The sequence below is a fragment of the Dunckerocampus dactyliophorus genome, chromosome 2 (assembly GCF_027744805.1).
Source record: "Dunckerocampus dactyliophorus isolate RoL2022-P2 chromosome 2, RoL_Ddac_1.1, whole genome shotgun sequence".
Taxonomy (NCBI): Eukaryota; Metazoa; Chordata; class Actinopteri; order Syngnathiformes; family Syngnathidae; genus Dunckerocampus; species Dunckerocampus dactyliophorus.
In genome coordinates, this window is record NC_072820.1 from 13024194 (window position 1) to 13165000 (window position 140807).

The 140807-nt window shown below is 40.8% G+C and overlaps 8 protein-coding genes across 14 annotated transcripts in view; 4 read left to right on the forward strand and 4 right to left on the reverse strand.

Moving 5' to 3' along the window:
- Positions 1–234: 234 nt before the first annotated feature.
- stk11 (serine/threonine kinase 11) lies at positions 235–13247 on the reverse strand. Of its 4 annotated transcripts, XR_008566358.1 has the most exons (12): positions 13081–13247; positions 11285–12087; positions 7115–7198; positions 6884–6973; positions 6505–6637; positions 6257–6393; positions 5894–6021; positions 3577–3634; positions 3180–3373; positions 2060–2316; positions 1280–1413; positions 235–1118 (listed from the first exon to the last, which is right to left on the reverse strand). XR_008566358.1 is itself a non-coding variant. In XM_054754742.1 (11 exons), the coding sequence occupies exons 2-10, from the start codon at positions 11566–11568 to the stop codon at positions 2108–2110; spliced, it is 1317 nt and encodes a 438-aa protein (XP_054610717.1). In that variant the 5' UTR covers positions 11569–12083; positions 13081–13247; the 3' UTR covers positions 242–1118; positions 2060–2107. The 4 variants fall into 4 exon arrangements, 3 of the variants coding, with proteins under 3 accessions (XP_054610725.1, XP_054610717.1, XP_054610704.1); XM_054754742.1 differs by lacking the exon at positions 1280–1413 and having other exon boundaries at positions 242–1118; positions 11285–12083; XM_054754729.1 differs by lacking the exon at positions 1280–1413 and having other exon boundaries at positions 242–1118.
- An 870-nt stretch (positions 13248–14117) lies between these two features.
- On the reverse strand, positions 14118–23564 carry sugp1 (SURP and G patch domain containing 1). 3 transcript variants are annotated; one of them, XM_054769159.1, is made up of 14 exons: positions 23424–23564; positions 22261–22429; positions 22077–22180; positions 21617–21868; positions 21367–21490; positions 21212–21297; positions 19872–19995; positions 19438–19772; positions 16654–16760; positions 16323–16500; positions 16128–16234; positions 15798–15943; positions 14459–14588; positions 14118–14391 (listed from the first exon to the last, which is right to left on the reverse strand). In XM_054769159.1, the coding sequence occupies exons 1-14, from the start codon at positions 23440–23442 to the stop codon at positions 14365–14367; spliced, it is 1908 nt and encodes a 635-aa protein (XP_054625134.1). In that variant the 5' UTR covers positions 23443–23564; the 3' UTR covers positions 14118–14364. The 3 variants fall into 3 exon arrangements, with proteins under 3 accessions (XP_054625134.1, XP_054625133.1, XP_054625135.1); XM_054769158.1 differs by having other exon boundaries at positions 21617–21871; XM_054769160.1 differs by lacking the exons at positions 14118–14391; positions 14459–14588 and adding an exon at positions 14595–15656 and having other exon boundaries at positions 21617–21871.
- Positions 23565–24218: 654 nt separating this feature from the next.
- LOC129176714 (E3 ubiquitin-protein ligase RNF126-like) lies at positions 24219–33977 on the forward strand. 2 transcript variants are annotated; one of them, XM_054767026.1, is made up of 9 exons: positions 24219–24366; positions 24861–24919; positions 24995–25055; positions 25136–25380; positions 26649–26717; positions 26800–26869; positions 27023–27116; positions 28223–28338; positions 33161–33977. In XM_054767026.1, the coding sequence occupies exons 1-9, from the start codon at positions 24292–24294 to the stop codon at positions 33311–33313; spliced, it is 942 nt and encodes a 313-aa protein (XP_054623001.1). In that variant the 5' UTR covers positions 24219–24291; the 3' UTR covers positions 33314–33977. The 2 variants fall into 2 exon arrangements, with proteins under 2 accessions (XP_054623001.1, XP_054623002.1); XM_054767027.1 differs by having other exon boundaries at positions 33487–33977.
- On the forward strand, positions 33508–85107 carry LOC129176713 (potassium/sodium hyperpolarization-activated cyclic nucleotide-gated channel 2-like). The gene is made up of 10 exons (XM_054767025.1): positions 33508–33567; positions 35534–35620; positions 36403–37569; positions 39334–39757; positions 47187–47348; positions 57574–57792; positions 78895–79041; positions 79125–79365; positions 79433–79597; positions 80146–85107. Exons 3-10 carry the CDS (start codon positions 36431–36433, stop codon positions 81084–81086), a joined length of 3438 nt encoding a protein of 1145 aa, XP_054623000.1. The 5' UTR covers positions 33508–33567; positions 35534–35620; positions 36403–36430; the 3' UTR covers positions 81087–85107.
- Positions 85108–100482: 15375 nt separating this feature from the next.
- Positions 100483–108918, forward strand: LOC129177713 (spindlin-1-like). The gene is made up of 5 exons (XM_054769113.1): positions 100483–100607; positions 101420–101461; positions 102185–102444; positions 104107–104340; positions 107768–108918. The coding sequence occupies exons 2-5, from the start codon at positions 101442–101444 to the stop codon at positions 107971–107973; spliced, it is 720 nt and encodes a 239-aa protein (XP_054625088.1). The 5' UTR covers positions 100483–100607; positions 101420–101441; the 3' UTR covers positions 107974–108918.
- Positions 108919–125429: 16511 nt separating this feature from the next.
- fzr1a (fizzy/cell division cycle 20 related 1a) lies at positions 125430–135841 on the reverse strand. Its single transcript, XM_054769245.1, has 14 exons — positions 135683–135841; positions 134817–134890; positions 134316–134444; positions 134118–134181; positions 130973–131103; positions 130813–130895; positions 130561–130744; positions 127934–127999; positions 127719–127821; positions 127450–127634; positions 127136–127369; positions 126963–127067; positions 126793–126885; positions 125430–126517 (listed from the first exon to the last, which is right to left on the reverse strand). Exons 2-14 carry the CDS (start codon positions 134883–134885, stop codon positions 126476–126478), a joined length of 1488 nt encoding a protein of 495 aa, XP_054625220.1. The 5' UTR covers positions 134886–134890; positions 135683–135841; the 3' UTR covers positions 125430–126475.
- Positions 135842–136061: 220 nt separating this feature from the next.
- Positions 136062–139930, reverse strand: plekhj1 (pleckstrin homology domain containing, family J member 1). Its single transcript, XM_054767327.1, has 6 exons — positions 139596–139930; positions 139393–139460; positions 139240–139306; positions 139024–139114; positions 137567–137630; positions 136062–137050 (listed from the first exon to the last, which is right to left on the reverse strand). The coding sequence occupies exons 1-6, from the start codon at positions 139687–139689 to the stop codon at positions 136958–136960; spliced, it is 477 nt and encodes a 158-aa protein (XP_054623302.1). The 5' UTR covers positions 139690–139930; the 3' UTR covers positions 136062–136957.
- Positions 139931–140168: 238 nt separating this feature from the next.
- Positions 140169–140807, forward strand: part of sf3a2 (splicing factor 3a, subunit 2) — a 2507-nt gene continuing 1868 nt past the window's right edge. The window contains exons 1-2 of the mRNA XM_054767216.1: positions 140169–140263; positions 140706–140807. The exon at positions 140706–140807 is cut by the window's right edge and continues 202 nt beyond it. The gene's annotated coding sequence lies outside the window, so the exon portion shown is untranslated. The remainder of the gene's footprint in view (positions 140264–140705) is intronic.

Below are 140807 nucleotides of genomic sequence, written 5' to 3' on the forward strand. Positions count from 1 at the left end.
CCTTGCTGACGTAAAAGGTGCAGCACCCTCCCTCCCTCAGAGTCGTGACTCACCTGCTCTCTGATCTATTTCTCAAAGGGGGCTGCAGGGCTCCTGCTGTTGTGCTCAGCACGAGCAGATGACAGGACCAGCAGCTGAGCAACATTAATTCTAGCTGTGATGTGATCTTACTACAGAAAGGAAGGAAGAAAGGGAGTAAAGGAAATACAAATGTAATAACATTGAGCTGTATATTATAAAAAATATATACCCAACTCAAACAGAAAAAAAATAAACAGACAAAAAGAGACCTTTGGGACATTTTTATATAAATAATAATTAAAAAATATTCATTGGAAAAACAAAACGAAATAAAGGGAAATCAAAAGTCCCCAACAAGGTTGTGGTTGACCTCAAAGACAGTCTGTCTGTCATCTCTTCCAGCTTTGTACAGCATGCAGGTTTTATGTTGGTAGTAGTCGTAGTAGAGCGTCATCTTGTCACAGATTTAAAAATAGAATTATTCATCACTTTTGCTTTTTCTCTTTAATTACTCCCCCCCCCCACACATCACACTGTGCCTTTAAACTGCTATAAGGGTCTGTAAAAACAAACAAAAAAAGGTTGTCAAAAGCCACTTTTACAGAGAATTTTGTAATACCATTGTAAAAAAATGACTTCATTGTGAAGAGAGGCGCAATGCTGTTGCCACAGAGTGTCTGTCTGGACAATGTCCTTCTATCGCGGTTGTCCTTCTCTGTTCCGAGACCAAATCCATTTCCCCCCTTCAGTGGAGACATTCCCTTCCTCCATTAGTATGTGCTAGAGATGTGATAAGCAAATAATGAATGATGGGTTTGTGAAGTCCAGTGCAACATTTGCCACCCCCCTGACAGGAGGACAGCATGAAGACGAGAGAGGGAACGGGAGCTGAAGGAGGAAGAGCATTGGAGGAAAGGAAGAGCGCCTCGATCTCAGAGCAAAGAGAACATGTCACGGTGTCCGTCTTCCTTTGCCATCACTTTAAGAGCACACTTTTACAAGACTATAGGCCAGTGGTCCATGGAGGTATGAGGCTCAGCAGGATTCTCTCACAAGTGTGCCCGCTGCAGACAGGAGGAGGACAGGGACAGCACAACCTGAAGGAAGAGGACAACACAAAGCGTAAGAATGGATTGACGTACATGGCCTGCTCCTATGTGACGCTGTTAACACGGAAGGACTCATGTTGTTGGGTGAAAATGATAGACAAACATCCTACAAACTAGTCAGTGAGTCTTCTTCAGCATGAGTCAGTTACTTAGGGGTGTGAGAGGCGTCGTGGCCTGACTGCCGAAGGTGAAGAAATCGGGATGTGTGGATGCTACGTGCCCGTGGTCATAGGAGCACTGGGGGCCGTGTCCCCCACACTGGAGAAGTGGCTCCAGCAGATACCTGGAGAAACATCAGACATCTCTGTCCAGAAGAGCGCGGTCCTAGGAACTTCACTTTGTTTTTTTTCCTCCCTTAATAATAAAAAGTGTCATTTAAAAACTGCATTTTGTGTTCAGTTGTGCTGTCATTGGCTAATATTTACATTCGTTTGATGGTTTGAAACATTTAAGTGTGACAAACATGCAAAAAATTAAGAAATCAGGAAGGGTGGAAACACTTTCACACCACTGTTTAAATTCAAATCTTTTTTCCTCTTTAAATTTAGTGGGTGCGGCTTATATACCTGTATACTCTAGAGTCCGGAAATTATGGTAATTGATTCTCATACCCATGTCGAGCTTGAATGTGTTCTTCTTCCTCGTGGCTGCTAGACAGCTGTAATCTAAACCACAGTGGATGCAGTTGTGATGATGGGAATGTTTGACTGGAGAATATACTGCTGAGTCATAGCACTGCTCGCTCTTTATGCTTGCTGAATGCCACTTATACTCCTCCATCTGCATGATAATCTGTCTCATATCTATTTATTGTTCTATTAGCCAAGGCTGTTTCTTTAGCTTCTCTTTAAAGTAACTGACTATGGCAGGATGAACTCACGACGCCCACTTTCCCTTTCAAGCTTTTTCGTTCTAAGTCACACACTCACCAGGTGGGCTGTTGCCGACAAGAGACTGGACAGGAGAAGGAGGGGGCGTCATTGCTGTTTGCAGGCAGAGAGCTTACGGATCTTGCTGACTGTGGAGACCCCTTTGCGTGAGGGGTTGGATGAGGATGAGGGCCGACGTTCAGCTTTAGCCCTGCTGTTAAAAGACCCTCCCTCTGTTCCGTTCACACAGACTGGCTTGGCCATGGGTGGGCTGTAGTCTGCGAGGCTCAGATCTTGGTCTTCTTCAGCCACTTGACCTAAACGTTAAACACAGACAAACATGATATCAATAAATAGCCATTTTTTTTTTAAAGCCTACAATAAACAAGTGGTAAAAAGTTCATATGATTAACACTGAATAAAACAGGCAAAAAATGTCACAAAATATGCTCCAGAAATCTGTTTTTCTGGACATAGGAGATGCCCCATTCATATATTCTAAGGGGAAGCTTTAAAACCCCCTGCAATAAACCATTTGCTAGGGCAGCTGTAGTTGTTTCTGGTCATACATTTACAGTATGTAACAGGTGTGAACAGTATTGCTTTGCACACGTGGGAGTGAACCCTCGAAGACCATTTACACTTCCAACAACAGAACCATCTCCACTGGACTATTTCTAGAGCACTCCATTCACATTCTGCTGCTCCATTTGGACTTAAGTGGGGCGCCACACACTTCTAGATGCCTGGCCAGCATGGACTGCTGCATTTATTATTGCAGGCTGTTGCCTAGTAACTGATATAGGTCGTGGAAGAAAAAAAAAAGGGGGGAGGAAGACTCGGGGAAGTCTTCCTCCGCTCCACTTAAGATGTGGTCATTATGTCTGCAAATATTCTCATTTGTCCGGGTTACAGTATTTTCAGGACAGTGAATCAATGGCAACTGGTCTGTTCAGATTGACTTCAAAGACGTTTCCCCTCTCACCTGAACAGGCTTCATCAGTTCATGTTCATGACTAGATAGGACAGCTATAATGTGGTCATATTCGCAAACCCAAAGTCATTCCCCTCTCCATTGAAATGTAATGCATCGTAAACAAGTGCCACTTTATGACACGCTTTATGTAGGAAATGAATACGCTGCCAACTATTAGCTTAGAGCATCAAATACTCCACAAACCTGGCACTGTGAAATCCTGAGTGTATATGATCTCGTCCTCGCCGTCATAAAGCTCGTCGTCGTCGTCTTCAGTGTAGCCATGGAGGTCCTCCAGGTATGGCACCACTGTCATGCTGCGCCAAGGGTCCCTGCATTCAGCACTGGCAGGGATGGGCACAGGGAGCTCAGTCGGAGGGTGTTTCTTACGCACCCAGCTGGTAGAACAGGAGAATTGATTCATGAGCAAAAAATACCACTTTTATTTTCTTGAAAGAGTGAAAACTGTGGGCACTATTACCACAATTTATCGTTTTTTTTGTTTTTTTTTAACTTTCTGTAGCTACAGTATATTGCATGCCTGACCTAGAGCTGTACAACAGAAACAGATTCCATGCCAACTGACACATAAATAACTTACTTGTGTTGCCTTATGTTTTGTATGGAGAACCTCTTTGCAGGGTCATACTCGAGCATCCCTGAGAACATAAAATGTACAGAATTTCCATCACATTATGAAAATTGAGCTCTAGTCACCTCATTAGATAACTTTTGAAGACGGCTGCTTTTATAGCGAATACTCCTTAATATACACTACCGGTCAAAAGTTTTAGAACACTCCATGTTTAAGTGTTAAGATGGTCGTGTCTCTCTTCTATTGTTAATTCCCTTTTTTCTTGCCATTTTTGCAGCAACAAATTACTTTCTCCAGTACAATTCTCTTCAAGTGATGAGGATATAGTTCCGCATTGTGTTCCGAACACTGTTTTTATGCAGACGGGGAGGTAATAAGTACTTCAGAACTTGGAACACCCGCAAGGAATTAGTTGCACCAACTGCCAAGGCTTATCAACCTCTATTTGTGCATAACAGCTTTAAATTGTTGACCCATATTGTGGTCCCTGAAACAGGCCTTTTTGTATAATTCTGAAAGACATTTTTCAGTTTTGAGTAACCTTACATTTTATTTTTTAACCTCTGGTACTTCACCACTTATCTTGTTACCATTTCAAGCTATTTGTTGGACTTGAACGACTTGAATTTCAATAAATAACTGCAAAAATTGGGGTGTTCTAAAAATTTTGATCGGTAGTGTACATTAATTAAAGACATTTAGGGTACAATAGTAAAAAAACAAAACAAAACATGTCTTGTCTGGTTAAGAAGCACACACTTTATGTGCATTTAATGTGGAATATATTCCATCGTTGTCATTCATTCAGGGTAGCCTCTTTTACATAAGTGAGTCCACAAAATAGATACATCGGAGCGGTCACAAGCAAGATACAACCATGTGCGGACACAGCAACAGAACTTTCCACCTTAAGCTGTCAGCGTACGAGCACTGATGATACATTTTTGGCCCTTATGATGTGGGCAGAATGTGGCAATGGCAGATTGTCAGCATGATGAAGCAGCGGTGATGTGTTGCGGATACAGACTAAATGATGTAATGATCTCCCAGCAGTGATGATCAGAATTCTGATTCTGGGTTTATTTTAGTCAATTTAATTACAGCCCAACTATCTCTCAGGTGATGTGTCATCAGACACAGACGTCATACACTTTGAGGGTTGGAAGCCTGAAGACTTGACACCATCATATAGTGCCAGCTGTAATTTCAACAGTGACAGTCATTGATTGACACCTCAAATGCAGAATTAAATTCCCCCACAAGGAGGCATCCAATTGCAGGAGCATTTCCATAAAAGGAAAATACTACAGATACCATTTAACATAATGAAATATAAGTAAGCAGCTTCATGTCTCTTGACATCTTCACATCAAAGAAAGTCTTCGCAGTGTTTGTATTTTTTTTTTTTTTTAAGATTTTAAAGGTCAGTTAGTTTTCTTTGACACAAAGTCAACAACAAGGTTCACCATAAATACTCTTAACTTCTTTTGTTTTTGGTGTTGGGGGGGCTTTGAAGCATTTCACAAGGGAGATGCAGAGCCTGCAAGAGTGTTTAGTATTCAGGTGTTGGCTTTAGATCAATAAAAACTACGTCAGCAGCTGAAGGGATTTCTACTGTGCAGGGGTGGAGGGTGGGTTGTGGGCAACGTGCAAAGCGGACAAGATTGGTAATGTCAGAGCACCGCCTGCTGGACATAATAAAATCACGCAGGCAGTCTTTTATTTCCATTGCAGGCACAATTGGCTTTGCTATTAGCACAATTACGAATCGTCCAGGTAAAAACAAATAGAAAGTGTGTCCAAACTTCTGACTGACATTTGACATTTGATGGGCTTTTTGATAAGGCCATTTGTCATGTCTAACTGGGAAATGCATGGAACCTCATAATATGAGAGCATACAGTGTGGTTCAGATCCATATTGGGGTTGCATTGGCAAATGCACTCTTTGTCTGCACTCTATTCATTCTAGTTCGTAATCTTTAAAAAGGCAGATGTTAAATACCATACTGACCCAAATATAAGATGGTAAACAAGTCTGAAAAAGCTGGATCGTCTTACAGTTGCGGTCTAGAGATTTATACATGCAAACCAGCAGGTGATGTCAAGTGACTTTTCCTCAACAGAGTTAGTTTTTCTTTTATTTTTCCTGTCCCTCACATCAGTGACCTCATCAAACAACTGTCAAGCAGCTGAAATATTGTTGAAATCTACCAGTTTTTCACTGATTTCACTAATACTGAAAACATTATCTGTTTAAGAGAATTTGTCTTATATTCAGTGTCATTTTATATTTGGATCAATAAGGTATTTGGAAGTCTCACCTCGCAGCAGGTCTGAAAGGAGAGGTCCACACTCTTCAGGAATAGTAAACTCCCCTTTTCCAATGTTCTCAAATAGCTTATAGATATTGTCCCCCTCGAACGGATAAAGACTTGTAGTAATGTTGTATCTAAATGGAGGGAAACATCAAAGGAATCACTGCTATATCTTTGAATATCATGTCACAATTCCTCTTGTTGTCACTGTTCCTGTTGATTTTAGTTCAACATTTCTTTAATAAACTTGTAGAAACTTTTCTTAAGCGTGTAAAGCTGTATTAGTACAGTATTATAGCATATAATTGTACTTGTAGCATATAATTTTACTTAGTTCATACACTACAGGACAATAAAGGGACTACTCACAGTGTTACTCCCGCAGACCAAATGTCCACTTTAAACCCTGAAAAGGTGTCCAGACCATTGGCAATCTCAGGCGGCTGAAAGGCCGGAGAGCCCTGGCTAGTGCGACACGTATCGTCCTCTGCAAATGGGTGCAGTGCCTGGACACAAAAGTCAGCATACAAGTCCCTCTCTATCAATTTAATTTAGCTTGTCTTTACTGCACAGCCTGCAAGGATGGTGAGGATCACATTGCTTTTGTTTGAGCTCACCTCTGCTACTCCCAGGTCAGAGATTTTAAGTGCCCCGTCTGTGGTCAACAGCAGATTGCCTGGTTTAATGTCTTTGTGAACTATTCCCTGGCTGTGCAAATATTCAAGGCCATCCAATAGTTGGCAAAAGTACCTACAGAGAACAAACACAGAATGCAAAAATGTGGTCACATTACGCTTCAGCACTTAAAAACCTGTGATAGATTCACACAGTGTATGGGTATATTCTGAAAAGCACAAGCCCAGCAGTTTTGGATCTAAATTTAGGCCTAGGGCTATTGTTGCGGAGAGGACTAAGGACCAAGTCTAATAATAGAAGTGAGATGGAGAAAGAAGGGGGTGAGAAGCAGGAGGGGAAACAACACGCAGGAAGACGTACCCGTGAGCTTGAAATATAGGAAACCTTTTTTCCGGGACGCTATCCAGCATTTGTTGCATCCCGCACACACAATACTCCATCACCATATACGTATGGCACAAGTCAAGGGCATTTGAAACAAATACAATCATACACGTGCACTATCTAAACAAAAAACACCCACCTTTAAAAAATTGGATTAATAATCAATTGATTGTGAATCACATAATTAAATGACAGGAGTAAGGATATATTTTCTGCTTCTCTTCGTTGTACAGAACATCTACCAACTGAATCACATTCTTGTGCTGGAGTCTTCTTAGCAGCTGAATCTCCCTGAAAATAAGACACAAACAAAATGAAATGATAGCTCAAGGATACCAAAACACAGGCTGGTATAATATGGCATCAGCATTATTACCAAATTACCAACCAAAACATCAATTCATGTATTATTTCATCCACACAAGGAGTTAAATGTTGTGTTTAAGGCCTGCAGAATAACGAGCTGTTTCTCAACATAAACTCCTGATCAAAATCTTAAGACCAGTTGAAAAATTGCTAGAATTTGCATTTTGCACATTTGGATCTTAATAAGGTTTTTAACTAGAGCTACAATATGCAAACTCAAGAAGGGGGAGTGAGACAAAAAGCACTTTGAAAAAGTAATTTATTAAAAACAAACTGTTTATCAGTTGATCAAAAGTTTAAGACCATCACTCAAAAAATAGAAAAAAACTCTCCAAACAACTCAGTGGCTGCAGATGGAACTTTTCAATAGCTAGTAAATATGACTAACCGATATTGCTAAGATGTGCTTGTGACTAATCCTTTTATAAACACATCATGTATTAGTTGAAAAACACCTCACATTAGCCTATGTATTACCACTTTCAGCCCAATGCAGCCACTTGTTTTTATTTTAAAATGCTGAACTATAGGATCAAATTCTAGGCTAATTACCAAATTGCACTAAATGTATATATTTTCATTTGACAGGCAGAGGGGAAGAGTACGGTGTGGAGGCGTTACGTTAGATTCAACATGTGCAGTGTGCAAGTTAGCCAGGGCTCCAAGCACCAGCCAAGCCCACTACAAATTTGTGGCAACACCTAAAAGTAAATCACAATGAGGCATGTCCTTATGTTCTTTTCACGTGTGCCATTTGCATTTGGAATCTGTTCCTATTTCTCAACAGGAGCTACATGAGCTGTCACTATCAGTGAAGCAAGCCATCGTTAGGGTGAAAAATCAAAACAAACCCATCAGCGAGACAGCAGAAACAATCGGTGTGGCCAAATGAACTGATTGGAGCATTCCTAAACAGAACAAATGCACAGGTGAGCTCAGCAACACCAAAAAGACCTATAAGACCACGTAAAACAAATGTGGCGGATGACCAAAGAATTCTTTCCCTGGTGAAGAAAAACCCCTTTACAACAGTTGGCCAGATCAAGAACACTCTCCAGGGGGTAGGTGTATGTGTGTCAAAGTCAACAATCAAGAGATGATTCACCAGAGTGAATACAGAAGGTTCACCACAAAATGTAAACCATTGGTGAGCCTAAAAACACAAAGGCCAGATTAAAGTTTGCCAAACAACATCTAAAAAGGCATTTACAGTTCTGCAAAAACATCCTATGGACAGATGATACAATGAGCAACTTGTACCAGAGTGTTGGATAGACAAAAGTATGGAGAAGGAAAGGAACTCCTTATGATCCAAAACATACAAAAGGAACTGTTCCCCTTTTATTTATTGTTGACATAACTGCTAACAGAAAAAGGATGAATTCTGAAGTGTGCCCATATTCAGCCAAATACTTCACAGCTCACTGGACGGTGCTTCACAATGCAGATGGATCATGACCTGAAGCATACTGCTAACAGTTTTTTTTAAAGACAAAGAAGTGGATGCAATGGACAAGGCAATGAGCTGGCTTGAATCCGATTGAGCATGGATTTCACTTGCTGAAAACAAAACTGAAGGTAAAATGCTCCATGAACAAGCGGGAACTGAAGATAGTCGTCGTAGAGGCCTGGCAGGGCGTCGTCAGGAATGAAACCCAGCATCTGGTGATGTCTATGCGTTCCAGACTTAAGGTTGTGAAGGACTGTAAGGGATTTGCAACCACGTATTAAAAAGTGAAAGTTTGACAATTTGTCCCATTTACTTTTGGTCCCTCAAAAAGTGGAAGGCACATATACAAACTACTTTTTACACCATTCACCTGATTTGGAAGTAATGCCCTCAAATTAAAGCTGAAAGGCTGCAGTTATAGCATGTCTTTGTTCATTTTTCTTCAAATCCACTGTGGTGGTGTTCAGAGCCAAAAAGAAAAGAATTGTGTTGATGTCCCAATATTTATGGACCTGACTGCATCCTTCTGAACAAGGGCGTGGCATGGCGGAAAGTGTTGCCATGGAAACAAGACCAGCATTGCCTAATCAATGGCTCAAAAAAATTTCCATAGCGATGCCGTACAAGCAGTTAAGTGTGAAGACGGCAGTGGCTGAGTGAGGTGATGGGAAGGGGAGAGGAGGGGGAGGATGACAAGATCCTTCCTCACAAACGACAGGCCTCGACAGGACTGCATTAAGGCCTCTACCATATTAGACAGATAGATGTACTGTACGTGTGAGGGGGGAAAAAAAAAATACTAAAAACGCGTCATCTTGAAGATTATCTTCCCACTGTTTGAACTCCTGATGCTTCCTCTATAATTAGCACGGGCTGCAGTAATATTTAACGATGTATGGTGTGATTAAATCCCAATAGTGTGCAGGAAATTAGAAACCCAGAAATGCTGAATCAGAGATAAAAGAGGGAGATAGTTGTATACTGTAGATCAGTCGTCCCCAACATTTTTTGACCACCAGTTCAAACCTGGAGTTTTTCCAGAGAGATTATTACATAGCTGTTTGACGTGTGTGGTAAAAGGCAGTGTGCTAGCATGAATTAACTTGAGACAAATGTGCACATTAGCACGCAATAAGTCATCAAAACTTACCTTTATGCATTCCCACATAGTATCAGCATTTGACACCAAATATGAGGAGAAAGAAAAATGGTAAAAATATAGTAGTAGTCTCTGTGTGGAATGAGATAAAGTTAGCACACGCACAATGGACATGCGTCAAGTGAGACGGATGTAACAAAGACAATCCGGCCACTTGTCAAAATAAAAGATAAAAAAAAAATAAAATGATGGAAATTATTTTTTCTTTCTGTGCGGCCCGGTACCAAATGACCCACGGCCCGGTGGTTGGGGATAACGCTTGTAGATAACTTGTGCCATCATTACAGGTTTTAGGTCAGAAATAAGTGACACAGGTGCTATGACTTTACACTCAACGATCACTGTGGGTGTACATTATCATGGTCATCAAGTTATACCGGCCGTATTAGTTCATCAGTGAGCAGCAATCTGTCCCTTTCCACACTGAAGTCACACATTATTCCTTTCTACAAGCTGCACTCTTGACCGTCAACAGTAAATAGTTCCCTGTGAGTGCAGCAGCTGCTCGCCTGGCTGTCGCTGTGGTTCAAGCCGTGGCAACAACCCGATCATAATCACAGTCGTACCGTGTCAGACTCATGTCCATGGACCCGGGAAGTCATAATACATACAGAACTGAGCACTATTTAGGGCTCAGCTACGTGACTCAATATTGGCTGCGATAGCAAAGACTTTTGGGAGGTTGTACAATTCGGAATGTGAGGAAAAACATGCTTCTGAAGTCTGAGAGTGTAAAACTTAAAATGTATGTAAGGCCTCGACAAATCTTGCGCAAGCTGAGCTAAGCAAGCATCAAAGCATTAATGTGATATTTCTTCGGCTTTTTGGCAACATGTATTCTAAAACATGGACCACCATCTTGGACGACGTGATGAGCGACACAGTATATAATGGGGAACCTCATTGTTCCACAGGAGACTGCAGATCAGTGAGCATCAGAGGATAAACTCTTGAGTATGTTCCGCGTGTTCTTTGGCTTTTCGCAACCCTGTTATTATTCCAAAAGAAGGAGCAGCCAAAACCGTGAGGATGGGGCATCTGAAGTTACATGAAGTAAGCAGGATGTCCTTTTTCCGCAAAGTTACGACAGTGTTTATTGCTTTTATAATGGTTAACTTCTTTTTACACTTGTGTGACAATTAAGAATTTTAACAAATGAGGCGCATTTGCATTACTCTTTTGTTATTCAAGTTAAGATTGAGTGTTACACTTGTGTGACAGCTAAAGTAAAAAAAAAAAAAAAGTTCTGTTATAAGTAGTTCAACCCTGGAACAGATTTATATTCTCGTTTTGTTATAATGGGAAATAGAAGTGTAAGCTGTGTTCCGTACACACTGTGATTTGTGAAGTATTTGTCATAAACATAATATGCATTATCAAAAATAGTTGAGGTGCCACTCACTTTTTCACATTGGCTTCTCCATTGGGAATCCTCCTCAGCTTTTTTTTTTTCAGTATCTTGACAGCCCGGCGACAGAGGGTTTCAGAGTCCAGCATCTCTTTCACTTTGCCATATGATCCCTCCCCCAGCAGATCGCCCATCAGGTACTTTCCTATCAACTTGGCCCTCTTCCTCCGCGGCTGATAAATCACCTCGGTGGAGTCGATGCGGTGAATGAAGGTGTCCATCTCCATCAATTCGTTCTCATTCAGGTAGTTAAGGTGATGTATCGCCCCCGTACTCATGACTGAGCCACGGATTGAGCCTCCCTGTGAAAACTAGCCTGGGGTTGGAGCGTAATCCACCGTTCTTGGCTCGAAAATGAGTCCACCAGATGTAATGAAAAAATTCTAAAATACTGAAAGTGGGAGCAGGGCAAATCAGGCTGGGGTGGGGGTCAGTCCGGGCTTGTAAACATTAGGGTTCTTATTAATCAAAAGCTGTACACAGAGGTAAAAATGTGTCCACTGACAAAAAATATATTCTCTCCTCACTTTGATATTAATTTAACACCATTTAAGTAGAGGCAAGCTGCCCTGGTTCAAGGCCACGCCACGCAGCACAACATTTCTGTCAAGGATCCATGCTGCATGGCATAGTCTGCCTGGGGACACATAAGTGTGTAAGCCTGGACTGGATCCAAATACGCTTCCACTGCCAGTTTCCTGCAGCACTGTCAGCCAGGCTTCTGCAGGCAGACGGGGCCTTCCAAAAAGAGTTCTCTTGGCTTCAAGTGTCCTCCATGCCACTGTGGTTCCAGCTGCCTGAAAGGAGGGGTCATTTAAACATTAATGAACACACACACACGTGGTGCTGCACTATGTTGTTATAACATCAATGGGTATGTTATGGGCTTTCTAAAAAATAAAAATCAGTTAACAAAATAATAATAATAATAATAATAATAATAATAATAATAATAATGGTTTGATTTATTTTAACATGCTTAACCAGTTACATGAAGGAGCATTAAACGTTTACACTTGCACAATTCGAAAAGGCTAAAAAGGGGGTTTGATCAAAGGAAATTAAAAATGAAAGAAAAAATGTGTTAACAATAAATACATTAAAAATAAAACAAAATACATAGAAAACAAAATAGATTGACAATAAAAATTTTAAAGGTTATAAATTGATAAATACGTAAAATAAAAACTGACAAACATTGTGTTGTGTATTAACACATGCAGGACATAAACTAATATAGTCATTAAATAATGATAAAAGAATAAAATACTTATTTAGCAGTTAATCCAAAGTCATTTATGATGATGCATTGATACTGTACGCTTAACTACCTGGCTAACATAGCACATCTTACTTGAATGAACTAGCTTGCCGTGCACCACTTCTGATAACACCGCCGCCCCTTTCAGTACGTTACGTTAAAAAACGCAAAACTTTTAAAGCAAATTCTATGAAGTGCGAAAAAGCAACTATAAATTGTGGATGGGTGAAACGTCGTCACACACTGTGAAGCTAGTTGTGACACCTAGCTAGCAATTAAGTGGCATTACAAACCAAGCTCATTTACCGGTGATATGGTGGAAAAAAGTCATAATTAGAACCGTGGGGTGTGGAGATTTATTCAAAATAACCAAAAGAACCAGAACAAAACCCTCACATCCACAGCAGCAACCAGAGAATGCATCCAGATAAATCCAGCTAACGCAAGCTAACCGGAGTTGCGTTTAGGTCTCACTATAAAACAGCTAGCTAGCTAGCTCATCGCAAACTCCTCTAGTATGAAAACTCACCTTAATCCAGGTAAATCTTTGCTCTGTCACAGGTTTTACTTGCTTCTCATATGTTCGTCTTCAATGTAACAAAAGTCAAATTGGAGCCAACCTGCATCAATTTAAATGTTCGGACTCTTCGGATAGTACTGCTGCCACTCAGGTTGTCGCCATCTTGCTTGCTTACACCCCCCGCCCCCCGGATTCTCTCGCTGTCAGTCCACACATTACTGCGTCAAATCAAAGTTTGGCCGCAAAGTACAAGAACGACCGACAGACAGACAGACAGACAGATCATTTTGAAAAATAAATTACGCATATAATCATTAACATATTAACATCAACATATTCATTTATCGGATTCTCATGTGATAACCAGGTGACGTGCGTTCATTTAAGACCTGAATGTGTATCACTTGCAAAATTAGCTCATTTACAAGATCCCTCTTTATTTTTAACCAACTACCAATATGCTGGTAGTTATTTCCAAAATTAATGTTTCTCCCAAAGCAACTTTGATTAAACACACCATTTGGGCAATGTTATTCAATTTCATGGTTATCAGCATACCCAAATGCACATTATTTCACCTTGCCTTTGTTGGCCTTGCAGCAAGTAGCCTCTTATTGATGCCTTGTCCAATTCTGGAGTGACTTTGCTTGGCTGCGATTTCAAGAGTTATAATTATCCAGTGTGAGCCCTCCCAGAGGAATGGAAAAGTGAAGGTCTGATTTCACTTATCTGTCACCTTCCTTCACCACTGGCTCCTCCAAAGTGGTGTGTCTCTTCCTTACAAGCCCATAAATTAATATAGTTTAGAATAGTTAACATGCATGGATAAATACCTGTAAACACGGGAGTGACTAAACCTAAACAATCTTACTCCTACTCCCCACTCGACAAGGCAAGTAAAAACAGCTTTTGTTCAGACACATGCCAGATAACTGTGGATTGCGGTAATTGCCAAAAAGTGGTAATTGGCTGTAGAAAATGAAAAGGATGGCTCTGAAATTTCACTGAATACTGAATAATGTGGGTCACAAGGTAATGTACAGCAAGTTCATTTATTTCAGGTGGTATTTAAATCCAAATGTAACAACACAAGCAATTTTGTGATTGTGTTCATGAAATAGTTGATATTTTCAAATTTTCAAAACCACACTGACAGGTGAATCTAACAGGTATTCACCCTTTACCTTCTGCTCTCTCTCTCTCTCTCACACACACACACACACACACACACGCGCACGCACACACACTTGTCAATATTGCTATTGTGCAACAAAATAAACATTTTCTTCTGTGTCAGTAATATGGCCTCCGTGGATTATTCTGTGAAAAACAAACATTTGATTACATAATCATTGTTGTGATATTAAAAAAATAATCAGGGGGTTACCAGAGGGTTGGGCCTAAAGCGGTAAGCAAGCATCATCCTCTTCCTGAAGGCGTCATACTCGTCATCACTTTTTGTCAGGTCGGCCGGGCGGTCGACTCCGAGTCCTGCACCATTCATGGCTGTAGTTCCCCTAGGATGGGTCACAGATCCACTCAGTCAGTTTTAAAAAGCCAGCAGTATAGTATTTTAACTACAGTGGCCCTCGGCTTACATAAGAGGCCCGTTCATAGACCGTGATGTGAGTAGACTTTTGGTGGACCTAAATTACCTCCGAAGTCACTCACACAGTGCATAGAACACACGAAGGACATGAAATACAGAAATAAAACACTAAATACAATAATTAAATGAATCTGTAATAAAAATTAAAAGCCAGAGCACTAAAAACCTTTGTATATCAATGATAAGATACTGCTATATTATTACAGTCGCTTTCAGACGATCAGCAACCTGGCAGTTATGTATCGTGTTAAAAGACTGAACGTGACATAAGGCCTGACTCTGTGTGTGTGTGCAGGAGGAGGACGGCTGTGTGCAGAGAGGACAGTTGAGTTTGCTGATGTTTTGGCGTGGGTGCAGCCAGTAGCAACCTCTTTTGTTTTTGCAATAAGAGACTGTTGATCGACCACCTCCTCGGCATCCTTACAACATCTGGGTAGACATTACAACACAGTCTTTATCCTTAATGATGGTCACGACAGTCAAGGGATTGAGACAAACGCGGCCAATATTGAGCACATAGTGTATTGTTCTGCGGTGCACTGCAATGTAACTACTTTTCCAGCAAGTCTTGTGTATGGACCAAAATTATGTTTTGAATTCATTTATGGGAGCGCGTGCGTAACCACAAAACCCCACAGCACGGAACGCCGTAAACCGAGGACCGCCTATATACAAAATTTGAGGTCGTGATAACCGTTTACGGTAATACATGCAAACATTAGTTGTTTTATTGGTCATCCATTTTTAAAGCCAAAGAGAAAACTACATTTAGGAGATAGATCAATACTCCAAGAGAAATTCTCATTTCCAGCAGCTCTGCAAAAGAGAGTGGATGTTTGTATTTTTTCCCTGAAAATAGAAAAAAAAATCTGTAGAATTTGCACAAACACAAAAATGCCTGGCCCTGAACTACCACAATGTGCCATAAAAGTTGTTCGACAAACCAACCAGGTTCCAATCATAATGTCAGCTCAATCTATGAGGAAGAAAGGACATAATTTGGTCAAATTTGAGGAAAAAGTGACAATTCTTGGCCTATGTTGAGATTTCAAGTACTGTAACATTTAAATGTATGCAGATATATATTGGAAAACAATTTGATATGAGGAATACGCACTTGTTGACAGGAGCCTTGATGCCCTGTCCCTCACTTCCAAGGCCTTCCCCTTCCTTCCAGCCCATCTTCATCAGCATACGGAAACCAAGATTCTCCACAGTTAACTTAAACTCTTTGTATTCCGAGTAATCTGGGTCCCGCCCTTCCTGCAACGGGACAGTACATTCATGTTCTTCTGCAGTGTCAATCAAAACTGAGCATTATTTTTCTAAAGGGTTATACAGCTATGTTATTCAATCGATTTAATAGTAAAATGGTCACAGAAACAAGTAGCTAAAATCTGTAATGTTCTCGCTTGAAAAAGCAAAGCAAAGTCATAGAATAGCTGACCTTGAGTGCCTTAAATGTCTCCATAAACTTTTCCAGCTCCTCAGGAGGAAGGAAGTCTCCGATGAAGTGTTTCCCTTTGCCCATATCTGTCAAAGACTCCGCCCATTCTGAGAGCATCACGTAACAAAAGGAATGGGTTGTAATGAGATTTTATAATGTAATATTAATTCCAGCGGCTTATAAGCTCAGTTGTACCCCGTGTCTTTTCCATTTCCATTTTTCGGAGACGATGCTCCCAGGTGCCGGCCTGCTGGTCCACCTCTTCATCACTGTCGTACTCGTGCTGGTGGTCTCTGATGGCCTTTTCCCACATCACCTGCATCTCAGCCATTGCTCGCTTGTGCTTCATGATCATGTCATACATCTCTTGCATCTACAAAGTGTGTGGAAAACACAGTATATATGCTCTTGTGCAAACTCACTAGACAGCCGTTGGTTCCTTTGGTCTAACTATGGCACATTACCATTTTTGGTGTAAAGTTATATCTTTTTCCCCTAATTGAGTACGAACAACTATGTACTGTACCTCTTGTTGCTCTTTCAGCTGTTTCTTCTGCTCTTCAGATAGTTCTGTCACACCAACGAGACCCAGAGGCTTTCCCTTCTTATAACCAAGACCTTGCAGATCTTGAGCTAAAACATGACACAACACAACATCATGGAATATTACAAATTCCTCTAATGCATCAGGATAACACGTAGGAAAATATGATGGCATTATGAGGTTATGATATGCAGTATCTCACGAGAAAGTGAGTATGGGTTTACCCCTCACATTTCAGCAAGCATTTTAGTATATCTTTTCAAGGTTGTAATATTATAGTATTGAAACATGGATAGACTTTAGAGTAGTCAGTGTACGCTTTGTATAGCAGTATAGATTTACTATCCACCGAAAATCAGTCAATAACACAGGCATTATTTTCCTAGCTGGCAACACAAGTGAGTACACCTCACAGTGAACATGTCCAAATTGTGTCCAAACTGTCAATATTTAGTGTGAGCACCAATTTTTGTCTAGCACTGCCTTAATCCTCTTGGGCATGGAATTCACCAGAGCTGCACAGGTTCATACTGGAATCCTTTTCCACACATCCATGATGACATCACTGGTGGAGGTGGTGGATGTTAGACACCTTACACTAATCCACCTTCCTTCCTCGTGAGGCTGACCTACAGGTGTTCAACTGGGTCTAGATCTGAAGGGGACATACTTGGCCACTCCATCACCTTAACCTTTACCTTTGACTTCCTCAGAAAGGTACTTGTCATCCTGGAGGTGTTGTTAGGCTACTGATCATGTTGGAAACCAGCCATGTGGCTCAGATTACCAAGGGAGAGGATCATCATCTGCCACGCCACGCTTGACTGTAGATAAGATGCCGTTATCTTGGTACTCACTTTAGTTGCCAGATATTTGGACAATAATCGATGAGTGTTGAGCCATTTTCAGTGGATAGCAAATCTCTACTGCTCACAAGCTGTACACCAACTACTCTAAAGTATATCAAAGTTTAATTTCTATAGTATTGTCCCTTGAAAAGATATACAGTCGCACCTCGTTTATCGCTGTTACTTGGTTCCAGACCCGATCACAATAAGTGAAATTCCACGAAGGAGGTTTTAGTATTAATTAGGGGTGTCACAAGATCTCATGTTAGACGATCTTGTGAGATTAAAACGTGACAAGATTTCTCATTCAGAAAAAACAAATGTCTCGTGGGCACTAGGCCTGGGACGATAATAAATAAATTAATCACACAATAACTGCAAATGAACGCGATCATTTTGCCGGCCTCAATATATTGCCATGTGCATGCGTGTCTGTTTTCCTCGTCTCTCCCCTCCAAACAGGCAGGAAGAGGATTCACTCTGTGCATTGCTTTCAGCACCTTGGCCGTTTGCTCCAAAGAACAACAGCATGAACGGAGTGAGCCCTTTTGTCAGTCATATAGCCTCTTTGTCTCAGTGGGTGGAGGTGGGGCGGGTAGCATACACACATTAGAAATAACGTAGTAGAAATTAAAATAGTAGATTGCAATATATTGTCAAATAGTGTTCACATTTTTTTATTGTACTTTTCTTAAAAGCAATGTTAAAAGCTCATTTTGTGTTGTTCTTGTAGGCCCAATCTCGTATATCGCCTGGTCCCGTGAACTGAATGTCTCGTGACACCCGTAGTATTAATAAATTGAATCTTTTCGTAGTTGTTCTTCTAAATACGTTTTTTAGCATTATTAGAGCCCTCTAGACATGAAATAACACATACTGTATAGTCACCTTTACATTTTGTATTAACCAATATTGTAGATACATTCAGAGAAAATAACACATATTAGACGTACTGTAAATAATATAATATAGACTCACACGTTAGTAGTTCCTTGTTTTTTTTTCCCCCCCAAGACAGCGTACTTCCTGTGGTGGCTATTGTCTCATCAATGTATTGTAATGGTGGCTTTAAATGACTTGACAGTCATATTACCCAATATAGTAGACACAATAAGATTATATAACAATAAGCCATAGCGACCAGTCCAAGGTGTACCCCGCCTGTCACCCGAAGTCAGCTGGGAAAGGCTTCAGCATACCCCTGTGATCCTAATGAGGATAAGCAGCATAGAAAATAGATGGATGGAAGATGTAACTAAAACACCTGCTCTGTGTGTGTGTCACAGTAAATGTGTTCCCTAGGGGTCCACTGTGACGGGCGGACAAATATGTGGAGGACAGAAAGTGACGTCGGATGTTCAGGGTTTTGAGGGTTTAGCTTGTTGTGGGTTATGGCCCCAACAGTAGTCCGTGTTATTATTATGATTATTATGTTATTATTATTGTGTGTGTTGTGATATAATTTAAACCTGCAATAAATGCCTGTTCTGTCGATTAAGTCTGGTGCTTGTCTCACTGAACAATTACTGACACCTAGCGGCCAATATAGAATACTACATTCACAATTACCATGTTTCTTCTACCTTGTGTTTGTATTTTAGTTAATTTAGTTAGTTCATTTAGCTATTTTTACGCTTGAAAATGCTTAATTTAGGCCAAGAATACAATTTGCTAAAATATGCTAATATGCTAAAATATGCTAAAGCTAATAATAGGCTGTATTCAACCACAAAACAGCGATCCTTTATTATTTAATATTTTTTGGAAAACAGCGATAAGAATGCGGGCGCGATGTTCAAACCGCGATGTAGCGAGGGACGACTGTACTGTAATAAAAGTGGTTGCTGAAATGTGAGGGGTGTACTCACTTTTGTGAGATACTGTATGAATGGCTTAGAAATACAGCATCAGCGAGTACCAGAGAGAGACGGCATGTTGGGGTCCGGAACACTAATATCCTGTGGGACAACGATGGTAGGAATGGGTAGCTCCACTTTGTCGTCCTCAGCCCCCCATCTACTCTTCCTCTTCCGTTTGACAGGCGGTGTGTCTACCATCTGACTTGGACTGGGTTGAGGTGCTAGGTTCAACGGAGGGGGAATTTGTGCTCGTGGAGGAGGGGGAGCCAGTTGCTGCTGCTCTGTCCAAGACTCTGCTGCTGGAGGTGAAAAGGTCTGGGAGGCTGTAGCGCCATGCTCTCGTAGCTTTTCTTTGTAGTAATGGTAGGCTGGGTTTTGGCGATCAAATAAAAAACTAAAGGGAGAAAAATACGTGTGCGGTTAAAAAAAAAATATTATTTTTTTTTCCAATCAACACTGATCAAGATGTAAAAATAGACTTTATAGAACCCACCTGAAGGTAGGGTTGTCCCGATTGCGCTCAATAGCGATGCTTTCCACCTCTGGGCCACCCTCAGCCACAAACTTGGCAAGCTCCTCGGCCACTTGCTGGGTTTCTGCGTCCACTGGGGGGGAGACTTTAAGCAGTCTATCAGTACTGGGGCTCAAATGACACTCTACTACTGTACCATACTCAACTGGCATCATACATCACCAGTCTAGAGCTAATGGGGGATAAAAAGAGGGAGGAGGAGCAACGAGGACAGCACTGATGAATGAGACACATTTACTGTGACAGTGAAAACTAATATGTTGAATCACACTAATAATATATTGAATCACACTTTGCTTCTTACAGTACCGGTCAAAAATGTGGACACGCTTTCTCATTCAACAGCATGAGAAAGTGTCTCCAAACTTTTGACTGGCAGTGTACATCTGTTTATCTTTTGACATCCTTGTAATCTATTTATGCTGAAGTGGTGCAATTGACCATAAACTGGTTTATCTAAAATTAATACTTAGACAAGTACTCAAACTTCAATGGACGAAGTAAGGACAAATATCATACATACAAACTAAACATATTTAAGTCAAAAGGAAAGCTAATTTATGCAGCAGCATACCTATTGACCCAAATATAAGAGTATTTTCACCCCCAAAAACAGTCTGAAAAAGATGAGTTATGTTATATTCTGGGCCTAGAGATACATGTAAACCAGGAGGTGGTGTCAAATCACTTCTTCCCAAGCAAGTCAAAGCTTTTCTTCTTGCCACTCAGACACACACACACACACCACTTTTAGATAATGGTGGTCAATGAAGCAGAGTCATGAAATAACTGTCAAGCAATTAAGAAAATGAACTCTCTTCCTGCCTGTTTGGAGGCGGGAGATGAGGAAAACAGACACGCGTGCACATGGCAATATATTGAGGCCGGCAAAACTATCAAGTTCATTTTCATTTATCGTGTGATTAATTAATTAATTAATTATCGTCCCAGGCCTAGTAGTGGCCACAAGACATTTTTTTTCTGAACAAGAACTCTTCTCATGTTTGAATCTCTTGAGATCTTGTGACACACCTATTAGGTATGGTTTCGCTGATATTGAAAACACGACTTAAAAAGAAATCATTTTGTCCTTTTTTTGTCAGGTCTTAAAAAAATGAGGGGTTGTCTTATATTTGGGTAAATATGGTAACAAACTTGATTGTGGAGTTGAAAAATGATCATTTGTCATTTAATTCAATGTTATTACAATTGACAATATCATTGTGTTTGGTGTACTCTTAAGTTAAAAGAATTTCTAACATGAAGAAAGAAAAGGTGGCTTCCAGAAGACACCATCTTACCAGTAACTGATGTGTTCTCCTTTTTGAGTTCTGCAACTTTCTTTTTGTAGTAGAGATACTCCATACTGCTTTTATCATATAAAAATCTAAAAGGGTTGAATATAGAGGAGATTAAAATGATTAATGATTTCAATAAACCTAGTAGAAAGACTTACGAGAAAACAGGATTTTCCTTGTAGTCATCCTTGGCCCGCTTCTCCAGCTCAGGTCCCCCCTCTGCCACAAAAGAGGCCATCTTGTCGATAATGAGTCTGGTGTCTGAGTCCTCTGGGGGAGAGACTTTAAGCAGCCTATCAGTACATTTACTCTTAGGTCAGCCTATGGCAAAATTCCAGTCATATGCCAAGTGTGTCCTTGGAGCAGGCAGAGGATGCACTGAAATGTCCACGCCGCTCCTTGATTTACCTTTCATGTTTAAGAACTCGGAGAGATCTGTCTCTTCCTCATCATCCTCATCATCTGGGGAGCAAAACACACTTGGCCTCTGGCTGATGACTGGACTCTTCTTCGACTGGGAATAACTCTTAAACTGGCTGAGCATGCTGCCCACCCCAGCAGACCGCTTGCCAGCAAAAATACTTTTTCTTTGCGGAGTATTTCCTATTGGGGATGTCGGGGATGTTGATGATGATAGACTTTTGGCATCATTAGTGGAACCTTCTGAAAACATCCATTAAAAGGCAAACAAAATACAGGTGTACAATGTCAGTATTTTGTGCAAGTATCATCATGTTACAATGCTGACATTTCTTATTCTTGATGTATGGAAATGATAACTGCAGTGTCATAATGAAATAATTCTAAAAATCAAACATATTAAATTGATACAGTCTGTGTAAGGCAAGCACAGGTTAAATGTACTGACCAGAAATGCTGTTGGATTTCTGCTTCTGCATCATCATGAACTGCTGTAAGAAGCTTCCATCATTTGCAAACTTGTTGGAGGAGGCGTCTTGCATTGTAGGAGAGCTGATATTGTTGGAATTATTATTGAAGTTCACAAACAACACAAAGTCCTCATGTGTAGCATTACACTAGTATGTCATTACCTTGAAGGAAGAGATTTGTTCGGGATTTGTGCATTCATTTTGGCCTGCAGTGCCAATTTGGCCTCAATTTCCTTCTTCTTCTCAGCGATCAGCTGCTCTTGGTGGAGAATATTCAAGTTCATCTTCTGTTTATGTGGCTGCACATTCTTATTTTTCCATCCTCCCCTCCCTAAAAAGATAGAGGTGTCATTGTAAATTGTTTACAAATGTTCAAACTTTGCAATTATTTGCAAAGGGTATGGCCTACTGAAGTTACACTTTGTAAAATATTTTAACATTTCTGGGGATGAATAACAGAAGATTGAGCTAGTTAGATAGTGGTGGAAGTTCATGTCATAACTTTGGCTCCACTTTCATTGCCAGTTGGTGAAATCGACTACTTTTGTTCCTATGTTTGGTCTAAGGAAATGGCCCCGAAGCAAAAGTAAGGGATTCACCGATCCCGTGTAATGACCTATGTTCGAGTATTCCTATATTGCAGATTTGTGTGGGCAAGTTTCCTGCAGAAATTTGGAAACATCACTGCAGACCACTTAAACCCTGGACACAAACTGTTCAAACGCCAAAACAAGCAGGCACAGACACAGTTTCTTCCCCCAAGGCGGTCACTCTGATGAACACTTGAATACATCAGTGTTTACCCCCGCCCAAAAACAAAACAAAAACAACCACTTCAATGTATTTTACAAATGCAGATAATGTCCCGGTCTTTTAATCACACACCCACTTACATGAATAACACTGTCATTAAATTATTATTAATCCATTTGCACATCTTAATCTAGCATCTTAATTATTTATTCATGTGTTTGTGTACATATAGACTGAGAGCTAATTTAACCGGAGTCAAATTCCTTGATTGTGCAAGCATACTTGGCCAATAAAGCTGATGCTAATTCTGAAATACAAATCTGACTCACATTAATATATTGTGGTCTTGTTATGAACCGTAAGTGAACTACGGCGTCTAGACTGTTCATTTGAATCTCCAATTTTCTTACAACTGAGCTAAAGTCAAACGCTGTGGTTGCATGCTAGTGAGGCTAGTAAACAGCCCTTTTACGGCTATAAGATGCTAGCTTGCACCAAAAGGCTAACATGAATTCTTCACTCCAACTACGGTCAAACATTGAGCACTTCACCAGAGAACAGTATGACTGTACCTGCATCGCTAGACTCCATTATCGTCGCAGAAAATAAATTATATTTAACAAACGACGTACACGGACAATAACAATTGAACGTTGTGCCGTTTCCAACTGCGATTACTTTGGTAATTAGGAAGCTGGGAGTTACCAAAAATAATCAAGACTGCAACTTCCGGAATGGATTTTTCGGAATAAAACCTCTTATTGTACATGTGTACAGTATTATGTAGTAACAATAAAAGGCATTATGTTATATATGCTGCATATTACCCATTAACATAATATGAGTAGCATGCTTTTAATTTTTGGGCACAATCGGAAGTATATGTTTACTGCATTTTCCAAGATGAATGCTGTATTGTTGGTCATTAATAATAATAAAATAATAATTATTATTATAAAGATAATTATTACAATAACAATACATATATACGTGAATGGCTGCGTTGTTTTTCTCTGGAATAAGCTTACAATGCTTCTAGTATTGTATATTTTGTTTTGCTTTACTCATTTTTCTGTTTATCTTCACGTGTTCTAGTTAAGTATATTGTAACATTTGCTTAAAAAAATAAATGGTCCGTTCTTCATGCTTGCGTACTTGCAAACCTGTGGCAGGGTTCTTGTCATATACATATATAAGGTTCTTATCGTCTTAAAAACGTCAACGTCGTGAACCACTTCCTGTCTTAGCGTCTTGTCATTGAAATACCCGGATGTGCACAGTCAACCACAGGAAAATCCTTAAACTACATATCCCAGAATGCATTGGACCTTGTCTTCCTTACCGTTCCCAAATTCTCCAGTCAATTCTCGCGATTTTTGGAATTGAGAAGCGGCCAGCTAGCCCAGAGGTTAACGACATGATACCTGTGTGTCTGTAGAAATGGCTGAATCTTCCTCACCTTCCTGCCGGTTTTTCTGCCACCGGTGTGCAGCAGAAATCAGCCCGCGTTTACCGGTGAGAGCGAAAGAAGTAGATTTGTTGTTAACTTGACGAGTGTCCGTTTTTGCTGTTGTGGTGTGATGGTGTTTAAGTATGAGAGGAAGAGCTAATCAGGTCGCTAAGGTTGTAGCCACGCTCTTTAGCTAGCAGGTAATCGCCAGAGTGCAGTTGTAGTTTTGTGTTCCGATTAAAATACAGTATTGTACATATTAGCAGTTATATAATTCATCTTCTTGGGATCAAGACGAACTGTGCTGTTGTTTAACGCCCCTAGCAAAGAGGATTTGAATATACGTTTTATTGTGTACATAAAACATGGTTCCGAGGGTTCGATAAACCGTTCTTTACAGTGCTATGACTACACAAGAGCTGGAAGTATATATCACATCACTTTAAGCCACCCTAGCTAACTGTTGTTTTAATAATGCTATTACTTATTGTAGCCTATACTCATGTTAAATTCTGAATGTCTTGTGACGTTCATTCATGTTTTTTATTTATATATGAAGGACTTCACCTGTCCACACTGTGAGTCAGGATTCATTGAGGAGTTGCCAGATGAAACAAGGTAAGGCTCATTTGGGAATATTACTGTTTAAATGGACAGCCGTCAACTCAACCGTTTGAACCTATCTTCATACAGAAATGAAGATAACTCTCCATCTGCTTCCTCTACAAGTGATCAGACACGGACAACCTTTGAGGTCAGTGTTAAATCCATCAGTTGAGTAATGTTTTGCTGTACCATCAAGAGACATTCTCCTAATGGTGTCTTTTCCAGCAGAATGTGGATCACCACCAGCACTTGTTCACCTTTCCCTCTGGGTACAGTCCATTCACTGTTGGGATTTTCAATGACAACTTTGAAGTCAGAACTTGGCTACCCACAGAAGATAACAACCAAGAGACGGAAATGCGGCCAGATCAAGAAACGGCGTCACTGCAACGAAACAGCGCCCAGCCGTCGCGGGGTCGACACGTGCCTTGGCGGCAGGGTACACGCCACGAGGGAGTTCCCACGTTGGAGGGGTAATCTGTTACATCTAGGCCTGTCACGATAATACATAAACCGATTAATCGAATGATAAAAAAACACGGGTTGATAATTATGAGCCCTCGATAAATTGATATGTGCATGTATGTGTTTCAGCTGCGTGTTGTTCTGTACCACGCAGGCTGGATGACAAGAGGGTTCACTCTGCATCTGTCTTTGTGCATTGGTTCTTTAGTGGAGTGAACGGAGAGAGTGAACCCTCCTGTCCGCTCTTTGTGGAGGCTGGGCGACTAGTGAGCGGACCCAGGGTGCTAGCAACAAACTACCCTTGTTAGAAAGCATATGCTAACATGAGTGCATGCACAGAAACGATGGTTTCTAAGGCGAACGCATCAGCCCCATTGTGGGAATATTTTGGTTTTAAACAGAATGATTAAACAAATTAAATAAATTTAATGCATTTGTTCGAAATTAGTGACTAGGAAAAAGGAAACATGACCAACTTGCGCCGAGAGACGAAGCAGCAAAAACAATCTTCGTAGTCCTGTGGAACATGATGTGGGAACCGCACCACCTCGGGAGAAAGTGCCAGCCAGGCTTTGAGCTTCACAAGTCTGCCACCCCTGCGTTTGTTTTCTTGGGAAGAAACGTCTCCTCCCACAGCAGGAACTTTGGCACGTCAGCCAGGTAAGCGTCCTCACAACAAACGATAAAACAAAGATAAAGCCGATCACAGTGAGCTGAGGGAAGCAGCGATACAGACACATCGGCATATATTATGCCATATGATTAATGGAAAAAATGGTCTAAAAAATGCAGACAGAATATCGACGATAAGTTGGAGCACAATTATCGACCAGCAAATATTCCCACACTGGGGCTCTGGTATTGTCCTTAAAAAAGCTTTTGTGTCTTCATTCATGTTAGCGTATGCTTGCTCACAAGGCTAACAAGGCAACAAGGCTAGCACCAACGTGCAGAGACAGCTGCAGAGTGAACCCTCTTGTCATCCAGCCTGTGTCGTAGAGACAAGGTAAAGACAGAGAGATGGAGAGAGAGACGAGGTAAACAAACTCGCTTGCATGCACATGTCAATTTATCGAAACCGGCAAAATTATCAACTTAGTTTTTATTGATCGTTCGGTTAATCAATTTATTGATTATTGTGATTTTTTTTTTATCTATTACAATCTATGATCTATCTAAAATCTAATCCATTTTCAAATATGTCTGTTTAAACAGATTGTGTAGTGACATTGACGTGTGTTTTTTTTTTTTTAAATTTTTTTATACTATAATACAGAATTATCCAGCAGCTAGTTAATGGAATCATAGCACCAACAGCCATACCGAATATTGGAATGGCACCATGGTGAGTATAAGTAGCTTGTTTGATTCACTTCCTATGTAAATTCTTACTGAATTCTTACTGAATACCTGGATACCTGTTGCAGGGGTATGCTTCATTCTAACCCAATGGACTATGCCTGGGGTGCCAATGGCCTGGATGCCATCGTAACGCAGGTAGAAATGGCTGCCAAGAATGACATGAATAGACTAAAATAACAACCAAGCCAAGCATGCACCAGTCAGCTTATGTCACAAATTAAACACAGTTAAAAATACATGCACACAAATATCTCTAAGGTTCTGGCACGTCTCACTCTTCTCTTGTAGCTACTGAATCAGTTTGAAAACACGGGTCCTCCTCCTGCAGATACAGAAAGGATAAAAAGTTTGCCCACCATCTCCGTCACAGAGGAACATGTGGGTAAGTGTTGGCCTCCATTAAACTTTTGATAATAACTGTGTATTTAGCCTTTTGACATGGACTGATGAAGCTGGAATGACACCTATCCACACTTACACTGGAAAGTTAGGTCCAGCCGTTTTATGCAGAGAACCTCCATTGTCAGGGGCTCAAAAGTATTTCGACAATTGACACATACGTATATACAGTACATATAAAATCACATGATGAAAATATTTTTTTCAGTTCTCTCTACAAAATAGCTGTCATTCCTAAATGAAAAATGCCCTAATTTTGTGAAATTCAAAAATTAAGCTAAATGTCTACCTTTCAATGACATCGATTGAAATGTAATCGTTTTTGGTGGTGTGTAAAGGCATTAAAAAAAAAAATAAAGGTCATTGTCTAAAAATAATTGTGGACACAAGTCGTTACCCAAATCATTTTCCTTGAACCACCCTTAAACCTCTGTTATGCTTTGTAAATAATGGTAATTGCAGTTTATTCTTTTAATTGTGGAAGAACCACACACTAGCACAACAGCCAGGCGCCTCCTTGTGGTGTAATCACATGGACACATACTATTATTATGGAGCTCTGTTGGTCACTAGCATGAACAGTAGCGGAGTGAAGCAAGTGACGTGAAGCACGACTTGAGTGAGCAGCAAGTGTTCAGTTGGGTTGAGGTCAGGACTCTTGGCAGGCCACTCCATTCTTTCTCCTTCGAAGTTGTTTCTGAAACACCACACTGTGGGGCGATCACTCATGGAGATATGGGACTACCATGGGTAGGTTGCAGAATCTTGTGAAGATATTGCACTCCATTGAGATTGCTTTCAATGATGACAAGTCAGTAAAAAATAGAATAATATTTGGCTTAAGCAGTAACCATCTGACACCTACTCATTTCTGCTGCTCATTTCACAAATGCATGTTCGTTACAAATGGGGCATAATTTAAAATGAAAATAAACAGGATTTCCGCCTGTATTTGCTAAAATAAATGGCAAGATGCCCTGTTATATAATAATCTACCAAATCCAAATTTCAGAACTTGTATGTTTTATAATGCTGGGCATCTAGTTTAGATTGACTTTACAGCGTTATGTGTGTGTTTTGCTTGTGCAGGTGCTGGTTTAGAGTGTCCTGTGTGCAAAGAAGACTACAGTGTCGGGGAAAGGGTCAGACAGCTGCCATGCAATCATTTGTTTCACAATGACTGTATAGTACCATGGCTGGAACAGGTATGTACACCCACACTCACTAGACACTTTATTAGGCAGCAGGTACATCTACAAAAATGACAACATCATCAAAACGTTTAATAATTTTTGTCACTCATTTAATAAAGTGAAACCTATACATGAAATGGACTTTATTTCTTTTTATGATTATGGCTTACAGATCATGAAAAAAAATTCAGTGTCTTGGAAAATTACAATATTACATAAGATCAATGTACTTGCTCCTACTTGGTTGGGTCTCCTTTTGGATGAATTACTACATCAAAGCGGGGTGGCCTACAGGCTATCAGCCCATCATCCACAATCCTTATGTGAGACATGAACACACATCTTTCTCTTTTCTGTGCATTATAATGATGTAAAAAGAGCTAAAAAGAGGCAGCTCATTAATACAGGTAATGGACACAAACATTCTGCCTATAAAGCTTGTTTTTAAAATACCTGCAACAATGTTTTATGGTTTTGTATACATGCTGTGACCATGTATAGCAGGTACGTTCATGATAACATGTAATAGTTACAGTATTTTGCTGTATTTTGGTCATTTTAAGCTTTACCGGAACTTCCTTCCTGGGCGCAATGATTTTACATAGCAACATAGAAATGAACGCTACACCTAATGTTAACGTTTACAAACTCAAAACAAAACCACAGCAGCAGTGGCGGCAGCTCCAATATGTAGTGTTACCTTTCGGTAGTGGCCTGAGGCGTTGCTGTGAGTGAGTGTGTGGTGAAGCTAGCTGCTAGCCGGTGTGGTGTGGCGAGGTGTCACTACGGAAGTAACGTAGTTCTTCGGCATAACAATGTTAATAGCAATGATAATAAAAATGTCGCTGTAGTTTGGTTAATATGCAGGTCACATTATGTAAATGGAGCCTTGTTGCCGGTTTTTGGAGTTTTTTTTCAGAAGGCTTTATGGGCGTCCCATTACATGCATTCTTAGCTGCCTCTTTTTATCTGTTTTTATATCTTTTAGAACGCACAGAAAAGAGAGACTTGTGTTCATGTCTCATGTAAGGATTGTGGTTGATTCCAAAATAAAAAAAAAACTGCTGTTTTCCTTTAAGTACTTGTAATTTATTTCTGAACTATAATTCTTACAGTAAATGATTATAAGACAGTGTGTCGCATGGAGTTTTAGTTACAATTTGATATAGGTGCATTCACCACCAGCTTCTCAAGCCAAAGTCATTCCACAGCATGTTACCTTGGGCCGGTTTTGCATTTTTTCAAAGGTAATGTTTGTAGGGCTTCCAAATGTCAAACAAAGTAATTGATCTGAAACGAAAATACATTTAATTCCCATACATCATGGAACCTTTCTAAAAAAAAAATTGAAAAAAATATAATGATAATAGCAATAAATGAGAAGTATTTTCAAAAATGGGGAGTTACTTTTCAATCACCCTGTATACAGGGGCCTTCTGGTGCCCTACATTGTTGGGTCTGGTGTGTCTCATCTTCCTCTTGACAGTACTCAATAGGGATGTCCCCATCTGATCTTTAGGATCGATTCGCTGTATTTTGATGATCGGATAATATCGGCTTCCGCCACGAGATCGGACTGATCCGGTTGCCGTACCACGTTCGTAACCTTGGGCCACACTCCACACTCAACATGGTAGGTGCGGTAATGCGCCTCAAAGCTGGTTGCCACTCGACTCATGCCACCCGCAAGAAGAAGAAAACGCAACACCACCATGCAGACATGAAGTTACTTTCACATGGGGCGTTGGCTATTTGGCTCTGTAGCTACAGCGGTAGTTCCCCCTTCCTGTGCCCGGACTGCTATGTCATGGTGTGGGGAGCCTGCACAGGAAGCGTCACTTCCCAGTTGTTTATAGTATGGACTGTCAATAAACAACTCTCGCGTTGAAGAGAGTGAGTTTGTTAAGCACAGTGACACCATTCAAGATTCAAGAGTTTTATTGTCAAATGCATAGTAAAGGTCTTGGAACAGCCTTCAAAGCACCTTTTATGTTTCTGTAGACTTGGTCAAGGATGCTATTTTCTCTTGTGGGAAAGCTTACATGCTGGTAATATTTGGGGAAAACAGTCCTGAGGTTGCAGTGGTTGAAATCGCCAGATATAATGAATACAGCGTCCGGATGTTTGGTCTTGTGTTTATCAATGATGTCATGCAGGAGGCCCAGTGCGTTAGCGGTGTTAGCTCGTGGTGGAATGTAAACAGCAGTTAAATACACAGTGCTAAACTCACGAGGCAAATAAAAAGGTCTGCATTTTACCATAAGCAGCTCAATGTCCTGCGAGCAGTGCTTTTCCATCATCTGTACGTCTATGCACCACCGTTTGTTTACGTAGACACAGACGCCGCCACCTCTGTGTTTACCAGACGCTAAAGTCTGATCACCCCGATACACGGCAAATGTTTCCATGGTCAATGAACCAGCTTTTGCTATTTTTGGCAGTGTGGGCAGGTGACAAGTCCTGCTGGAAAATGAAATCAGCATCTACACGAAGATTGTCATCCGAAGGAAACATGAAGTTTGCTAAAATGCCCTGGTAGATGGCAGGGTTGAGTGTGGATTTCAGAAAACCGTGTGCCAACACCAGCAGATGATCATCACTGATGGTGGAAACTTCAGACCGGCCTTCAAGCAATGTGGATTCTGTCCCTCTCCACTCTTCCTCTCGACTCAGGGACCTAGATTTCCAAATGGCATGCAAAATTTACTTTCACCCGAAAAGAGGACTTTGGGCCACTGAGCATCTGTAACCCATGTCTAGGATTTGTCTGCGTAGGCTCTTGATATGCTGACTCCAGCCTCAGTTCACTCCTTGTGAAGCTCCCCCAAATTCTTGAATGGATTTTTTGACAACCTTTGAAGGCTGCTCTTATCCCTTTTGCTGGTACACCATTTCCTTCCACTCAACTTTCTATGAATATATTGGATACAGCACCCTGTGTGAACAACCAGCTTATTCAGCAATGTCCTTTTTGTGACTTGAGAATGTCAGTTGTGTCGGCTATTGACCCACACCGAGAGGCCATATAAATGCTCAGGAAACCTTTGCAGGTGTTTGGAGTTAATTTGCCGATAAAGGTGTGACACCATGACCTTCCAAAATTGGGGTGGGGTTTCATGATCTATAAGCCATAATCATCAAACTTGCAAGAAATAAAGCCTTGAAATATTTCACTCTTATTGAATTAATCTATATCCGGGTGGTCCTAGTGTAAATCGGATCTTGTACCTAAATTATACCTAAATTAACTCCTAAGTCCCTCACACTGTACACAGAACACATGAAAGACATAAAAAACAATAACAATCATAATCACAACAACAACAATAATAATAATAATGGATTAAATTTATATAGCGCCTTTCCAGATACCCAAAGTGCTTCACAGTGAACCCATTATTCATTTACTCCAGAGTCGCACACTGGTGGTGGTAATCTACATCTGTAGCCACGGGGGATGCAACCCGGTACACGGTATAAAACACATTTTGAGCTGCGTATACGCATGTGCGGGTGCACTCAGGCTGGCAAAAAGCCCTCCCCAAGCCGTAACATCCCATTTCCTGTATATGTCAAATGAGGGACAGTTCAGGCGAGGCATTTAACATGGAAGCGGAGAGCTAGGTGTCAACAGCCGCTCTTTGGCTTCCCGCTTCTGCTGCCTGGCCTTGTGCAGTGGAGGTGCCCTGCCCGTCTGTGTCAGTGATGCGTTGAGGCAACTGAGCATGCACACCGGGTCCTTCAGGCAGATTTTCTCAGGGGTCCCGCTGGGCCCCCATCTCCTGTTTTTGACCACTTCACCTCCCGTGAAGTACATGAACGGACAAAGATGAGTGCATAAGATGAAAGCACTGTGCTGCCATTGTGTAACAGTAGATGGTGCTACACGCTGCGGCTGTTAAAGCTGCACTTAATGTAAGGAACTCTACTAAAACTCATTTAACACAAAAGCTTAGCAGTTCTCTTTTGGATTTTGTTCCTTTGCTTTACCTAGGTACGTACCGCACCGTGACCTCAGTACCGAGGTACATACCAAACTGTAAGGATGCCACACCGTTGCACTCCGAATAGCTATGACTGCCCAGGGGTAGACTTAACAGAAATGTGGCTGCCAATTTGCACCTTTTGGCCTCTCCGAACACCACCAAACATTCATTCATAGCACTAAAGGAAAGGTTGCTGAAGTGTCTTGCCCAAGGGCACAACAACGGTGACTGGGATGGAGGAAGCAGGGTTCTGTACTACCTGCTCTATCTTCTGAGCGATGACCGCCACAGTAATAAAAACTAAATACAAGGATAAATGAAACAGTAGTAAAATAATAAAAGATAATGAAAAATAAAAAGTAATAAAAAAAAAACCTTTCCACCTCAATACTAATTATTTTTTATTGGAGCAGATCCTTTAACATGCTCAAAGATACTGTAGCGACCTGGCAGTTATGTGTACCGTTACAGTTTTCTGGTTTTCTATCAACCGTGAATGTGACTTTCTGAAATGAAATATGAATGAAATATTGAACATTTTCATGTTGTTTTTTTTTGTTTGTTTGTTTGTTTGTTTTTAGATGTACCTACAGTATGTTCCAGAAAGATATCAGTATGATGCAGTGCAGTTGTATAGCCACAATAATAAACAATCAAATATCTTTGTGATGGCAGAATTTTTGCAACAGCTCTCATAATAGATTGTGCAGAGTGCTGAGCGAGTGTATTTCCCATGCGAGAGTAATATTAGTCAAGTACAGAATGGCATAAATCAGTTTCAGTTGCATAAATCTAGATATATGCTATCTCCATCTTTAAAACTTTGTTTTTATTTCCCTTGTCTTTAGCATGATACGTGCCCCGTGTGCAGGAAGAGTCTTAATGGGCTGAACACAGCCACAAACCCACCAGGTTTATCAGGGATGAACTTCTCTCCCTCTTCGTCGTCCTCTTCCTCTTCTGCCTCATCTACCAATGAGAATGCCACTAACAATTCATAGATTCCCACCTAAACTCCATATCTGGAAACATTGCAATGAGACTCATAAGTGTTTTCTACAGTGGGCACATGCACAGCTGCCAGTCTTAATTCTAAGGGACGCATGAGAGCTCCTTGCAGACTTCTTAGTCCTCATTCCTGACCTGCTGCTGGGTCCATCTCCTCCTCTTCCAGCTGCTGCAGTTGAACTGAGGACACTTATACACAAGGTACCACTGGAGGATCCACAACAATAAAAGTAGGATCCGCCACAAGGTTAGGAGGACACATTTTCTATTTAAAAGTCAAAATGCTCTTTTTAAACGTCGCCTGTGGTGGTGCAGATGCGTAGATATCTAGTTCATATCTCATGAATGCTGAACCACTGCACAGCAAATGTATCCAATTTTGTATATGCTTCTGACTTTTATTTGCACTTGTTTTTAAAATTTGCACAGTATTTTATATTTTTGTGAGCGTGTTGGTTGAACTGATTTTTTGTAGTCATTTAATTAGTTCTTCATGTGTGTCTGGTGCAATTTGGATGATGAGTTTAGGAGGTTTATGCTGCATTTGTAATTGTAGTGTTAAATTTTTTTTTCACAATCTTACTATTTATTAATCTTAGACCACAAGTATGGACAACAATAAAACTTGGCAAAGAACATGTAATATTCTTACTTCTATGAAGCTGGTCAAGAGTATTTTGTTTACTCAGTGTATGCAGTTTTTTTTTTTTTTGCACACACAATAAGTATCAAATAATTCATTTGCAGTTTCAAGTCCAGTATTGTGCAACAAATAAATAGGACCAATATCTTGTCTTTCACTATGCAAGTGTAGCTTTAATTTTACAGTGAACAGTCCCTAAAATGTCAGGTATTAACTGATACATATTGATGTTCATTTTAATTTTGCTTTTAATCATGCAGATAATGTGATTGTCCTTGTACTGGTGTGTTGTGTTTTGTTGGCGCCACACTGATAAGGCCATCAATGTATTGCAGTGTATTGCAGGAGCTACTTCTTAGGTACCGATTAATGTGAAGGGCTACCAGTTTGATACACACTTCTGAAATAGCCAACCTTTAATTATATGATTATATGAATTATATTAATATAATTATAATGAATGATCTTCATCTATGTGAAGACACTGACCATGTTAATGATTTCTCACAATAAATATCAACAATGATTGAATAAGAAAAGAAACTGATAAATATCAAAATGCAACACTTTATTTCTATATTTTCTCCAAGTGCAAGTATTTTTCAAATTGAATATTTTCAAATGATCACTTCTACAGCAGTTATAGGAAATCACAATGTCCCATTTTCCCTACTCGCTACTGTTGTACAAATAATAAATCATGTAAAACATTGACGACACTCTCCTAACACCTGTAGTTCCCCCCAGCACCGGAGAGAGTGGAGATTACATAGGTTCCATTCTCGTCTTCAAGTACAGTTTTAGACCATCATTGCTTCTTTGACAACTTCACCGTCTGAAAAGGCCTTCTTTTTCTTAATCAAGAGTTGCGTAGCTCTAAATGAGGCATCGGATGCTTTTGGGCTGTTTTAACCGGTCTCGTGGAAAAAAAAGATTGTTTTTTTGCACAACGCTGCCTTTAACTCGCGGGCTCTCTCTGCTCCTATTGAGCTTCCCTGTGGGTAGTTAGCTCGAGTGACTCGTTGTGAAACGTCTCTCCACATTGTGCCATTTAAAAAAAACCTCTATCGCTCATGAAAAGTATGTTTTCTTGATTTTTTTCTGCCATCTTTTTGAGGGTCAGTCACCTCATTTTCGCTGCGCCCGCTAGCTTGTTCCCACCATGTTTGTATGATCTCCACAAACGCTACGTTTTGGTCATGCGCACAATACTGACCTTTGAACTATAGTAGGTCAGAATTCATTTATAGTAAACATTTAAAAATGTTTTTTAAATATTTATCGTCATTACCAGTTTACATGTAAGTGTGATTTAAACAAGAATAGCAACCAAAAAAATGGATACAGCCTACTAGTAAGTGGCGCTATTTGAGCTATTTTTAGAACAGGTTCGCCCTCATGTGGTCCTTAGGGGCGACCTGGTGCCCATGGGCACCGTGTTGCTAACCCCTGATGTATTGTCTTTAAATAGCACACTTCATTTTGCTGAACTCGTCACTTACATAAGCTGTCTTGTGTGCATATTTTTGTTATGTACAGATGCTCAATTTAACACTGCTTTTCATTTCAGACGGTTAATGTTTGCTTAGAACAAGCTGACAGAGGAAGTGTACAGACTGCATCAGTCATGCATTCTCTTGGCATTCATTTTAAAAAGGTAAACTCTTAATATCAGGGTTTGCTCTTTCTTTACCTGTAAAGAGCACACTGCATAGCAGGACTTCAGTGAGGCTCCATATACATCCTTTTGTATGTACAATATGTAAATTGCATTATTATACTGTGCCTATTTACATTGGTTTTGTATGTATAACTTTTGCAGGCAGTTTTATTTACACTGAACTAGAAGTACAAACGTATCCCATATACTATCCCATCGCATCCCATATGCCTACTTATTGGACTCAGAGGTGGATGTACATTTTTCCTTGGCCAAATGGGTTAGAGGTCAGAGTTTAAAAATACCTGAAAGGTGCGATGGCACCCCAGCAGTGTTCCCTTTTTACACCACAAGATGGTGCTAAGCAGTCTATGTAGGTCATAGAGATGTCATTGAAAACAACCTTTAAATACATGACAAGGTCTTACTTTGCACAAAAATGTTGCCAAAAAATGATGTTGCATTGTAATAGGCAGCATGCACGCATGTGTGATTGTATAAGGCTGATGGATTCTACACGTTAGGTAAGGATGCACGTTAGGTTGGATGGATTGATCTGATTAGGAGGTGCTTAATGTAATTAATCCATATAAATAAGACGTAGTTAAAGTGCTCAATTAGTGGGATGATTTAAAACGTGTCTTTCACGATGAGTGATGAAAGTCTAAGAGCAGATATAGTTTGCAAAGAAGTCACGTCCACCCCTCCCTCTGCTTTCTCTCCTCTCCCCCCTTGCCTTCTTTCCATCTCCCCAATGCATGTGCTGCTTTTCCACAAAGAATACATCGAGGGGGGTAAAAATCAGAAATGCTCAATGTCATGGACAGGAATGAAGTGTCACCTGCGTCTGGTGCCACCGTGAAGAAGAAGGCGGTGTGCCCCAGTGGCGGTGCACACAATGCCGCCAAATGCGCTGGAAGCCAAAGCGGTCAAATCTGTCCGGACACTGCCCATCTGAGCGCCAAGGAGAAGGATGAGGCGGAGGGCGGGGAAGAGGAGTGCATGTTTCCGCATTCGCGTTTGCGTCGAGCCGGGTGGAGCGGCACAGGCGGAGGTGGAGGGGGAAGAGGAGGTGGCAGCATTGGGATGAAAAACTTTACGCCAGGAGGGGGAGCCGCGTCCTCGGCTTCCAGGAGGCACTCCAACAAGGAGCCCTGCCTTCCTCACGCAGAGGACACGCTTGCTGCCTCACTGCCCACTGCTACCTCCGGAGCCACGGAGACCCGCGGACCTCATTCGGGCGATGCTGCCCAGCACGGCGAAAGCAGCAGAGCATCTGGGGCGGAGGCGTCGGAACCGGCCGTCGCGATAGACACTGCGGACGCGACAACTGGTGATGGTGGCAACAGCGTCGCTCCAATTTCCAGCATGAAATGCAACAAAAACGGCGAATGCAGGAGGGACTCGGGCACCGGGAGCCTGCGTTCGATCATCTCCAAGCAGGAGAAGCAGACTGGCGGGTCGACGAGGGCCGAGGACGGAGGGAGCACCAAGCGCGGAGCTTGTAACTCGAGCACCGCCAGCATGGACGGCTCCATCACACCAGGCGGGTCCCTAGCCGGGGGGCACGGAGGTGAGAGCGTCAACCCAGGCGCTACCCCCGGATCGAGTGGGGTCCCCGAGAAAAAGGACCCAAAGGTGTCCTTCTCAAACGCACCCAGCCGGAAAGCCTCGTCGTCCCTGCACGGACCGAGCCAGACCCCGCAGCCCAGGAACTCTGTCACTTTCCAGAAGCCAGAGGATGGACCCCCAATTGTGCCCGCCGAGGATGTAGAACCCCGAGGCAGCCAGGCCAGTTTCATGCAGAGGCAATTCAGCAGTATGCTGCAACCAGGAGTTAACAAATTCTCCTTGCGCATGTATGGCAGCCAAAAGGCTGTGGAGAGAGAACAGGAGAGGGTCAAATCCGCTGGAAATTGGATTATCCACCCTTACAGTGATTTCAGGTAAGATCGGGGTCAACATGAGAGGGCTCTTCATTGTGTGGGTCCTCACAACATCATAGTGGGAGACCACGCCGACCCCCATGAGCACACATGCATGCTTACTACATCCGCTGATTTCCTCCTTCATGATTTATTATTGATCCCATTCATTGGAACATGCTGCCACAAATCCCTTAAACAACCTGTTGTCAGTCAAATGGACCTAAGACACAGTTGTAATCTGAAGCCCCACTAGTTTGTTTGTACAGTAGTACGTCTGGGATGGCCTGCTAACACATGATGCACTCCTTGCTCATATGCAACAAAGAGGGCATAGCTCCAATCCCTGCTCATCAAAAATGCATCAAAATATTATAATTGGAGGCAATGCCTTGCTTAAAAATAACTAGCAGGATAGAGGTTGTGTACAGTGTGTGTATGTTTATACCGTAGTCATGGAAAAAATTAATAGACCACCCTTGTTTCTTCAGTTTCTTGTGCATTAAATGCCTGATACAACTAAAGATACCTTTGTTTGGACAAATATGACAACGACAACAAAAATAGTTCATAAGAGTTAATTTTTTTGGAAGTACAATGCTATAGCTATTCATGTAAGAACTTAAGTGATTTTGGTTATTAATAAGAAAACCATGGAAGTTGCTAGATATCTGCTAAATTAAACTCTTATAAGCTATATTTGTTATCATCATTATATTTGTCCAAACAAATGCACCTTTAGTTGTACCAGGAATTAAAATGGATTGATTAAACTGAAGAACAAGGGTGGTCTAATCATTTTTTCAATGACTATGTGCATGTGTGTGTATGTATATGTATGTGTATACACACATGCCATATTTACAGTATGTATGTAAAATACATATATATACAATACATATATGTACAGTATGTGTGCATGCGTGTGTGTGTGCTATGCACTCAGTAATGGAATGTCACCTTGAGCCAAAAGCATGCTCACTGGAGACATATCCGCCCGGATCCTGCATCCTAATCTGTTTACTGGAGCTCAAACGAGCACCAGAAATGTTGACAAACACATTTCCATGCCGAGAGAACAATAACGCCATCGCACCGTCTTTGCTACTTGACCTATCGGTCGCTCAATAGTTGAGGAAACGTCTCATATCGTGGCTGTGTGGCTTTCAGCACCGCAGACAACGGACAGCTCCCCATCCCCCCCTGCCCCTCGAACCTCCTAAACCCTCACACATCAGCCGTTAATGTCTGGCCCATTTGTGTCAATACACCACTTAAAGGCGAAAACTTGAGTTAAACATAGCTGTAGAACCACAGGCTACTGTAGAGACCTCCACTCCCACACAGAGCTGCCCTTACTCTCATTGTGATGCTAATGCATGCATGGTAAACATACAAAGTAGCCTTATGCGCATGGTCGCCATGCTGGGCGCTTTTTGCAATGGAGCACAGGAGTCGAAGCTTGTTGCATAAGTGACAGTGTAGTGACTCAGCGCTGCACCTGTCCTGCAGAGACTGCCGTGACGGGCCTCAAACCTCACTATACTTTTACTACGTCACCACTTGCATGAAAGTCTCTGCAGCCATGCATGCAAATCTCCCATGAAGTGGCAATGATTCAGGTGCATGAAGCAGAATATATATCAAAGTGTAGTGTGTGTTTGTCTTTCTCATGTGCCTTTTCGTCTCTTCACTGACTAGTTTTGTCTGTTTTTCCACCTTTTCCCCTTCCTGCTGTAACCCACATAAACATATCTCATGTACACCACACACACACCTTGCTAGGTTCTACTGGGATTTCACAATGCTGCTGTTTATGGTGGGAAACCTGATCATCATCCCAGTGGGCATCACCTTCTTTAAGGAAGAGACCACCACGCCCTGGATCATCTTCAACGTGATCTCAGACACTTTTTTCCTCATGGACCTGGTGCTCAACTTCCGCACAGGAATCATCATTGAGGACAACTCTGACATCATTTTGGACCCTAAAACCATTAAGAAAAAGTATTTAAAGACGTGGTTCATAGTGGACTTCATCTCATCCATTCCAGTGGATTACATATTCCTCATAGTGGAGAAAGGGATGGATTCTGAGGTGTACAAGACAGCTCGAGCCCTGAGGATTGTCCGCTTCACCAAGATCCTGAGTCTTCTGAGGCTGTTGAGGCTCTCCAGATTAATACGCTACATTCACCAATGGGAAGAGGTATGTTTATAAGTATTAGTTTCATTAGTTTAACAGAGCAACAGAGTATGTGGTTCACATTTCTGCTTTACAGTCAGGAGATCCGGGTTCGAACCGTGGGTTTTCTCTGGGTACTCCGGCATCCTCTCAAGAACATGCTTGTTCGGCTAATTGGAGACTGTAAATTCAATGTCAATGTTTGTCTATGTGTGCCCTGTGATTGACTGATGACCAGTCCACGGTGTGCCCCGGCTCTCACTCAAAGCTCACCAGTGACCCTAATGACGACAAGCGGTATAGAAAAAGGACGCACAGTTTTAAAAGAAGTCGGTGTCAAAAGGTCACAAATTTGTTTTGAGCACTTGCGGGCTCAGTATGTTGACATCTGCAGCCTGGCGAAAGCTGCATAATGTCAATAGGATGTTTGAGCCTTAACAAACTTTGCATTCTAATTACTGTTTTTGTCTCACAAACTCCTCTTGCGCCCACCCCTCTGTGTCTCTCCCTGTCTGTCCTGGAAGTCCCACAGGCAGCATCAGGCGGTCTAATAAGCAGCCTATTATCAGGGCAAACACAGTTAATCAATTAAGACGCAGGTTTGGTAGAGGGTGGGGATAATGTGCACTGCTAAGGGGCCATTGTCTATGATTATATGTCACTGATTGGTCATTTTAAAGCAGGATGCACTTTGTTGGCACCGCCCAGACTCCTAAGGAGAGCAGGATCCAGCAATGTCAGGAGATCATTTGACTTTGCGTTTGTGCCACAATTGGCAGCATGGTGTTGGCATTTTGCAGTGCTAAGCAGTGCAGCGGGCCTCAACTGCACACTTGACCTTTGGATAATTGGATTTCTGAAGATATGATGTGATGCACACACACACACACACACACGCCGACACAGTGGTGAATGATGGGAAGTGATACTTGGCATGCATGGAGAATGAGAGTGGAGATGGGGGTTGAATGAGTGTCATCTCCCCTCCATCATGGATGTCCCATATCACTTATTTCATTTCTTCACTCACACATGACACAGGATAGCAGGGCTATCCAACTGGCAGCCCGTGGGATGACGTCAGACCGGACCGTGAGTTCAGTTCAAAACTTGGGCGTGACAAACATTTTTGCAGCAGATAGTTAAAAACACTAGAGCGCTGTCATATAGAAGATTCTGTTCTTATAAAACACACTGTGGTCCTGTCACATGCAGGGCCCGCCATCACAAGGAAAGACTCAAATTGCAGAAACTTTTCAACTCAAAGTTCTCAAATATGACAGGGCAATGCAGTTTGAAGTTGAGGTTAAATAAAATGCAAAATAGCACGGTGTGCAAACACAAAACAAGTTCAACTAAAATTTCAGGACCAATACGTTTTCATCCGAAAACTCAAAATGATTTCAACAAAAAGTATCTGTAAACGTTTTCTATTTTGCTCCTGCTAATGTTTGGTTTCTACTCGTTAGCTCAGCAGACAAGTAACATGTTCTCAATAAAGAAAAGTTGAGTTCATTTTCAGAGCTTTGACATTGAAGCACTGTAAAACTGAACATACAGAAATAAAGCATGTGTCTGTAACATTCAACATAAACGAAAAGCATTTAATGTGTTTAGCTCGATGCTAATATACATTGAAAAGCCTATATACTGTACATGCTAGCGATTAGGATTAGCGATTTTATGTGGCGATTTCAAACACCTCCAAATATGACAATTCAATAAATAAATTGGATGCACCTTCCGCTTAAACAGCTGATAATAATAAAATACACAGCCTTGCATTGAAGTTGTATTAGGGTTGTGCGATATAAATGATATACGGTAGGCAGGGGTGCCACCAGGAATTCTAGGCCCAATGAAAAGAAATCCCCCCTGGGCAGCTGTGGTCACTGTAGAGAGGTATAACATTTGAGACTTAACTGACCCTTAAAAGCTATTTTGATACTATGTGACTGCAACCTGAATTTAGTTAGATGCATGTTTTAGAGTAATATGAATATATGGGAAACAAATTGTTCAATAATTTATTTTTTGAACAAAATAACAGACTAAAAAAAGTAACTTGTCAAACTCTGGTACTTTGCCCTCCTACGCAAGTGCGTATAGTATTGCGCCACTGTCGGGTTTTTTTTGCAATGTAATTGAATTTCATTTTTGGTAATAGATAGTCATACTTTATTTATCTCTAAGAGAAATTCACGTTTCCAGCAGCTCTGCACAGTGTCGTAATAAACGTAATCACTTAAAAATAAAATAAAGCAACAGAGAGTTCAGAAAAATAAGAAAATTGAATTATAATAAATACATGTGTAACAGATTACTTACATTTCAATAATACAAAATAAGTAATAATAATACATAATAAGTTAAGTCCAGTCCTGTGTGTGTTTTTATCGCTCCCCCTCGATTGTGTGAAAAGTCGCATAGCATGGGGGAGGAATGATCTGCTCAATCTATCAGTGGAGCAGGGCAGTGATAGTAATCTGCCACTGAAACGGCATTGGATGATGCTGGTTGTCCATGACAGTGCGGAAAAGAAGTGTGACGTAAAATTTCATGTAAAGCACCCTGTACTTCATTAATGCCATTGGCATTTTACAGATTATTTTTGATTGTCACGGTAATAAGGGACAAATTCCTTTCCTTCTGAAGTCAAAACAGAACATGTACTTTTGTTTTTAAATGCTGGGCGATTCCCTTTTTCAATGCAGCCCTACTGGTACTATCCAGTCTATATCTATCTACTCCTTACTACTTTCTTCCCTCTCCATTCTCACTTTCCTTTTTGAAAACCGGATTTTATTTTAGTAATAGACAAGATTGGCTGCTACGAAGCACCGTCACCGGTCTGTACTCGAAAGCAGGACCAAACCATTTAATGCAGACAGAGGCGCGGCCAGGAATTCTGGGGCCCATGAAAAAAAAATCACCTTGGGCCCCCACCGAGGATGCTGTTGTCACCACATCTCGAGAACCTTAACTGACCCAACAAGAGCTTTACATACCATAAATTCCGGTTTATAAGCCACATAAAGTGGCATATTGTGGCACGCACAGGTCCATGAGCTCTTTATTTGACAGCAGTCTATCAAAAGCAACGAGCATGTCAACCCATTGGACATTGCAGGAGGTCATTAATCAATATAACAGTTTGACTCATGGTTTCAACTTACAAACAACATTAAACTCATCACTCAGCAACTAATACTCAAATGTTATACCTCAGAAATATATAAACATGTATCAATACGAGTTTTCCATAAAAAACATTTTAAAGTGTTCCCATATTGCATTTTGTTTGAGAAAACCAATTCATTGGAAGAGCATAGAAAGTGGTGCTGCAATGCTGCTCCTGTCCACCAGAGGGAGTCAGAGGACCCAGAGGCCAAAGCAAAAAGAGGAAAGCTGACGTCATGGCAGCGCCCCAATGAATGCGTTGCTCAGATGCAATGCCTTATGGGAAAACTTTAAAATGTGGTTTTAAAAATTTTAAACTGATTCTGGGACATGTTTGTATATTTGTACATACAGTGTTCCCTCACTCTACAACGGTTCACCTTTCGACTATTTGCAGGTTTTTTTTAGTGCTTCTTTTTTTTTTTATTACAGTGTATGCACGCTGTTACAGACCGAGCCTGGCCCTTCAAGAAGAATTGCATTGTGGGAAGTTGAGTGTCTATCTCTTCCCCCTCTGGTCTGTCTGCACCGCCCATTGTTTTTTGTGTCCTGATTGGCTGTAGACCATTGTCAATCAATCTCCTTTGTGCCGTGGTGCCATGTCTCCTGTGTCATTGCAAGCTTGCTTGCTAGCTTGTAAATTAGTTCTGAAGTAAAGGAGATGTCACGAGATTAGAAATAAGCCGCACCGCTGTATAAGCCACAAGGTTCAAAGTTTAAGAAAAAAGTAGCGGTTTGTACACCAGAATGCAACTGATTTAATAATACATGCTAAACAGTTACCTGTGCTGTTTAAATGTTTGTTAAAAAGGAGTGAGATGTAGGCTAACACAACATGCTAACACTCTGCTAGCTTATTTCATTGTGGACATTAAGCTAACAAGTTAATTTCCACAACACAGCCTGGTTAGGCTACAAAAAAAACATATCACATATTGACACCCTCTTCGTTTGCCTTTCTTCTCTCACCTTTCTTTCCTTTTTCCACTCCTAGACATTATTTTACTAGGCCCTGGCAGCAGAGTTTCACTCTGCTCTGCCACAACTGCCAACTGACAGGCAACACACTGCAGCTAGGAAGTGCATTGAGGTAGTGGCGGACCAAACCATTTAATGTAGCTATGGGGGGTGGTCAGTCTATATGGAAGTTTAATTTTGGTCAATGTGGATATTTAGCTGTTACTACCAAATACAAGAGATTGTTTTAATCCTTCTGACTATATTAAAAAAAAAACAGAAAAAAAAATCACAACCAGATAGCAAAACTATTTACCTATTTACTGGGGCCCCTGTCAGTCATGGACCCTTGGAATTGTCCTAACTTTTACCCCCTTTACAGCACCCCTGCATGCAGATATGGGGCGTGGCTGGTTAAATTGGATGTTTACTGTTTGGTCAAAGTGAATTTAACTTTTACTACCAAAATCAAATAAAAACAAAGAGATTGTTTTATGACTACATTTGGAAAAAAAATTGTCAAGCCAGATCGCAAAATCATATTTTAATTTGTACCTATTTTTTTGGATTTTCTTGGAATAGTCCTAACGTTTCCCCTCAATAGAAACGAAAAAAAAATTGGCGTACCATAGGGCAATAGAATTAGAATCTCTATCCCGATATTGCATGTTGATGACACAACCTAGCCAAGTCTCGCAAAACTGAGAGTGACAAGCTGCAACAAGTTGTCAATGTAATGTAGAGCTGTAGCTAATGCGGCTAAAGTATGTCGTTCTAGAGTGCAAGGCCCTCTTCTAAGCTAGTAACCCTCACCTCCATGGTAGCAAGTAAGCCATATTTCCTCCAAGTATCATTATCACTGAAGGACGACCAGGAATAATTCAGCTAAAACAGAGAAGCCATGCTAACTGCTAAGCTAGGTTGTATATATAATATGATATAAGTAGCGAAAACAAAAGAAAAAGTGCTTAGTACACTTTAACAGAAGTCTAGCTGGAACCGCATACAGTGGAGAGTAACCACATATGAAAAGGAAATTAGCAAGTAGATTATCGGAGTCCAGAGAGAGAATAATACAAGAGAAGACCGGAAATGATGCAATACGTTACAACATACGTTAGCATTCAAAGGAGGAGCCTTTGTAGCCTGTAAACTGTTTCGGAATGGTTCTATTACAACAATTTTGTCACTTTGTGTTTTATGAGATGACGTGAAAATCCTGTAAAAGTGAAAGCATCATTTTATTAGTTGAGTACATGTGGTGATCCCCATTCCTCATCATAAATTATCACCGCTGCCTCAGCTGCACTAACATATTTTCTTATTCCACCACTACATGTGAGGCAACTGTCGGCCACTCTCACGATGAACGCCATCCATGTTTGCTGAATTCAGTAAGTCACTCGCGCAAGTCACAAGCAAGTCTCAAGTCATAACCTTCAAGTCTCAAGCAAATCCCAAGTCACTGTGGTGAGGATAAAGCAAGTCAACTCATACAAAAATCAGATGAGCTGCCCCAGTTTCCACATTTAAATCAGCAAACACAGCGCTACACAAATTCACATATTCACGCATTTATACATATTCAAATTAAACACTTACAAATCTGATGATTATTATTGAGTGATTGTGTATGTTAATAAGTGACTCTTAACAAGGCCTGCACTTCATGGCTTTCAGAAACTTTCAGTTAAAAAAAACAACTTAATGAATGTGATCATCAGAAAATAGGGCTGTCACAAGATCTCATGAGATGAAAACGTGAGATTTCTCATTCAGAAAAAAGATGTCTCGTGGGCTCTAGGCCTGGCACAATAATAAATGAATTAATTAATCACACAATAAATGAAAATTAACTCAATAATTTTGCCGGCCTCGGCACATTGCCATGTGCATGCGTGTCTGTTTTCCTCGGCAGGCAGGAGGAGAGTTCACTCTGTGCATTGTTTTCAGCACCTTGGCGTGTTTGATCCACAGAACAACGGCATGAATAGAGTGAGCCCTTTTGTCACTCACACAGACTCTTTGTCTCGGTGGGTGGAGGAAGGGCCAGTAGCATACGCAAAGAATGCGGAAGAGTGTAACGTAGTAGAAATTATATTAGTAAATTGTAATATATTGTCATATATTTGTTATATTTTTTCACTGTGCTTTTCTTAAAAGCAAAGTTCAAAATCTCGTCTCGTCTCGTTCACCCGATCTTGTCAACTGTCTCGCCTCTTGTGAAATGAGTATCTCATGATACCCTTATCAGAAAACAATGCAACTTATTTAATTATTTATGAAGTAACGTCTAACGTTAGTTTAATAAGCTACTTTAGCATTCACGATAGCAAACATAAGCCGATAAGTTAGCTAAAGACACTTTAACTGCACTTTATTGAGAAGACATGAGACATTAGGTATCTTGCTCCAGCTATGTTAGTGTTTGAAGACATAAAAACAGCCAGCTAAAAGACACGTTCACGGATCTTACCTTTCTTTGTGGATTTTGTAGTGACAGGTGAAGTTGGGTGTTGTGGTGGTCGTGTGACTGATTTTTGAGCTGCAGACCGTGCACACCACTGTTCTCTTCTTAATACCGTCATCAACAAGATAATCCTTGAACCCAAATTGAATCATTTTTGGTCTAGCCGCCTCCATGACTGCTGCTCCTGAGTTGATCAGCCCCTTTATTGCCCGTTACTGTGTTGCCCGTTGTTAGTCCCTGCACCTGAACAGTCCACTTGCGATCGATTCACTGCCCCGAGAATCTGCGCATTGTTCTGCGTGCATTGCAAAGCAAAATCACGCGATTGTATTGAGTAGGTTGAGTCTTTTTACAGTGTTAAGCAATCAAGTCTCAAGTCCTCAAATCTTTGACTTGAGTCTGACTCGAGTCTCCCAACTCTGCAAACTGCCATAAAACAGTTAAAGCCAGACTGGTGAAAGTGGATTTACTAAAGTGTCTGTCCAGTGGATGATTGACATCTAAGACGACAGTTGTTAAGGATCATGATGGTCCCTGTCCATCACTTTGTATATGAAAGTGTGCATACAGGGTTTGTCTTCACGTGTGTGTGTATGTGTTTGTGTGTACCCTCAGGCTTGCGTGATGTCATGTGTCTTATCCCGCTGTGTTTGATCCGGGACTGATGGGAGCCTGTCATCCTTACTCATTTATCAAACCGCGGTGTAATTTGAAAGCGACTGTAAAGCCGAGTGGATTGCCACTTTGGCGTGTGAAACTTGAATTCAACTTGACAATTAGCTATTTGCAGTCCAACACAGTGAAACACATTCTTACCTTACCTTTGTTGCTGCTGCACTCCATCAGATCTTCCACATGACCTATGACCTGGCCAGTGCTGTGATGAGGATCATAAATCTGATTGCTATGATGCTGCTGCTGTGTCACTGGGATGGCTGCCTGCAATTCCTGGTCCCCATGTTGCAGGACTTCCCGTCTGACTGCTGGGTGTCCCTCAACAAAATGGAGGTAAGGTTCATGACCACAAATCATGTCTGCGCATACACAAAGCACAATGGGATTGAAATGTTCTATAGTAACTGTCCTGCTTTCAATTTTTAATTCTAAAGTGTTTTAATCAGTGGATCTTACGTAGTGGGCCCTATTTAGTTCAATTAGGTTTCTTTCTAATTTCAGTGCATTGCGTTTTATTCTGTGTATATATATTTGATCTTATGAAAGCTTTGGTGGCAGTATGTGGTCATGCTAAAATTCCCCGGATTTCTTGTCCACAATAAGTTGCAAAACAAACACAGAGTGAAGGTTAATGGCAAAAGTTGAGATGACGTACATCAATGTGGTCCACTTAAGAAAATACATACCGTAATTTCAGGTGTATAAGACGCACCGGTGTTAAAGCTGCAACCACTAAATTTAGAGAGAAAAACAGATTTGTACATACATAAGCCTCACCGGACTATAAGCCGCACATGTCCACGTCATAAATTGGCATATTGTGGCACGCACGAGTCCGTGAGGACCAGGTAGGTCTTTATTGGCTCCTGTCAAATAAAGCTTGTCAACCCATTTGAAAGGAGGTCATTAGTCAATCTGATTCTGACGATTTCGAATGGGTTGACAAGCTCGTCGTGAGTTCACTTATAGCTCATGATTGGCTCCTGCCAAAGACAGCTACCCTTTCCTCACTGACTTGCGAGCGGCAGAGTATTTAAACGATTAGTAGTTCTGAAGCAAAGGAGATGTCACGAGATTAGAACATAGCCATAAATTAGCCACACCGCTGTATAAGCCGCAGGGTTCAAAGTGTAAGAAAAAAGTAGCAGTTACACACCAGATGTTATGATGATAATACAGCACTACTACACTACCATTATTAGCTCAAGTGGTTGGAATGATGTTATTACTGTTCCATGGAAAAACTTGCTGTTCACTGCTGAGATCAGATCGGCCAGAACGATTTTAGCACGCCTTGTGATTCCCCTGTGCTTCAATGCAGTGGGGTGACAGGAAAGATAAAAGGGGCGTTGGAGGGGGATAAGAGACGGTTGGGGGTGACCATGGCTGGACAGCTGGGCTCTTTGTTGCCATGCATCTCTCTGAGAGATAAAAGCTACTTGTTTATACGCATACTGTCTGTCTGTCGGCCTTTTACCGAGAGTGTGGGGAGACCACAGTGACCCAGCTACGAGGCATGCGGCCAAATGCACTTTTAAATAGATTTGTCTTATACTGTAATTGCCTCCAGATTTTGGGTTTGAAGGATTTGTGCCACTCTTGGTGTACAAAGTAGGAGGTTAATGAGATCATAAAACATTATTCTGAGTAGTGTTGAGGGCAGTAAGCAAGATTGCTTTGGATTTAGCATATAGGGCTATTTTGTACATATAACATGTGTTGGCTTTTCACAGTACAATCTGATTTGTTACATTTGGTCCATAGTCAACTAATATTAAAATGTTTTGTTGTTTTTTGTAAGAACAGAGCTAATGGCAAAGACAAATCAACAGATCTCTTTTGCGACGTTTTCCACCTCAAAGAAACAGGCTAAAACACTCTTATCAACAAATAAACATGGCAGGTGTGCAACAACAATACCTTAATTTATTTAGTGACACTGAGAGCAGGATGAACAAAACCAGAACACAGAGCACACATCAAAAAAGGGCACCACACAAAGAGTAGGAAGAACATGGTTGAAAAACAACAACTTGCCAAAACTCAGTTAGCAACCTATTTTCCTGCCTTAAAATTCACTTCCGGAATATAAAATGAAGATGGCGTAACAGCCTAACCTATTTTAAATGATATTCAGCGACTTTCTTTGTAAAATGTATGCTCAGCAGTAAGGTTGCATATCGAGTCTCAAGCATCGATGGGAACCAGGACTAACATTCCGATTCACCCAGGATCGTTCAAATTTTCAAATTTCTATTCCTAGTTTTGATGCCCTGTCCGCCGACCAGAAGAAACAGCCGTAAACACCAACGCAGAAGCTGCCGAGCAACAACAAAAAAATAAATGCCCACAAAGTTTGGCTTAACTTCATGAAGGAAAAGAGCAGTCGGCTCAGTGCAACATTTGCAACACAATGATATTATGCAAAGGAGGGTGCGTGACCAACATGATTAAACTGTGCATTGCACTACATCCTGTTTACTGTGGTAACAAAATAACGGTGTCATAAAAAATTGCTTACACCAACACTGAGGCAGAAAAGTATACTCGTGCTAATATGGTAGCTCAAGACTCATAGCTCACAGACAAAACTTTTACAAGTTGTTGATATCCTGCACCCTGGTTAGTGCATGTTGCCTGCAGCATCACACACTAACACCATAAACAACAGCATATGTGGACATGTTTTTGCATGGGTATTTTTTGTGAAAGTGTACTCATGTAGTTGATAAAAAGTTCATATCATTAAAAAAATTAATGGGGAAGTTCAGACATGTCATCCAAAAAGAACTCTAGTTAATGCCCTCATTTAAACCATGCAAACTTTTATGACCCTGTCTCTTAAAAGATCGGAATCAAGAATTGTTGGACCCGAAATCGAAACGAATCAGAACCGGAATGGTTCAAATTCAAACGATGCCCAACCCGACATGGCAGCAGCTGTGGCCACCCCCATGCAGTCGGAATGCTACAATCTCGATTACACAACATTTTTATAGACTTTATAAAGACTTGTGACTTTGTTTTGAGATTATTTCATAGAAAAAACTTGTCTGCCAATCTTTATAGTGATGTTTTTGGTGTCATTTTTGGACTTGCTGTTAATACTCACACTCTTGCTGTATTCCAGAAAACTGGACATTTCCAACCTCCAACTAGGAGAAGGAGAGTATTGGAACACTGCACAATGTACGATTTCCTAGTCTCAAACTTAATGTACTCTCAACTTCATTGAGATGCAGTAATCTGATGTCACAATGTAAAAACTACACATAGAGTCATTTATTGGTTCTAGTACCATTTTTATAGAAGCAGTTTTGCATGGTCTCCATGTCACTAGTTAATACGGGAAGAAAAACTCGGTTCGATGGTGTCGATATCTACTTTTGCACGTCCACCTCCTTTGATTGTATGAAATTGGCAATTTGTTGCTTTGATATCATTGTGTAGTGCTCTGTTTTCCTCCATAGGGTTTTTAACCTCCTTAAGACCAGCACACAAGACAGTATTATCATCTTGTAGTACCTTGGTATCATCTCGTAGTGCCTTGGTATCTATTTTCCTCTTTAATGTTTATGACTTCATCATGGATCTCTGAGAATCTCTTTCTCAGGCTGTTCTGCGATTGTACATTTCCTACCTGTGTTAGCAGGTCTCTTAGATTTAGCCTTATTTGTGTTACAGATTCCTCCTGTAGTGCTATCATCTCCTCCCTCAAGGCGCAACATAACTTCTAATGTTTGTTATCTACAAGTAAATATGATGTTGAACCCAGATTTGCCTTATTACATTTAATGTCAAATCCTATCATGGTTCACCTTTCGCGGATTCGCTGTTTCGCAGATTTTTATTTTACAAGGTATGAACGCTGTTACAGCGTACCCTTTAAGAAGAATTGCACTGTGGGAATTTGAGTGTACTTCTGTACTTTAGCCTGTCTTCTGCGTCCTGAATGGCTGTAGACCATTGTCAATCAGTCTCCTTGCCGTCTCCTGTTGTGGTCATGGCAAACCAAACTAGCTAACCGTGTTAGCTGCTTGCTAACCGCCAATACTGTTAACAATAGAAGAAACAGAAGAAGCTAAACGTGTGAGGAAAATACGAGGACAGGAGCAATATGTTTTAAAAAGGATACACAAATGCTACAGCCGAACGGCGCCAGGACGAGGCACAGTCAGATGAGTGAAATATGCGTGAGTCACTTAATGATTTCTTGTTTCCAACCTAGTAGGTTGATCATTAAAATTCTATGAAATTTGAGCTTTGAGAGTGTCAAGAGTGACAAGAGAGAAATGTGAGAAAATATTAATGCCTGTCTGAGGAAAGTGTATAAAGTGTATGGTGACATTGTAAAAAATATAAATTTTGCAAATTTCACTTATTGCGGGCTATTTTGGGAAACTATTCCCTGCAATAAATGAGGGAACATTGCATATCATTGTATTATGTTAAAATAATCAAATGTGCGCAAACAGGTACGTTATGACCTCTGAGAGTGAAGATTGGCTCTGCACTTTCTTCACAGTGGACTCCAGACCATATCCAATTCAGGTCTTTAATGCGACATTAAAAACTCAATTGCCTTGAAGTCAGTCAATCCCACTACTTCTTCGCCACTGAAATAGTCACAAAACTCTGTGTAACGTGTAAAATGTGTGGTTGAGTGAACGCAGGTACAAGTATACTGATATACAATGCCAATACAAAATTTTTTTATGTTGAGAAAATTCTGCTAACTTGCCAGCGACATCAATAAATGATCATCCAAAACACATAAACTTACATGGCAGATTGGAGGATGACTTTGCACTGTTTATGGTTCAGTCGGAAGTCGATGACGGATGAAGTTTAGGACTGACAGGCTACCGACTTGTCCGTTGCGCTCTCCCTTTGTGGAATCAGAGACAGTCAGTCCCCAGAGAGCTGTCACTCTCAGAGTAAAGGGTTACCGTGGCATGGTGCAGCCTGCCTAGAGCCACCTGAGACCAACCCCCTATTGAGTGGCTGACAACTTGTAACATTAGCCATTGTGTTGCAGCCAGGCCATCCATCAAAGCTCACACCCTTACAGTGGCTTTGGTGGTGAGGAGAGTGGTGGTGGGGGGGCCTCAGGCAGGATCCATGGAGGGCGTTGAGAACATTCTGTAACTCTGGATGACATCTGCCTAGCCAGTAATTGGATTCAGTCGAACTTGTAACACCTTGGGGACAGGGCTGTTTTCATAATGGACCGCAACTTCAATCTATTAATTTCATTTGGTTTATATTCACTGCAGCAATATGTAAGCTTGTCCACCGCCAAGTTAATTTAGAATTGTGATGGCAGAGCCTTTCTGTATATACTGTAATATACAGAAAGCATCGGTATCCCACGTCGGGGCGAGGTGTGGTCCTTCATCTTGCGTTTATTCTAAGGGTCTTCTGAATCACTCTTGGTGTGGCCCGTCACCTAGGACCTTTTTGCCTTGGGAGACCCTACCAGGGGCATATAGCCCCAGACAACATAGCGCCTACGATCACTCGGCCACTCAAACACTCTAATGATGCTAAAAATCATATTTAGGAGGTCGTGAACAGGTTTTCTGTGCTCTCACTACAAAAATATTTAGTTTATAAATAAGGAATCTTGCTTGGTGGAAATTCACTTATCACGATCGGGTCTGGAACCAGTTAACAATAAACGAGGGATTACTGTACCTCAGAAGCGAACCCTGCGCATATGTTTTGCTTTGTCTTTGTCTTTTTTTCTTATATTTGGCAGTATTTGCATCGTTTCTTGTTGAATGTACTGTACATACTGTGTACTATGCATGCCCTTTTTAAAATTTTTAAATTCCCTGTATATACACCTTTTTTACATTTTCATACTACTACTGTTCATTTTAATTGCACTGAGGAGAGAATCTTGAAAAGAAGGACTAGCGACTGTTTGACACAATTTAAGCAGACTTGCATTCAAAACAACAATAAGATTTTTGTTGACCGGTTTAGATTTTAGGAGATGGGTGAGTCACATCTGCAATGATGATCACCTTCACATTACACTTTTATTAGGTCATAGCTTTTATTGGTCATAATCTTAATTGTGTTAACGAAATCAGTGGTTGACTTATTTTTCCACTTGTATGACAACTAGGAATGTTAAAATGATACTTCAGTTTAATGATGGCGGTGACAGTTTGACCCTGGAATGGATTATTTGTATTTTCATTATTTCCTATTGGAAACATTGCTTCGAAAGGCAGGTTCCACTGCATCTACGGTATATGTTATTGCATAGGTTGTATTGATACTGCATCATTCATCAACGTGAATTTATCTACTGTGGAGGCTCAAGTGCAGTCTCTTCATCTTGTTCTTTCACTTCTAACCCCTTTAATGGGCTACAAATTACCCACTGTTTGTTTTCTGGCTGATACGGGAAATGGATGCTGTTATCTGTGCCAAAGTGGACCTTCTTTGTAAATGCATTCATTTGGGTATAAAGTCTCGGGTTGCGATTTGTTGAACAAGCAGTGATGTTTCTATGAAAACATGCATCATAAGGATGGCCTGTGTATTCACATTACTGCAAAAGTTACATAAGATAATCAATGGCACTTTCAGGTTCCATTAAGAAGGGAGCCTGGGCCAAGAGGTGATTAGTTTAGAATAAAGAGCGCATGACTTTCTTCTAAGCACAAAGATGCCAGCACCTCCAATGCAGCTGTAATGCCTTAGTGAGACATTAATGGAGGAAATTGCAACATCATCTCTTCCCCCTCATAGCACCATAGAAGTATGAGCTGTCTAAACAACTATATACCTTATTCATGTCCTCCGTCTGCCACAAAAATGATTAAGATTACGTATTATGTATTTCACTGACACCCCCTGCAGAGTTAAGACCTCACTCAGAGTGGAAGAAAGTCCCAGATAGAGAAGGCGAGACACACTAAAGCCAGATAAGCCATTGTAAACCAAGCTGGTGGGTGTGTGACACGGATCGGCAAAGAGCTTTCTTGCGTGTGTGTCGATTATCTTTTGATATTTGTCCAGCTTATCAGCTGCTGGACACACAAAAACACACACGCACACACACTTGGTGGTCATTTGGAGCGCATTTGGAGTCCATTTTCAGTTGTCTGCTTCTTCCAATGTTGTGTTTCAGTCCCATAAAAATCTTCCATCCTCCACTACTGCACAGTGTGTCCCTCGCTTTGTATGTTAACCCTTCACTTTGGGCCCAGCAATTAAAAGTGGGCTGCATCCACTCACTACTTTTCACCAGTTTGCATTTCATCATCCTCTAAGTCAGTGATTCCTAACCAGGGGTACGCGCACCCCTAGTGATATGCGAGAAAATTGCAAGGGGTACATGGAAACAATTAATCAATTATTTACAAGATGATAAGTAAATATTCTTAGTCATTTCATATTAAGCCAGACAATAAAAGGAAACGTGCGGTACAACTATTTTCCCCAGGGAGACAACCTGTGGCACAGTTGTGTTACTCTTACACTTTTGGAGAATTATCAACACGTATGAGTGAGTGGGTACTTATGGTATGACAAAAATGCTCAGGGGGTACACACACAAACGCTACACGCTAAACAAACACTGTTCTAAGTTTCTGTGTTGTGCCACCTGCAAGATCATTTGTAGCTCAGTGAGAAAGCCTAAACAGAGATTTGTGTGCAATACTCACTAGAAAATGCTTTGCATCATTCATCAGCGTCTCTTGTATTCTGCAAAATGATAACACACAGCTTAGTAAGGTGTTGTCAAAGCTCATTTTGCTCACGTGACGGCGAAGGGTCAGTGATGTCATCATTTTCCTAAAGAAGCAGGTTGCTTATATACACGGAAACGTTTTCAGGCCAAAACGGATTTTTTTTTTTTTTTAATCATTTCAGCCTTTCAACCACACAGAAACGGCATTCTGGGTGACCTGAAATGGTATTTTTTTTAAAACAGCTTCCGTAGTGGGAAAATGTGAAGACACCGGCTTGTCGTTTTTGTGTAGACAGCCGACGCGAAAACGAGGCCACCCCTTCGCTGTCACGTGACCAGCAGTGAGCTTTGACGACAAGGCAACATAATATCGGATTATTTCGACGGACATGACTCACACCTGTTGAAATTCTCCTGATATTTTGTTGTCTTATACTTCATAATGACTCGTAGAAGTAATTCTACTTCTCTTAAATCGAGATGACATGCATTCTTTGTTCTGTGTCACATGGTTCAATCTGCGTCTGTTCACAGCGGCACACGTACGTGTCCCTTGTGTATTACATCGTTTTCACTCAGTGATCCATTCCCGTGTGAATGCAACTATTTACTAGTCCGGCACAGTGTGGATGCAAATGTTTTTCAACCCGCCCAAAAAAAATCTCTGCAGCGTTCCTGTGTGGACAGGGCCTTACTATTTTAAATGCATGTTTTTGAATGCTTTTTACTTCCTGTAAGATATTTCTTCTCTGACATCTTTTGGAATAAGTGACTCAAAAAGACAAAGAAAAAGCAAAAGGACTTAATTGCTTTTTTTGTTTCCAAGAGTTATCTCTGGTGACAAACGGAAACATCTTGAGTTTATACAATGAATGATTATTCTTCCCTCTCATTGAAGAATGAACCGTGACAGAACCCATTATTGTTTGCAGTTTCAGGACGTACAGTATGTCTTTAAAGAACAGATAGACGTATGATATCCATCCCATATTTAAGTTCTCTTTTCCAAGTTTCGGGGAGCTTACTTACATTTACAAGTTCAATTTAGGGGATTGTAAAAATAGCCACTCCATTGTGCCACTTGGTGAAGCAACTGACCATAATTGACCTCCTTGTTTCACTCATAATTCATTACACTGACAGGCAACATTGGGTAGACATGTATAATCTAATAATGACATCCATTACAATCAAATCCAGCCTTTTCAAAGATAATAATGCCCTGCTTTGTATCTCATTAGAGTGCGCACCCTCCACTTCAATACTGTGTGGCCGGTGAGTGTACAAAGAGGCATTTTGCGATAGTAAAAGACCCGATACGTAGCTGATGGAAATGTTGATTACCAACAAAAACGACGATGGTTCCCAAACTGGACTCTCTTGGGAGAGCTGTTGAGACGCCCTCCTCTCTCTTGACTGAGCTATTTCAGAATCAAAGTGCTCGTTGTTCATCTATTATTCAATCTGTTGCACTCCACTGTTTCTCTTTCTATTTCCACACTATCCACTATTGAGCCTCGGCCCCCTTGGTGGAGCTGTGTTTATTTTGGGAAGTCTTACTCTTAATTCCGCACATGGAGATGTGTCGTCACTGTAGGCCTTTAACAGTGTTGGTCATTTGCTGTTTTTTGCATTTGTTGTAAATAATGATTGACACGAGACTGTTTTTCTCTTCTTGATGAATGATGAAATAGTGCTCAAACTCATCAATGCATTGGGCTCAGCAGTCTATTGTCTGTCAATAAATACACTGATTACTGCAATAACAGGCTTAATTAAAATGAAAAACCTTTTCTTTTTAACACAATCTGGAATGTTTAAAGTAGAAAAAACATTTTAAAAAAGTTTCTTATCAATTGTTAAATGCCCCTAAAAGTCTTAATGTTTTATGTAAGCACTATTGGGAAAATGTCATTTTATGTGTGTCTGTAGCATTAATGTTAATGAGCTGTTTGCCCAGAGTGTGTGGTTCAAGAAGCACTATTTTGCACTTTATCTACTTTTTAAATATACAGTATATATATGTATATATAGATATATATACACTTTAAATAATTGTAAACTAGGTGTTTATTGTAATTTAATGAATTTTCAAACTGTAATAGAATTTACAAACATCATTTCAGTGTGTTTAATCTGCAACGAAAAAACAAACAATTGAGTTGTCAGCTGCTAGAGGGTTTTGACATTTTTTTGGGACACCCTGTATACACATACACACACACACACACACACACACATATTTAACTAAAATATTGTCAACTGTCCTTAGGTCCCTTGATAGACACTATATAAATCCAAGTTGTTATGAATATTTATTATTATTAATGCCCTTCCCACCATCATGAGGAATGGCAATCTGGCACAAAATAACACCAGAGCCAGTATTTACACTTGTGATGTTGTGATTTACATTTGTGATGTTCTACTTATTTTCTGTTCCTTAGCACCAAGTGCTCCTTACATGTCTTAAGTTACAAGGAAGTTACAATGAGATGTTTTGCTCCTGCATGAATGTCAACATAAGCAGCGGATGACCAGAGTGTGCAGTGCAGACTCGTTACTCCCTGCTCTGAGGAGGTATTTAACGACCTCTTGTTATCATTTGTCTCTGAGGATATAATTTCCAAAACCTCCATGCTCAGCTGATGAGGCCTCAAAGGAATTCCCCCTAATGTCATTTCCGCTACCCACTTCTCTCTGTCTTTTTAGTGCAACCCTATCCCCTGAGTTCTTATTTATCTGAATGCTTTCCATGACCCTGCTGTCCCCAAGGCTTCCCTCCTGCAAAACATGCTTCTTTATGGAATAAACCTAGTTAACTATTTGTTTATCTCTTCACAGAATGATACCTGGTCCGAGCTCTACTCCTTTGCTGTCTTCAAGGCAATGAGCCACATGCTGTGCATTGGTTACGGCCGCCAAGCCCCGGAGAGTTTGTCAGATATCTGGCTAACCATGCTGAGTATGATTGTGGGAGCCACTTGCTATGCTGTGTTTATTGGCCATGCCACAGCGCTCATCCAATCCCTGGACTCCTCCAGACGGCAATATCAGGAAAAGGTGGGTCCCTTTTCTTGTTTCAGATTCTCATTACTTTTTGCTTGTTTCAAACACGAGCCAACATCCTCCTCTTTTTACTGCCTGTAGCCATAAAGATGTTGAAAGCATCTCATGTCGTCACTGAGCCATAAATAGTCTGATCAGCTTGTTCCATCACCTCACTGACGCTATCAGATCTGGAAATAGTCACTTTTATTCCACTCTTACACCGTCTGAAGGAAGTGATATATTACTGACTGGCAACAAATCAAAAGTAAATCAAGTGTTTGCACACACTCACTGGACACAACATTAGGCACGCTTACACAAGAGATCTAATGCAAGAACTGTATCAAACATTTGCCTTTATTCATATTCAGTTTTGACACTGTTGCAGAGGTCTTAATGTAACGATACACGTATTATTGTGGTTAAAGTTTGCACTGCATCAATCACACTGGGACAGCAACTACTAATAAACATATTTAAAACTGATACCTCTCTGACGGCGCAATTTTTGCATTGGGTCTCATTAGATTGTTCAAGTCTGCCTAATCCTAATGTTGTCTCTGTGAGTGTATTTTTACTACAGTTCTTATTGGCTGTTTTCTTGATTTATTGTTGTGTTGATTCAACAACAAATGAAAGCGTAGGCGTCTGTTTCCTCCAAAGACTGCTCCAAAGGTTTAAAAGTTCATATAAAGTACAGTTGAATCTGGAAAGTGGAAGGTTATACAATGGAAATTCAACCAAAACTGCACCTATGAAGTACAAACAAAGCTTCAGAGTTTGAACCACCGCCTTATGACATCTCAGTTAAGCAAGGATCCGAAGATAAACCGCACGCTTTGCATTTTCTTTGGCTTTTTTGCGGCACTTATTGCAAAAGTGCAATGTGCCTCAAGCAGGTTTGATAAGAGAAGGAAAACACGAGGAGAGAAGAAGGCATTCAAATCAGTAAAGCTCCAGTTTAGGTGCCCAGAGGGTGCTCATGTTCGAAAGTACTGCAAGATGTACGTTATATCTTCCTGCTCTGAGTATATAAGCTACGCCCGACATAACACACACACACACACACACTCGTTACGTTGTTGTCACGTAATGATAGCGATTGGGCTAAGTAGAATTTTTTTTTTCTCTATACATTTGTGTGAAAGTTAAGTGAGTTAAAAAGTGTGACGTTAAGAATGTTAAAATGTTATTTAACAATTGTCGGAGTGTTACGATCCCATATTGATATTGGATATGGGGCCGACATCAACAAAGAAAACAAGTATTGTATTATATCGGCCTGCATCTAAAATCTCCGATACTGGCACTCCAATTTAAGCAGTCGATTCCAGACGGAGCAGGGTAAGCTTAATACGACCAAACTCATCACGCATTTGAAGCAGTGTTATACGGGAAACTCCCACGGGAGGACAAGAAGTCATTAGCTATAACAGCAACAATGACCTGCCCCTGTCGGTGGTGCATAAAGTCCGGTTTAAACGCGTCAATGAGCACCTCGAACCTCGCTTTATCATGCCTAGCCGCCACTACATTGTGGATAATACTATACCCCAGATGCGTAACGAAGTAAATGGGTCTGTTTTGTCATACCTACTTTTACTGATTGCTCTGAGTTTGAGTAATATCACATCAAGCCTTTTACATTCCACATTACAAAATAAGTGATCAAAGTATGATGATGCTGATATCAGATAGATATTGATATCGGCCAACATTCAAGGCTGCAATATTGCGACTCACTCCTTTGCTTTCATGCCTTTGTCATTTTGTTGTACAGGTTAACTGTGGATGGTGATAGTTTGACCCTGGAACAGATCTTGTCTATATTTTTTCTATGGAAAAAAAATTCGAACAAATGAATGTGTAATGTTCAACCTGGCATTGTCGTAACAGATGTAAAGATAAAAGTACACTATTCCCGTGCTGGAGGCATTCATCTCAAACAAACGATGAGGCTCTGTTGAACATTATGTATTATGGTCAAATTAGTTGTTTTTGTCATGCTGTCAGACGTATTGTGAGTCAGGATGGAGATCATCAGAGCTGCATCAGTGGCCTGTGCAGGAAAACAGAGCAGCCTCCTCTCTGTTTCTAAGCAGAGTCTCTCCGAGTGGGGAGCAGGAGGAGTGCTGCTTGCTCTCAGCAGCCAATCACAGTCCGCGGGTGTGTTCGGCCAGGTAGAGGCTGCACATCGCTTGGGGGCGGGGCCTCTGTGGCGGTGCTGATGTGATGATGTGGAAGGAAGACGGGGAGTGAGGGTGGGGGGGAATGATATGATGTCCCTCTTGGGCAGCAGTAGAATTGATGAGGCAGCAGACCTGTGTGTCCTGCCAATGTCATCTTGAAGGTGACGTAGGCAAACATGGCTGCTTCCCTGGTTCCCAGTCTCTCCTCTTTTTCATAGCTTTACTATCATCACCCATTCCTCTTTTCATCTCTAGTCTCACCTCTCCCTCTCTTAAAGGGCTTCACCTGATCTTTGCCTCTCTTTAGTTTGCATCCCCTCTTGCTCTCTCTTCCTCTTTGCTAGTGGTGTCCTTGAGACATGCAGTGCCACTGCTATAGGCTACGGAGAGCAGCATGGTGGGGGAGGGGTAACCTGTGGGAGACATACTGTAGCTGTGAGGCCTCCTTGTCACAAGGAATCCTTGTGCAAAACTGCCTGGGCTATTTTACATTGTTTACAGTGCTTTTGTCAGCGTTTTTGCCCGCCTAGCATTTTTTTTTAGTGGTGATGTCATCTTTAGTGTGTGTGCTGGATGCGGGGGAGTTGAGACAAGCTCACTTCCAGAACCATACTATGTTAAGTCATGCATTGTGCTGCTTTCATTGATACTTTGATGGGTTTGTTAAATGTTTGGATAATACTTGAAAGGACAAGGAACCATATTTGATCAGCTTGAGTTGCAATGACACCTTATGCCTCACAATACTACTACAGCTGCTACTCATCCTTCTAATAAAGGAATTGCCGGTGTATTGTTTTATTGTAGGTACCAAGCTCATTATAAACGATGAAGAAAATATTTTATTTTTTAAACATTTTATTGTCAAAGAACCATATTTGGTCACTTAAAAGAAAACTGCACTTTTTCTGGAATTTTGCCCATCATCCACAATCAAATGAACACACGTCTTTCTCTTTTCTGTGCTCTCGAAAGATATAAAAACTGTATGTAATGGGACATCTATGCCCCTACAAAGACCGCTATTAAAACACCTCCAAAAACCTCCAACAAGGTTTTATGGATTTATATCCGTGCTGTAACCATGTAGCAAGGAGTACATTCATGATAACATGTCATACTTTGTATTATATGTTAGTATTTTGTCGTATTTTGGTCATTTTAAGCATTACCGGAACTTCCTTCCTGGGCGCATTGATTTCACATACCAGAAATGAACGCCTACACCTAGCATTGACAAACTCAAAAACAAAAACAGCAACAGCAGTAGTAGCGGCCTGAGGCATTGAGAGCGCGGCCCTCATGCACTGCGGGCAAGTGTGTGGTGAAGCTAGTCGCTAGCCGGTGGGGTGTGGTAGGTGTCAATACGCCAGTAACATAGTTTGATCAGCGTAACAATGTGAGCAATTCTTGGCTGTGTCTTATTAGCTGTTTTTATATCTTTAGAACGCACCGAAAAGAGAGACATATGTGTTGATGTCACATAAGGATTGTGAATGATGAGCAAAATTCAAAAAAATGTGCAGTTTTCCTTTAAGCTTGAGTTGAAAGGACCCCTCATGACTCACAGTACTACATCAGAATAATAATTAGAAAAAAGATTGTAATATTTTATTTAAGGCACACAGTCTGTGTAAAACAGATGTTATTAAAAAGCACTCATTTGTGCAATTGACCCATGATAATAATAATTTAAAAAAATTCAGTTTGTATATCATTATTTTAAGACAATGCTAAGGAAAAATACTGATAAAAGTTTTACAATGTATAATTAATAATAGTAACAATGTAATCATTTAAATTTGTATGTAATTCATTATATAAAAAAAAATAGCATCCATCCATCCATTTTCTGTGCTGCCTGTCCTCATCTCAGCTGACTTTGGGCGAGCGGCACACATATAGACAAACCACCATTCACACTCACATTCATACCTATGGACAATTTAGAGTCTCCAGTTAACCTAACATGCATGGATTACTTGGAGAAAACCACAGGGAGAACATGCAAACTCCACACAGAGATGCCCAAGCGGAAATTCTTCCCGATCTCCTGATTGTGTGGCCAACATGCTAACCACCAGGCCACCGTGCGGAAAAAAGTTGGGCATCAAGTCTCGAGCATTTGTCGGATCCGGGACTAACATTCCGATTCTTCGGGGATCATTCAAATGTTTATATTTCGGTTCCTAGTTTCGATGTCCACTTTGCCGACTGGAAGAAATAGCTGCGAGCACCAACAAAGAAGAAGCCTTAACTTCATAAAAGACTGGTCGGCTCAGTGCAACGTTCGCAACACAGTGATATCATGCAAAGGAGGGTGCACGATCCACATGATCATCATGGTCTAGAAATAACAGGATACCTTGTCTTTGGTGTGCTACGTCGGACTTGCCCTAAGCCGGTGGTGTCCAAAGTATGGCCCGGGGGCCATTTATGGCCCGCGACTGCTTTTTCATTGGTCCTCAGCACATTCTGAAAATACGATGAAACAATAAAATTTTAAAAACAACAGCAAAAATGGGGGAAAAAAGCATATAATAATAATAATAATAATAATAATGGGCCTCATTCACGAACATCTTCTTAAAAGTCTTCTTAAGAAGTGTACTTAAGAAGGCTCGGGTTGGAAACTGCGCCACATTCACGACACGTTCTTAAGTAGGGATAATCGTTCGCACTGGTGTTCTTAGGTTGATGAATGCCAACTGCGATGCCCGTGCATGTGAGCCCTAATTTGCATAGGTCACCGCCTATGATTTCCTATATAAGGTAAAAAATGTGCCGTGCGCAACAGGCAGCTGGAGGCGGAGATGGCAACGCGCAAGGACAAGACTGAGGAGCAGCTGGACAACAAACGAAAGAAAAACTTCAATTGTACTGAAATAGAGGTGCTTTTACAAGGAGTGACCGAACACAAGACCACCTTATTTTCACGTGTATCCACCGGTCATCAGGCCATCCAAAAAGAGTTGGCATGGAGCACCATTGCAAGAAAAATAAATGCCGTTTCCACGGAGAAACGCACCACCGCAGAGGTTAAAAAGAAGTGTTTTGACTTAAAATCAGAGTAAAAAAAAAAGATTGCACCGGAGGGATCTGGAGGAAACGGGAGGTGGGCCATCGATCAGAAATCAAACCATTTCGGAAACTCTAGAAAATATTTACACAATCATGATGGAAAAATAAAGTCAAAATACATAGTTTGTGTGTGACAATTTATTTTTTCTGTGGTTACATTTGATTAGACGCTGCCTAATTAATACAGCAGCCCCGTGCTCTGGCTCAAGACGTGGCTGGGGGCGCATGTCGTTATCTGGGGGTGCTCCGTGCGCAATAGACACACCACGTTTCATTGCGATGTTATTCTGATGATCCTGCACACCTGCAAGAACAGAGAGGGAAGCCTGAAGCCTGAAGCGGGACATCAAACATTCGTCGCTTTCAGCAAATAAATCTACAATAAATCTACATGGTCCCTTCTCTTCTCTCTCTGCGCAGCGCACGTCCAGCCAGCCTTTTTTTTGGATGAATTGGGATTTGAATATATATTTATCCATGGAGTACATTTTAGTTGTTTTGATGATAAATAATTGTTGGGATATTTTATTTGCACTACATTTTTTGGGATCAGGTTGCAAAATCCATCATGAGGGCGATTGCGCATTGAAAGTGCAAGCTTTGCTTGTGCGTAAGAGTCCTCCTGAGCGTTCGTAGAATTTGTTCTTAGATCTAAGAACTGTGAGTTACAAACACGTTTCGTGAATGCCAAAAATCTTCGTAAGAAGGCTTTAAGAACACATTTGTGCGTAAGAACGTTTCGTGAATGAGGCCCAATAATCCTAATAATCATAATCATAATAATACACTTTCTTTGACACTGATAAAATGAATAAATATATTTTATATGTGTAAATATATATATATATATATATATATATATATATATATATATATATATATATATATATATATATACACACACACACATATACAGTATACACATACATATCCGTCTCTGTTAGCAACAGTCAAGCGACCTTCTCAACTCACGCAACACAGTTCTAGCCTTCAAAATAAGAGCGCTTTCGGCTATATCCTGTTTTACTTGTGTTCACAAGTTTTACTTGTGTCATATAAAATAGCTTACACGAACACTGAGGCAGCAAACAATGTATACTACATTTCAGAAGTAAACACCTATTGTGAAAGTGTACTCCTGTAGAAAGAAACTTCATAACATTTATTATTCAAGTTGAATGCTTTGATATTTAAAATAGCCCTGTAAGAAATTCATAGTAAAGTTGAAAGTTCATATCATTAAACAATTCATGGAGAAGTTCAAACATTTAAACCAAAAAGAAAAGCGGCCTCTTTTAACCATGCAAACTTTTATGACCATGCGTTTTAAAAGCATCAGAATGTAGAATCATTAGGAACCGGTATTAAAATAAGGAATCGGAACTGGAATTGTTGAAACGCTGCTCAACCCTCGTTAAAATTGACCTTCCACCTAACACATCTAGCTACCAATAGTAGTTTACATATAAAAAAAATAATGTGCTGTTTGTATTGTCTTCAGTTTATTTTTATCCACTTCAGAAGAAAGGAAACTAAAATGACTTATCGTTACTTCTCATAACTGAGCATTTCACTTGGATAGAAATGTTATTAATAATTTCATTATTCATTAGTGTTATTTATTATTGATTTATTAGTGTTTGTGCTTGAACTGCTGTTTATCAAAGATGAATAAAGTTGCATGAAGCCGGCGGTGTCATACTTACACGTCTTTGAAGTTGCCAGACTAAGGAAAGTGTGATACTGTGTGTGTGTGTGTGTGTGTGTGTGTGTGTGTGTGTATGTCTCTGTAAAAGAGTGTTTGGAAGTGAAGTATAAGCTATAGCCTGACTGCACTACAGTATCTGGGCGCAGTCCTAATTCCGTCAACTACTGAGCACTGTATTTTTTTTAAGATGTCAGTATTTATTTTTCAAACACCCCGTTTTCATTTCACTTAGTTTGCAAACCTTTGTTTGAAATGTAAAAGCCTCGCTTACACTTGTACGCACTTTGTCCCCACAGTGGTACGCAATTTTGCATGCCAATGAGTAAATTGGTCGTGAACAGGTGCAAAGTATGTGTAGACTGTGAGGGGCTGTGTATTTTGAAATGTTGTGACGCACAGCGATTGCACCGCAACCTACGTGCAGACAATGCAGGCGATGCGTATCAATGAGTGCCTCTGCGTGTCTCATTCACATAAGTAGGTTAACTTTTCCACCACCTCTTGAGCAAGCCGGGGGAGAATTCTCAAGTAATTTCTGTAGTGTCTTGGATCTTCCTTGTGATTTTCTTTTGATAACTAATCATAATGCCCAAAGCATGTCTTCTAGTCAGCAATTCCCTCTGCCACACTGTCCATGTCTCTTATTTTTCTAGTTTATTGCCTTGTTTCTGCTCTTTGCGCATTCGCTATCCGCGGCTGTGAGAAAATATAGACATACCTTTCTTTACTGCATTAGCTTCTTTTCTGGAGTTCAACATCTTGCAGGTCCCTTGCAAAATAGAGGAATTAATGAATCTAGGGGTGATGCTTGCTGTTGCAAGGGACACAGCGGGCCCAGATAATGCCACAACTGCTTCACGGATGTGGGAAGTGGTGGTGACAATGCATACCCATGCGGGAACAAAGCATGTCGCACTAGATGTAAACAGTACTTGACAAGGTGTAAATAAGTCGTGCGGGAGGGTGGTCATTTCGTGCCAATGCGCGCCATTTTCGGTCAGAATTGCGTCTAAGTGCGTCATTTATGCATAAACAGAACACCTAACGGTGTGCAAACTAGTCTTCACGCTTTTCAGGCATGCCTTTAGATAAATAAATAAATGACACACATTGCCATGACAAATTGCGGGACAATGTGGAGGCAAAATGTGTGCAAGTGTAAACGCTGCTTTAGTCACAATGATATTTTGCTGGAAGAGAATGATATTTGAATGATGGACAATTTACCTTACCAGTGTCTACTTGTACATTGTGTTTGTTTTTTTATACAATGAGGTCCATTTTGTGTTGAGCTGTTAAAAAAAAAAAAAATTGCATAAAGCAAACATATTATCCAGTCTCATGTTTATAGGTGTATTAAAAACTTTAAAATTACCTTTCAAAGGTACATTTATTATAGATAAAAACTTGTTTCTATCTGTGATTAATGGCTATTAATTACAAGTTAACTATGCACAACATGCAATTAATCGCGATTAAATATTTTAGTGGATTGACAGCCAATATATAAATATATATATATATATATATTTATTGACAGCCCTAATATAAATATTTTTTTTCTTGCTGAGGGCAGTAAAGTGCATTTCTGACCGGTTGTCAGCTTTTCGCCGCTGCAAAGTGTTTTTTTTAGGCTGCTGCTCCGAGGATTAGTAATATTTGAGCTGAAGTTGTGCTTATGAAACAACATGCAGAGCAGAAAGTGTCAAGCCAGTAAGGATGATGATGCTGCTAGATGAATGTGCCTTGCCACCACATTAGTACAGTGAGAGCCATTTTGATGATATACTTGGGAAAATAGGCCTGTGTGGAGTTAGCATTGAGTGGTGGAGGTCGCTATTTGAGTAAAAGTAGCTTCAATTTACAGATATTGTGGTACTGACGCTGAGAATTGCAGTCAATGAAACATATTAACAGAGCACTGTGACACAAAGCTAAACTGTACGGTACGGACGATGACCTTCTCAGTCCCTGAAAGCGCTGTGTGCTGAGTTGTCACATTTTGATAATAGTGTTTTAGACGCCTTCAAGCTGGCTGTGGTCTTATAAAGTGTTCCATTTGAGCGCGGCTGAACTATACAGTCTGAGAAAGCCATCTTTTCTGTTTACTGCTTCATTTATCAGCCGTCAGCAGCCTGGTTATACACTGTAGTTTTTGCTTGCCAGTGGTCAGTTCTGTCGTATAATATATTGGCTTTTCAGGGTTTCCCCAAGGATTTTTTGGAGGTGTGGTGGCGGCTGCATGGGAGGGTGGCCTTCTGCCACTGTGTCGTGACGCTGCTGCGTCTACAATTTTGTTTTTATTATGACAAATAACAATTTTTATGACCTATTTATTAACTTATTTAACTTTTCTCAACAACCAGCAGAACGTAAACTGAGAACACTGCAAAACTGTTAATTTAATAGCAAAGTTGTCGAGAGCACTTCAGCTGAGAGTCTAAAGCATCAAGCCTCCATTTGCTACCTGACCTATTTAGCCGAACAGTACTATGTGACTATTAGTACAAAAGTACAACATTTGGTACTATTTCACACAAACCTGTATTTAATTTGATGCCTGTTTTAGAGTAATAGGAATACATGGGAAATGAATTGTTCAGTGATATATTTTTTAGTATCCAACTTGCAGCAATATTAAAGCTACCGGTACTTTGACAAAAAGAAAGGAGAACTATTGTGTGAACTATTTGTGTTTTATGTGACTGCCAACATTTAAATTGTACTTAATTTACAAGACACATCTCCACTCAGTGTGCACATTTGTCATGAAATGCAGGCGTCATCTTTGAATAGAACACTTATAAAAATACTATGAAATGAAGCAAACATTCTTTGGTGAACTACTCAACTTCAGCAAGCTACCGCTAGCATACGAGCTACCTGTTGGAGACCCCTGTGATAGCGTCACTGTCTTACAGCTGGACACGCTACGTGTTTATGTTGAACAACTTAGGCACACAACTAGTGTTTTCAAGACAAGCCATAAGTGTTAATAATGATCAAACGAGAGCAAAATTGTTAAGTGACACTTTAAAAAAGCAAGTTAGCATGTACCCCATGAACGTGATAGCCTCTTGTAGCTCGCCAGTAGGACAAAAACGAGCTAGCTAGCTGGCACCAGAGAGTCAGAGAAAGCCAGGCAAAATGTGTAAACAAAGATGCCAGGAAATCGGATGAGATTGAAACGTGAACGATCACACACGCTGCCATAGATAAGCTCAGCTTGTGACACGCTGTCGTCAATTGACTCCACATTTTATGGACTATTTCCCATATGAAAAAGATATACAGTATATAAATCTTCCAAGTTTGTTTGAAACTTGTATGTAAAGCATCAGACAGTGAAATGCACTGAAAATGCACTGAAAGACACGTTGTGGTCTGTAGTATTTTACACTGGTCACTAGGTATCAGTAGCGCCACATTATCTTACATTGATGAGACAATAGCCATCACACGAAGTGCCAGAAGTAAAAAAAGAAACGACAACAAGGAACTCTCCCACTGCTAACATGTGTGAGTGTATATTATGTCATATTTTCTTTGATTATAGCTACTATATTGGGTAATACAAAAGTAAACATGACTATAGGGGTGTTGTTTTATATCTAGAAGGCCCTAATAATGTTAAAAAAAAAGTACTTGGAAAGTTGTAAATGGGTTTTCTATGCTCTAACGACAAAAATATTCCATTTATAAATAAGGACTCCATGCATAGAAAAGGGAAAAAAGGCTATTTTGTTGTCTAGCCTTTACTGCTGTGTTATTTGTGCAACAAAACAGAGACAACTGTGGTTATATGAACATGTGTTGATATTTCCTTTTGCTTTATAAAAAAATAAGACGGAGATTAAAACAAGTGTTTACATATTCATAGAATGGAACTGACTGGCAGGGCCTTAAGAAATGCCTACTTGGGCAAAATAAACCGGTCAGAAGAGTCAGTGTTAACCATCCCCTCGGGGTTACCATAATCTAAATGGACAAAATTATCTTAAATTTGGTTCTTTTACATGTAAAATGATTAGTGTATTTAGCGTGTGGATTAGGGTAATTCTTGAGAACCATTGGATTCCATTAAGATGGAACACTGGCTTTGCTGCCAGTTTGTGCCAGAATACAGCCATTTATCCATCCATAAATCCATCCATGCAGCTTATCCTCACTAGGGTCCCGGGTATGCTGGCTTTGGGCGCGAGGCGGACTGGTCAGGGCACATATTGACAAACAATCATTCACACTCACATTCATACCTATGGACAGTTTAGAGTCGGCAATTATCCTAACATGCATGTTTTTGCAATGTGGGAGGAAACCGGAGTACCCGGAGAAAACCCACCCACGCACGCACGGGGAGAACATGCAAACTCCACACAGAAATGCCCAACGGAGATTCGAACCCAGATCTTTCCGATCTCCTGACTGTGTGGCCAACATGCTAACCACTAGGCCACCGTGCAGCCGTACAGCCATTTATTTATGCAGAAAATCAAAAATGTATCATAATCATATTTACCTGGTGTGGTCACATTTTTTCATGGACATGAAGTGACAACCCTACCTTTTACTGAAATGTAAATTGCATTTTTTTTTAATAACCGTGAAAAAAAGTTAGCAGTGTCAGTTCTGAAGTACATTTGAGTGGATGCAATTAAATACATACACTCAATACCGTATTGATCTGAATGACCCTGAATATAAGACAATCCCTCTTTTCAAGAACAGTTTTTGGAAAAATGTTTTTTTAAAAAGATAAAATCAATCTTTCCGATAGATTGCAATAACATTTTTTTTCATATTTACCTGGTCACTGTTGTGAGTGACATGAAGAAAGGTCGTTTGGCACCACCTGTTGGTTTGCATGTGTACACCTAAACCCTGAATACAAGACGGCCCTTCTTTTCCCAACTTTTTTTTTTTTTAACCGTCCTATAGTTGGGCCAATATGGTTTTTGTAATCCAATACATGCACTAAATACTTGCCAGTGGAGGAAAAGCGCTGACTTGCTAGGGGAGATGTAGTTTGGCGTCACCCATTGTCATTGTTTGGATGTATAAATCTCTAAATCCCAAATATAAGACAACTCATCTTTTTCAGACATTTTTTTCTAGGTAAATATTAACTTATATTCAGGTTAATACGGTTGCAATCCAACTTATACACTAAGTCAGAGGTGTCCAATGTGTGGCCCCCATAATTTTGTGTTTTTTATTGTTATAGTATATAGTCAATATAGCATTGCGAAGACTTCCTGTACTGTAAGTCTTTTTAAATGTATCATCCCCATATTTTATGAATGAATTCTATTGCTTTAAAATACAGTGAAACCTCGGTTAGTGTCCATTCCATTTGCCGTGTTTTTCGGTTAACGTGAACAATTTACACGACAATTTTGCCTCAAATTGTGTGCATTCTCTGGTTAGTGTACACATGTCTTGTTGTGTTTTTAATACGTGCGTGATGTATGTTTAATGTTTGTTTTTCTTTTTATCACGAAATGTCCTTCCTTGTTAGCATCTTATTAGCTAGCTATATAAAATGGCAACCGGAACCAGAAGTCAGCTACATTCTGTCGCCTGTCTATGATGTCATCAACAGTTGACTCTCAAATTTGTTTACACCAAACACGTTTTTCTGGTTTTACAATTATAGTTTTACATGCATAAAACAATTCTAAATGCGTATAAATGACGAATGAAGGGATAAATGAATATTTAAGGTTACTTTTACCTTCACTGAAGACATGACTGTTCCCAAAGACGCAATGTGGCAGCGGGATCAACCACCACCACCTTCCTGTTTTCACTGACGTCTTCAATGACGGTAAAAGTAACCTTAAATGTTCATTTATCCCTTTCATTCATCAATTTATATGTATTTACATGCATTTCAAAAATGTGTTTTGTGTTAACATTTTTGGCTGAATTGGATTAATTAGATTTGTATGATTTCTTCTGGGAAAAATTGATTTGGTTAACGTCTGTTTTGGTTTGAGTCGGACCTTCTGGAATGAATTAATGACGCTAACCAAAGTTCCATTATAATGTGACTATCTTGTCACTGCTAACACTAAATATTCAAAGTCAAAATATACAGTAGGTGTTTGAACATCCGAGAAGATGATCAGCTATTAGCTTTGAGGCTGTATTGTCTCTCCTTTCGTGTTGCTTTGTCACAATCATCCCAATCAGTGAGACGTGCAGACAATCAGTCTGAGCTGCTTGGGTGTGATGCAGCACATGACAGAAAAGAACATTGTTTTCTTCCTGTGCTCGCCTTTGTCTCCATGCGTCTGTCACAACAGCGTACCAGGCAGCATCACTGATCACTCCAATTATCCTGAAGCAGGCTGACCTTGCAAAAATCTTCGCCAACACAACCAATATGTGTGGTTATTGTGTCAAATGATTTGTAATATTCTACCAGCAAGTGTGTGTGATGATCAAGCTCGTATCAGTCTTCCTTGGTACCGATTTTCACTTGCCTCCTTTCATTAGAAGAGACTTTGTAGTGTGTGAAGACCCCACAGCATGTTGTTCGTCCCCACATGCACGTTGGTGAATAGAAAGCCAGACAAGACAAGCTCCCACTATCTGATTTTTCCTCTCTTTGGCGAATGTGCTTCATAATATAATGAGACGATTTAGCTGGGAACGAAGTGAATGAATTATACATCCTCCCATGGCCGTTTGGGATGAGCTGGAATTAGAATTTCCAATGGAGGGAGAGGTTGTGGAACGGGAGCGGAGGGAAGAGGAGAGGAAGACAAGAAGAGGAGAGGACAGGGAAGTCGTGGTATAGAAGGAAAGTAGAGTGGAAGAGAGGGAAAGGAGAGGCAATGGAAAAGGAAAGTAAACAATAAGAGAGCAGAGGGAAGTGGAGGTAAGGAGAGGACAAGAAAGGTTAGGAAAGTAAATGAGAGGAGAGGGAAGTAGAGGGAAGGGAAGAAGAGAAAAGAGAGGTTAGGAAAAGAGAGGAAATGAGAGGAGAGGGAAGTATTGGCAAATAAAGGAGAAAAGAAGTAAAGAAAGGAGTGGAGAGGTTAGGAAAGGGGAGCAAATGAACGCAAAGAAGAGAGGACAAGAAAGTAGCAGTAAGGAAAGGAGAGGCAAGGAAAGGAGGGGAGAGGGGTAAAAAAGAAAATAAAGCAATGGGAAGGAAAGGAAAGAATAGAATAATGGAGAGAAATGCAAGGAAGAGGAATATGAGAAATGGGGGGAAGAAGGTTAAGGAAAGAAAAGAAATGCATTGGAAAAGAAATGATCTTGGTCAGAGTCGCATGCCAAAAATACTAGTTTGGTGCAGTGAAAGACAAATGAGAAAAGCAATGAGTTGTTAGTTTGGATGACAAAATGTCAGCAGAGAGTTGATCTGCCACATACGTCATCACAGTGACAGCAAATGGATGTCATTTTCTCTCATTTGGCTCTTTGTCAGTCTCCCTGTGGCTGTGCTGTGACGCACCGGCCGATTGCCTGCTCCATCTCCTCTGTGCAACACCACATACACACACACACACACGCACTGTGTCCAGTCATTAAATACCATCATGTAAGGTAAATCCCATTTGAACTCATTAGAGCTGCCTCCTTCACTGTGCCAGAAAGAGGTCACATGTGGAAGAACAGCTGCTCGGGTGGAGCGTCAGGTTCTCCCTCGCACCTCTCAACACCTTCACTTTGCTTCCAATCAGCACCTTTCATCTACAGTCAGAAAGGCACACCAGCTGCAGTGTTTGTTTTGACGTGTCTGCTAAAGAGTCGTGACACCGGGGTCGCTTGTTGTGGCCACGTTCTATTCTGCACATGTCAAGAAACTGAGTTGTGCAGGTGAGACGTGGCGTTGCGTAATGCCATCACCTGCCAGCGCTTCCCCTCATGTGGGATACTGAATCATTTTAAGATCATAATTTTATTTGTCCACAACTGTTTTTGTTAAAAAAAAATTACCACTTCACCACAAAATAAAACAACCAATGCAAGACAGGAGAGATAAGAAAAGAAAAATATGAAAATAGCGTAAGAATAAATAAATAAATACGGAACAAATGGCGCATGCAAGTTGGTCGCATTCCCCTTCTTTGTTGCGAGACATATTAGCGCGTCAGTGTTCATGGCCTCACCTTGTTAATTCTGTTTAAAAAACCCAAAATATTCTCACACTGGGGCTGTGGCGTTCGCCTTAGAAACCATCGCTTTTACTCACCTGCAGAATGAGTTTATTCCTCTGGAAGAAGCCCTTTGTCAGGCGGGCATTGTGAACCGCCGCGTTGTCACTCGCGAGCAGCTCCGACTCCACCTGCTGGGACTATAAGACTGAATGACTGACAGGACTGACAGGTTCACTCGCTCCCGTCATTCCGCGATAGAACCATCACGCCCAAATGTTGAGACAGAGGCACAGAGTGATGATTGAGTTTGTTTTTATTTATTGTGCGATTAATTGATTTATTGGTTATTGTGACAGGCCTATGTGTGATGCATTTGCTGTTCCTCTCTGCTCCCTGACACTGAGAGAATAGCCATAATAAGAGCTATACACTTTTCTGCACGGCCCATGCAAAGTAGAAGTGTTCGCCCCTTAAACGTGAAGCGGAGCCTCTAGTTGAAGCACATAGTGTTTACATGAAAGTGAACATTGTATTAGAGGCATTGCTCGCATTGCTTCACACAATGCTGATTATGACCACGAGGCAAATCTCAGTGCATGTTACAGCAAACACACACACACACACACACACACACACACACACACACACACACAATGATGATGCATTCTCCAAGCCAGAAATAAATTATGGAGTCATTTGTGTGTATCTGTGTCATGCATATACTGACCTTTTACAGTGTGGGAACTGTTTAGTTGAAAATGTGAGTACAGTATAGGAAATTGTAGTGTCCAGAAGAGGGGTTGGTACATTTTTGGGCTCAAGCACCACTTCTGTTTTTTTAAAAGTGAAGTATAATTGCCTGTGCTATTATTTTTCAAATACACCACATGATTGCGCTCTTATTAAACACCAAAGTTTCACCATATAACTTGGATTGACTTGAAATTTTTCACACAGCTTATTGCGCTCTGCAAAAACACCCATGGTAATTTTAGGGTGTTTAGCTGAATCACCACAGAATTTGGTACACACTTTTTCGGGGACTAACAAGCACATGTGCAGGGCTGCCCCTTGTCAAATTGGGGCCCTAAGCAGAATTTTATTTGGAGCCCTCATGTTGAAAAACATGGCCGCCATCAAGCAAAATGTATTTGCAGGTGCACATGCAGGACAAGTCGTTGCCCATACTGTAAGTAATTTGTCTAATGATAATAAAACATGGTATACAGGATATACAGTGGTGTGAAAGTGTTTATCCACTTCCTAATTTTGTTTGTCACACTTAAATGCTTCAGATCATCAAACAAAATAAATAATAATATATAAATATATATAAATATATTAATATATAAATATATAAATATATATTTAAATATTAGTCAATGACAACACAATTGAACACAAAATGCAGTTTTTATATGAAACCCTTTTATATTTAAACCTTTTTATTTATTTTTTTATTTTTATTTTTTTTGTATTTTTAAAAAAATCCAAACCTACACGGCCATGTGTGAAAAAGTGATTGGGCCACCCATACCAGCAACAACTGCAATCAAATATTTGCAATAACTTGCAATGAGTCTCATACAGCGCTGTGGAGGAAATTTGGCCCTCTCATCTTTGCAGAATTGCTGTAATTCAGCCACATTGAAGGGTTTTCAAACATGAACCACCTTTTTAAGCTCATGCCACAGCATCTCAATAGGATTCAGGTCAGGACTTTGACTAGGCCACTCCAAAGTCTTCATTTTGTTTTTCTTTAGCCATTTAGAGGTGGACTTGCTGGTGTGTTTTGGATCATTGTCCTGCTGCAGAACCCAAGTTGGTTTCAGCTTGAGGTCATGAACAGATGGCTGGACATTCTCCTTCAGGTTTTTTTGGTAGACAGCAGAATTCATGGTTCCATTTATTGCAGCAAGTCTTCCAGGTCTTGAAGTAGCAAAACAGCCCCAGACCATCACACTACCACCACCATATTTTACTGTTGGTATGCCTTTTGTTCCTTTTATCATCCTTACTCTGTGTGCCATTCTGTGTTCTGGAAAGAACTTTGTCTAGTCTCTGGTGCAAAGTATTATACATTTGCTTTCCAGCCAGCATGTTGAATTGGCCAATAACAGGAGCAATATAATATGTAGTATAACGTAGCAGGCTCACTATTCTCTACCACATGATTATAATGAGATTCAATATACTGTCGTATAGAAATACATGATAATGTTCAGTTTTGATTGACACTGTCAGAGAGGTATGAATCAAACATGTTTATTATTGTGGTTGTAATTCGGTGATGGTACTGGAAAGTGATAAAGAGGTACATGGAAGATGTGTGATGCTTCACAGAATGTGTGCTTGGTTGTCACATACAGTAGTTCATTTGAAAAAAAAGTGCTTTTAGACAGCGTTAAGCCTGCTGAGGTCTCCATTTGAGTGGGAATGAACTATACAGCCTGTCTTTTCTGTTTTCTGTCTCATTTATCAACTGTTGGCTGCCTGGCTATATACAGTGTATCCAGTAGAGTTGGGCGATATGGACCTTAGCATGTATCACAATATTTTTGGGATGTATTGCAATCTGCCGATGTAATTAAATTCAGCATAAAAAGTCTTGCATAAAAAGCTACAAACCTTAACCCATACAAGTAAATACACTTGTCTCAAATAGTAAAGCACATTTATTGATTTATTAGTTACAAACTGCAATATAGCAAGTACATTTAGTGTCTACCAAACGAAGCGTTTTGTATTTTAGACTAGGTAAGTGTAGACATGCTCACTGACTGTCTCCCGCTTCATGACACACTTCGTGCTCAACTCTGTGTTTGCGCTTGAGATGGTAGAACAAATTTGTCATGTTCCCACCTTTTGCCATCAGCGTTGCTTTGCAAACTTTGCATATTATGGTCTCTTGCTTCACATCTACTCATTTTACACTTATTTTTATCAGCATGGCGTGTGTGCTTTATGGGTTACTGAATAAAATGTCCGTCAATGAAATGCAAAAATCCTAATATTTATTGATGCAATACATCAATGGACAATTTTGCCCAGTAATTCAGAAATGGATGTAGCCTGGCTAACTTTTCTGATGGGATGTCAGTCTCTGCACACATTGCTACAAAATCTTCAACAGACTCTAATGCCCATGCTTGTGATTAAGGAAGATGTAATCACCGATGCAATTCCAACTGCATATGTAAGATCATTTTTATGACATTATTTTGTTTACACAGTTAGGCGACATGGGGCAAACGGCGATCTTATTTTGAAGGCCGGAAGTGTGTCCTGTGTGTGTTGAGAATGCCTGTAAGATGAGCTGGGTGCAAGAATAAACACCCAGAACCTGCATGTCGTCATCGGGTTTTGTAAAACGCTCCCTGCATTAAAGTGGTGAAAATATACTCATTCAGCATACACACAACTGCACTAGCATGCCAAGCTAAGCTAACCCCGCTAGCTTCCATTCACACTCCATAAGAGGAGGTTCCGCCAACTTTCACCGGTGTTTACCGCCATCTTTAGTTCGGGAGGAGGCGGTTTAGTGTTTGTAATGATTGTGCCTCGATTGAGCGGTCTGCAGAGTAAATACTTCCCCACACGAACGTTCCTTCTCACGATGACAGCATTTCATTCACATTGTTCGTGTGTTCGCGTTTAGCAGTAAATTCCATTTTATTGGCCAATTCCGCTATTCTGTTCACGCAGAAATCATAGGTCCCTACATGTTGTGGTAAATGTGAGGTGCCAGTGCGTCAATACAGTACGCCACAGCGTGCAGTCATCAACTTGACTTGTTTCCGTTTATCATTTATACAGGTACCGGAATTTATACCGGTATATAAAAATTATCGCCTAATCCTAACATACAGTACAGTATACCATTTGTGGTTTGCCAGTGGTCACTTTGCATGACACAAATTTGCATATCGGGACTATAGAAGGGGATTGGTTGTGTTGTTGCTGTGACAGGGCCTTCATTGTCTGTTGGTCCTCCATTGATCATCGTCCCAAGGTTCATTGATCAAGTGTGGGTTCATTTCAGTTGACAGTTGTGTGCATGCGAGGTTGCTTTGTCAACACACAACTTGAATTATTTTGCATAATCTTTCTGTGTTTGGCATCACTGTTGGTTAGTAATGAGCTTCTAAAGATATCCAATGCTTGTGTTGTCTCACAGGCCCACATGAGTTCCAGTGCATTCATTTTGTTTTAAAATGTACAGTCTATCTCAGTCTATTTCTTATCTAAACCTGGCCAAATGAAATAGCAGAAGACTAAGATTTTGTGTTGAAAGATATAAAAAAATGAAATGTTTTTTTTTTTTTACACATTGACAGAAAGTTCCAGGTCCAAAATGATTGATACCTTGTCTCAACACATGGCTATCCAATATTTTAAATTCATAGGCGATCTAGAATATTGTAGAAGTTATTAGGGTCCTTTCAAATTGAGCAAAATATTTCCTCCAATTTGTTCAGTAAGATGTGTTTTGTATTAACTAGGGCTGTCGAAAATAGTGCGTTAATTGGGGTGATTCATTTATTTAATTAATTACTTTGACATTTTTAGCATAATTAACGCGTGCACATCATGTCAAATCACACATTTGTTATGACGGCAGGCTGATGTGCAATAGCGTTCCAACAGTCACACAGAGTCTGATGCTTTTTAATAACTTTATTCTGACATCAACATCAGTGCAATTCCAGCACCATATATGTATCTCCAACTCACAAACACGTCGCTAGTTAGACACTTTCTCGTCACTTAGACTACAGCGAGTGGCATTCACGGACATTCTGAACATCACAACGTCTTCATGATGCGTGTATGTGTGGTCTAAATGAACAGAAAGACAAAGTAAAACAGTAAGCGCATTTTCTTATCACTTACCTAACTCTTACTGCGGAAGTACAATTTTCTGCATTTCGGAAATCCCAGAAAATACATGTACACTCAAAACATGTGAATTCAACTTAAATGACGTGGGGTCTCTGAACGCAACCCCACATTGCTCATAATAAAGCGGAAGCGTGATTCAAATGTTCTGCTACTATTACAGAGATTAGTGCTGGGCAAATGCATTTTCAGACATGTGCGCTATCTTTTAGCTTGGTTTAAAATTTCAGTTCACTGGGAGCTGTTAATACATACACGTACAGATATATATTTATAATTGTGTCCTGTCATTCATCTTTCTGTTCATAAACTACAGTCAACATGGGCACATTTCACACATAATTGCAAATGGTGATTAATTTAATCATGATGAATTCATTTGAAAATTGTGATTGATTTGATTAAAATGTTTAATCATGACAGCCCTTGTTTCATGTCAACTTGTTACTCTTGTGACACTTTTTTCCAGCTCAAGGATACAGGCATCCTCCATTCACAATTAAAAAAATCCCTTTTACTCAAAATGTGGCCATGGTATGACTAATTTTGGCATTAATTGGAGGTAATTGGATTCGTTTTGGGTTGTGAATGGCCGTTTGTGAACAAACTCAGGTCACCTCCAATACAGTTAAACTGCACATCTTGGAGTGGCCTTTTGTTGTGACCAACCTAAGGTACAATGCTGCAACAATCATGCTGTCTAATCAGCATTTTGATATGCCACACCTGTGAGGGGGATGAATTATGAATTATGGATGCTCACTAACACAGCTTGAGACAGATTTGTGAACAATACATGAGCGTGATTGGCCTGTTGGGTACATAGAAATAGTTTTATATCTTTGAGTTCAGCTCATGAAAAATGGGAGCAAAAACAAAAATGTTTTGTTTATATCTGTGTTGAGTGTAATTGAACTTGGAAATGCATTGGTCGATTGTTTAGCATTTAAAAGCCGACCAGCGTATTTTTATGTCGATACAGACTGCTGCAGATCTTTTTGACTGTGGAGTGGGAAAAATATGCCTTTTAAAAATACTGCACTTATGATCTTTGCATATGGGTGTACTGTATATATGTATAAAGATAGAATAAGGACTTTTCCCAACTTCCTCCCTCATACAGTACAAACAAGTGGAGCAGTACATGTCCTTCCACAAACTGCCGGCCGACTTCCGTCAGAAGATCCACGACTATTACGAGCACAGATACCAGGGCAAGATGTTTGATGAGGAGAGCATTCTGGGAGAACTCAGTGAGCCGCTCAGAGAGGTGAGAGACACAAAAGCACACAATTAAGGTTTGGGGTTTTTGCTGTCTTTGAATGCATCACATGTTTTTGCATCCACCTTCAGGAAATTGTCAACTTTAACTGCCGCAAACTGGTGGCTTCCATGCCACTGTTTGCCAACGCAGAGCCAAACTTTGTCACGGCCATGTTGACCAAGCTGCACTTTGAGGTATTCCAACCACATGATTACATCATAAGGGAGGGCACCATTGGGAAGAAAATGTACTTCATCCAGCATGGAGTCTGCAGCGTCATCACCAAAGGCACCCTTGCGATGAAACTCTCTGATGGCTCCTATTTCGGAGGTAGGAAAACAGTTAATGGCTTGTTGGTGGGTTATTTTCTTTTTTGATTGTTTCTTTGTTGTTTCAGAGATCTGTTTGTTGACGAGGGGACGGCGGACAGCCAGCGTCCGAGCAGAGACGTACTGTCGACTTTACTCTCTGTCTGTGGACCACTTCAATGAGGTGCTGGAGGAGTATCCCATGATGAGACGAGCGTTTGAGACCGTGGCCATTGATCGTCTGGATCGCATAGGTAAACACAAAAAAAAGATGGAAAAAGCTTGATAGTCTGATGTATAAAATATTATGGAGACATACCCGTGGCGTTCTCACTTCCAGAAATTGTTCTAAAAACAGGAGACAACTCTTAATCACTGTTTTAATCCAGGGGTTTTCAAAATGTGAGGTGGACCTCTCCTGCGAGGCGCCTTACAGACTTAAGGGGAGGCACAATTCATAAACATTTCTAAGCTAACTTAAGTTACGGTCAAAGGCAAAATGAATTGATTTTTAGTTCTGAGAGTAAGCGAGTAAACAGAATCTGGGGTGAGCAGAAAACGCCACAAAATATGCTCCAGGAAATCATTTTTTCTGGGGAGGCTCCACACTTTGAAAACCCTTGTCTTAGTCAAAGAAGGGTTGTGTTAAACCCCCCCATTCTTCATCTTACTGAGATCTTTTGACACCTTCAAGCATCTTTAGAATGGTGTAAAAAAAACAGACCTCAAACCTCTGATCTCACAAATGTTTTTGAATAGACAAAAACATTCCACTATAAAATTTCCATATTCTTCTCTTCAGGTAAAAAGAATTCCATCCTGATGCACAAAGTTCAGCATGACCTTAACTCCGGCGTCTTCAACAACCGCGAAAACGAGATGATCCAGGAGATTGTCAAGTATGATCGCGAAATGGTGAAGCTCGTGGACCTACAGAGGCCACGGGCCATGTCGATGACGCCCTCCATCGGTGGCATCTTCGCTCCCCCAGGCCAGTCTCAGACGGGCTCGGCAATCGCCACCCTCCAGCAGGCAGTGGCCATGAGCTTCTGCCCTCAAATGGCGAGTCCCTTAGTGGGCCCAGGGACTCTGCAGTCTCCTCGTATGGTGCGAAGGTTCCAGGTGATGCAGAACTTGCAAAGCCCCGTCTCCATGTCTCCTCTTCAGTCTCAGCCCCCTCAGACGCTTGGAGGGGCGTTTGGGTCGGCTATCTCCAGCCCGCCCGTCCAAAGCCCCTTAGCAGCTTCAGGACGGACTTTCCAGTACATGGCAAGCGCGGGACCTTCGGGGTCCCAGTTGTCTTTAGTACAGCACCATGTACCCAGTCCCACACAGACCCAGCCGAGGCCTGCCTCACATAAGAGCACCCACTCCCTTCACACGGGGAGCTTGAGCCAGGACACCCGTGCACTGTCTGCCTCCCAGCCTTCACTCCCCCAGGAAGGAGCGCCCCAAGCTGCTTCTGCAGCCCCCAGCCCTCCGCCCTCCACTCGCACCTCCAACACCTCCATCGGTCCCCCTCACCCTAACCTTCCCGGGCCCTCCGGGGTGGGGAGATCGGCGGGCACGCAACAGAGGGTAGCCTTCGCCTCCACGCCTCCTCCCAGTGGACCTGCTGCGACGGGGGCAGTAGCAGGAGCTACTGGATCAGGGCCTCCAGACTCTGGCGTTCCCAAGAAAGATTCAATTGTCAGCCTTCCAGAGCTAGACTCTGCCAGATCCCGGCTGTCTTCCAACTTGTGACCCTGGTTGATTTCAGGAAAGAGGCCTTTTTTGTAGGTGTTTGTTTTGGGTCAGTTTCGCTGATCCGTCAGCCTGCTAGATGACCAATGGGCTGTTGCTGGCTCCACCAGTCATTGGGCCTGGATGTGCTGTGTGCTGGTGTCTGCTGAAGGAGACGCGTCTCCACATTTTGGGACTGCGGCGAGGAAAAGTCTATACAATGAAACTAGTATAACTTAAGGTTGAACTGGCCTAGTCTCCTGTGCCAGCACCTTTTATTCTTAGTATCACCCCTTACACTCTGCTTCCAAACACCTACTGTATATCGCTGTCTTTACTGTAAAGATATTTAGAAACATATGATTAATGTAACATTTGCATACTGTGTAGAATCCATGCAATGCAATCTAGCAGGAGCTGGACTTAAAAATGAAAATCAGGGACTTGAGGTCAAATGACAATGACGTTTTAAATGTTCAAGTGTTTTGAGTGTCTTTTTCTTTTTCTCTCCGTATAAGCTGTCGTAGCAAAATAATACATCGCTCTTCATATCGTTTCAAATAGTAGTGGACAAACTAGTGTTGTAGACCGCTGGTCGATCTTACATCGAAGTGTAAATATTTGAGGAAAATAATATTATATTCATTGTATCTACCCAAACCAAAGTTGAGCTTGAACACAAAGTCTGGTTGTGTCTGTATCAACTAAAAAAGAAACATAGAAGAAAAATGCCATTTATTTAACTGCCTTGATTCAACGTTAGAAGCCATATATTTGGTTCGTGTGTTTGTATATACGTGGGTGTACGTTTGTGTGTGCGTGTCGGTATGTTTTTCGGGGGGTTTATTTTCGGAGAATGGACTCACTGGCGCGTTCTCTCTCACTCGGCTTTGTCAAGGCTGATTAGTTTGACATGCTGACGGCGGCGCTGACCACTTTCTCATGAAACATCTGCCGAGTGGTCCGATGTTTGCTCGGCGTCCTGATTGTAAGCCTGGAGGCAAAGGCGCTTAAATAATCTCAGCTTTATCGAAAAAGGAGACCATCTCATATTGTATACTTGCTTGTTTTTATCTAGGTTTATTGATTAACACATGCAATATATTTCTGCAATACTCTACCCCGCCTATATATATATATATATAAATATATATATATATATATATAAATATATATGACTATAGATATCTATACATATGCTGTACAGGAAAGTGATTTTCTTTTTTTTAATGTGAACTCTTAAGGAATCCAGCAGCTGTTGTGGCTTCACTTGAGCTATTGTAATCCAGTGACCATGTTGTTACCTTAACCAAAAATATTTGAAGGGACGAGAGGGAAGAAAAATAAATAATAATAAAAAAATTACATTAAAAAAACAGATGGAACAAGCCGGTGCATAGCAACAACAAGAATTCATACCTTGACAAGAATGTCACTTTAAAGCCCATCGGAGGGAGTTCACTTGTACGATCAAATCCGGGGCGTGGGGTTTGGAGTGAATGGGGTAAAAAACATGTCAACGCCTTTAAAATAACGTTTGAAGTCAGTCGACCCGCAAATGCCCCTACGTTACAATGAATGTCTCAACATTTTGATTCCGATGGGTTGAGGCTTTGGTTCTATTATTCTTCTTCACATGGTTGCTGAATGTATGAAGGAAGACAGCTAATCAGATATGAACTGCCATGTAAATAAAGGGATGATGATTTGAATAGGCTTTTATGATGCAAGAGGGTTGCTGTGTGTGCGTGCGTGCGTGCGTGCGTGCGTGCGTGCGTGCGTCTTTTTAAGAATTCTCGAAGATGCTTCTCCAGGTTGTTTGTCTCGTACGCTCAGTCCCGACATCCCATCACCACATCAAACATGAGTGGATCCATCGGTTTAGTGAGGTTATTGAGGTGTATGAGTTATTAAGCACCTTGTGTTGCACTACAACCTTGTGAATCAAAATGAAAATCAATGCACCGTTCTTCTGAAATGGTCCCCCGGACCAATTATGTGCTTGAAGTGAATTCAATTCCGATAGCGAAACAAGGCGTCTTTTTCCGCTAAATCCGACACAATGCGACTTTTCACTCAGGTTTTCTTTTCAAAGAAAAATGTAATGATCGCTGCAGCCAAGTGGGCCATAGATTGATGCACGCTTGTCTATCCTTGAATTCTTAAATTGGCTAAAACCCTGAGCTTGCTCCTATCTATCAGGCATGATACTGCCATGTTTTCACCACTTCTCCTCTGAGGTCTTTAATTCAAGGTGTAAGGTGATTGTTTTTATCCAAGGGCTTCATCTCATGGCTTGTTTTTTATTTGTTTGTTTTTTTAATGTTGGATTTTCACATTGTGTTCAGTGACTAACATGCACTAAACCGTTTTGTCATAGCGGGTCACGATGCTGTGGCCCCATTCATCGGCAACTTTCTATTGCTTTTTTTCCTATGGGAAAGGCACATGCCAAAAGGCCAATACGATTGTGAATAAATCGAGTCCATTTGAGTCCGTATAGCTGTTGTGTGCGCTTCGATACTGTTCCAGTGTAATCAGTTGGTCCTCTTCCCTGTTCCTTTGTGCTAATACCAGAGTTTGCCCTATTAAGCTGCTATCAGGACTGTGCTGATATTACGTGAAGGGGTCCACAGTCGGTGAGAGCAAAGGGAGCTAAAGAGCTAATGTTTCAGGCAATATCAGACACTGTTCCATTACATTCGTCCACTGAGATACTGTAGTGTGTAAATCACAGAAAGGATAGGACATCCCAGACCCTTGATCAGAACCAGGACCCTGTCCCGGGTTCTGAGTGCTGCTCCTGGACCTTTCTGTGAAGTGGGCCTAGAACCTCTCACACATGTTTGACACTGACTGACAATTATTGAGAGTATCGGAGACTCAAACCTCTCATTTGTTGCTGTACCAGATATATAAGGGTACTGAATGCCTTGGTGTTGATATGTTAGCAAATCAGGGTCTTACTTTTTGTTTATATAAATGTGTCTTTGATTTGTCCGTATAGTTTTTCTTTTGTTTTTTTGTTTTTACAATGTGTCCCATGCACATGGACTGTATATACCTTGTGCCTAGTATATCTAGTTTCCACATAGTCTATTTTTGTGGTATGTACAGTATGTGCCTGTAAAAATGCAAATATGTGTTTTTATTTTAAAACTTGCAATATATGTAAAAAAAAAAAAAAAAAAAAGCTCAACACTAGTATTGCTAAATTAAAAATGACAATGTCAGTATTTATAATTTTCCCTGATTTGGGGAATCACAATATTGCACATTTTTGTTGGTTTGAGCCTTCCAACACCATGCGCGCTGTACTCTGTACGTTCATGTTCTGTATATATGGTACACACAGAGATGTGGGGCACACTGTTGTGTTTTTATCCACAACCTGCTGTACAAGAACTATTTTCTACAGTGAGAGGGTGAGCTCTGGCGGTCTTCTGTTGGCATATCAGCAGTGGAGACGTTAGCTTTGGTGACCAAATTGCATTGAGAAAAAAGCGGAGATGCCTGCACAATAGAGATCAGCTAGGCCGTTGGTTGCAAACTGATCACAGAAAAATGTTGTCACAATTGATATAATAGCTCAGTGCGTCCAATTTCACTTGTTTCTAAGTGGGACCTTCACACCTAGACATTGTCACGTATACCAACCAATGCACGATGATTTAATTTAGCAGTTTGTGTCGTAGCTACTGTAGCCTGCTTAGCTAACCTAAGCCTTCTCTCTGCTTCAGGACTGTATCGTGTGCGTGAGCGTGTGTGCCTGTTTGTGTGTGTGTGTGTGCGTGTGTGTTCCTGTGCCTTTCCTTCGATAACGCCGGTCCCACTTGAGAAAAAGGTAACACTGAGGCAAGCCGTGCTGTGTTTAACACCATCAAAATAAAGCAGAAATGACTTGAGCACATCCAAAGTAGCACTCCCTAGCTCTGTAACCAGAGATACTTTACCAGCAACATGTAGAAACAGCACAGACAATGTGACGCAAAGGCCGGTCTGCAACCATCTTCTGCTAAAAAAAAAAAAAAAAAAAAAGGTTTCACAACTACCAAGTGATGTCTATAAACGACACATCCAAGCTCCAATCAGCTCCCAGTCTGGCTGATTTGAACTTGCATCCAAAAAAAGAAAAAAGGCTGCCATGTCCACCACCTCTGCTATAGCCGACAACACACGAGCCACACCCTGGTCTCTCTCAAGCTGGTCTGTCAGTCAGTGGCAATGTTGTTTAAGCGTTCGTAAAAAGACGATTACATTGTTGTGCAATAAAAAGATGAGCGCATTGGCATACTGATCTGTGTGTGTGTGTGTTTTCCTTGAAGACCCCGCTGTAATACATAGAAGCACACACACTTCAACCTTGTAAATCAGCCTCATTCCACCCCACATCAGATGAGATCTCTCTCTGCAGACAGGGGCTCTGCTGCATCCCTGATGAGATGTCTGAGCTCGGTCTAAAAGCCTTCTGTGTGTGTGTGTGAGCCATGCAGTGTATTTATTCCTGTACGTCACATTGCGTACGTGCACTAGCAGGCCCCCTGTTTTGTATTAGTCTTATGTGAAGAGAGAGCAAATGAACCGGTGGCTGTGGAGAGTGTGTGTATGAATGTGCCTGACGGAGTGGGTGGGTGTGTGTGCGTCAGAGATGAGGGCAGTCCAAGGACACACTCCTCTGGTAGCCTGAGAGCAGCATCCACCCATTCTTTCCTTCTCTTTCCTTCACGCACACACTCTGGTGTCTGGATCCTCAATGATTATGCACACAGAGGAGGGAGATTACAATTACATGCAAGGTGAGGTGTTTGAACACCAAGCTCAACATCGTGTTGCTACAAATGTGGGCGAGGCCAGCCGCAGTGCGTTGAAATAGTTTTAGCTTGACGTGTCACATGCTCTCTCTTTTATACCATATTGACACACACTGTGAGGACGCCACACACACACAAAGTTGCAATGCTATATAAGTAGTGTGCGTATCCAATTTCAACTTGTACATGTCCAAGGATTGTCCTCTACCTCGTTTTCTCTGCAGTGCCTGTGTCCCTGGCTGTCCTACTTCAATTAATCATATCAGCATCTCCTGCACCACCCCCATTGCTTTTTACCTCCACCGGGCCATTTGCTTATTTAGTCCATTACTGCCCTGTCCCATCTTTCACCTTTTGCCCGACACAGGCCTTCAATAACATTTCCATAGCGACTGTTTATCACTTTCGTGGGGACACGTGCAGCTGTTATTACCTCCGCCAAGCACTAAAGTGCTTGTGGAGGTATAGTTTTGACGCTGGCAACGTGTGGATCGGTAGTACCATGACATTTTGGTGCATAACCTGAATAAAAATGCAGACTCAGTAGAAACTCTACAGGAAAGGTGACCAAACTTTTTCCACATACAAAAGGACCACATATAAAAAAAAATAACATCCACCATCTTCTGCTGGAGCCTATCCAAGCTGACTTCGGGTGAGAGGCGGGGTACACCCTGGACTGGTCGCCAGCCAATCGCAGGGCACACATAGACAAACAAACATTCACATTCATACCTCTGGACAATTTTGAGTCGACAATTAATTTTTGGAATGTGGGAGGAAACCGGAGTAGCCGGAGAAAACCCACGCACGCACGGGGAGAACATGCAAACTCCACATATAGATGCCCAACGGAGATTCTAACCCAGATCTTCCCAATCTCCTGACTGTGTGGCCAACATGCTAACCACTCGGCCATAGTGTGACCCAAAAAATAACATAGTAATTTTTTTTTTTAAACATGCTACAACCAATATAGTCAAGATCGTGTAAGGTCATGAATTGAAATACTATTGAGAACCTAATAATATTTATTTAGTTGTACAAACCACTGTATGAGTTGCTGGCACCAGCATTGTTCAAGCATGAATAAAGACAGACCTGCCAACCTGGCAAATTTTATGATTAACACCCCCCAAAGTTACACGTAACTCTCACTGTGTCTTGGAAACACACAACTCTGGTGCGTTCAAAGACCACTGGGAAACGCTTGGCAAAACCAAATAAAACCAAACAGCATAACCATGCAAAAACAATGGACTTTCTAACAGTAAATGATTTTCCAATTATACAACTTTTTTTTGAACAGTTCAACCTTGGTGGAGGTCCTCTTTCCCTCCCCCTGAACTCCAATGTATCTTTGCAGCAGTGGCATGCGTCACGACAACGCAGCTCAAATTTGAAATCAGGATTAGCGTTTGGTTAAAGCTCCGAGTCCATGAATGAGTCAGTGAGCAAGACAGGCAGATGGAGGGAGAGGGAGGTTTGGGGGGTGGGGTGGGGAGTCAGTCATCCAGCAGCCGCAGGCAGCCTCAGCATCAGCATCACAGTTGCTGGACAGCAAGCAAGCTGAGGGAAGGAAGTTAGCAGTGGGAAAAACAAACAGCAGACAAGCGCAGGAAGCAAAATGACATTCACTGTGTCATCTAGATGAAAATTATAATTTGATGGTGGCCTCATCCGTGGCCCCCCGAGGGTTTTTTTTTTTTTTTTTTACAATATTTTACTGCTCGTTTCGACAAAAAGAGCCTCTGCGGTCTGATGGATCAATGCAGTCTTGGTCCAAGGACACATGACGTCTCACAGATCCTGTCAATGTGTAAATCACGCCAGCTTGCGATGCCCCACTTGCAGAGCAGGAAGAGATCTTTGCCTCACTCGTTCAAATGTCCACTTAACCAAGAATTTATGATCACACTGCTGAGCCTTATACTCTCTTGAGAATGTAGAAGGATTTTGTATGAAACGTACAGTAATGCATAATAATTGGTCAACAGAGGTGTACAAAGGTGGAAGAAATAGGAAATAATGTACACGTTGTGGTGCAGCATGTCTACTATGTTTGTAGAATGTGTTGTGGATGTAATGTAGTGCTTTTCTTACCTTTTCATGCCCACTCTATATAACTTTTAATATGTTCTCACGTTACATATGTACACTAGGTCCCCAACTTACGAACATCCGACTAGCGAACACTCGTGGATACGAACACAAGCCGACTGGTCTATATTTTATTTTATTTTATTTTGCCTTGTAGTCGCTCAATCAGTATTTATACTGCTACTGTACATGCTTGACCAGTAGAGGGCACTGTGACACTGCTAATGGGACCAACACAGGAAGTGTTAGAGCTAATGGGACCAACAGAGGAAGAGTTAGACGCTGGGGAGATAAAGCTAAATGGAAAGCTAAATTATACAACCCGGACAGAGCATGTGATTAAAGTTTATGAAGAGTTAATAGGCCTGCTTAATTCTACACCACCCACAGAACACTACCTCTTTTAGAAGAGTCTAACAACGACGACGATTTGTCCTTTTTCAATAACTCCTCCTCCAACTCCACCACAACCACATATGCTCTACCACTCCTCTTCAAAGGTAAATAACATTTACCAGAACATGGAGGAGATTTCAGGAGACTGGTGGTTATTCTTGGAGAGCTGGACAGGGCCGTAGAAGGTCCTCAACCCCTCAGCAGGACCGATACCTGCTCGCTTGTGCAAGGCGGAACAGGCTGAGCACTGCTCGTGCCCTACAGAATGACCTCCAGAGGGCCACTGGTGTGAATGTCTCTACCCAAACAATCAGGAACAGACTTCATGAAGGTGGCCTGAGGACCCGACGTCCTGTAGTGGGCCCTGTGGTCACTGCCCAGCACCGTGGAGCTCGACTGCCATTTGCTCAAGAACACCAGAATTGGCAAGTCCACCACTGGCGCCCTGTACTTTTCACAGATGAGAGCAGGTTCACTCTAAGCACCTGTGATAGACATGAAAGAGTCTGGAGAAGACAAGGAGAACGTTATGCTGCCTGCAACGTCGTTCAACATGACAGGTTTGGTGGTGGGTCAGTGATGGTCTGGGGAGGCATATCCATGGAGGGACGCACAGACCTCTATTGTCTAGGAAATGGTGCTCTGACTGCCATAAGGTATCAAGATGAAATCCTTGAACCCACTGTCAGACCCTACGCTGGTGCAGTAGGTCCTGGTTTCCTCCTAATGCACGACAATGCCCGGCCTCACGTGGCAAGAGTATGCAGGCAGTACCTGGAGGATGAAGGAATTGATACAATTGAATGGCCTTCACGATCCCCTGACTTAAACCCAATAGAACACCTCTGGGACATTATGTTTCGGTCCATCAGACTGTACAACAGCTCAGGGATGCCCTCACACAGAGGAAATGCCACAAGACACCATCTATCGTCTCATTAGGAGCATGCCGCGACGTTGTCAAGCATGCATACAAGCTCGTGGGGGCCACACAAGATACCGAAAAGCATTTTGAGTTGCAGAAGTTGAGTTGCAGCCTGCCACATCTTCATTTCACTCTGATTTTATGGTGTCTACACAATTGAGCCCTCTGTAGGCTGAAAACTTTTATTTCCATTAAAAGACTTGGCATCCTTTTGTTCCTAAGACACTGCCCTGTCGTTATTTGTATAGATATCCAACTTCATATTGAGATCTGATGTATCTAATGTGTTTCTTTAAAGTGCTCCTTTAATTTTTGTGAGCAGTATATATCCATATCCTTACCATACCAACTATATTGAATATTTTTGTAGCTATAAGCATAGAAAACCTTTTTACAACCTTCTAAATACGGGTTTTAACACTATTAAAACTATAGGCATGAACTAACACCCCTATAGTCACCTTTACACTTGTATTACCCAATACAATAGACATAATAACAGCAAATGAGCTATTTAAACGTTAAATAAGGCTTGTGCCCGTGTGTGTTGCTGTAAATGTGTGGGTTACTGCAGTAACAGTAGACTGTGTTTTTTAGGGATTATTCAAACCTGCAATAAAAAGCCTGTTGTTCCAGCGATCAAGTCTGGTGTTTGTGTGTCTTACCGAACATTCATTACTGACACCTAGTGACCAGTGTAGAGTACTACATATCACGCACAGCGTCGTTGAATGAGTCTTCTGAATGCCTTATACTTACAAGTACTTCATTTAGTCATTTGTATGCTTCAAAATGCTCAATTTAAAAAATGTGTAGAATTTCCTTCAATATGCATATTTTTTTTGATAGTTTGTATTTAACCACAAAACAGCATGATTTATTTATTGATATATTTTTGAAAAACCCTGATAGATTGAAGCCGCGAAATTTGAACCGCAAAGCGGCAAGGGTTGACTTTAAATGTAATACGCATGCTAGTGTGTCTTCCAAAGCATTTTGAGCACAATTGTAATTTACAGTTGGGTGAATGTGAATGTAAATGCTACTTTTGTAAAAACAAGCTCTTTCTGCTAATTCAAATTTATTGCAAGTTCTGAGTTCATGCTTGCCTGACCTTTAGGGGACAGTCTGCAGGGCTTTCTGTGCAGCAGCTGGTCTCTATGCATCTATTCTGCTAAACATTTCCCATTACTAACGACCCAGAAACGTCCATGACAGAAAAATAGAGGAGTAGGACGTAGAGAGTCATTCATTTCCAAATTCACTCTACTGGTATAATTACAATTTGCTCCGAAGCACTTTGTTTGCAACAGTTAATCTCCCGGCGTCTTTGCGCTTTTTCAGCTGGAATTGTCACGTGACCAGAGGCAAGCCCCCCCCCCCCCCCCCCCCCCCCCCCCCCGACCTGTACGGCCGCTAATTTCACTCCATCATCCAGTGATAAAATTTGCTCCGGAACGCCAAGTGAAGTGGCGAGAGCCAGCACAAAGCTTTGGCTTCTGACTCATCTCATCTGTTCTGCTCTGTCAAGGTCTATACTCTGTGACACTGTGGCTATTCATCAGCACACACACACACACACACACACACACACACACACACTGCGGCCCCATCACATCAGAGGACGTTACAGTGATGGACTAATTTCATCACTTACCGCCTCTTGCTAAACCCTGAACCCTGCAACCCTGAAGTCGCCCTAATTCACATTCATACGTAACCAGGATTTATTTAAAATTCCTGCCTCAATTCAAGTTAACCCCAACTTGGCACTGAACGCTGACCACTGCTTCCAATCACGAGGACACCTCAGCAATCATTTGGTCCACAAGAGTGACCCAAGTCCTAACTGATTGGGCTACTGCTGTTATTCAGTATTTTTACTATTTTTCACCAATTTTGAATAAGTTTCAAAGCTCCCACTATAGTGTGTTCTCGCCTTAATAATGGAATTTAGACAGTTTAAAAGTACTTTTAGTAACCCCTATTGGGAACACGTGTGTAGGTTGTTCGCAGAGCTCTGGGCTTTATTTTAGGATGTGTAGCAAAGCCTTTTTAATTTTTTATTTGATTCTTATCATTTTTTTTTTTTTACAAAGCTGTCATCTGTGAAGTTAGCAGTCTAGCATCGAGTATCATGTCCATCAGGAAGGAGGTTTGGCCTTCATGATGTCATGAAAAGTCCCTAAAAACACATATTACTGTTCGTCATGAACAAGCCAAATTTGCATATAACTGAACTGCTATATATGTTTACAGAAAGGACCAGTCAAAAGAATCTCCCTCAAGCAAGAAAAAAACGACAACTGACCTCATTCACGACTGCAATGCCAAAGTGGAGCCCGGCCCCGTCTTTAGAAAACCTACCCTCCAGTAGTGATTTCAAGTGGCCTTGGAGAAGACTGATGACGATGTGCTGCTATGCGCTGCAGAGGAGCAGTGACGGTTGTAATTGTCAGGGGGATCTGGAGGAAAAAACCCACAGCATCCATCATTTTTACACAGAGCATCCCCAGGTTCCTAATAGCCCTTTTGCCTCTCCCTCGCTTTCTGTCCCCTGGGATCAAACAGAACTCAGGTAAGCCTACTTTGAGAGTCCCACTTTCTTCCCATTGTATAGAAATTTTGCATTTCCCCAATAAACAATTGGGTGTTTTTTCTTTCTTTTATCTATCTATCTATCTATCTATCTATCTATCTATCTATCTATCTATCTATCTATCTATCTATCTATCTATCTATCTATCTATCTATCTATCTATCTATCTATCTATCTATCTATCTATCTATCTATTTATCTATCTATCTATCTATCTATCTTTCTATCTATCTATCTATCTATCTATGAAGGTGGATACCATAAAGCACCGTGTATTAACCGCACCCCCATTTTCAGGCTCATGGCAGGGAAAAAAAATGTTTAGTTCATAAATGCTTGCCAAATCTTTCATCTCAAATCAACATGCGTAAAGGTACGAAGCAATTTCAAAAAGGGGAATAAAGAAGAAATCTGAACTTCGGCATCTAGATCTTTAGTATTATGGCTAAGCACAGATTAATAATAATAATAATAATAATAATAATAATAATAATAATAATAATAATAATAATAATAAATCAAAATAAAGAAATTTGCCATTTTCAGAGATGTTTTGATATCTTATCTTTCATTGCTTCTCTTTTCCTCTATTATTATTTTATTGCATTGCTTCAGTGTGAATTTGAATAAACTCCAACGTTGTATTTTACATCATCTGCAATGTTTTAATGGAAGCTTAGGTTAGCTTCAGTGCATGTAGAGATGGTTTCACTGTGTGAAAATACAGACAGCCGTCAGATAAGTTAGTTGCATACACTAGCATTTTCAGCAACTGTACAGCAGAGGGCGCTAAAGTCAAAGCAAGTGTCTGACCCACAGACGGCTATTCTAAAATGGACTTCTCGTCAATTTCTGCGTCTGGTCACAGACCTGTCATCGTGTATAAACCGCACCCCGATTTTTTGCTTCTTTCCAGTGGAAAAAAAGTGCGGTTTATACACGGTGCTTTTAGTTTTAAATTTGTTTATTGTTAGCTTTTCTTTATATTTGTAGGCTATGACCAAAGGTCACTTGCAAAAGCTCACATCTCTCCCAAAACTGTTCACTCATGCTTCAAAGCTCATTCCGTTCCCATTTGAATAGTCAGTACCGCCGAAATGCAGAGATCTTCCTCAATTGCTTTGGCTCATTTCCTGAAACAGACCGTACTTTCTCAACACTCTTGTTTCTATTAGGAAAATAAATTTGAATGGTTCAGCACAACACTGTGGTTCATCTGCAAAAAGCTCACACGTCTCCCAAAACACTTCACTCATGTGTCAAAACTAAATTTCTTTCCCATATAAGTTGTCATATAAGTTGCCCAAAATGCACCGTCCCCTTGGCACTGTGTAAGCGCTGCAAGTCAAAATGTTTAGATGTTTTGTCACTATGGCAGAGGAGCGTTGAAATATCTCTCATGTCCACCTCTCAGTCTTATCCCAGTCCTCCTTCATTCACAATGGTTACTGTACTCTTTTTCTGTCTAGCCAACATAATCCAATTGTGCACAAAACTGAAGAAAAATAGGATTTTATGGTAAAAATAGCATCCGAGGTTTGACATGGCACATTGCACTCATACCGCCAAGGAAACTGTACTATTTTTATTCACAAACATCAAGTAACCACATTGTACACAGTGCATGTTCTAGTTTCACCTGACCTTCAAATAATCAATTCATCCAATGTTGCAAGAGTCCATGGCATTACAGTATATTACAGACTAATTTAGACAGTTGAGCAGACTACTGTGCATGTGATGCCTTATACAATGAGACGGTGGCGACATGGAGAGAACAACCATTAGACCTGAGAATCGACAATCAGTTTAGATAAACAAGATGGATTCAATTGGAAATTGTGCTAAATGTGACTGCGCTAACTGTAGCTACCTGGACTTCATCATTTGCAAAGATGTACTGTACCTACACATTGAGACATGTACTGAGACATTTGCAATTTGATTAAATGGATGAGAAATTCAATTCTGTTGTGAACAATTGCCAGGTTGTTTGGGGGTTTGTCCATGTTATTTTGACAATGTGATGAAATGGGCCAAGCCAATGGAGAAAAAAACACTGTGAGCGAGTGTGAGGTGAAGCTAATCGCTGGCCAGCTAGTAGCTTGCGTGTGTGGTGTGGCGAAGTGTCACCAGGCCAGTAATGTAGTTCTTCCGCATAACAATATTAATAACAATAATAATAACAATGTTGCTGTATAGATTGGTTATTATGCAGGTCATGTTATGTAAATGAAAGGCTGATGTCGGATTTGGATGTTTTTTTGAGAAGGCTTTACAGGCGGAATAGTTGCGTCCCATTACGTGCATCAATTAGCTGCCTCTTTTTAGCTGTTTTTATATCTTTAGAACACACAGAAAATAGAAAGACATATGTTCATGTTTCACATAAGGATTGTGGATGATGGGCAAAATTCTAAAAAAAAAAAAAAGCGCAGTTTTCCTTTAATATTTTAACATTCTTTCAAACCAATCAGTTTCTTTCGTTATTTCTTTTTAGACGGAATCAGCATCGTTCTAAACATTTTTCATTTTTTTTAGGTAGATATGAAATCCCAGATGTTTGTTTTCCACATCGCCAGTAGCATATTTATGTACATTTTCATATTTACAGTAAAATTCTCCTCATTACGTTCGTACCTAAATCATCAACCTACACCGGGGGGGGCGGCCCATTCGCGGACCGTGTCTGTTTTTTATTGGCCCGCAGCACATTCTGAAAATATAATTTAAGAACACACAAAAAAAAAGAAAAAACAAAGACGAAAGTCACAAAGTAACGAGAAAAAGTGAAGGAGGAAGTGAGCAGCGGGAAAAAGAAAAAGTTACAATATTATGGGAATAAGATCAAAATATGGGCGTAAACTCATATTGTGAGAAGTGTTAGGTTTGTTTCATTTTGGTGTTGTCACCTTTTGACCTGTGTGCTTCTCTGTAGATCCCTTCACTCCTTGAGTGGGCGGCGCCACGAGGCACACCTGCAGCCACTTGGTCATCAAGGGCTCTTAAGCCACATGGCTGCAGGAGGAGGACGTGGGATTGTACTACTGGTTTGTTTGCTCCTGTGCGCTTTGCCTTAAGATTGCTGTGTCCTTTCAAAGTCTGTTCCATGTGCTCCTTGCCTCCTGTGACGCCGTCTGCTCATCAGTGAGTTGTTTCCTTTTTCCACGGTGCCTTTTTGTTTTACTACCTTAGTTGCACCGTTCTACCTCAGTTTGGACTCAGAAGTTTTTGCTATTTGTTTGTTACTTGGTTCCTGTTCTACAAGATTAAAGATATTATTTTTACCTGGATTGTGTCTGGCTCTGCATATTGGGATCTCTGCCTGACTGCACATAACAAGAAGAACGTTTACAAGAAGGAAGTTCAAATGGCTGTAAATTTAATAAACAACAACGTGAGCAGAAATGTAAAAAAAAAACAACTGTAATTTTACGAGAATAAAGTCAAAATATGAGGGGAATAAAGTCATATTACAAGAGGTAAATTTACAAGAACAAAGTTGAAATATTGATAGAAAATTAAGAGAAAACAAGAGCAAAACTGGGAAAGAAAGAGGGAAGACCAAAGTTCATACTAATAATACGCTTTTTCACCCATATCACGACGATGAGATGCAGTTTTTTAAAATATATATAACTTCTTAGCATATCTATGTGTTGGTTTGCAAAATATCAAAGTGGCCCTTGCATCCTTTCATTTATCAATATGTGGCCCTCTGTGGAAAAAGTTCGGACACCACTAAAGAATAAATCCCTATTTTTTAACCAAGGGTTAAGGGTGTTTATTCATTAGTGTTTTTAAATCGTGCATTTTCAATTGTTACTAATTATGCTGTGTAACTATGATACCTGATCTGAATGATTGGGACCTGTGTCACCAGAGAGGTGAACATATTCACTTGTACTTGTAGACAAAACAAGGATAAAGAGAAAGAGGTCAAGAGAGAGAGAGAGAGAGAGGTCACAAATACTGAATCAACCCCATGCCCCAGCAATTTGAATAATTGGAAAAAAAAATGCAGCACAATACCGACTAAAAATAACCCAGCGTGACATGAAACAGAAACAGTGAAGCCATCTGTAAGGAATTTGTATAGAAATCCACTCAAGAAAATGAAGACACACAAACGTCTGATTAGTAATGTCATCATTATCAATAGTCGAGGAAATGAGTGACATTGAGGACTAATTTCCTTTCTCCTGCCTGCTTTCTTGCCGGCTGATGTGACCACTATTCTTCACTGGGAATAGACACACACACAATGCATGACCCAGTGCAATGCAGCTCATTGTCTTTCTCTGCGCTAATTCACCACCTCACCATGCAGAAGAGTCTGCATTATCTCGGATGGCAGAATCGCCAGGGCCTCTCCCGTCTCCTTTGCTCTGATATCCCACTACAGTCTATTTCCGTCCAGCAGAGTGCATCTGACGTCTCTCTCTGCACTCAACACACAGGCAGGTCAGTCAGTAATGGGTATTCAACTGAAGATCCCACCACAAACCAACAGAATGTGATTAATAATTTTTTTTTCTTTTTAATTTCACCCGATTATGTTTCCCACCTCAATCAATGAGGATGTGATGAGTTTCCAAATAGTCTGTCCTCCTTTTCCCCCAACTGAGAGTCATTACAATAATGAAATGTTATTTATGTGTACAAAAGCAATTAAGTAATGAGACTTGAATGATTATTGCGGGTTTGGGGTGGTGATGGAGTGTGAAAAGGTCATCAGGGATAAGGAGTGAAGGGAGTAGAGGCGAGAAGGGAGGAGAGAGGGGATTATTTACAAAATTCATCTCTGAAATTGCTGAGTCACCGGAAGGGTAAAGCTGCAAACCAGCTCTCTTTCTGCTTCCTTCTGTCTCTTCCTGCCTCATCCAAAGGCCCCACACTAAGACACACACATCACACCACGTCCTCAGCCCACCCCGCCATCAGCACTGAACGCACACAGGCATGCAACCAGCAATAGAATATGTGCAGGATGAGGCTTCTGTGGCGTTTGTATCGGCATTGTTTCCATCTCACAGACTCAACACTATGAGGGGAAGGGGATGGCCCACCACCCCAAAAAAGAGGCCGTTGCAGAAACCTAAAGAAACTCATTTTGCGACGCAACTTGCTGAAAAACGATCCCTCTGAAAACTGCTGTTTTCTGCCATTTTTGGGTCCTGCTGGGATCCCCAATGATAGGCAGTGAAGTCTTCCTGACCCCTCCGGACTGGAAAAGTGCTGTGGAAGCACCCTGAAAAATATTACATTTGATGCAGTGGAACAATCAACCCCTCTGACCTCTCGGATTTACTGTGGAAGCAACCTGGAAAGAGCTTTTTGCAACAAAATTTTGATATCTGACGAACTTTGCAGAAAATCAACCCCTGTGCTGCTTTCTTCCATATTGGGGTCCTCCGCTCACAAGCAGTGATGTCTTCCTGATCCCCCGAACTGCAACAGTACCGTGGAAGCCCCCTGATTACTTGACCATACATATTATTACATTTCATACAGTAACTGGCCAAAAATCAACCCCTTGGAAAATAATCAATTTTCAGCCATTTTTAGGTACTACCAGGGCCCTGTCATTTTTGGGTGCAGCTAGGAACCCCAATTAGGATGAGGATGCCCACACTGGAATGGTGCCACGGAGGGAATATTTTGCGACAGGCCAATGTAATTTGCGGAAAATCTCCCTGGTGGAAAAGTGCAGTTTTCTGCCATTTTTTTTATTTGACTCCCCAGGAAAGGTGCCTTTTAAAGCCATTTTACGGTCCTGCCAGGACCCTCAATGAAAGGAGAGGAGGTTTACCTGACCTCCCACACCAGAAAGAAATGAATTGGAGGCAATCTGGAAAAAATGTGATTTTGAAAAAGTGCTGTTTTCTCTCTTTATTTGGTCCAATGAGTACCCCTGAAGGACAGGGAAGTTTCCCCAACCTCCCAAATTAGAAAGGTACCATGGAAGCAATCTTAAAAAAAACTGACCCTTTGGAAAAGTGACCATTTTATGGTCCTGCCGGGACACCCAATGAAGACTACAGAGATTTCCCTGACGTCCTGGACTAGAATGGGGCGGTGGAAGCAACCTAAAAACAATATATGATTTTGTGACAGGGAATTTGCTGAAAATCAACCTCTTTTAAAAGTGCCGTTTTCTTAGCATTTTTGGGTCTTGCCAGGATACCCAATAAGAGACAATGAAGTTTCCCGGACTTTCTTGCTAAAAATAAAAGCAGCTGTTGCAGCAACCTAAAAACAATGTGACTTTGTGACAAATCAAACCCTCAGATTAGTGCTGTGTTTTGCTATTTTTGGGTTCCTGCTAGGACCCCCAAGAGGGGCAGGGAGGTTTTGCCCCACCTCTCAAACTGGAATGATGCTATAGAACCAACCTAAAAAAAATGACATTTTTGCTGCAATTTGCTGCAATTTGATGCCTCTTAAAAGTGACACTTTCTGACATTTTTAAAATGTAGTGTAAAATGTAAATGTAGTGTCTCGGGGCGCTTTACACTGAGCCCATTATTCATTTACTCCACAGTCTCACAATGGTGGTGTTAAGCTAGTTTAGCCACCACAGCTGTCCTCGCTGCCCTGCAAAGACCGAGGGGAAATATACACACAAAATAACCCTTAACAGGGCAAGTAACCATATTTGGTTACCTGAATTATACAGTAACCAAAGCTGCTAATCAACGAACAGCACCAGTTTTGCATTGACAGAGCAGCGCCCCCTGCTGTCTGAACAGCCCTGACAGGACAATTAAAAGACTACAACAGGATAAAAGCTATCTGCTGTAACGCATATACAACTTAAGGTCTTCATTAAAGTCATTTATATCCCTAAATGGAAGGTGACAACCAGTGTTTAAAAAAACATTAGGCCCCCTCAACATCCGGTACAATGTATATTATAATACGCAGAACATAAATAGAGTGTGATTGGTTTCCAGACATGCGTGTTTCATCCATGACATGTCATCCCTCTAAAGGTATCATACTTCCATTCACATTGGACCTGTGGTTAATAATAGAAATACCCAATCAATGGATGCACACATGTCGACACACAAACACACCCTAACCTTGGGTTGACTTTACAACTCTGCGGCGGAATTTCTCTGTTAGATAAGATGCGTGGGAATGGACCATATATGTCACGGATGTTGTCCAGTGACACAAGGAAGTAGACGAAGATTGTTGGGCTGTGTTTGAGTTGCTGGATCACTCCTGTAGAGGAAAGAAGAAAAACACATTTTAGGTCTTTTTGTGTTGCTGTGACAACAAGGACAAGAAGAGGCAACCTTGGACAGCTTTGTGTCGATACAACACTCACATCCTCACAAAGGCTATCAGCTTTGCAGTCAAACAACATGCACTCACACCTCACAGTAATTCCATCTGTAGTCAGCTGATATGAGAAATATGTGTTTAAAATGTTGCAATCCAGAGGCACACTGTCATTTTTAGATAGCGGTAATGAGAGGGACAATTTTTACCCTCTTTAAGAGTTCAAGCAATGTAAGGAGGGTACTGAGTGCATTTATATGTCACCAATAACACATTTCTGGATGATGAGTGATTTTGTTTCTTTCATTTTCCAAATGCAGCACAAAATATTGATTGAAGGCCGCATGGTGGACTCATGGTTAGCATGGCAGCCTCACAGTCTTGAGATCTGGGTCCGAATCTCCATTCTCTGTGTGGAGTTTGCATGTTCACCCCGTGCTTGCATGGGTTTTCCCCGGATACTCCAGCCCCATGTCACAAAAACATGCACATTTGACTCTATAGGCATGAATATGAGTGTGAACGGTTGTGAACGGTTGTTTGTCTATATGTGATTGACTGGCAACCAGTACGGGGTGTGCCCCATATCTCACCCGACATCAGCTGGGATAGGCTCTGTCTCTTAGCCTAATGAGGACAAGTGGTATAGAAAACAGATGGTTGGAATTTAACTTAAATAATTGTGTTAATTCTGATAGCTTTTTTATTACAACTGACCTGTGGTGAATATGTACATGCTAAGTTTGCATAATATTTTAAGCACTCTCGATATAATGACCTTAAGCTGTTAAATTAGCCCCCAAAGCTCTTCTATGAGGCATCATCCACTCTCCTCACCAGCCAATTCATCATGTCAAGTTTTGTCAATGCAGGAGATGTTGTGTTCAGTGTGACATCTAGTGTTGGAATTGTGCACTTCAACCAAAACCGACTGGGCTCTATGAAGGCAAAATTGTTGACATTGACATTAGGTCACTAAGCAGACATTTATCTAAATACGTTCATGCAGCGATATGACATACAGTTGAAATACTGTTTTTTCCCCTTTCTTTAGTGAATATCATAGTAAGCAAACCGATAAATTCAGACACAATGGGCTTATTTAACAATCTTTCTTTTCTCATCATGTATTCAGTATATTAATATTCAGTTGTAAACGGGAGTATCTATTCTAATATTTTCAGCAAGAATGTGTATTATAATGTATTAACGGCGAAAATAATTATCCGTTTCCTGAGAACAGTGACGCTTCTAAACCGGAAACACTACGTCAAACAAGATTCAAGTCCCAGAATGCACTGAGTCTTTGTGTGTGCATTTTGGGATTTGTTGTCCTTAAAGCCTTTTCCTGTAGTTAGCCTGCATTAGGTGGTGGAATCGTCCCTTCAAAGAAAAACACACGTGAATGTATTGATCAGGTAGGGCAAATACGTTATTTTATATCCAATTACCGAATAAACTCGTCGAAGTCGTTGAAGATATTCAATAATTTTTCACGATACGTCCTTATTGTACCCTTTTAAGATTGTAGCTACAGTCAGGGTACAAAATCAGCGCTTACACGGCGAAGCGTTTCCTTTTGTTTAGTTAGCTTACTAGTGGAGATGTTGGCGCGACATTCCACAAAACGTGTCTCCGTTGATAAAACAACAGACTTCATTTTAAATGACATTTGTTCTTGACAGCCAACAATTTTCCACTTATTTCTTTGACACGTCAACATTGAGGAGGCTAACGTTAGCCGTGGGGAAGTTGTACATTTATTTGCGAGACAGATTTAAATGTAAACAAACACGTAACCTATGCTATTTAGCTTGTGGCTAACATAGATAGCATTAGCTTGTAGCAGTTAATGTTTACATCCGGTAATGTGGGGGACTGTTACACGCTAATTTGCATGTGAATGGTTGACTGAGTGTGTGTGTTACATAATTCTTTTAGAGTTTGCGTCAAATCCCATCAAAAATGAATGTCCACATACAGCGTTAACATTTATTTAAGTATGCAAATGTGTAAACATGCAGGTAATGTTCATATGTCTGTTCAAATGTGTATTGTATTGATACCTACAACTTTAGCATATGTTATATTCAAATGTGGAATAAAAAGCACATATTTGTAACAGTAGAAGCCTAACATTGTTTACATAGGTTACATAAGGTTAGTTGAGCGGTCTGTCAGCAGCTTGTGTCGCTCTCACTACCTCATGCCTTTTTTTTTCCCCTCACAGGATTGTGAGACTTTATGGAAACATGTCAAAGAAACGGGGAAGGTAATGTCACTGAGCAGGTTTTTAATTTTTCCCAACACTGTTTGATTTGTCAACAAACCTGTCTTCAAATCTAACTGAAGATGCCAAATTCATGACCATTATTGACTACGAGAATATATGTTGTGTCTCAAATCGAGTACTTTTAGAGTACACTTCAATACATTATATGAAGAGTAATATGTATTTTGTTCCCTGACTGCATGCCTTTTGACTGTGTAGTGCTGTCCAAATCAGTTTCGGCCATTGCGTACTTCCTGGACGACCGGAATATTTACCCGTTTCCACTTCTACTCTCCTTTTTTAATGCTGAATTACAACCACTTGACTGAGCGTTATTGCCAACATTGGCATATCAACTATCTGCCAGCTTTTTCTCTTCACTTTGCAATTTTACAATTATCAAAAACAAATTAGTTTGGTAAACCACCCCCCTTCCACTATGTTGCCAAGATGGTGAGTATTGAGGGTGGAAGTGTCCAGCACTGTGCAGTCACCATTTTGATTGCAACATCTGGGTTCTGACAGTGCACTGCATTTTGCCGTATTTGTCAGTGTGAGCACCCTTATGCCCTTAAAAGACTCAGTGTAAGTACAGAAGTGCACAAATTGAGACACAGCCATATTGTTGTAGTGCTTAACTTTTTGTGCGAATTCTTACTAAATTGATGTGAGACTATCACTGCAGATATCCTCAGTCTAAATGCAAAAACTAACATTTGACAGGAAGCGTAGCAGCGAAGAGTTGAGTGAGAGCTCGGCATCCACCCTGTGTCCCGACCCGGACAACCTGCTGGGCCGGAGAATTCAGCACAACTGGAGGGAGAAGGGGAACGTGACCAAGTGGAAAGGCACGGTCCTGGAGCGGCTGACTGTCAACAGCTCCCTTTACATGGTAAAATACGACGGCTTTGATTGTGTCTACGGCATCGAGCTGTTCAAGGATGGCCGAGTGTCCAACCTGCAGCTATTGGCCGAGAAAGTCGGTAAGTTTTGGGGCGCACATATTTTTGTCTTTCTGCTTTTGTTGGACTTTGGCTGCTGATAGCAGGTAATGTTGTTTTGATTGTATGAACAGGATTCCACAAAAAACGGTTTTCCATATAACTAAGAAAGACCTCATAAAAAGTTGGCGCAATTCCGGATAAAATGTATAATCCTTAGCATTTTTTTCACTGTTAAAGGAATTTAATTTCACTTTTTGACATTCTGTGTCGTGATAGAACATTTTCTCCCTGCTGCAAAATAAAATAGAGAAGTACTTGGAGAGCAAACACCTCCACCAAGCACCATAGTTCCCCCCCACATTGTGATTCACACCAAAGTAATAATCCTACATTTTTTTGGATCAGTCTGATATTTTGTAGAACCTGTTGGAAACTGTTGGAAGTAACATTAAAAGTGCATAATGAGAAATAAGTTCTATAGTCATCCCTGGCTACATCGCGGTTCGACTATCGCTCTATTGTGTTTTTCAAAAATTAATTAATAAGTGATCTCTGGTTCATGGTTGACTATGGCCTTATTATTAGTCAAAAAATATTAAAAGACAATTTTATATGTAGTATTCTGGTCACTACTAGGCGTCAGTAATACTGCATTGATGGGACATTACCTGCCTTAAGTCAGCCATGGATGAACAGTCCGACATCAAAAAGTTCTCCTCCCATTCTGTGTGGCAGTGGTACGTTTTGGCCTTCTTAATTTGTCCTTCTACCCCGCTCAGTTTTAAACCTATTTTTAAGTTTAGAGTAAATAAATTGGACGCCAACTGGTTAGCTCGATAGATTGCTACAGTACTGTTAAAGCACCGACTGTCTCATGTGTCACTTCAAAGGTCCCGTAGCCTGCGCAAGCAGTACAAACAAAGCAAGCAGTGTTGTCGGAGTGTACGTTTATGTAAGGCAGATTAACGTTAGACTGGCTGGCCTGTATATCAGTCAGGTGACAAACATCATAGTGTGGCTGGATACTAGGCTGATGTCTACCTTTTTTCTTTTTGCCATGCAATTGACCCACATTATGTTCAAGATACTACAACAACAAGGAACCTTCCCATAACGATGACTTATTATGTCTTGTTATTGCTTATCATGTCTACTATATTAGGTGATATGACAATAAAGGTGACTATAAGGGTGTGATTTCATGTCTACAGGTCTCTACTAATTTTAAAAACTGTTTTTAGAAGCTCATAAACATGTTTTTCATGCTCTAACTATGGAAATGTTCCATTTATTAATACTGTATTGAATCCTACTTTGCCGAAATTCACCTATCACAGTCCGGGCTGGAACTAATTAACCACCATGAATGAGGGATGTCTGTATTGCTCATAATGTTATGCTAATATGCTATGTTATAGCACATACAGTAGAAGTAGGTGACTTGTGACCAGTTAATGTTTAATGACCACAGTTAATGTTGCAGTAAGAGTACGACAGAGATCCTCATTCATAACAGAGCACACGCTGCAGATTGCGCAAACTGCTGCTTGACTCACTGTGGTGGGACAAACAAACACTTTCCATGTTAAGGTGCTAGCCGAGTGTTGAATAAAGCTCTCAGTTGTGATAGCGCTTTGTCAGCATGCGCTGGATCTGAACAGTTCCCAGAACTCATTAAGTTGTCATGTCCGTCCTTTGCAGTGAATAATAAGATCAAGGTGCCTCCTGGGGCGGAAGAGCTGGTTGGCCGGGCGGTGGAACATCTGTTTGAAAAGGAGGACGGCGAGAAAAATGAATGGCGAGGCATGGTGCTATCCCGAGCCCCCATCATGACTCACTGGTATTACATTACCTACGAGAAGGACCCCGTGCTCTACATGTACCAGCTGTGGGACGATTACAAGGACGGCGATCTGCGTGTTCTTCCCGAGTCAGGTAATGTAACCTAAGTTTATTGTCTGTGTGTGCATAAGCATTACCATAGTATTGTCGCAAAATAAAATTGGGCCTATTATATACTATTTGTGCAGAATCTTAAAAAAATCTTGATGGGAAGATGTGCATATTTTACGACACAATCTCAAAATTTGAATGCTTTTGTGGTCGCAGGCTGTGACTCAAATGGAATACTTCTGTCAGTGCACTTCAATAGTCTGTGCAATGTGTACTTAGCTCCCGTGTGCATGCATTTTCACAGTGTAGTGCTGTCCCAAATCGATTACTGTCATTGCGTACTTAGAAGGGGAATACGACCAACGTGCATGTGCACCTCAAACACAACCATCCTGTCCAGTTTTCCCAACTGGGGGAAAAAAACTGCCGCTCAAGGCGCAGCACAGCCTTTGCAATTTTGTTTACAGACTTGATACTCCATTTTATTTATTGTTTTTATTGTTGTGTGTGGTTTTTATTACAGTGCTTTTTTTCTCAACAGAGACAGTCTATTTTTTTTTTGGTTATGATTTTTATTTAAGTGCAATTCTTTGCCAAAAGAGACAGTCCATTTTATTTTCATTGGATTTTTTTGTATTTTTTTTGTTTTTTTATGTATGATGTTATCTATTTTCTTTAAAAGCTATTGACATTCCAATTGCAATGTTAAATACTCTCGAGAAATTAAAGTTTATTGCTTTTGATATGGTGTACTCGCATTATTATGCCATATATTATCATTACGTTAATGAAAAAAACGTCTGAAAATAATGCTGACAATAATATCGCTTATTGACAGTAATTTGTAGGACAGTTATCTTCCAGCAAAATTTGTTATTGTGACAGGCCTAATCACTGCAGGGTTTCCCCTGGGATTTTCTCGAGCTGTAGTGGTGGGCTGCATGGGACTGCCGTCGCTGTGTCTGGGTGGTGGCGCTACTGCGTCTGCAATTTTTTTTTTTTATTACGACAAATAATTTTTATGACTTACTTATTAAATAACTTATTTAACGTTTTTCAACAACCAGCAGAACATGAAACCAGAACATTGCAAAACTGTTAATTTAATTTAGTTACTGAAAGCACTTAAACTGAGAGTCTAAAATTTCGAGCCTCCTTTTGTTACCTGACCTGTTTAGACCAATAGTACTATGTGACTACTACAAAATATGTACTGTTTTACAAAATGTGATGCCTGTTTTAGAGTAATATGAATGCATGGGAAATTAATTGTTCAGTAACATATTTTGTAGTTCAAAATAATAATTAACCTAATTAGATAAACAATTTTAAATAATTTTGCTATAGAAATGTGTCCTGTATAAACAGTATAAATTCATGTTTGAGTAGAACACTTAGAAAAATAGTAAGCGTTGAAACAAATATTCTTTGGTGAACTACTCAACATCAGGTGGTGAGCTACTGCTAGTAAACGAGCTACCTGTGGGAGACCCCTGTGATAGCGTCACTATCTTAAAGCTGGACATATACTGTACGTGTCACACAACTTAGACACACAACTAGTGTTTTGAAGACAACCCACAAGTATTATAATGATAAGAGAGCAAGATTGCTAAGTAACACTTTAAAAAAGCAAGTTAGCGTGTATGAATGTGACAGCCACTTGTAGCTAAAACGAGAGGAAAAAACAAGGTAGCGAGCTTCTGCCAGAGCGGCAGTGAGAGCTGCCAGACAGTGGAGTGAGATTGAAAGAGAGCAATCACACACGTTGGCATCGATAGGCTTATCCTGTGAAAAGCTGTCGTCAATTGGCTACACATTCTACCAACTATTTTTCATTCTCTCGATAATACGAAACCAAAACGAAACAAAACGAAACAAAGTCAGCACAAGACCGGTAGCATACTTTTTATCTGCTCATACATGCGCAAGTACAACAGGGCAAACAGGTAATTCCCGTGCATGTTTATCAAAATAAAGCACAGTGAAACATTTTTTATATTTTAGACTGTTTCAAACTAATTGCGGTTCATGTGTGTGTGTAAATAATAAGCTCTGCTGCTGATGGGATGTCATACAACTTCATGTCAAAAAATCCCAACTATTCTTTTAATGTATACAGATTATTAACAGATTATTTTTATTTCCTGTGAGGAACAATTGTTTGCACAAACAAATCAGGCATCAAACATTACATTATGGTACTGTACACTATGTATCCAGCAATGTGAATCCATTGAATCCAATCCAGAAGACAGCGGACATTTCGGCCACCTACAGGACACCCATATTCACTCTACACCAGGGGTCTCAAACTCAATTTCGCTGGGGGCCAGTGGAGGTAGAGTCTGGGTGAGGCTGGGCCACATCAAGTATTGAGAGTAGGGCTGGGAATGTCAGGGAACCTCATGATACGATACAATCCACAATACATCCATGTGATAACACCACTGTTAGTTCAGTGTTGGTGTTTACTTGCCCCTGTAAGAGTGGAAGTAACACGAGCTTGCCCGGCTGTTGCGGCTGTAGTTACACTACTCTTGGATGTCCAGTCGTGGGCCGCAAGATACGATTTGGTGGACCACAAATGGCCCGCGGGCCGCGAGTTTGAGACCCCTGCTCTACACCCTAGGTTCCCCAAAGTGGGGTATGCGTACCCCTATGGGTATGCCAATTGTAATGGGGGTACGTGAATAAAAATTCAAAACAATTAGCGCCTAACTCTCTCAATTACGAGTGTGCCTGAACGCCTCACGGCGCAGTAGAGCAGGAAGGAGACAGCACACATTGTAGTTGTTCATTGGTCTGTGTGCCTCATATGAACAAATAAGTAAGTTTGATAGTTATTTTGTGCATTAATAGTGTTTAATCTCAAAGATTGAATTTATGTTGGTGTTCCAGTCCCCGCACGGTGCAGCGGTGAAAACATGTCACTTTGAGTGAGGCTTTATTTTTGGTTGTATGTATTTTTGTACTTCAGATACTGCTTTATCTTGGTTGTTAAAAACTTTCCCTTTCAATTTGGTAACAAATTACTATGCAGATTTAAATCTATCAAAATCTAACCATGCAAAATACACTTTCTGACCCAGAATTACTTTAAAATTAATTAGATGATTACTTATCTATTTATTAGTGCTCATGTGAAATGTTATCCAAAATGTGACCATGCAAAATACACATTTTTGACCCGAAATTACTATAAAATTAATACAAATTAATTGTGTTCAATATTTCAAGTTAATTAATATCAAAAGATGTGTGTTTTTTAAGTGTGCAGGAGTAGGAGGTACATGGCTTCAGGTTAAATGTCTGAAGGGGTACGCCACTGTAAAAAATTTGGGAACCACTGCTCTACTCAATGCTCTTGTTTATTTATTAACTATCTTCATGCTGCAGTTTTAATGGAAGCACCTGTTCATGTTCCAATACTCTTATTTCTCGTCTTTCTGTGTGTGTCACCGTGCAGAGAACAAACACCTGCTCCCAGCAGACAGGAAGCCAGGGGAGGAGCCGGAGAGCCTTGTGGGTAAACAGGTGGAGTATGTCACAGATAACGGCCTAAAAAGGACGGGCCTGGTCATCTACCAAGTCCCGGCCAAACCCACGGTGTACTACATCAAATACGACGACGACGTCCACATTCACGTGTATGACCTGGTTAAAACCACCTAGTACGGACTGTCCCGTTCACCCAGCCAGTCGTTACCGGTTGAAGTGTTACGGAGTTTTTCTTGACCCGCGATGGAAGAAAATGTGCAGAAGATGATTATCTTTCATTTCCAGGCCTCCAGAGGTTTTTATTTACATTCTCACATTACATGCATTTTCAATGTGAAGTGGTTTGACTCTGAGGTCATCTTCAATGTAAATAAAACTGTTGTATAGCCCAGCAGGTGAAATCTCACATACAGTATACTGCGCAAAATTCAGCTACTTTTTGTAAAGACATTTGGCAACCTAAGAGAATTGGCTTTCTTACACATCCATGTTTGGTAATTGTACTTGATTTCACTTATTCTTGTGATTGATTTCATATGAAATACTTGGCTGTCCTGTTTGTGCTTGATGACGTCTTACTTGGTAAGCCTCAGTTTGTTGAATACAACAGTAACATCCATTTGAGTAATGGGCTGATTTTACCATCACAGTGAACTCAAGATTTCAGTTATGGAGTCGTATGGACATTGATTATGTCCCAGATTTATTCAGAAAAAAATAAGTGTATGATATTTCTGTTTTATTGTGTAAACTGCAAGTTTTCTACTCTCAGTAATATATCAGATATACTAATGTTTATGTCCAATTGCTTCAGCAGTGTTTATGTTCTATGCTATTTATGTTAAATTGGCTACCAACAGCGTTTCTTTTTTTGCATTTGATGCCATCATTAATGACGGAAACGAAATAGTGTGATTATGGCCTCAAAATATTGCTAATTGTGTAATATGTTCTGTTCTGTACATATAAATTGAATCATTTTTATGAACCTAATCACAATGTTTTGAATGTGTGTTCTTTTTGATAGTAAACCAACAGTAATATGAAATATGCTAATTATAGTTGCTGCTGCAGTAGTTTCCCATAGGACTGCAGTCTATCAGTGGCACTGGGGCAGCTAATTTGCATAAGCGGCCATGTCCAAACGAATTTGGATATTTTAAAAACACATTTTTTATGCGTTTGGCCTGTTCATGTAGGTTTTTGTCCTTAAAACCTGAGCTTGTGGGAAAACTCCAACCAGAGTGGACATTTTCAAAACATCCGGCTCAGTGCTTTTGATTTGTGTTGTAAAAAATGTGCGACATCATCTAATATTTAATGTTCATGACACCAAAAAGAAGTTAGAAAAACGATAACAAAATGAAACTCCTCACGTAATAAAACATTTTTGTCAGACTGATGTCATAGAAAAATAAACTATAAAATACGGGTAAAATGAAGTTGTGATTTTGACAGACGCAGGCGGAACCACGTGATACACCAAACCATAGAAGAAGAAAGAACACATGCACATAACTCAGTCGTCTTCCGGTTTGCAAGACTCATCTAGACTTACGAGAAGTGGAATTACTTCTGGGAGTCATTGTGGCGTATAAGAAAACAAAATATCAGTCGAATGTTGCCGGGTCAGTTATGCCGGCCGAAATATTCAGATATTACGTTTGCTTGTCATCAAAGCTCACTTCTGGTTATGTGACAAAACGACAAGCCATTTGTACCCCTGCCGGTTTTGCACATTTGCTAAAATCAGCGGTGCATATTTTATGATGACATTTTTATGAATGTTTAGCCTAACCCTAACCACTAGGCGTAGAAGTAATAAGCAATAAATAAAAAAAGGATTTTCAGAGCTTGGGCGGCATTGCTGGCAATAAGTCGGACTCCAGTGAGGGTTGGACTCCGGCTGGCCTTTGTCACCAATTCTTTTCATTACTTCTATAGACAATTTCCAGGCGCAGCCAGGGTGTTGAGGGGATCCGGTTTGGGGCTGCAGGATGGGGTTTCTGCTTTATGCTGATGGTGTGGTCCTGCTGGCTTCATCGGGCCGTGATCTTCAACTCTCACTGGATCGGTTCGCAGCCGAGTGTGAAGCGGCTGGGATAAAAATCAGCACCGCCAAGTCCGTGTAGGCTGTAGTGTAGGCTGTTCTATCCCTGTATGACCGGTGTCAGAGTTTGGTTCGCATTGCAATAAGTCAGACCCGTTTCCGGTGAGGGTTGGACTCCTCCAGGGCTGCCCTATGTCACCAATTCTGTTCATCAATTCTATGGACAGAATTTCTAGGGGCAGCCAGGGTTTTGAGGGGTTACAGTTTGGTGGATGCAGGATTGGGTCTCTGCTTTTTGCAGATGATGTGGTCCTGCTGACTTCAGTTCTCACTGGATCGGCTTGCAACCGAGTGAAGCGGCAGGGATGAGAATTAGCACCCTCAAGTCCGAGTCCATGGTTCTGACCTGGAAAAGGGTGGCGTGCCATCTCTGGGTCAGGGATGAGATCCTACCCCAAACAACCTTGAAGGAGAATATCCGGCCATCTATTCGTGACCTCAAGCTGAAACCAACTTGGGTTCTGCAGCAGTCATTGATCCAAAACACACCAGCAGGTCCACCTCTGAATGGCTGAAGAAAATCAAAATGAAGACTTTGGAGTGGCCTAGTCAAAGTCCTGACCTGAATCCTATTGAGATGCTGTGGCATGACCTTAAAAAGGCGCTTCATGCTGGAAAACCCTCCAATGTGGCTGAATTACAACAATTCTGCAAAGATGAGTGGGCCAAAATTCCTCCACAGCTCTGTAAGAGACTCATTGCAAGTTATTGCAAACGATTGATTGCAGTTTTTGCTGCTAAGCGTGGCCCAACCAGTTATTAGGTTCAGGGGGCGATCACTTTTTCACACAGGGCCATTTAGGTTTGGATTTTTTTATCCCTTAGTATTAGAAAGTTTCATTTAAAAACTGCATTTTGTGTTCAGTTGGGTTGTCACTGACTAATATTTACATTTGTTTGATGATATGAAGCATCTAATCTGAAACACTGAAAAATGAACTTTTTTTTTGGAATTTTGCCCATCATCCACAATCCTTATGTGACACATAAACACACATTTTTCCCCTTTTCTGTGCATTCTAACAAGAGAAAACACCAGCTCACATTCCATGTCATGGGAGGCATAGCATAATATATAGCATAATGCACATGAACAAGTCATGCCAAATCTAAAAAAAGAGAGACAAACTGTGGCGAAATAATGGCACAAAGGATAAAAATAAAAGGATAGGAAACATTGTGCTGTTAAAACACGATATAGGCTGATCTATAATATACAACCTTGTTATTAGTATAAAGAGCATCTGATGGTTGTGCAGGGATTTATCTCCAAACAGCAAATGCCAATCACATAGAGAAGCCTGAGGAAAGATCAACAAAGGAATCTGGTTTCATCCTCTTTGGACTGTAATTGTCTGCACTAAATGTCATTCCAATACATTTAATATCAAAGTAACATTATCAGAGGAATACAAGACAGGAGTGAATACAGACAAATCTTCTGAATGTGGCTTCGCTTCACTGAAACATACTCACTACTTTATTGTTGACCAGCTAGAAACGTTGGAGGTGATTCATCACCTCATCCCAGGCACATTCTGCCATGTGGTGGAGCTTATGCTTATTTTTTTTAATGAAGTGTTCATCAGAACATCATCTGCAGCACTGGTGAGCACACACGTCATCATCGCCTGGTACACCTTACATGCAAACACATGGTGACCGCCTCCCCTTCTCGTAGAGGTGCCAGAGTGGGTGGTGACGTGTGCTGGTGAACAGTTGGCATACCGTTCCGTCAGGCCCTGTGCCCGAATAGTAAGAACCGCAAAGATGGCGTGCATTTGTTGCATAAGGTGTATGCACATGAATTTATAGCCTGTTGCACACATGCTGTGTATTGATCATTGGTAGGTGTCACGGGGGGCAAGGGGACCAGGATCCAGTATGGCAAAGATACCGTGAGGAAGGTGAATACCTGTGTTTTGAAAGGGTGGTGAATAGTGTTTATTGAGGGATGAGTCAATAAAACACCGCGTGGTTATAAGAGAAAGGGATTTATGTAGTCAAATCGACTACGTAGATTATTGAAGAAGGATAGTTTTAAAAAGAGAAGACTCAATAAGGGATGAATTTACACCTACACAGCCACAACAGCCTAGTCACACATGCTGTAGGATGGACTTCCGGTCTCACATCATATACTATTTTTCAACAATGCTGAATAAGCCTTAGAGGTCCACCAGTAGTATATTTGAAGTGTTTAGGTGTCCAAAGTGCAGTCTGGGGTTCATTTGCGGCTCACACCTGTTTTGTTATTGGCCCTCGGCACATTCTAAAATTGTAGTTTGACAAGAAAACTAGCAAGCTCGGTGCAGCCAAGGCGTCGAAGGGGTCCAGTTTTGGGGGCCTTAGAATCTCGTCTCTGTTATTAGCAAACAACGTGGTCCTGATGGCCGCATCTGGCTGTGACCTTCAGGGTTAACCGGTTGCAGCTTAGTGTGACGCTTCTGGGATGAGACACAACACCTCCAAATCCGAGGCTATGGTTCTTAGTCGGAAAAGGGTGGATTGCACCTTCTGGGTTGGAAGTCAAGTGCAGGTGGAGGAGTTCAAGTATCTCGGGGTCTTGTTCATGAGTGAGGGAAGGTTGGAGCGTGAGGTCAACAGGTGGATCGGCGCAGCGTCTGCAGTAATGCAGTTGCTGTGAAGGGAGAGCTGAGCCGGAAGGCAAAGTTCTCAATTTACCGGTCGATCTATGTTCCCATTCTCACCTATGGTCATGAGATTTGGGTCATGACCGAAAGAATGAGATTGCGGATACAAGTGGCCGAAATGAGTTTCCACCATAGAGTGGCTGGAGCTCAATCATCTGGGAAGGGCTCAGATTAGAGCCGCTGCTCGAGAGGAGCCAGTTGGGGTGACTTGGGCATCTAATCCGGATACCTCCTGGATGCCTCCCTGGGAGTTGTTCTGGGCATGCCCAGCCGGGAGGAGGCCCCGGATCAGACCTAGGACACGTTGGAGGAATTACAGTATGTCTCACAGCCGGCCTGGGAATGCCTTGGTGTCCTCCTGGTGGAACTGGAAGAGGTGGCCGAAGACCGGGAAGTCTGGGCTTCCCTACTGAGACTGCTGTCCCTGCGACAGGACCCTGGACCCCGATAATACATTTTTTTCAAATGTTCTCACGATCGACCGACAAAGTCCCCAAGGTCGACTAGTAGCTCACGATTGACAGGATGGCGACCCCTCTTTTAGACAGTTTGAAAGTGGTTTTCATAAACCCTACCGGAAACACGGTATGTGTCTGTGGCTTTAATGCTAATGAGTTGTGTTTTGTCCGATCTCCAACAGTGTGTTGCTCCAAGAAGAGCTATTGTGCACTTTATCCACTTTTGACATATACCCTGTAACTCTGCACTTGTCCACTGTAATAAATCACATATAAACAACGTAACACTAAAGAGTGGGACAGGAGGACCAAACGTTAGCAACACGAACATAGCTATTCGGGCGACCGTGCTAATGTTACACTCACATTTGAACAGCAACATCACGCTAGCTTCGCCTATTCGCTGAAGAAAAATAAAATGATCAAATTTACAGCTCCCTGGGTTGGTAGTGCTCCAGGCTTTATTTTAAGATGTTTAGCGAAGCCTGCTTTTTAACAAAGCTGTCGTTTACGACGCCATAAAAACCTACAAAAACTTGCAACTTCAGAAGGGACTGTCTGGCCATACAAGTGAGAGAGATGACACGTTCGGTGCTCATAAACAGGCTCTACAGGGACACATTAGTGACAGAACATCATGAAAAAGTCACTTTAACCTAATAGGGGACCTTTAACAATTCATAACTAAAAACATTATAGGTATAAATAAATTAAAGATGGAAGAAACGTGGAGATTGTTCTCCTCGACACTTAAAAGTGTATGTTTGCACGATAGGCTTGTCATGCATGTCTAAATGGTATATAAAACAAATAAGTAAATACAATTATATTTGTTTTTATTTCAAAGCTCTCAGCCAAACTAAGAACGAGTGCAGCTGACTTTTTTCCACATTATTATTTAAGGTCATGCCTCAAAAACCTTGAAATTGACACACCACTCTTATTGGCCAATGAAACGATGTGCTTGACTCTTTTGTGTTGCTTAGCAACATAAGCCACTCACCGGTTTTCATGTATCAAAAAAACCCTGCTTGCCGCCAATCTGGAGACTTACAGCCTGCATGAGAGCAGCCATTATGTGTTCTTAATTCAAACATTTTTCTCATAGGACTCATCCGCGCTGTCATTTACCTCGTGCGCTCTCATCGGCCATGTTTCTGAATGTGATCAGAAGATGCATGAATTCTCTTCGTGGCGCTGACGCTGTTTTCAAATCGTGTGAAGGTGTAACATTTTGCTAATGAGGCGGGCTTGACTTTTCTGTTCCAGCGGTTTGTGCGCCAAGCGGAAAAATCATAGACGGGGATCCTATCAGGTCACTCATGCAGGTATCCTGGTAACAGCAAAATAAAAGCCATTTGTTGTGATGCTGTTTTTTTCTTTTCACCATTCCACTTCTTGACACCTCAACTGCTTTCAACACAATCTTTGCTAGCGGTACCTGACTCCGCCTTTCTGGTTAGACATAAATAGTCCTTTTTTTTACTTATTTTATTTTATTTTTTGGATTGTGTTTGCCACTATACATTTACTCTACCACTTTTTCTACATCAGTGCATCTTCTTGCATGGGGATCTCTTTGCTCACATCCAGAAGGTCAAACTACTGTAATACTAGTAAAATATTTGTAACTAGGGGAGTACTGTACTGTATATTAAACTTATTACTTTAACCCATAACCCTTGCGCCACTTAAAAAAAAATTGTTATCATTATTCTCTATTTCAATTGCCAAATGTTGTACTGTTCATCCATTCATTAATTCAATTGTGAAATATACTATGAAATAATTATTGTGAAAAATGTACTGACATAATCAACATACTTTACGAGCAATTTATATATTTCAAGGCGTTTTTAATGATTTGATGACAGTTATATTTATCTTTATTTTAATGAGTTATTTGATGTTTGTCCGTAGGTGTGAATGTGAGCGTGAATGGTTGTTTGTCTATATGTGCCCTGCCATTGGCTGGCGACCAGTCCAGGGTGTACCCCGCCTGCCACCTGAGATAGGCTCCAGGTTGCCCCCGCGACCCTAATGAGGAGAAGCGGCATAGAAAATGGATGGATGGATGTTTAAATGATTTGGATTTTTTGATGACATTTATCTTTACTTAATTGTAGTTTTTGTGCCAAAATGTAATAAATACAAATTATTAATATAAAAAAATGTTTTTAAATAAGTAAAACAAAATATATAAGTTGATCATGAAATAAATATATTTTTAATGAAATAGATAATTAGTAAATAGTTTATCTATAATTATTTAATATCATATTTTACAATTTAACCCATTAATAGACATTGTAATAAAGTATTTTACATTTCAATTAGTTATTTCATATTGAAACTATAGAGCATGTTAGGTTAACTGGCGACTCTAAGTTGTCCATAGGAATGAATGTGAGCGTGAATGTGCCCTGCGATTGGCTGGCGACCAGCGCATGGTGTACCACGCCTCTCGCCCGAAGTCAGATGGGATAGGCTCCAGCATACCCCCACGACCTGAGGATAAGCGGCATAGAAGTTGGAAGGATGGATATCTGGTGACATTTATCTTTATTTAACTGTAGGTTTTTTTGCCAAAATGAAATAAATAGAAAATATGAAATAATACTAAGGATGCTCCGATGGATCGGCCCCTGATTAGTATCGGCCGATGTGCGTAAAAAACACGTGATCGGCATATGTCGATAAAAGTCTTTCAAAGACGATTACAGAAACCGATCACCGTGCGGCGGCGACATAACGATTCACGTCACGACGACACAGACGTGACATGAATGTGCATGTGCGCTGTGTCACGTAGGGTTGTTGAGCAGACAAGCGACGCACTTTGTCCCGTATTGCCGCGAGAATCAATAAAACCTGTAAAACCTCAGTGCTTTCAGTTTGACAACTTGCCACGGGCTATGCCAATCGATGCCAGTGCGTTTGATCACCCTCTGGTCAAACCTGTTGGTGTTCGACTTCTCTTGCATCTTTCTTTGCTTTGCCTCGCTGTCAACGGCCGCAGCGAACTAGCCAGAGTTATCCGCCTAGCTTCTCGTCTTTGGACTTCAGACGGTGACATTTTGTTTTTAAAATAAACAAGCATTGCGGTTAGTTTGGAGCTCGTTTTTGTCCCACGGGGAAGTGGATATTACGTCCATCGGGTACGTACAAACTTATTCAAGGGTCTGTTGTCATTATACTAACTACGTCTTGTCCTCCAAACGCTATTTGTGTGTTGTTGTTTAATGGCCCCTGGTCAAGAGCACTCGTCATAAATAAATAAAAAAATGTCGGTATTAGCCGATGTCACTGCTGGATGATCGGAATTGGAATCGGCAATAAAACCCTGATCGGAGCATCCCTAAATAATACAAATAAATATTAAATAAAAAAATACATTAAAATCTATTTATATATATATATATATATACATATATATATATATATATATATATATATATATATATATATATATATATATATATATATATATATATATATATATATATATGTATATATATATATATATATATATATATATATATGTATATATATATATATATACTGTATATATATACTGTATATATATATATATATATATATATATATATATATATATATATATATATATATATATATATATATACTGTATATATATACTGTGTATATATATATATATAGGGTGGGTGGGTGGCTGTTCATCTCACTGCGCTCTTCTGGACGGAGATGTCTGATGTTTCTCCAGGTATCTGCTGGAGTCACTTCTCCAGTGTGGGGGACACGACCCCCAGTGCTCCTATGACCACGGGCACCACTGTTGCGCTCACCTTCCAGGCTCTCTCCAGCTCTTCCTTGAGCCCTTGGTATTTCTCTAGTTCTTCGTGTTCCTTTTTCCTGATATTGCCATCACTGGGGATGGCTACGTCCATCACAATGGCTGCCCTCTGCTGCTTATCCATGATCCTGATGTCCGGTTGGTTGGCCACAACCATCTTATATACACATATATATACAGTATATATATATACATATATATGTAAGTTTTTCATGAAATACATATATCGGGGGTCACCAATGTTTTTCCTTGTGAGAGCTACTTTTACAAAATGAAAATGGCCAAGAGCTTCTCATTTTTGTAACATTTATTTTCAGAGCTTATTTTAAACCCAAACAAAGCGAATATGCTTGTTTTACCAGAACATGAACAAAATGCTGGTGTCCACAACTCACATTTTGTATTTCAGAATGCATTTCTTTCTACTGTTCTTTCATTATTAACTGAAAACCTGAATGAAAAGCAGGCTTGCAGGCACCTCATGTGGTCGTGGGGGGCTAGCTGGTGCTCGAGGGCGGGCACCACGTTGGTGACCCCTGATTGGACACTGTATTTGACACTAAATAGATAATTACTGAATTGTTTCACTATGGTTATTTAAAGTTACATTTCAGAATTTAATAAATGGCGCTTTTGAGAAATTATTTTACATTTTAATGAATTATTTCATATTTTAATTAACAGTATTTATTTGGCTTGTATTGTTTTTCCAGAAACTACATTGATAAAGGGCCGCACGGTGGTCTAGTGGTTAGCATGTTGGCCAACACAGTAACAGTCTGGAGATCGGGAAGACCTGGGTTCGATTCTCCATTTCTGTGTGGAGTTTGCATGTTCTCCCCGTGCGTGCGTGTGGGTTTTGTCCGGGTACTCCGGAGAAAACATTCCAAAAAACATGCATGTTAGGTTAATTGGAGACTCTAAATTGTCCATAGGTATGAATGTGAGTGTGAATGGTTGTTTGTCTATATGTGCCCTGCGATTGGCTGGCGACCAGTCCAGGGTGTACCCCGTCTGTCACCCGAAATCAGCTGGGATAGGCTCCAGCATGCCCCCGTGACCCTAAAGAGGAGAAGCGGTATAGAAAATGGATGGATGGACATATCATACATTCATGACAGTATGTTTTTTAGGTAAAAGGCGCTACGTCATTTAGGACTTTGACATAAAAACAAATTATATGATTGTAGATCTTTAACATATAGACACACTTCAAGGGATTTAGACAAAGCTTTATTAATAAGGTCAACAGTGCACAGTAAAAATACTGCAAATGTGTCATATATTACTGGTATGTTAATACTATGCAGTTGTGTATAAAAATAGCATTGATCCTTTCATGTGTATTTCTGTCAGTTCGGATTATGCTTCTGATTGCACTGTTTCGTGCCATTTACACTCATTCACACGTGGTGGGGGTGGGGGTGGGGGGGTTGTGGGGTGGGGAAATAAATAGGAGCTGAGTCGTGAAATGTGAGCTTGATTGTGAGCTGAAGAGCTTTGCTTGTGCTGAGAGGCAGACTGGGACTTGTTGTTCTCTGATGAGCATCACAACAAAATCACTAGTCTTCCACTCAGCACCAACACTTCCCCTGTGCTGCTGCTGCTCAGACTCTACACCCTGGAAGAGGAACAGGTGGGGTCAAAAAAAAAAAACAGCATTTGACTTGTACCGGTGGTCCACATTGATTGTGCAGCATTGCATGCAGACATCAGAGCATGTGGCTTGTGAACTTTAGATTCTGTATAGGAGACACACACACACACACACACACACACACAAACACACACACACATGCCCTCCTCTGCTCTGCTAATTTCTCTCTGAAGCCTGCTGACATTCCATCCTTTCTTTGTTGTTCTAATGCCAACCTTTCTGCTCCTCTCCAAAGCTGGAGGCCCAAGGAGAAGAGACAGGAGGAGGGCAGAACAAACAGCGGTGAAGAGATTGATTACAAATGCATTGATGATGCGTATGTTTGCTTCCTTCCTTCCCAATTAGTCACATTTAGAGAGGAGACAGACAGATTGCCCTGCATATCCAGTATGTTTCTGTGCTGGTAGCTATGCAACAAGACTGGGAGTCAGTGGAATCGGGAGGGAGGGGGGATGGGAAGACAGGGGGACACTTTCAGGGAATAAGGGAGACAAAACTAGACAGAAGCGCGTCATCGCATATTTTTGAAACATGCCATGATTTCATGTTGCAATCAAAGCATAAAAATGCCTACTATAAGTGGCAAGGCTGTGGGAGCTGTCCACTGTGGTGGTGCTGAATGACGCCCTACTTTTTCCTCCGCGTCATGTTTAAAAAAGGGGGGAGAGAGAGAGGGAGGAAAAAAGAAGGCACCTGTTGCTGCACCAAAGTTTTCTCACAGGATATAAAAAAGCCATCCTCTTACGTCCGCGCTTAGTCATATTTACAGCAAAGCTCACCTGGTTTTATTGCATTGCTTTTTCCTCAAATAAACAAGAAGCACGACGACGTGATGCGAAACATATATTGGTTGACGTTGATTGAGTGATTTAGACTTATACGGATGTTTCTGGACTATTTACATTCGAAAAGGATGCTTGAAATGATTTTTTTTTAAAAGAGCAAATGCAAAAAAAAAAAAAAAAGAGAGAGAGAGAGAGAAAAACGGACTTACCGTTTATGGACATGATGCAACATCTGGAGGAGCTGGCAACGCTTCCTTTCCGTTTTCTTTTTCTCGTCTTCCTTCTTATTTTGTGCTTTGCAACCTCCCAGTTTTTGCTGCTCGCACGCAGCGGCCACGGTGGTGTTCCCGGGGAGGCTGCGGGGAGATGGACGGCTGTGTTTTTATATGTCTGCCGCCAGAAGACAAGAAGAAGGGGGCGGGGTCACGGACGGTGACGTGGGCAAGGAGAAGACGAAGCCCTGTGTCCATGTAGGACGTGTTTTTTATTTTATTTTTTGAATCAGACCTGTTGAGAGTGCCGCCCAACCCAACCAACAAGTGATATTATGTGAGGGTCACGGAATAATGCTAATGCATTATTACACTATATTAGGTACACCCGCACAATCTAATGGGATTCAAACGTGGTTAATATTGTGGTTGCCTTATTTAGTTGCTGGGAAGGTCCAAAATATGAGAAAAAGCTCTCAGGATGATGCAGTACAATTGCACACCACATTATTATTATTATCTAGAGGCATATTGTGCACGTATTTGGGCTCCAAATGATGGTAGAATAGAAACAAGTCTTGAATAGAAACAAGCCTATTCTACACTGTTTTAAGATGCCCCTCATACAAATAGAAAATTGCACCGGGGGCGTATTTACTCATTTGGGGGCCCAAAGCAAACCTAATCATCGGGGCCCTCCGCATCCACATAAAAGTGAGTATGTCATTTAGGCTGCTTTTTTCCTCCCTTTGAAATCTCTTACAGTTATCTGTCAGCCTAAGTTACTAGTTACATAGCCATGCTTATATACCCCCCCCAAAAATAAGATTTGAAACATTCATGTTTATCATCAAGTGTGAATATGAGAAAATTCCCCTATTTCCTGAACTAGACAAAGTCCTTAAAATCCTCCTGGGGCAAGTTTGATAAGAACATGAAGCGACATTTAACACAGCTTACTGCTTTAATGCTGACATTTTGTGATGAAATCGTCGCTACTACATTCTCCTCGGCTGACAGCGACAGTAGCGGTGCTGTTGTACTCGTGTCTACGTTTGTCGTGACTGTGAAAAAGGTTGACACCTTCGATAGTTTTGATAAAAACTACTCCTACTCCTCTTCTCCGCTCCACTGGGGGAACGGCGCACCAACCAGTTTGTTTCGCTCCCATCTTCCAGAATCAACGTGCACGTGCGCAGTAACATGGAATAGTCCACTGCATGAGAAAGGAGGGGCAGCGGCTTATGAAAGATTGCGCATTTTGAAGTAGTTTTAAGCACGTGAGTTCAAACTAAATCAGCACTATGTGCTTTAAATTGAAGAAAAAAAAAAAATCAATAATCAGTTTTTATGAGACGTTTGGGAGCCCCAGGCAATTGCCTGTGTTTGCTTCATGGTAAATCCGCCCCGTGTTACATTCTGCATATCAAATAGCCACAGCTACCTCGGGGTAGGTATGTGGAAGTGGAAGAAGTGCACAGTTGACACCATGTATGGCAGGGATGGTGTGCTGCTGACGAGGGATGCTCCGATCCGGATTTTATGCTGTCAATTCCGATACCGATCATCCTTGAGTGAGATCAGCTAATACCGATACGGAGCACGTGCATTAACGGTAGATTTTGATGAGTGCTGTTGGCCAGGGCCGCTGTTAGAGAGTTCCAAGGGCCCCTGGCAAATAGCTAATTATTAAAAACTAAACTTTTGGGTGGATTTTTTTCACCTTTATTTTTGTGAAACATTTTTTGTGCTATTTGACACAGACATGAATTTAACTTGATGCATGACACGGCATGGCTCAGGTGGTAGAGTGGTGGTCTCGCAACCTGAACGTTGCGGGTTCTATTCTCCGTCTTCCTGTGATGGTGTCGAAGGGTCCTTGGGAAAGGTACTGAACCCCCATTTGATCCTGATGCTGCATCATCAGGAGGTAAATGTGCTAGCAGTGTCAAAGCGCTATACAAGTGAAAGACCATTTTCATACAAATACATGGGAAATAAATTGTTCAATAATTCATTTTTTAGTTAGTTAATAGTGTTTGGAGGACAAGACAACAAGAGAGCAAAATTGCTGTGACACTTGAAAAAGTTAGTACATACCCCATGAACGTGATATCCACTTCCCCAGGGGGACAAAAACGAGCTCCAAACTAATCACATTGCTTGTTTGTTTTAAAAACAAAATGTCACGTCATTTAAAAAGTCACATTTGGAGTCCGAAGACCAGAAGCTAGGTGAAGAACTCCAGCTAGCTAGCTGCCGCCAGTGACAGCTTGGCAAAGCGGGTAAACGAAGATGCAAGAAAAGTTGTGATCAAACACGCTGGCATCGATTGGCGTAGCCTGTGGCAGGCGAGCTGTCACGCTGAAGCCGTTGAAGTTTTACATACTGGTTTCGATTCTCGCAGCAATACGGGTCAAAGTGCGCCCCATGTTGGCTCAATACGGGTGCTGGCAACCTTACGTGACACAGCACGCGTTTAGTGTTTGCCGCAGCACCCTGATCGTTTGTTGTGATTGGCTTTGAAAGGCATTTATCGGCGTATGCCGATCACATGTTTTTTCCGGAAATCGGTGGCGATCAATCGGAGCATTCTTACTGCTTTCTAATTGAGATGTTGTGGACCGGTGGAAAGAATACTCCGAAGACCTCCTCAATCCTGTCGACACGTCTTCCAATGAGGAAGCAGTGCTAGGGGACACTCTGGTGGGCTGCTTGATGGCAAGGCCCAGGGGGGTGGACGAGATCCGCCCAGAATACCTCAAGGCTCTGGTTGCTGTGAGGCTTTTTGGTTGACACGACTCTGCAACATTGCATGAACATCGAGGGCGGTGCCTGTGGATTGGCAGACCGGGGTGGTGGTCCCTCTTTTTAAGAAGGGGCACGTGAGGGTGTGCTCCAGCTACTGTGGAATCACACCCATCAGCCTACCTGGTAAGGTCTATTCAGGGAGGAGTTCAAGTACCTTGGGGTCTCATTCATGAGTGAAGGAAGGATGGAACCTGAGCTCGACAGGCGGATTGGTGCGGCGTCTACAGTCATGTGGTCCGTTGTGGTGAAGAAGGGGCTGAGCCAAAAGGCAAAGCTCTCAATTTACCAGACGATCTAGGTTCCTGCCCTGACCTATGGTCATGAGCTTCGGGTAGTGACTGAAAGGACAAGATCGCGCGTACAAGCGGCTGAATTGAGTTTGCTCCGTAGGGGGCGTGAGCTCTCCCTTAGAGTGAGAATCTCTGTATTGAAAAGAGCCAAATGAGGTGACTCAGGCATTTGGTCAGGATGCCTCCCGGACGCCTCACTGGGGAGGCTTTTAGGGCATGTCCGACCAGTTGAGAGACCAGTTCCCAGGTCTCTCAGCTGGCCTGGGAACGCCTTAGGATCCCTCAGGAGGAGCTGGACGAAGCAGCCAGGGAAAGTGAAGTCTGGGCTTCTCTGCTAGCAGATGGATGGATGGAAAATATCTATTTTTAAACAAAAATCCAGAGGATTCGTGGGGCTACAGTATATGCTTTGTGCTGCATTTATGACACTAAATCATGAATACCAACTTCTGTCCCGTAATTTAGTTTTCTTGTCTTTTTTCCTATACATAAAGCTACTTACATCATCTTTAACATCTGCCGTGTGACAGTTCACCACGGTGTAGAGGCGGCTGCGGAGCAAACACCCGTCCCCATTTGATGAATGCAAGGTGCTGCTGGGGTGAGAGTGTGTTTGTAAATAAGGCACATGAGGGACCTTCTATATTTCTATTCGGTGGCTGCTGCTATTAGTTATGACAAAATGACAAAACCCTTGTTTCCTTTGATACAGCCCTGCCAGCGAGTTAACAATGCAGCTCAAGAGTGGGCTTTAGAGGAAGGAACCTGCAGGGCGATGCTGCCGTGCGGCTTTACTTGTATAACGAACATCACACTCTGTGCCTCTTGATAGAAACATCAGGAGGCAGGATTATGCATAGTAGTGATCCCCCACCTGTCTCCGCTTTCAGGGCTTAATGTTAACATCTGCCCACCACCAAGAGACACACAGCATTTTGTCTCATCACGGGCAACCTGTCTTATTATTCACATGACTTTATAATTGGCTCTGAAGAAGAGAAAAGCGCCTTCATTGCTAATTTTTGCCCTTTTAGTTTAGTAATAGTGGTGACATTTTTGGTTTGTTTGGCACACCGAGGCCATCTTTTGTGTAATGAAAATAACACATTGCTGATAAAACATTTAAGTCCAAAATGATAGATATTTTTTAAGCTGAAGTGAATTTTGACTTGTTGATTGCCTCGAGTGCCTTCGCTGGAAATGATACGAGAATGTGAAACAAAACAATTCAATTAAGAGATTTTTTTTTTTTTTTTTTAGAAAAACTAAACTTTAAAAATAGTTTTTATCCTTTTTATTATATTTTAAACATTAATTTCAAGTCACAAAATTATTTATAACTTTTCTGAATAGGCATCACATCTTCCTCAGTAGGTGGAACAAGGGATAGATATGGAACAACACAACTGCAAAGAAAAAAAAGGGTTTAATTGTTAAAATTACCTCAATTTTTTTTTTGTTATAGAACTGAAGCATTCTTTGCCATTATAGTGCATCATCATTGATTCCTGATCTAAGTATGCTTTTATTTTTCAAATTTTATACACTTCGGATGTCAACATTTGTTTTTGTATTTTTATTTTAATATTTTTATTTTATGGCAGTCAGTTGATGAGAACATAATAATATAATACAAAATAATAATAATGGTGTAATAGTAATAATAATAATAATAATGGAAAAAAGACCCATCCATCCATTTTTTATGCCTCATTAGGCCCTGTAGTGGACCTCTTGACAGTTTTATTTAAGACCCCTGCTTTCGATTAATCTAGGGCAGGGGTCACCAAGGTAGCCCCCCACGGCCACATGAGGTGCCCGCAAGCCTGCTTTTCATTCAGGTTTTCAGTTAATAATGTGAGAACACTAGAAAGAAAAGTATTGTGAAACATAAAATGTGAGTTGTGGATACCAGCATTTTGTGAATGTTTTGGTAAAACAAGCATATTTGATCTGTTTGGGTTGAAATAAGGTATGAAAATCATTTCTACAAAAATGAGTAGCTCGTGGCCATTTTCATTTTCTAAAAGTAGCTCTCGCAAGGAAAAACGTTGGTGACCCCTGATTTAGAGGTCACCAGGATCCTTTAGGGAAAAAACAACAACATAAGAATGTTCAGCTATTCAAAAAAATCAAAAATTCACTTCACCTCAAAAATCGGGGATAAATAATTTTGAGCTTAACCGATTTGGCGACTTACAAAAAACGAATCTTTCAAAACTTGGAAAGAGAATGATAATGGTAAGACATCGTAAAATGTCAACATTCATTTAATGTAACACTCCAGCTGCTACAAAGGAACAACAACATAGGTGCAAATGACGAATAAAAGGGGAACGTTGGCTTGAAGAGATCATTTTTGACTGGTGTTGATTATTAGGGTCATTTATTGATATTTAATGCACTTAATCCAAACAATTAGATGACTATTTCTTGCAGGGGGAGAAGGCCTTGGGATGTTTTTTGCAGCCATTAAAAGCCTTACTGCTGTAACAAATGTGGTGCGTGTAAAGAAAATAAATGTCTAACCACCCTCAAAGGCTGTGATAAAGACAGCTAATGTTATGGCCGGCATACTGTCTTGTAAGTGTTTAACCCGAGTTTCACCTTGAAGCTAACATGATTATGCTTGATCGTCTGGGAGTGGCAACAGCAGTTAATCACTGAATTGGACATTGAATGGCTCCCTCTGGTGGCCAAACAGATCGCGTCAGCACAATCTCAGTGTCTCTTCTATTCATTAGAAGTTTTCGTCTAAAAATCAATGGATGAAAGGATAAAACACCAGACAAATGTACAAGATATGATGTCTTTAATTGCCCGTTGCTTTAGTACAGCAATAGACATCATTTAACATTCCTTGTGTAAACCAAGTCAAGATAAGTACATTGATGTTCAACTGCTTTTCTCCAATCACTCACCAAGCATGCCATTATAACTGTAGTTTTTTTTTTATTTTCTTTTACACAACACAAATAAATAGCATTTATGTAAATGCGGCACACAAGTGTACTTATCATTCAAATTGGAAAAAAAACAATTGCAATGGCTGTGGGGTTGCAGATATGGAAGGTGAGAAAAAAAAAAGCACGAGTTCCTGCCTGCACAAAAATACAAGCCCATATTGAGTGAAAATGATGTTAGCAGATAACAGCACACAAGCACAGCTAATTGTTTTTATTTTAGGCTTTAATTGCTGTTATTAATGATGCTGAAAGGCAATGTTTTCACGTTCCTGTTGTTGAGTGTTCTGCACTGGCGAGCTTTAAATGGGCCATTTTTGTGCTTTCTCCTCAAATGTATCTGATTTTTTTCTTTATCGTTAAAATACTCATACTGCTTGATAACATATCGCAACAACACAAACTCTCTTTCATGTGATGCATTTGAAAAAAAAAGAACTGAAGCCACCTTATCCGCTATTAATGCGGGATACCATGATGCTGCCAACGCTCTTTTACATTATTGTCACCTGCCATCTTCTTGCAAATCCTTGAAAGCAATGCCAAACTCCACAGATTTCAACCAAAAACTGCAATCACGCAAATATTTATATCGACACAAACAAACACAAAAAATATGCTAAAAATATTTTTTTAAAAACAAACAAAACAAAACAAAAAAACACAAAACAGAATAAATAAAACAATTAAAAAAGTTAAACTCAACATTTGGCAGGTTTGCACAACTTGGAAAGATGATTTGTAGTCTGTGTGGTGGTTGAGTATCTGAGTGTGCTTGTGTCCTAATGAACTCAGAACCGTAAAAGATGGATGGCTATTTAAAGCCTGGACACGATTCATGCAAAGAAAAATTCCCATTTAAAAAAAAAAAAAATCCCCAATAGTACAGACGAGGGAGTGCTCACTATCGGATCCTGGTGAAAAGGTTCAGTACTGACACAGACTCCTGAAAAAAGGACAATAAGGAGTACGTTTAAAAAATACTGAATAACAAAGACGGACATGCAACTAAAGACATTTTTGGGAAATGCAGACTTTCCAGAACAAGACAGAGAAAATTCAGGTACTATACAAGCTGTACACTGACTACTCTAAATTTTATATGTATATATGCCCCTTAAGAAGACACAATTCAATTATTGCAGAAATAGACTGTTTTTAAAAATATCCGTGTGTCTGGACTTGGTGTAAAATAGCCAGACAGAAAAAAAAGTGAGTTACCTTTGTGGATCTCATCTTACTAAAGACGTTCCAGAAGCGGAGAGTTTCATCTCCTGCTCCTGTCACAATGGCCTCTCCATCAGGGGACATGGCCTGGACACACACACATTCTGATTATACTCACTGCCTTGTTCTACAAGCACGTGTCCATGCATAATCATCACACTGACCAGGTAGAGAACTCTGTAGGAGTGTCCTGTAAGCTTGGCCACCTGAGTGAGGGATGGATACTTCCACACCAGGATTTGGTTCTGGGAATAACCATGTGTGCTGACCTGAAGGGGAAAAAAAGAACAAAGTTTAGACCTTCTTCTTACTTCTTTTCAATGTGGTTGTGATTCACCAGTTCGTTGGTGTGCTTGGACCAGGCCAGGTTGCACACTTGAGAGCCGGTGTCGGTGCACTGCAGGGGTTGGCCAGTCAGAGTGTTCCAAAAGCGGATGCAGCGGTCCGCCGTGCCGCCTCCGGAGGCCAGCAGGCCGTGCTGGTGTGGAGACCACGCGATGGCCTTCACAGCAGCTAAGTGCTCCGTGTACTGCTGAACCGGGAGGACGCTGGAGTGGTTCCACACAAGCAACTGTACACAAAATGAGTGGAAATATGTATAGAAAATAACGTCTAGAATAGGAGCACTAAGATTTGACATTCTCTACATACCTTGTTATCGTTCCCACCAGACGCTAACAGCTGATGGTCCGTACTCCACTTTAGACCACACACTTCCTGCCGGTGTCCTTGGAGCCGGCGCTCAGACTGCAGAGGCGGGGCTCTGATGTCCCGCTGAAGGATGACGCGATCACGACTGCCGGATGAGAGCTGGTCTGCGTTCCATGCCAAGGCACCTAGCAGCACATGATGGACAGCAGATAAGAGACCGAGCCAACCTGCTATCACCAACTCTTCCTCCTCTTTGCCTTTCAACTTACCCACTCTAGCCGTGTGTCCCTCAAGTGCAGACAGCTTCTTCCCTGCGGCGGCGTCCCATATCTGCACGTATCCTTTATGCGTCCCCACAGCCACCAGGTTGCCCTAAAATTAGAAACCAATGACTTAAGAGAACTGCAGCATCGTATCACATTTTCTTTGAAGCATTGCTTGTATTAGAATGATACTGAATATTATAAATAGGAGAAAAACCCACCCTCTCTGACCAGCCCACCGATGTTACAGAATCTCCTTCTACTGAAAGGTCACATAGTCGCGTCACCTAGACAGACAGACACAATATACACTGACATTTAGAACACTTTCACACCGAAGAACATTATTGCCAGGTCTATTATGATGACATAAGGCCATGTACTGTATTGACCTGGGTATACAGTGGTGTGAAAAGTGTTTGCCCCCGTCCTGATTTCTTATTTTTTGTATGTTTGGCAAAATTTATTGTTTCAGACCATCAAACAAATTTAAATATTAGTCAGTGACAACAGAGCTGAACACAAAATGCAGTTTTTAAATGAAAGACAATGAGCAAAAACAGCCTACGTGGCAGAGTTCCACGACAAAAAACACTGCTGAACAATAAGAACATTAAGGCTCGTCACAATTTTCCCAGAAAACATCTTGATGATCCCAAGAGCTTTGGGAAAATACTCTGTAGTCTGACGAAACAAAAGTTGAACTTTTGGAAGGCGTGTGTCCCATTACATCTGGCATAAAAGTAACGCCGCATTTCAGAAAAAGAACATCATACCAACATTAAAATATGGTGGTGGTAGTGTGATGGTCTGGGGCTGCTTTGCTGCTTCAAGACCTGGAAGACTTGCTGTGACAAATAGAGCCATGATTCAGCTGTCTACCAAATGGCCATCTGTTCATGACCTCAAGCAGAAACCAACTTGGGTCCTGCAGCAGGACAATAATCAAAAACACACCAGCAAGTTCACCTCTGAATGGCTGAAGAACCTTGACCTGAATCCTATTGAGATTCTGTGGTATAACCTTAAAAAGGCGGTTCATGCTCAAAAACCCTCTAATGTGGCCGAATTACAACAATTCTGCAAAGATAAGTGGGCCAAAATTCCTCCACAACTCTGTAAGAGACTCATTGCACGTTATCGTAAATGCTTGATAGCACTTGTTGCTGCTAAGGATGGCCCAACCAGTTATTAGGTTTAGGAGACAATCACTTTTTCACAAAGGGCCATGAATGTTTTAATTTTTTTCTCCCTTAATAATAGAACAGTCCTGGGTTTGAATCTCCCCTTGGGTATCTCTGTGTGGAGTTTGCATGTTCTCCTCGTGTGTGCGTGGGTTTTCTCCGGGTACTCCGGTTTCCTCCCACATCCCAAAAACATGCATGTTAGGTTAATTGGCGACTCTAAATTGTCCATAGGTATGAATGTGAGTGTGAATGGTTGTTTGTCTATATGTGCCCTGCGATTGGCTGGCGACCAGTCCAGGGTGTACCCCACCTCTTGTCCGAAGTCAGCTGGGATAGGCTCCAGCATACCCCCGCAACCCTAATTAGGATAAGCGGCATAGAAAATGGATAGAAAATAAAACATTTCATTTAAAAACTACATTTTGTGTTTAGTTGTGTTGTCATTGACTAATATTTAAATGTGTTTGATGATCTGAAGCATTTAAGTGTGACAAAGATGCAAAGAAATAACAAATAAGAAAGGGGGCAAACACTTGTTCACCAAACTGTGACACACGTCTGAAAAAGATAGTTAGTTTTATATTTGAGGTCTGGAGATTTATCCACGCAAACCAACAGGAGTCAGAGCTTTTCTTCATCTCATTCACACGCAGCAGTGCCCTTGAAAGATGTAGCCACTTGAAAAAAAACAAAAGTGTCTCAAAGGTTGTTAGCAAGCAAACAACAAAGCATGAGTTATGATGCTAAGATAATGCTGATCAATGAAGCAGAAATCTCATCTCCTTTTTTAATATAATCTACCAGAAAGGTTTATTTCAAGTCTTTTTTGTCTTGAATGTTTTCCCCCACGAACAGGTCTTGAAAAAGAATGGTGGTCTTGTATTATATTACAGGTTGTCCTCGGGTTATGAGTTCCGTTCCGAGACTGTGATGTAAGTCGAGTTTTGCTGTAAATCTGACCTAAATTCTATTATTATACCGAAATTAACTCCTAGGTTACTCACACTGTACACAGAACACATGAAAGATGTATAAAATTAGAGTAATACAAGGAGGGAGAGACAGGCTTATTGGGAGGAGGATGTCTCAATAATGAGACCACTATGCTGCTTATGCTGTTATCACTGTCCATTTCATAAAAGCAGATCTTTCCACATGTTCCAAAATACCATCTTCATCCCTCATGATGGTCGCCATGTTTCAGCACCTCGGACTGGTCTTGCAGCCAACGTTGATCTGTCCACCGAGTGTCTTACGATGTCTAAGTTGACTTTCAAGTGCTGCCACCACATGTCTGCCTCACTGCCTTGGGAGTCATAATGGAGGTTAAACTTAAGTAGTTAAACTAAAAAGAACATAAGCGACGCTGTCCTTCCTCTCAGTGTGTAGCAATGCAATCACATATTACTCCACCACATGCACGTACATTAGCTACTTCTCTTGTTCAAAACAAGGAACGCTGTAAACCAAGGACTATCTGTATGTTAATTTTAGATTCAAGTGTAATATTAAATAGTAACTCCACTTCACTACTCTGTATGCATCTTTCTCCTTCAGAGATGTCCCATTCTCATAATTTCTTTTCTGGATATGACTTTCCGGAGTACTCTTTTTAATAGCTCAGTACAGGTGAACTTTGAGCTCGTAACACAGACACACACCTGGCTGGTGCAGGCGCTCCATAGGTACACACAAGTGCCCAGTCCCACGCTGAGCACGTTGAGAGAAGACCAGTCCACTAAGTTGAGGTAGAAGTCATCCTGAAGCTCTGGAGCGTCGAGAACTTTAAACGGTATTTTGGAAATCTTGCGCATGGGTTTCCGTGGTGAGCGTAGCAGTTTCTGGCTGCAAAGTACACTGGTGAATATCATAAAATATCCCTCTCTTCCAGAAATAAAAAGTTGAGATTTTACCTGTTGCTGCTGACAGGTGATAAAGAATATGGAGAGACTGCATTCCCATCTTCTTCAAGAGACCTTTTAGTACTCAATGAATACTACAAAATACAAGCAGATGTTTTATTTAAACATGACAAAAGAAACAAATAGGTACAGAATACAGATGATATTTTACTTTAAAAAGACTCCTCCTGGTGGGAGTGGATGGTTGCAGACGGCGGTCCTCAGACTGGGGATCCTGGACTTTGTCTATACCGGCTCCTAGTAGCTCATTCTTCAACAGTGCAGAGTAAGCTAGACCATCGGCTGAGGACAGAGAAGTCCAAACACATTAATTCATTCAAAACACGCAGTTTCACAGAAAGATCACTGATAACTCACCCTGCTTGTTAAGCCTAACAATCGAAGCAAATGATTGCATTTGATTGTGTGGAAATGAGCAGTGATAACAAGCCAAACAAACAGCAGAGATTCCTCTACAATAGTAGAAACACTGAATGTACACTGGTGGGAAAAAGTGTTTGCCCCCTTCCTGATTTCGTATTTTTTTGCACGTTTATCACACTTGAATGTTAAGATCAAACAATTTTAATATTATTACAAGAGAAAAAAATCCAAACCTACATGACTCTGCGTTGAAAAAGTGATTGCCCCCTCAACCAAATATTGTAAAGTCCGGTGTATAAGTCGCTATTTTTTCTTAAACTTTGAACCCTGCGGGCTTATGCAGCGGTGGGACTAATATAACTACATTATCTTAAATACCGTGCCGCTCGCGAGTCAGTGAGGAAGCGTTAGCTTTTTCTTTGGCAGCAGCCAATCATGAGCTATTAGTACACTCACAACAAGCTTATCAACCCACTGGCTGTTCGTGGAGGTCATTATATATACCCAATATAAGAACATAACAGTCTGACTCACAGTGCCATCTTTTAAAAACACTTAAATAACAGCACTTAATTCAGCACACGACAACTTCATACTCAAAAGGTGAATATACAAATATCAAAACATGTCCCAATGTGACTTTAAAATAAAGAAAAAGACAACATTTTAAAGGTTTCCTATAATGCATTGCGTCTGAGCAATGTATTAATTGGGCCGCTGCAATGACGTCACCTTCTTTCCATCAGTTTCCCTGTCTTTTGGTCCTCTGGCTTCCTCTGGTGGACAGAAGCAGCATTGCAGCCATTTTCTACAAGTACGCTTTGTATGATCTCCTCCAATTGAATGGTTTTCTCAACCGACATGCATTATGGGAACACTTTAAAATGTTGGGTTTTATAAAATTGTATTGATACATGTTTCTATATTTCTGAGGTGTAACGTTTGCGTGTTATTTGCTGTGTGAGGAGTTTAATGTTGTTTGTAATATTAAACCATGAGTCAGACTGGTTTACAGAGTAATGACCTCCTGCAATTTTCAATGTGCTGACAAGTGCGTCATGAGTTTATTCATAACTGATGATTGGGTCACATCAAATGAAGAGCTGCGTGGTCCTCACAGACTTGTGCGGGCCATTATACGCCACTTTACGTGGGCATGCGCGGCTTATACACTGGTGCGGCTTATATGAGAACAATCCCGATTTTTCCTCTAAAGTTAGTGGGTGTGGCTTATACACCGGAAATTACAGTAGTCCATGACAACACAACGGAACTCAAAATGTAGTTTTTAAATGAAACTTTTTATTATTAAGGGAGAAAAAAAATCCAAACCTACATGGCCCTGTGCCCCCACATTAAAGCATAACTTGATTTATCACACCTGAGTTAAATTTGTCCAGCTACACCCAAGCCTGATTACTGCCATACCTGTTCTCAATCAAGAAATCACTTAAATAGGACCTGCCTAACAAGTAGACCAAAAGGACCTGTTGTGCTGTCATTGACTATTATTGAAACGTATTCGATGATCTGAAACATTTGAAGTGTGACAAACATGCAAAAAAAAAAAAAAAAAAGAAGTCAGGAAGGGGGCAAACACTTTTTCACAGAACAGACTTTTATATCACAGTATAAAACTCGTACTATATAGTGCAATCAAGACAATATAGAATTTACAGGGCCCAATTTGTCAGGTCTCTCATTAAGGGAGACCTCTGTTCAGTGAGCATCATAAGGACTGTATTTTACGAGTTTATTTTATGAGTTTTAGCTTGCCATGAGTTACTGCAGCAACAGTAGCCCGTGTTTTTCAGGGACTATTGTTCCTGTTGTGAGATAATTTAAACCTGCAATAAAAGCCTTTTGTTCTGGCAATAAAGTGCTTGTGTGTCTCAGCGAACAATATAGTAACATTACTGACACCTACTGACCAGTGTAGAATACTACATATCACTCACAGTGTCTTTGAATGTGTCGTCTTAATGCTTTATAAGCTTGAAAATGATTAATTTAGAAAATAAATACATAAATTGTTCGTCAATATATATATATATACACATATATACACACACACACACACAATCTATATATATAGTATATACACATACACACACACACACACACACACACACACACACACACACACTGTATATATAAATTTTTTAAATAATTTATAATAGGCCGTATTCAACCACAAAACAGCATCATTTATTAATATATTTTTAGAAAAACCGTGATCGCGTGAAGCTGCAAATTTTTAACCGTAAAGTGGCGAGGGAGGGCTGTAGTGTGATGATGACCATAGAGCTGAAAAAGGAAATTATTGCTAAGTGGGAAAGCATACGTCTCAGTCCTGGCTGTTAAGTACAAAAGGCCAAGTTGACAAAAAATGGAATGTGCACCAGAAAAAGACTTGCTTGAACCCTTTATGCACATATTCCCCATGTCCCTCTTTCTTTAAGGGTTAGTACATGTTTTACTGTTTTTATGTATTATTCTTAACAGTGTTTAACTTCTTTTTACGCTTGTATGACATGCTAAAATATTACTTATGGGAAAACTGCACTTTTTTTTTGGTATCTTGCCCATCATGCACGGTCCTTATGTGGAACATGAACACATATTTCCTTCCCTTTTCTGTACGTTCCAAAGAGAGAAAACTAACATTTTATAATTTGATATACATGCTGTGATCATGCATTAAAAGGTACATTCATGATAACATGTAATACTTAACAGTATTTTGATCATTTTAAACATTACCGGAACTTCCTGGCACACCAATTTCATGTAGCCCATAGGAACTAACGTTACTTCTGTCAACAACAGCAGCAGAGAAAGAGCGTGTGTGTTTGCTTTTACTAAGGAGGATGGATGAGCTTTGTACATTAAGAGTTTTCCCTCCAAACCATCAACTTATATCCATGCTTTACCTTTGTTGCTGTCTGCTGTGCCATCTTTCGTTTTTCTGTTTTGATTGTGTGATTTCTCAATTTCCTATGCCAAAACAACACAAACACATTATGCTTCACACTTGATTCAGCGCAGCATTAGCCATCAGCTCTAAGAGACGCTTTCACAAAGATGAGGCTGACAGCAGCCCCTCCAGTTGTTTTGTGCAGCACACTCACATTAATGCGGTGGAAGTTGACGCTCCAGTTGGCTCCGGCCCGCGACGGTATAAAGCGATCGCCGTGCTTGCTCGGGGAGGACAGTGGGGAGCTGGCTGGTGACAGAGCTCGCAGCCCTCCATAAGCTTTCTACATGGAATAAATCATTTTGGACTAAAGGCATTCAATTGATGAACACAATGACCACAATGGAAGATATTTCAACAGCAGATGGTGCGTTTGTCTGAGCCATTAACCTCTTCACGCACACCTGTTTGTTGTTTTGTCTACTTGTTTTTACGCTTTTCCAGTGACACCATCAAATAAAGACTGTGCTGCTGGAGTGTTTATTCTAACACACCCTAACCCTAACACCCTAACACACAGGGACAAACCCTCTCCACCCGGATTTACTGCTTAAAATCACTCTTTGGGTGGCACTACCATTAGCGAAAACCATTACCAACCAATTTTGTAACCAATTCAACAATATTTGCACAAGTGTGGGTTTAATGTACTTACCACTGGGCTAGCGTTGTCATTGTGGATGTTGATTTGTCTTAGCAGCCTGGACTCGTAGTCCTGATCCATAATGCCTAAAAAGAGATTATCAATCAATCACATTTTAATGTAACGCATCAATAAATGAGTTCTAGGGTCAACAATCAATGCTTACGCCTCAAATGCCTTACCATCTGAAGTGCACCAATGTGAGTACTGTAATCACCACTTGCATTAAATGTAAGTTATTCATGTTAACAGATAAAAAAAAAACAATGTGGCAATTGCCAAAGAAAGTCGTGATTATATTCTCTAAATGGACACTTCCAAAAATACATTTAAAGTGTTGTTTGAGAGTACATAGTCGGAAGAGAATGGCCAGATGTATCATATTTGACAGCAAATAGATCCCGTTGACAACTGTCCCTTTCACATTAGGTTCACATACTTTAAATGTAAAAGACATGTAGGCAACATTTCATGGTAATATGAATCTACTACTACTTAACAATACAATTGAACCACATCTTTAAAATACCTTACGTAATATACAAACGGCACGTTCACTACATTTCATCTTAGCATGATGAATGTTTTGCAGCACAGCAGCATTGGCTTCAGTCAGACTGCAGGCTAGGTTACCTGCTAACGTGATTGTTTTTACTTTACCGACTGTAAACATTTTAAATTAAGGTATGTTAACCATTTCCCCTGGCAGCAAATCTAACACGGCAAGCCTGAAAGATTTGGCAATACAAAAGGAACCTTGAACCTCATCACCTAGTGCTATGCTATGCTAATGATCGCTAGCTAGCGCTATCGCTGCTAGCTGTCCGGGAACTTAACTAGCGGTATTGTTTACAGTCCACATTTTGGTTAATACTCACCGTCCCGTTGAGAAAAACTCCTCCGATCCCACACCCAAAGACGCTACTTCCTTATTGCTATCACTTTTTATGAAAAAATCTTGTTTGATTCGTGTAATCGTTAAAAGGTTTTCAGAAAGATTTTGCTTTTGCAAAGCGTTGAATGCTCGCTTCGCTAAGCATCACGGGAAAGCAGTGACGTCACTGTTTTTGAATCGCGCTTTTTGCGTTGCTAAGGAAACTGTCTGTTCAGAACACCGCTTACTACTGACGAAAAAAATCTGAATTTCAACAAACAAACGGCTAGTACTTGTTGAAATTAAAACAAAACTGTTCTTACTAAACGGAAATGACAGTCATGGAAAAGAATGTAATTTAAGTTTATTAAAAATCGTAACATTAATCATAAACTTTATTGCTATATTACTTTCAAATAAACCTGCATTTTTGAACAGCAATGACCTCCAGTAGGGATATGATTGTTGAATATGGAAATCACCATTATAACCACATTACAGCATATATACATTTCTTTACATATGATGTGGTTCAGTGAATTGGAGCTACTCACACAAAAACAACAGGGAGTCAAGAGATTTGTATCTTAGCATTGTCCTACAACTTAGCCAAAGACATATGAATAAAAGTGCAATAGAAACGTAAATGTTCCAAGTAAATAAACCATCAACACCAAGCAAAGTACTATGTGCAAAAGTATTTCTTTCGACAATCCAAGTAGTTAGGACAAGAAGGCGATAAACACATATTTACACATATTACATACTTGTAACCAAAGGTATTTTTCTCACAAACAAAATATCAAAATAAAAACGTGGCTCAACTCAGCAGTTTCTAAACCCCATCAGTAAGCCAAAAGTGAATTAGGCATCTTAAAATAATTGTATTGTTTATATTTATCTACTGTAATTCTCCCAGTGCAGTCACCAGATAGAAAATCAGAGCTTGCAATGACACTCGCAAAAATCACAATATCTAAAATTACAGTCTATTAACTGGAAAACAACTACACAGGTGTGGTGACAGAAACTGGCTCTGACTTCCTAAAAACCAAAGACAAGTATTCCATTGTCCCCAAGTCAGTGGTTTAAGATACACACTTGCTAAAGCTGCTTGACATGTTCAAAATACTGTAAAAACAAAAGTGTGTATAAACTATGGAGCTTGAATGCCACTGTTTGTCAGGCTGGAGTGCTGGTACTGTCTGGAATGGCAAGATGAACTAAAAAAATAAAATAAAATAAAAAAAATTAAGAAGATTCCAGACACAGTGTAGGTCTACATAGAGGAAGAGTCTCTCGGTGTATGTTGCAGGCCATTTGTGACTTGAAAGCGAGCTTCGTCTGAAATGCCGTACTGTTCCAACGGATCCTGTGGACAAAGTAAAGTAAAACTCTGCTATAACAACTTACACACACTAGCATTTGTGGCCCCGTGTATATGTAAAAAAAAAAATATATATATATATATATACAGGGTGTCCCAAAAAAAATATATACACTCTTTAGCGGCTGATAAATCAATTGTTCTTTTCTTCTTTGCAGATGAAACCCAAAGAAATGAATGATTGCAGCCAGGCTAAACTTTGAAGAAAGGAATTTCATTCTGAAAAAGTGTGAATGCACGCAAAAACCAAGAGAATTGTTTCGTGATGTGTACGATTCAATGCAAATTCAGTTGTCAGCAGTGTCTGGACCAGAGCGGATGTCAGTTTGAGAAGAGGCGATGACAATATAATAATATGATGTTTCTAAATTCTATTACCTTTTGAAAATTAAATGAATGATAATAAACACCTCGTTTACAATTTTTTTAAGTGCGTATATGTTGTTTTTTGGGACACCCTGTACTGTATATACAGTACATGCCCAAATGTACTGTATTTACCTTGCCAGTCAGCCTGTGGATCTCGGTTCTGTAGAATATGAGGTTCCTCCTCATGAACTCATAGCTACCACAAATAAGAGATACAAGAATACAGTAAAAAAAATTATGATTTTACAAAACTAAGTTGTCATTTTAGCACAACAAAGCCACAAGACTACAAGCATAAATGTACACCTGTGTTAGAGGTTCCTTATTATGCATAGAAAAATCTATCACTTGTTTGCTCCACTTTTGAGAAAAGAGGCACTCAAACTGTTGCTTTCTGTTTTCATGAAGTCATCAGCCCGCCCCGTGTACATGCCAACAATGTCAGAGGACATCCAGTAGTTGTAAAACAGGCTTTGCTGTATATCTTAAAATACAGCCCGGAGCTCTGCCAACTATCTGTTTGTGGGAGCTGTAAGTTAGATTTTTTTTTTTTTAGCTTATAAGCTAACCTAGTATGATGTTGCTGTTAAAATGTGACTGTAATGTTAGCACTGTCGCTCACATAGCTATGCTAATGTTGCTAACATTCTTCTGTAATGTGATATATGGCATTTATTACAAGTATATAATTACAGTGTATATGTAAAAAGTGGATAAAGTGCACAATCGTGCTTCTTGGCGACACAGACAGACATGGACATACAAACTAATTAGCATTAAAGCTACAGACACACAAAACAGTCTGTTGCCAGTAGGGCTTACTAAATGCAATTGTACATTCCAGCATGAATGCTGTTTTGGCCAATACTACAGTGGGACCTCTGATAATAATAATAACACGGGGTACTGTTGTAGCCAAACTCCAGCTATAACTCAAGTCTGAATCCCCGACATCACTTCCTGTCCACATGGCCGGAAAACATAAGCACACACGAGCACAAGTTTTATATTTATGTTTTAAGTGGCTTATTTTCTCTGAATACATCTACTACCGGTATACTGGGTAATGTGAGTGTAAAGGTGACTATATGGGTGTTATTCTATGTCTAGAGGTCTCTAATAATATTAAAAAGTGTATGTAGAAGGCTGTAAACAGGTTTACGACACTGTAACAATGAAATTGTTTGATTTATAAAAGTAATCCCACTTTACAGAAAACTAAATTATCGTGGTCGAGTCTGGAACTGCAATTAAGCGTGATAAATGAGGGATTACTTAAAGTGATAGTTTGGATTTTTTGTCATGAAGTTGTACGACATCCCCATCAGCAATATAGTTTTGATGCGGATGTCATACAACTTCATGTCAAACAATCCAAACTGTACCCTTAAGTTGTAGATCCTGGAACACTGATCTAACATCCCATTGGAACCTTGCCTGTGCTAACTCTGACATTCAACATGAAGCAAAACATAGGGGGGCCCACCCACTGGTGTCAACAGAAGTCACCAGACACGTTTTCTATATATGAAACACTCAACAACCTGATATTAAAATAGTCACCACCTTGCGCCAAGATGGAATCTTACCTGGCCTTGACAATAGAGTCCATCCACTTGCCGCACTGCTCCTCTGAATCACACTCAAAAAGGTATTTCCTTTCCGCCTCTTCTAGAAATACTGCAAACACGCACAAGCTCATGCAAAGTCACTGACAATTACATACATGTAAAATATTGTTATTAGGTAGCACATCAGTTATGCTGATTAGGAAACTGACAAATAGAGACATCACTGCATCTCACCAATGGAAAAGGTCAGGTTGTCCTCCTTCTCCACCCGACACTGCTCCAACAGCAAAGCTCCAACAGGCTAACAAGACAAAATACAATGTACTGCTTTTGCTTTATTGAGTAGGTGTAAATCATTTGGAAATCAAAAGGATCACGTCAACTCACTTCTTCCTCATCAGTTCTAAAATAGAAGAGGAAGTTAACAACAAGTTTCACCAGCCTCCTCTTCACAACTGTAACACACACACAACACGAACGATAGAGTAGTGACACAAACACACACAGGAAGCAGTGTTGTGGCTAATGTTAGCATTAGCTGTCACCATGACATCACATGGAAATGATGAAATATTATCTGAACAGGTTACCGTCTCCTTTCTTGGGTCCTCGCATCCCCAGCTCAGCTACCATTTCTGACGGCTGGCGGCTTAAATGCACCATCTCCTTCTCGTTGAAACGCATCACTAACAGTTGGTTGCAACCACAAGATAGCTACAGGAAAGCCATTTGCCCCAGCTGGAAATACAACAATGCCATCCGATGATCGCCCGCAGAAACGCCGACAATTGTTGCTAAACAAGTCTCTCCATCTCTATCCGATGTTTGCTGGTTGTGACGGAGTGTTGTTGGTCATTTATGAGGTGAAAAAATGAGAATGTTTCCTTGAAGGTATATACGGTTGTGTCACCAGTAGTGCCACGCCTCTAGAGTCATTGTATGGAAGGTGGAAAGGGTCAATTTAGGCGAACTGTTCATTTTTGAAAACCACAATTAATAAAGTGCTTAATTAATCAAATTACTATTTTTTTATACATCAATGTGATTTGTGCGTACTGTCAATAGTACTATAACCAAGCAGTTTTGACTAAACTTAATGTAGGGGTCCAGCAGCCTCCGGACCATGAGATGGCGCAATAAGACATTAAAGTGACCGTAAACAGACAGACCATGAAGAAGATTAAAAATCAGCGCATGCGCACTGACTACACTCATCGCTTGCGTGATCCACCTGGCGTATTGTTGGAATGTTTTACGGGTAAATAAAACCATACATCGGAAACGTAATCCTTTAATACAACGTTTAGTTGTAAATTCCTATACTAGTACTCCGTTTACCCACATGTTTGCTGTTTTGTTATAATTTTGAGCATAAAATACTTGTTAGAAGCTATTCATTACTAGCTAGCTACACTGTTAGCATAGCATTAGCTTTGCTATACTTAATTCAGTACTGTAATGCAACAGTTTATAAATAGATCTCTTAGACGCTTTCTCTTATAACTGCTATAACTACAACTATAACTATAAAGTTTTTGCTGACTGATATAATGGAGAAAAATAAAAATTCTGCCTCAATTGTGTCCACCGGTTTAAATATGTACCCGTTTGCAAATGAATCGTTTACATCTGCCGATAAACATGTATTAATGTAAATTGTATTACATGTATGTATAAATATTACATTTCGCCCCAACTAGGTAATCAAACCGAGAAGAACAAGAAGGAATATTCGTCCAGTGTTGACTGGGCTCCCCCCACTCCGCAAGCATCTTAAAGCGTGTTTGAGTCCATCACCGTGC

Bases quoted from the DNA above. Each gene is read 5' to 3' on its own strand.
- stk11 (XM_054754742.1), bottom strand. From the start codon at position 11,568: ATGAGTACGGGGGCGATACATCACCTTAACTACCTGAATGAGAACGAA. The intron at 6,394-6,504 runs GTGAGCTCAAAC...TTTTGTGTCCAG, and splicing joins CTGACCTGGGAGTAGCAGAG to GCACTGCACCCATTTGCAGA. The intron at 3,374-3,576 runs GTAAGTTATTTA...CTGTTCTACCAG, and splicing joins CAAAACATAAGGCAACACAA to CTGGGTGCGTAAGAAACACC.
- sugp1 (XM_054769158.1), bottom strand. The intron at 21,491-21,616 runs GTAAATCAAGGA...GGCTGCTTAAAG, and splicing joins CGAGTTCTTAAACATGAAAG to TCTCTCCCCCAGAGGACTCA. The intron at 16,761-19,437 runs GTACTCGCTGAT...GTCATGTTTTAG, and splicing joins CAACATGCCGTCTCTCTCTG to CTCAAGATCTGCAAGGTCTT.
- LOC129176714 (XM_054767026.1), top strand. From the start codon at position 24,292: ATGGCTGAATCTTCCTCACCTTCCTGCCGGTTTTTCTGCCACCGGTGT. The intron at 24,920-24,994 runs GTAAGGCTCATT...ATCTTCATACAG, and splicing joins GAGTTGCCAGATGAAACAAG to AAATGAAGATAACTCTCCAT. The intron at 26,870-27,022 runs GTAGAAATGGCT...CTTCTCTTGTAG, and splicing joins TGGATGCCATCGTAACGCAG to CTACTGAATCAGTTTGAAAA.
- LOC129176713 (XM_054767025.1), top strand. From the start codon at position 36,431: ATGCTCAATGTCATGGACAGGAATGAAGTGTCACCTGCGTCTGGTGCC. The intron at 39,758-47,186 runs GTATGTTTATAA...GCACTCCATCAG, and splicing joins ACATTCACCAATGGGAAGAG to ATCTTCCACATGACCTATGA. The intron at 79,366-79,432 runs GTAGGAAAACAG...TTGTTGTTTCAG, and splicing joins TGATGGCTCCTATTTCGGAG to AGATCTGTTTGTTGACGAGG.
- LOC129177713 (XM_054769113.1), top strand. From the start codon at position 101,442: ATGTCAAAGAAACGGGGAAG. The intron at 102,445-104,106 runs GTAAGTTTTGGG...CGTCCTTTGCAG, and splicing joins GCTATTGGCCGAGAAAGTCG to TGAATAATAAGATCAAGGTG. The intron at 104,341-107,767 runs GTAATGTAACCT...GTCACCGTGCAG, and splicing joins GCGTGTTCTTCCCGAGTCAG to AGAACAAACACCTGCTCCCA.
- fzr1a (XM_054769245.1), bottom strand. From the start codon at position 134,885: ATGGATCAGGACTACGAGTCCAGGCTGCTAAGACAAATCAACATCCAC. The intron at 134,182-134,315 runs GTGAGTGTGCTG...GTTTTGGCATAG, and splicing joins TCAACTTCCACCGCATTAAT to GAAATTGAGAAATCACACAA. The intron at 127,635-127,718 runs GTAAGTTGAAAG...ATGTGCTGCTAG, and splicing joins GGGACACACGGCTAGAGTGG to GTGCCTTGGCATGGAACGCA.
- plekhj1 (XM_054767327.1), bottom strand. From the start codon at position 139,689: ATGCGTTTCAACGAGAAGGAGATGGTGCATTTAAGCCGCCAGCCGTCA. The intron at 139,307-139,392 runs GTGAGTTGACGT...TTGTCTTGTTAG, and splicing joins TTAGAACTGATGAGGAAGAA to CCTGTTGGAGCTTTGCTGTT. The intron at 139,115-139,239 runs GTGAGATGCAGT...GCGTGTTTGCAG, and splicing joins CAACCTGACCTTTTCCATTG to TATTTCTAGAAGAGGCGGAA.